Here is a 121,896-nt window from a genome sequence, read left to right on the forward strand (position 1 = left end):
ACCAAAATTGAGTAACCATATTATAACAGTTAACAGTCCAATAATAACTTTCTAAACAAGAACCCATAGGGAGGTCCAGTTAGGTTCAGGACATGGAAGGGATGTCAGGAGTGCCAAGCAAGTTCAGGAAGGGCCCCCACCCCGATCTCTTCAGGGAGCTTGTGCCACCTGGTGGGGGCCAGGACAGAGAAGGCTCTGGCCCTGGTTGAGGCCCAGCATGCTTCTTTGGGGCCCAGGATTGTTGAATCACTAGCCTGGTAGATTAACCTCAGTTTTGAACTTAGAGGAAGACTGGACTGGAAGGGATTGCTTGGGACTGCAGGAAAAATTGAGGCAGGGCAGTTAAAAGGGACCCGTATTGGGGAGAAGGAGTTATAGAAGAGCTCAGGGATTCATCTGTGAAACTCTGATCATAGGTGGTATTCAAGACAGCTGGCAGGCTGAATGAGAAGGGGACTGTATCTTGAGTAGAGGTGTGTGGTCGTGGATCATTGCCAATGGAGCGTTTAGTGAAGCATTGTGTGCATGCTGTGAATTTGAGAAATATTCCTCTATTGGCTTACTAAACACTCTTGTTCTACGAAGCTGTCCTGCTGATTATATTCTTTTTGAAGTGTTAGTACTGTGACATTATAAATTGGGTTCTTGTTACTTAAATGTAAACAGTTCAAGGGGATCTTGACAGACACTGAGAAGAGAGAAGATACAAAGATACGTTTATACTTGTAGCTGCATGCTTCTATTTGCTATTCTGGTAAATGGTGTTTTTTTCCCAGGTGGGTAGCTGTGGCGTTCTAAAGCAGCAGAACAAAGTTTGAGTCTGGGAATGTGCACTTTGGCTCAGTTCGGCTGCCTCGGCAATCACTGAAGCCCGAGGCGGCACATGGGAAGCCAGCGCCATACTGTGGCGGCCGAACCAAGCCAAAGCGCACATCCCAATCTGAGTCCAGTGACACCTGAAGGCCCAGTAAGCTTAGTCCCAGATCTAAGCATTCATGTGGCACACACATGACTTCAGATGCATTGAAATGGATGTTCCCGGTCCATCCCTATAGACAGAGCGTGAGAGTTTTGTTAGAATTCTCTAGGAAGTTGAAACAATAATGATGAGGCACATCATGTAAACATTTTGCAAACCAATCCATAAACTGCTGGCTGACAGACCTTAATTAGTGAGCACAATGCTTGAAAGAAGCGTGTTCCAGTAGAAGGAATGTTTTTGGTGTGAATTCTTGAGGAGCATTTACCAACATTTCAGTTGCAACTTTCTTAGATATATTTAGCAGCCTACTATACTCAAGAGAGATTTAAATAAAGGCATGTTATGTCACAAAGACAAATGGGCTGAAATACACACATTTTCATTATTTATTTGAGTGATACCCCGCGCTTCCCCCAGTGGTGACCCGAAGCAGCTGACATCATTTCCCCCTCCATTCTGTCCTTACAGGTAGAGTCAAGCGGGTTGCCGTGTTGGTCTGAAGTAGGACAATGAAATCAGAGTCCAGTCAGGCACCTTTAAGACCAACAAAGATTTATTCAAGGCGGGAGCTTTCGAGTGCAAGCACTCTTCCTCGGACTATGAACTACCATCATGACGGTGGGAATATAAAGCAAAAGTTAATTCTGTTAAATTAGTAAACTGTGTCACAATATCCAAATGCAGCCATATGATAATTCTTTGCTAAAACAGCCAATCAGTCCCTTCGAATTCAGTTGCAGTTCATAAAAACATAGGAGAAATAAAAGTGTCTGTGTTACTTGAAAGCTCACGCCTTGAATAAATCTTTGTTGGTCTTAAAAATGCTACTGGACTCTAATTTGCCTGTCAGGTAGGCAAAGCTGACTGGCCCAGTGGGAATTTGAACTTGAGTCTTCCAGATTCAAGTTCAACACTCTATAATCAGTTTGCTGCTAGAAACCTAGGACCATCCAGGTGGATCCTACCCACACTTTGTGCAATCTGTCCTAAATCTCTTGCTTCCAATAGTCCTCGCCCCACGTACCCTTTTATTCATGGATGCCCCAGGATCCAAAGCACAGCCTTTTTGAAAGACTGGGAAAGAAGGGAAGCATTTCCCCTTTTACACAGAATAAAAAACTGGTTTGATCCAACTCAGATTTATAAGCAAGCCTTTAGACAACTACTGAGGGCCACCATGTTCCTTTATTAACTTAATATTTTCACTATTTTGGAAAATAATGCTCAATGGATTTAGGTCCTAAGTCTAAACAATTTTTTTTGTACAACCTGTAGACAACTAGTCTCCTACCATGATTTTTCAAACTGCTGGATGGAACAAACACTACAAGGCACTTCAGATCTGTTTTGTTCCTGTTATAGGCTGCCCCTATGCCTTTATCATTTCTCTGTCCCATTAAGAAACGAAACTAGAAGGTATGGGAGTAAGTAACTGAACAGACTGACTCATTCCGCAAAACTGAAAATAAATGCCAATGTTGTGTAATTGACAGGGAGTCAAATTGATGAGTACTGAGAACTGCAGATATCAGGTTATTTACTAGGCCAAAATACAGATGGGTAAATGGACTACATCTACATCACCACACCCTGTCCCCTGGAGTTGTAACTACGTGAATGATATCCTTAGTGATGACTGTCAAAGGTTCTTTCAGTAAACAGGAGTCAGATTCGCTTTTAAGAGTGTATTTCATTTTAAATCATGTTTATTTAAATCAATCTCAAGTACAGTAACTTCTTAACAGATGGTATCCTGTTGATTTATTCTGCAGAGGCCAGCATGTTTCTCTAGGAGAAGGGGTAATACTCCCAACTCAAAAACTCCTCTAGCATTGGTGGAAGCCTTCATGAGTCTACAGAACATTCTAGAACAGGGGTAGTCAACCTGTGGTCCTCCAGATGTCCATGGGCTACAATTCCCATGAGCCCCTGCCAGCAAATTTGAAGTTCCAGCGAATCTCATGTGGCAGTGAAATAAGTTTCTGCATAAAACTTTAAAAAAATAACCCCGAAAACCATGAAATGCTGTCTGTTCAGGAACTCTATAGCAGTCTGGAATCTGTGGAGTTAACCTGATGCACGCACTAATTGTAGTCCACTTAAATAGTGTATATTTCTTAAGAGAGAAGAAGAGCTGGCTTTTTGTACCCTGCTTTTTACTAACCGAAGGAATCTCAAAGCGGTTTACAATTGCCTCCCTTTCCTCTCCCCACAACAGACACCCTGTGAGGTAGGGGAGGCTGAGAGAGCCCTGATATTCCTACTTGGTCAGAATATTTTTATCAGTGCTATGGCCAGCCCAAGGTCATCCAGCTGGCTGCGTTTGGAAGAGAAACTGGGAATCAAACCCGGCTCTCCAGATTAGAAGCCCACACTCCTACACCAAGCTGATGAAAATACACATGAAGAATTAAAACTTTGTTGGCCTTAAAGCTGCTCCTTGTCTCCAAGTTTGTTCTCTTGCTTCAGACCAACACGGCTATCCACCTAAATCTATACAGTATTGTGGATATTTGCGTAGTGATACAGCTTTGTGTCAGGTGTAGTCAAATACTGGCTCTGTTACATGCAGCTGCTGCCTGAACAGCCACAGTGTCTTGTGCATGCAGCGGAAGTCCAGTGCGCATTTCCATTGTCCTGCATGGCGGCTCCCAAGCAAGATTAATGTGCACTTCTTCAGCTGTGTCTGTCTAAGCCTGGCTGGTAGTTCAAATCAGCCCTTGCTGGTATCTCAAGAGCTGGTGCATTGTGAGAAGGCAGGGTGATCCAAGAGGCCCCTCATTCAGGCCTTCCCTTATTATGTCTGTGATGTGATATTTGGAAAGCTCTGGCTTACATTGTCATGCTGGAGGTACATGTGCTTTGAACGCCAGTGATGTAAAAGGATAAGTGTTGCTGCTTGATTTTATTTATCTTCATTTATACCTTACCTTTCTCCCCAGTGAGGTGACCCAGAATGACTTACACAGTTCTCACCTCTGTTCAACCTCACAACAAACCTGTTGGGGATAGTGGCATGCCTGGCCTAAGGTCACCCAACAAGCTTCCATGGCAAAGGGGATTACTAAAGATAAATTACTTTCCTTGTGGATACATGATTTGAACGTTTAGGGTTTAGGGCATTTTTTCTTCATTAGAAATGCTGAGTTTTGGGGGGGGGGGAAAATACCCGCTCCACAATCAGAAAATAGATTGAGTGCCTTATTGCTGGCTTTGGGCATTACATAATTTTTTTGAGACTTGGTTTCCTGGTATTTTTTTTCACAAAACATCAAACAGAATTAGATCTTTAGTTTTGAGCGTAAAGGGAAGTTGGTGGGTTGAACCTTGAGCATGGTTCCCATGTTAGAAATACATAGTGTTTTTGAAACTATAAGAAACTTCCAGGTAGAATGAAAAGAGCATCTCTCATCAAAAAGGGCTGTGTATCTTCAGCATCTAAAGCACTTTAGTGGGGGGGGGGGTAGGACGGAAACACGGTGTGTTTTCACTTCTATTTCTGCAGCCCTTCTGTTAGGTGTGTCAGTGCCTATTTGAGATGCAAAAAAAGAAGCACAGCTAATTAAATTTGTCATAGTATTATTACTTGGTAATGGGGGTGGACTTTATGTTGACTCATCTCTGCAGTCACCACTTAGATAAGGACTAATTCTCTAAAATAAACACAGATTGCGCAGCAGTAGTGAAATAATTCTGCCTTAGCTGTCCATGGATCTTTTGCTGAGTAATGCGGCCATGGATGAATGATACTTTACAAAAGTCACAGGACATGGTATATAATCTTTCCTTTTCCTGTGCATGATGAAGTAGCCAAGCATCAGCTCTTGCAATGGGAGTAGAAATTTCTATCATCCTTTATTTGACTTCTTAAAATATTGTGTAGTGTGTACTTAATTTTATAATTGAAGTATTTGGAAATCATTTAAAATGCCTTGGGTCTCCACCATTGAGAAAGGTGAAGTATAAATGAAGTAAATAAATAAGGCTGAAGACAGGCAGAGAGAGGTTGGTCGGTAAATGGACAGGAGGAAGTAAGCAGGTAAAGGGGGGAAGGAGAATATGGTGGCAGCCAGGAGGACAGAAAGGGGAAATAGTATGGAGAGAGGATTCAGGGGAAATAAAATGGCCCCCTCCTCCTGCTGAATATCTCATAATTTCTGTTTGAAAACCTTGTTTGTACACAGATGTCTACTTTTAGCGGTTATTTCAGTGGACTAGCATCCTTTTCTATGCTCAATGCTGCAATACATATTTGAAAAGTGTAAGCTCCATTGAATTCAATGGAAATGGCTGTGGAGGATTGGGCTGTGTGTATTCCCAATACTGTTCAGAGCTAATTGTCTTGAAATTTCTTTTGCCTAGATTTCATTGGCCAGAGAGTGAATTCCATACTCAAGCATGGGGAATATTTTCGCTAACCTCTTCAAAGGCCTTTTTGGCAAAAAAGAAATGCGCATACTTATGGTTGGACTGGATGCTGCAGGAAAGACTACTATTTTGTACAAATTGAAACTTGGTGAAATAGTAACTACCATCCCTACTATAGGTAAGACATTCTAAGCTGATTTCTACTGCCATTATTGTCCCTTCTTCCAAATCAAACAAAGGAAACGTGGTTCTTTTTTGTGTAGCAGTTGTGACTCTGGGAGGGATAAGAACATAGGCTCAAAGCCATGACAGATCAGCCCAGGGGTCCGTTTTGCCCAGCAGCCTGTTTCACACACTGGCCAACCAGGACCTCTGGAGCCAGGTGATGTTCTCAGGGAATTTCTCCACCGTTTGGCAGTTTCATAGTGCGGCCTTTGAGAAACGAGTTGACTATCAGTTGGGATTTTGAGAGGAGGGCGAAATAAGATTTGGGGCCAGCTTTTGTGAACTATCACAAGAGTTAATGAAGCTCATTTTACAAGAGATAAAGTGCCTGCTCCGTTTCTAAAGGCAGGAATCGTGTTCAGTGCTGTGGAAATTAACCCTAAGGTCCATAGCAGTTGTGTTTGTTTCCATTTTAAAGGATGGAGATATGTCCTCCCTTTCTAGACCCTAGGACGGGTGGTACACTGAAAAAGCTGGCAGAAGTGCTGTTGTCTCCCATTGTCATAGTGGTTAAAATGAGCCAGCTCAAATGGTTGCAACTATCAGAAAAGAAACATTGCTGCATAAAATAATCCAGTGAGTGGAGTTAGCCTGAGTGCTTAAGGAAGATTAGCAAATGCTGATTGATTGGTAGTGTATCCGTACACATTTACGGCACTTCTTCGGTTTTGAATGCATTTGGGAGGGCATTTACAAATTATTAAGCTGAGTTGTCTGCCTTGCTGTACATATCATGGGCAAACAAGGCCTTTGACCTGTTTACCAATCGTAATCTCTTCTGCGACTTCTGTTTCAGGTTTCAACGTAGAAACAGTAGAATACAAGAACATTAGCTTCACAGTATGGGATGTAGGTGGCCAGGATAAGATCAGGCCTCTCTGGCGCCATTATTTCCAGAATACTCAAGGTGAGTTGTTTCCCAGACTGTCCGCACGCTGTCTGTTTTTGTAGGCACCCACTTAAAAGTCCTGAGGCTTGTTCTTGGGCTTCTTCCATTACCACTTGATTGTGATTGCATTGCGAGTATTTTGGGTCCAGGGAATCTCTCAGCCACCTACTTCTGCTTGCCTCAGGACTGGATGTGATGGTGTTTGTCTTCAGGCTTCTGTGTCATGCACATCTCTCTACCAGTCCTATAGCAGGAAAAAGGTGCAAGAGTCCAGGGGCACCTTAAAGACTTAACCAAATTTGTGGAAGGGTATGAGCTTTTGTGAGTCTCTACTGCTCATTTCTTCAGATATCTGAACTACAGCGAGCAGTGACTCACAATAGCTGATAGCCCTGCCACAAATTTTGTTAATCCTGAAGGTGCTCCTGGACTCTTGCTTTTTTCAATGCTACAGGCCAGGGGTAGTCAAACTGCGGCCCTCCAGATGTCCATGGACTACAATCCAGCGAATGCTGGCAGGGGCTCCTGGGAATTGTGGTCCATGGACATCTGGAGGGCCGCAGTTTGACTACCCCTGCTACAGGCAGACTAACAGAATGTCCCATCTTGGTCTGCCTCCATGGAAGGCACCACATTTAGCCATACAGAATGGAACTGCACCAGCTTTGTGATGTAAGGACAGTTGGATTCATATTCTGGTACACGTAAAGCAGTGTTCTCAGTCTCTCTCCCCAGGTGGTGGCTTTTTTCCCTGGCCTTGTCAGTGGAATGGCCAAGTAAACTAGGGAATTGTTTTACCTGTGGGCTGTTGCGTGGCTGCCATCCTATGTGCTTCCTGCCAAGATGATTTGATTTGTCAAAATCTGTGAAAGTGCCATGCAGAATGATTCAAGCATTGCGTGATGATGTTAGCCATTCATTCGCAGCCATTCATTTGCCTTCTGCACAAAGTATACATGTGATTGGCTCCAAGTTGTATTTGATTATTTATTCATCAGGGCACTGCAAAGAAGGTACACCTGAATATACTTGTATTGTAAGTCACCACCTTAGTACAACCGTGTTGAACCGGGGCCAACAAGTGAGAAAAGGGCCTCTTTGATTTGATTCTAGCCCTGGGTCATAGTTTATATGACTGCAATATCTTTTTATGACGTGACAAAGCTCAATATATGTCTACAGTTAATATACTTGACATTTTATGTATACTTGACCAATGAAGGTGGTTAGTGTGCTGAAACACATCTGGTGTAGGCCAGGGATTGCCAAGCTAGCTTTCCAGATGTCCATGGACTACAGTAACTATGAGCATGGTGTTGGCAGGGGCTCATGGTAGTTTTAGCCCATGGACATCTGTAGAGGCACAGTTTGGCCACCTCTGGATTAGGCCATTTCAAGTGTCAGTTGTGTATCTGAGGCTCTTATTGACACCTTGTAACATTTTTAACTGTTTTGTAATAAATACATGTATTTTCATATATTTTAATTATTCTTTACATTTATCGTACTAGGCAGTATGATTTACATTTCCTTTTTGGTCCTCAATTCAACTGTTTTTATGTTGTCATTTTCTCTTCCTCTCCATCCCCCCCCCCCCCCCGTGCATGCCTTCACAGTCAATGTGATGCCACAATTAGTATGTCACATCAGACCCAGGTTCTTATCCCATCTCTGCTGTGTAGCCCACAGGGTGCTAGTTATTCTCTTGTTGGAACCCACCTAAGTACCAGCAAATATTGTGAGAGCTTGCACATTTGCATGCGCCCTTCCCCAGGCAGATCCTGCAAAAAGTAAAAAGTGGAGGAGGGAAGAGGCCGACTTTTGCCAGCACTAATTGCATTAGACCTGCCTACTAACTTGTTTAACTTCTGGAGGCATGGGCTTCCAGCACAAAGAAGTAAGCCGTGGAGGCACAGATCAGCCAAATCCAGACGGCATTTGGAAGTGCAGGGATCTAGCACCTCCAGTCATTAAACAGCTTGATGTGTCTGTCTTCACCCAGCACCGCTGGAGCTGGCAGGAGAGTCGGTCTTCTCTGCCTCCAGTTTTTATGTTTGCAACATCTGCCTGACAAGAACTTCTCAGGAACTCAAAAGCTTACACAATATTTTCTCGTTGTGATCAGTCATGGTAAAAAGGTGTTACATGGATTTTCTTTCAGGCCTGGCTTTTCTGCTTGCGTATTTTATTTCCTAATTGTTCACCGGGTAGGTGAGGATAAAAGGGGAAATACGTATGGCACCTATATTTCTTTGAGGCAGGGCAGAGTAAGACTGTAGTTGATGGATTTCACCATAAATTGACCAAATATCCAAGCTCCATGAAAACTCTTAACCAGCTAACAACTTTGTATTTTGTACATGCTTTCTGTTAGTGGATCTCTTAATGTTGTGCCTTGTGGAGCTTAAAAACTACAGAAGTTGCCTCGAACTCTGACACAGGAAAGATCCATTTTAGGAGAGCTCCTTTAATGGCTTTCCTGGCAAACAACTGCAGGAAACCTCAGAACTTTTAGCCCAAGATCATTGTTGACCTTGACTACCTAAACTTTTCTCCAACTTGAATGCTTGAGTCCAGTGACACCTTGAAGACCCAACATTTTATTTAGGGTGTAGCCAAAGTGTGCATGCACATGGAAGCATGTTGCTTGAATCATCCGTTGTTGGTCTTCAGGGTGCCCCTGGACACAAACTTTGTTCAGCTGCTTCTGACCAATGTGGCGACCCACCTGAATTTTTCTCCACTTGTTTTTCTCAATCTGTCTCTCCTGCGTGCTGGCTTGTATTTAGCCAGCTGAAAATGTTGCTGCATGCATCGAAGCTCACGTCGCTCTGGTGCGCGTCTCTTCCAGCCCTCAGGGCTGACTTAGCAGATGCGCTGACAGATCAGCGTGTCGTCTTTTCGCAGTTTACTTTTGGGCGCACGGAGCTGTTGCATCATTGACGAAGTCTGAGAAGGGAGTCCGTGTCAGCTGTTTGTCTCGTACCTTTAGAAATTCTCCTTCCAGGCTGCTTTGTCTTAGTGGGTAAAAATCTGCCTGAATCAAGACCTGGAGTTATAGCATCTCCAGAAACAAACAAGCAGACTTGTTTCTGCACATAAGTGCATTCCACTCCTTTTTGTTTTCTGCTTATCACCAAATTCTTTGTGGCTCCAAATACTTATGGAATGTTCTGCGTGTCGTAAGGAAGTTACAGCGGATAATGGCATAGAGACGGAAGGATGAGGCAGGCTCTCTCCGATTAAACTCTCACTTCTGCCACCTCTGTCTAGCACAGCGACAGACACCCTGCATAATTCTGCATGTTTAAATACCAGACACTGGTTTTATTGCAAGTTTCTGTGGTAGCCTGGATATCCTGAAGGTTTCAACCAGGTTGCAGGCATCTTACATGTGAAGGAGTTCATGGATTGGGAACGACAGGCCAAGGGGAGATTTTTGGGTGTGCCCATGTCAAACGGATGCCCCTCATCTCCACCCCACTTTCCTAAGTAGCGCTGGATAAATTACCCACCTGGAAATTTGCCTTATTCCCTATTGCAGGGGTAGTCAAACTGCGGCCCTCCAGATGTCCATGGACTACAATTCCCTAGGAGCCCCTGCCAGCAAATGCCCCAATAGGGCAGGGGTAGTCAAACTGTAGTTATTCTTGGGGAGAAATTCGATACCAATAGGGCAGGGGTAGTCAAACTGTGGCCCTCCAGATGTCCATGGACTACAATTCCCAGGAGCCCCTGCCAGCATTTGCTGGCAGGGGCTCCTAGGGAATTGTAGTCCATGGACATCTGGAGGGCCACAGTTTGACTACCCCTGCCCTATTGGTATCGAATTTCTCCCCAAGAATAAGTATTTTGGGTGGTTTTTCCAGCCTGGCTGTAGTTGTGCCATAGCAGAATGTTGCTGAACAAAACTTGAGCAAGGAGCACCAATTCTCTCAATGGGATAGATGAAATCCCACCCCTGTTGCCCCCCCCCCTTTGTGTGCTGGATGGCCCTTCGTGGTCTCTTCCAGATCTCAATGTTTCTGATGCAGAAGGTGGTCAGACCTGTTACACCCACCTTAGTTTTCCCCTTCATTTCCTCTCCCATTCTGAATCCACTTTTGGAAGAGTTTATACATGTTCTTTCCTGCCTTGCTTCTCAGTTGCCCTCTATTCCCTGGACTTCTGCCAGAGTCGTCTTGTTACGCAGTTGTGTTTCAAATCTAGTTCAGAAGACTGCCAGTTATTTCAGCCCATGTCTTTTCTTTTTTCTCCCACACTTTCTCTAAGGAGCTCAGAGGTGTGGTTGTGGTAAGATGGAGTTGCTGGCCCAGTCACCTGGTGCACTGCTTGGAAATATGGAGGGGTCGTCTATTTAAGACTAGAGCCAGTATGGTGCCATGTTTAGGAGTGGCAACCTCTAATCTGGTGAACCAGGTTTGATTCCCCACTCCTCCACATGCAGCATCTTGGGCCAATCCCAGTTCTCCCAGAGCTCTCTCAACCCCACCTACCTCACAGGGTGCCTGGTGTAGGGAGGGGGTGGTGATTGTAAACTGCTTTGAGACTGCTTAGGGATGACTCCTTCATCTGACTGGGTCTCAAGGGGGGGGATTGGTTTCCTCCCTCCTAGTTGCAGCCATTGTGCAAGCTTCGGCTGAATTGAGTTTTGTTTCTTTATTTTAAAATATATATATATTTACACCCTGCCATTTGCCACAACTCAAAACAGCCAATGAGTTCAACTGTAAAACCTACAACATGTAATAAACCACCCCCCCCCCAAATATCCTCTGCAAAGTTTCTTAAATGGCTCAAATGCCTCTATAAATCGTTATCACACCATTTATTGTGAGAAATTGGATGGCGTATTTGATCAGGAATACCCTCTTGTTATTAACCAACACCAAAGATGCGTTTATTTATTCATTTATACCCAGATTTCCTCCCCAATAAGGACCCAAAGCATCTTCGTTATTCTTCTTCCATTGCATCCTCACTCCATCGGTTAGGCCGTGTGCATACGCCTTGCCACCCAGCAAGTGTTCCTGGCAGAGCGGGGATTCGAACCTGGGTTTCCCATATCCTAGTCTGACACTCGTAAACATGACACCCCACTGGCTGGCTGTCTACAGACCCAGCTCCATGCTTAAGCGTCACTCTTCCTCACTACCCTAGATCTATATGAAGGCCAAAGCAACAGGCAGAGTGTGGCCTCATCAGTTTGCCAGCAAAAACGTGGCTCTTGGACGAAACCCCACTGATGCTTGTGCCTTGAAATGTTGGGCTGGAAGCGCTGGCACATTCCGAGTTAATAGACTCTTGCTTCCTTCGTAGGCTTGATCTTTGTGGTTGACAGCAATGACAGAGAGCGAGTCAACGAGGCTCGAGAAGAACTTATGAGAATGTTGGCCGAAGACGAGCTCAGAGATGCTGTCCTCTTAGTGTTTGCGAACAAACAGGTGAGTTCTACGAAGAGGGAGTGGGCCTGGCCCAGCCAAAAGGTGTCCACTGGGTAGTCCTTTGCCGGCCACCAATATCCCAAGACTTTTCTGGGGGGGTGGCTGCAGCGTGGGCTGTCCCCCAAATGCTGTGGCTACCACTGGGGATCCCCGAAGACCCCACCCCTTTCTGCAATGGGTGATTGTGCAGGACTCAGAAACAGGCTTGCCTGCACGCAGCAGGGTTTTTTACTGGGTCTCCTGTATCTTTGTAATGCTCCAAAAGTTATCCGTATTAAAAAGCCACCCACAACATGCCTCCAGAAGACAGGATTATTTAGGACAATGTTTAGGAAGGACTGAATGTTACAAAAGATTATTAAGCATATAAGAAAAGCCCTGCTAATCTGACCAGGGTTCCATCTTGTCCCGCATCCTGTCTCAGACAGTAGCCAACCAATAGCAGGGCAGAGAGGCAGAGAGGCAGAGAGGCCGAGGCGTTCCCCTGATAGGAACCTCAGAAGAGCCCTCCTGGATCAGACCAGTGAAGGTCCATCTAGTCCAGCCTCCCGTCTCCCACAGGGGCCAGCTCTTCTTTTTCTTCCAAGGGGAAAAGCCGTTTTTCTAAAGCGTTGCTTCTGTTTCAGGATCTGCCGAATGCGATGAATGCAGCAGAAATCACAGACAAACTAGGACTGCATTCTCTCCGCCACAGGAACTGGTACATCCAGGCCACCTGTGCCACTAGTGGGGACGGTCTCTATGAAGGACTGGACTGGTTGTCCAATCAGCTCCGAAACCAGAAATGAAGCCCTCAAAACTTCTTCCTCTCTCCCCTCTCTCTTCCTCCCCTCCTGGTTTCCTCCTCCTCCTCCTCCTTTTCCTCTTCCACCCCTTCGCTTTACTCTAACGTGGCAAACCATGCTACTTTGTGGTATTGAGTGCCGGAAGCTGTTTTCATTTCTCTTTGTCACCGGATGCCCTTCACTGTGCTGTCCGGGTGGCAAATCCAAGCCTGAAAACAGTTAGGGTTCTTATTTAATGTAAATAGTTCTCGTTTCCAGTGAGGCAGTTTCTGGTACTCCTATGCAATATTACTCCGCTTTTTTTATTGTAAAGAAAATCAACTCGCTGTTTAGTCCTGAGAAAGGGATTTCAAGTTGTTTGAGGAGGAAGCGGGGTTGCCAGTAGAAGGCTAGAGCTGAATCACGCTCGCTCGTGGCCGGTGAGGTCTGTAGAGAGGACTGGTTTGGCGGCTGCTTTTTCTTTTTTTCCTTTTAGCCTGGAGATGTCAGATTATTTAATAAAGTGAAGACACTTGAACAAAATCTGTCCATTGTTCTGCCACAACTTGAATACCAGCAACTTAATATCGTAAAAGGTTCAGAGAACGAGGAACATCCTGGATCTTTCTGTGCTTGACAATTTTTTTTGTGCGTATGACGTGAACACGAGGCCCTCTTCGATTAGAGCTAGACTAAGAAATTGGCCGCAGCCCTCTGTGTCTCCTTAGAGTCATGCAAGAATAGCCTTCTTGCATCCTGTTGGGGTGTCATCTTCATCTGCTTGGTTTTGGGTCCCCCCCCCCAAAAAAAAAAGTGTTTTGGACTTCTCTTGTATAAAACTCCTCCACAAAGAGGGCAGAATTCTCTGCCCAGATCCCAGCGGTCCGTTATCAATTCTAAGCTTCGCCATCCACCAGTACTGTACTTAAGTCAGGCCATCCCAATCATCTAATGTAGCATCTCGGGGGAAATAAACTAAAAAGCATGAGAGCGTGGAGTTTCATTCCATACTAGAAGTATTCGAGGCCATGTTTGGACCTGTCTCCCACCCGTAGCTGTGTAAAGACCCCTTCGCACCCCCTCATACTGCAAGGTTCAGATTTGCCATCAAGAAAAGACCTCTAACTTTTTTTTTTCTTTTGTATTTTGATAAAAACACTGAAGAAGCTGGAGCTGTTTAAACTTTAACTCGAGGAACTATCAGAACTGGTTTGTTTAGTGTCGTGGAGAAAAAAAAAAACAACCTTTATTTGCTTTCAATACACAGTTAGTAATCGACTGTTTTGTATACTTGTTTTCAGTTTTCATTTCGACAAGATGAGCACTGTAATTAAAAGCTATTAGAATAAAAATCTCTTAACTATTTCATGACGTTTTCACGCTTTGCCTGTTCATCTTGCCAGGATCGGAACCAAATACAGATTGAATAAAACTGTTCCACGGTGTTCTGTGCTTGTCCCTTTCTGCTTGGGGGGGGGGGGGCTCCTCGCCTGGACTGCATGAGCACATGTTTTGGGGCTCGGAAAGCCACTCCTCTGCCATTCACTGCAGGTTGAATTAACCAGGAGCAGCTACTTCCGATGGGTGCCTGTTTCCGGTGGAAAGTTGGCTTGGCCTGCAGTCAGAAGAACAAGGTTCAAGTCCCGTAGCACCTTCCAGACCAGGGCAGAAGGCTTGGAGGCTCAAAGCACCCTTTGTCCAATCCAAGAAGGCTGAGCATCTCAGAAGTCTTGTTGCCCACATTGAGCCCCAGTGAGAAGGGCAGCCTGTAACTGAGATCCGGTCTTTCTGGATTCGAATCTTGCTCTTACAGGCCTTGGTTCAGTTCTGTTTGGGTTTCACAAACAGGGAACGTGTGCAAACCTTTTGCCCAGGAGTTGCAACACGATTGCTGAAAATCACCGCCTGGGCTCGGTTTGGGTTTTTCTCTCTCGTGAAACCTGACCTGCCGCTTCTGTATCCGGTCTTTCCACTTTGTCCTGTAGGCAGCTCGCAAATTGTGCTGTCGTGTTGCCAGTGCCAACAATGACAACAAAAAGGAGTCTTGTCAACTTGGCTCTCCGTTTAAGTAGGTCAGGGATTCTCCTACCCCCTTCCTGAGAAGTGACTTTCTCAGATTTGAGAAGCCCGTTCTGCAGTCGTTCAGGATGTTGAAATGGAGTCCGGAGTGTAGCCACGTGTCTGACAAAGTGGGCATGCACACGGAAGCTCATACTTTGAATAAAGCTTGGTTGATGTTCAAGGTGCCCCTGGATTTAAACTTTGTTCTACTGCTGTAAAAGTTGTAGCTGAAACTTGAGCAGTGGTCTCAAAGGAAGTGGGGCGGATGGCTAGCATGTAATTTGCAGGGTTCTCATGAATGTCCCATTCAAGACTAGCAATCCACCCTCCCTCCCCCCCCCCCCAGCTCCAAATCACAGCCTCTGGGGCAGGACTTCAGCTCATCTTGAAGCAGGGGCAAGTTTGATCGTGTGTGGGAACTGGGGACACAGAATCTCAAAAGTTGGAAGGAGCTGTAGAAACCCTGTGCTCAATGTAGGACCCACTGTCTTAAAGCATGCATAATTGTCCAGGTGCTGCTGGAAGACCACCAGTGGGGGGGAGCGCCCCTCCTGCTTAGGCAGCAGCCCATCCCACTACAGAACTAATCTGAAAATTGTTTTCCTGTATCTAGCTGGTACCGTTCTCCATGTAGCTTAAACCCATGACTGAGTCCTGTGCTGCGAGCAGGAACTGCTCCCTGGTCCCCTCCAAGTGACAACCTTCCCGACCCTTCAAGAGAGCCATCCTGTCCCCTCTCAGCCTCCTCTTCTCCAGGCTAAACATTCCCAAGCCCCTCAGCCGGTCCTCGTCGGGCTTAGTCCCCAGGCCCCGGATCGTCCTCGTCACTCTCTTCTGCACCCTCCCCATTCAAGAGGGGACCTCCCTTGCTGCGAGGAGCATCATACGGGTTTCTATAGATTGGTGACATAATGTTCCAGTGCCCACATCCTTGGCAGGGTCGGCCCCAGCTAGCGTTTGGAAGAGGCCTCGAAGGAACACCCGGGCCCTGATGCAGGGGGTAGCAGGCCATGGCAAACCACCTTTCCCGACAGTCTTTTCATCTCCTGGCTATATTGCACACATGCCTTACGATTAATAATTAAAAATGATAATGTCGGACAGCCCATGGCTCTTGCTCTGTGCCGATGCGGTCAGGCTCCCCGGCAAGGGCAGTTTGGCTGGCTGGTGCAGTTCTGCCTCTGCATGCTCTGCAGGGTGAGCCACGAGCATCCAGGGAGGCTGATGGGGTCGGTGGAAGAGGTGCCCTGGAGTGGCATGGTGGCACAATTTGGAAGGAGCTGCCTGAAGCCAGGGAGATCTTCCTAACCATCTGCCCAAGGGGGGCAGGAGCACATTCTGGGCACGCATTGCTCCAAGGGTCCTCATTGGCCTTGGGATGGCTCCCTTTGGAAACCACACCGAAGATGAACTGCACCTAGGTGTTTGGGGGACCGGGCTAGGATGAGGTCGGTGGGAACCAACGTGCCTTACCGGGCCCTTCCCTGGAGAAGCAGCTTCAAGCAGCTTCAGAACAAATCGAGATGAAAAAAGAAGGAAATGCCACTTGGAAAATCCACCAGAAAGAATCCCATGGGGGAGGGGGACCTCCGAATTGCGCCCAACGAGAGGGGCGTGATCAGTGACATTAGGGAATGCAAATTGAGCGTTGCCGAACCTTCTCTGAGGACGGTCAGTGGAGTGATGCGTTATAGCTGGAAGGTTTATGCAACTGGCACTCCTCATGAGGAAAAGCAGCATCATTTTCCCCGTCACTCCGAATTGGGAGCACTTGAAAACGCACATGAAGCTGCCTCGTATTGGATCAGAACCTCAGTCCATCAGTGTCCGAATCGCCTACCCAGATCTGGCCAAGGCAATATGTTTGTAATAATGTGTATAATGTATGTACATAATGAATTTATATAATGTATATAATGAATTTCAATTCAATTTCTCTTACAATTCTTTTATATACCAGAAAGAACAACCATAACAGCTTCTAGAGAAATTCTAGATAAATCCTTCTAGATACATCCTCCAATGGAGGATTCAACCACTGATGAAATCAATGAAAACGGATTTTTTTCCGTATTGTACTCCCATCTGGCAGCAGATCTCCAGGGTCTTGGGTTCAGATCTTTCACTTCGCCCAGTAGGTACGTAAATACTATGAAGTTGCAACAGATTTATTGTGGCCAGCCAGAAGCAGAAGTGGTTGGCCCTGGGTGGTCTCTTTCAAAACGTACAGAGACCCCAGCTACGGGGGGGGGGGGGGGGAGGAAACCGTGCCTGGAGCTCCTTAGCACAAAGTCAGGATTAAAAAAAAAAAATAGTTCATCCGAGTGAACAGGGCAGGGCTGTGTGGGACCACTGCTGGAACCCCGGCTGAAATGTGTTTCTTTCTCAAGAGGCAAACAGCACTCTAAGACACAAAATACAGTTGCCAACCTCCAGGGGAGGCCAGGTGGTTTCCTGGAATTACAACTGAATGAGAGTTGCCCCAGAGGAAATGACTGCTTTGGAGGGTGGATTCTGGTATATTCTGCTGAGACCCGCTCCCCGCTCCAACTAACCCCCCCTCCCCCCAAAAATCCAGTTATTTCCCAACTCAGACCTGGGAGCTGTGCCCCTCATAGACCCTGGGCACGGTGTTGAATTGCCAGCTTCAGGTTGGGAAATCCCTGGAGGTTTTCTTTGGGGGGGGGGATGGCAGGGTATTGGGAGAGGAGAGACCTCAGGAGGATAAAATGTCCTGCAATCCTCCTTGCAAAGTGGCCATTTTTTCCAGGGGGATGGACCTGGGTCGGCTGAAGATCAGTTGTCAATAGCACAGGTTCTCCAGCTGCCCCCTGGAGGTTGGGAACTCTGGCAGGGCAGGAATCTAGAACAGTCTCCCTTTGCTGGTCCCTGGAGATACAGATTCAGGAACTGCAGGTTCTGTTTGGCTCCTCCAGAATCATAGAGGGGCATGGAATAGGGGTCACTGTGGGTGGGCAGGTAGTTGTGAATTTCCTGCCTTGAGGAGGGGGTTGGACTAGATGGGCCTGGAGGTCCCTCCCAGTTCTATGATTCCACAACTTTCTTCCAGGGTTCTTTCTCCCCCTCTTTTATTCCCAGGGAGATTAGCCCCGCAAGCCAGGCAAGGAGCGGGACGGGGAATCTGAGATGAGATCTAGACCCTGGCGGAGATCTACTTTACAGGACCTGCCATCATTTCTGTTCCGGCCTCTGATCTGTGAGAGCCTCCAAAACCCATGCAGAACAGGGGTGGGGCTGGGCAGGGCATGGAGAAATGGGGTGAAATGGGGGACGCATTGGCTTGCAGAGAAGTCCGGACTTCAGGCCTGTGTCCCAGAACTGACCCTGACCCACCACTCCTTTGCAAGGAGCCTTTCAATGCAGCTCCACAGCGCCACCTGCTGCCACGACTTCCTCACTGCAGCGCCCAGGAAGAGAAAACTTTTTCCACATCTAGGAAGCGGCCTTAAGCCGAACCCGGCCCTTGGTCCAGGAAGGTTGGTGCTGTCTGCTCAGGCTGAGCGTTTGCACATGGCCTCCTCTCTGCTCTCGCTTAGCTCGGACCTTCTGCATACCAAACAGGGGTTCTTCCACTTAGACACAGCCCCTCCCTGCAAGAAAAATCTTTGCCTGTATTTGCATCACAAAAAAATGCATGAATATGTGACGCACCCATCTCTTGAACCAGGCCCTCAGTCCACCCAGGTCAGTTTTGTCTACTCAGCCTGACAGCCGCTCTCCAGGGTCTCAGTCAGATGTCTTTCCCATCCCCTCCTGCCTGGTCTTTTCAACCAGAGAGGCCGAGGATTGAACTGGGGACCTTCTGCCTGCCAAGCAGAGGCTCCAGCAGAGAAACATGGCCCGTCTCCAAACTGTCTCCAGGAATTCCTTTCAGATCTTCTGCAACCAGTAGCAGGATGGACCCATGAAGTGCCTCCAGGGGAAGAGATCTCTATTCAGGAGAGCAGCTGTAACCCTAGAAATGTCTGCTCCCTTATAGGATTGCGGGCAATCTGGCTTGGTGCCCAAATGTCCTGCACCTTTAACAGAAGTCTGGCAAGTGGACTTGGGAAGGGGAAACTTTTTTTTGACACGGAGGTCCCTGACTTCACCTGGCAGAACCCCCAGTGAGTCCAGGGTCACTCCCCAGAGGCAGGCAAAGGCAAACCACCTCCAAACAAGCCCTGGCTCAGCCCAGGCAAGCCTGATCCCATCCCATCTTGGAAGCTAAGGAGGGTTGGCCCCGGCTAGTGCTTGGATGGTGAGACGTGAGGCTGGACTGGAGGGACCCTCCCTGGCCTGACCCAGCAGGGCTGATGTTCCTCATTGCTTGGCAAGACCAGCTTTTGGCCCAGAGCCTTGGAGAGCCACTGCCCATCAGAGCAGACCGGCCTGGACCACAGGGACCAAAGGCCTGACTCTTCATCAGGCTAGATTCTGGCGGGTCACTGTGTTGACCTGCAGCAGCAGAAGCAAGTGTGAGTCCAGGGGCACCTTTCAGGCCGACAAAGTGTGCCTGCACACAAAAGCTTATACCTTCCCTCAAAAGGTCTCGGTCTTCAAGATGCCACCGGACTCAAACTTGGTTCAGTACTAGGCTGTCCCATCCATTTTAACACAGCAGGCCGGCCGTAGCCCCTTCCCGCCCCATGTATGCGCATGGCCCTTTCCCTGGAGACGGGACTTCTCATTCCCCTGTTCCCCGCTGGGTCTTGGCAAGCCCACCCCTCCCATCCCCATGGCCATGCAGCTCAGCTGGGCCTTTACAGCCTTCTGATTTCACAGTGACTCCTCTTCCCTGCAGCTCAGGGTCCCACCGCTCGGCTGATAACCCCCGGCTTCCTTTCTCACCATCTCCTCCCTACTTAGCACGTAGGTGAGAGGCCCTCCGCATTATTATGCAGTGCGGTTATTTGGCTGTTGTTTTCCTTTCAATGGGATATCTTTCTCCCCCCTATTTCCTTTCAAGGGACTGAGAATCGAGCTGGGAAATATGCTTTAAGAAAAGGGAGGGCCCGGGGCAGGCGTTTTATGGCCTGGGGGACGTTCTCCGTGTAAAGGCTTCGGGCATTTCAAAACCTCCAGCTCGTAAAAGGAAGCTCCCACCTAGGCGGGAGAGGTGGCCCGTGCTTCTTGCCGGCAATCCATAGCAATCTCCTTACAGCGTAAGAAAATTTATTTCCCTCCATAAAAACATTTTGTCCTTTTCAACTGGGACAGGGGGTAGGATTGGGCTGTTGTTTTCCTAATGAGCCAGGTGGGTCAGAGGCAGTTCCCATGGGTTTGCTTTCTTGCCTGGACGGATTTTCATCCCATTTTGCAGGTTTACCACTGACTTTGGGATGGGGGGCAGGCAGCGTTGAAAGAACTACCACAAGAAGCCTTAAGCCCCAGATTTACTGGAAGGGCCCTGGCTCAGTGGCAGAGCATCTGCTTGGTGTGCAGAAGGTCCCTGGTTCAATCCCCAACGTCTCCAGTTAAAAGGACTGAGCAAGTGACAGGAAAAACCTCTGAGTGAGTCCCTAGAGAGCTGTTGCCAGTCTGAGTAGATGGACAGGAGGGAACTTTTGGTTTCAAATCTCACAGCACTGTAGAGATCAAGGTTTCCAGAATACCAACTTTCAAGAGTGAAAAACTATGCCTAGTACAGCACTGGCTAGATATCAGGGAAAATTCTTCACAGTCTGAGCAGTTCAGCCATGGAAGGGGCTGCCTAAGGAGGTGGGGAGCTCCCACTCACTGGCGGTCTTCAAGCAGCGGCTGGACAGATCCTTCTCCTGGATGCTTGAGGCTGATCCTGCACTGAGCAGGCGGTGGACTAGATGGCCTATAGAGTCCCTTTCCACTGTCATTCTATGATACTATGAAAAAGGTCCTTTTGTCAGACACACATTTATTGTGTTTATACCCCTTGCTTAAAGAAATTCAGGGCTGCATACCAGGGTTTCATTCCGTCCCCTTTCCCCCCTCTAATAACCATCCAGTGATGAGGTCAATATCGAACAAGCAGAACTGATCCATGCCTCACCTGTAACTCAATGCAGGAATCAACACACCTATCCTTCCCCTCATATATTAACACTAAAGCGATAACTGTTTTCCTTTGAGAAAAGCACGTTACTTATCTTCCTTGAAACGGGTTCATCTTACAAGACACCATCAGTTTCCACAATGTGCCTAAAGTTTGCATCCCTTCTCTATTCAAATATTCTCATTTACAGGTGAGGAGAGCCACTTTGGGCTGAATCAGCAGAACAAAGATTGACTCCAGTGGCATCTTAAAGACCAACCAGGTTCAATTCTGGTATAAGTTTTTGTGTTAATGTACACGGCTCCAGATGCATTGATTCAGGAGGGTAACCGTGTTGGTCTGAAGCAGCAGGACAAAATCCGAGTCCAGGGGATCCTTGAAGACCCACCAAGTTTAATTCTGGGTCGAAGCTTTCATGTTGCATGCACACTTCTTCAGACACATTGATTTGGAAGGGGGGGGGGGTAGCCGTGCTGATCTGAAGCAGCAGAAAAAAGTTTTGATTCAGTAGCCCAAGTATGCTTGCACACCTTAATTTATACCCAGAATTAAACTTCACTGACACCCCACTATTATAAACCAATTGATAGAAACTTGAAACTCCACACGCACTGCCAAATACGAACAGCGGCCTTTCTTGAACAGAAGGGTAATGAACTTGAGATAATTGAAGTGCCTCAGATACAACAATGGGGACCACAATCCTTGCTTTAGATTTCATAGATTCAAGTGGGTAAATTCAAGTGTTGGTCTAAGTAGCACAATAAAATCAAGAGTCGAGTAGCACTTTTAAGACCAACCAAGATTTATTCAGGGCGTGAGCTTTCGAGTGCAAGCACTGCTTGCACTCGAAAGCTCACACCTTGAATAAATCTTGGTTGGTCTTAAAGGTGCTACTCGACTCTGGTTTTAGATTTAATAGATGCTTTGCTTATGACACGAATTCTATCGCTGCTATCTCAATGACCCTCGATGGGAACGACGACACACAAAGCAAGAGAAGTCGACAGAGTAGGAAGGGCGGGATAGAGATGTATAAAGTTATGCAGGGGGGGCAGTGGAGGAAGTGGAAGGATCCTGTCTCCCCCCCACCCCCTCCCCTAATAGGAGAACTCACAAGCCCTGCCCCTGCATCGTGAGGCAGGGGGGGGGGCAATTGGTCAGGAGGGACGAAGGGAATCATTTCCTCACCGACTTGTGGAATTCACAGCCCCGTGACCTGGTCATGAGCTGGTTTAAATGGTGGTCAGGGAGACCCACTGCTGGAGTCGTGGGGAGGGGTGGGTCGTTCAGGGCTTTGGCTAAGAGGGGGGGTCCCCTTCCCCACTCAAGGGACCCCTCCCATCCCAAGGCAGGGTGACTGCCCTTATTCTGTTTCAAGAGACTGCCCTCCCCCGGTGGAGCTTCCTTTTCAGTCAGGGCACAGACCCCTGTAGGGCTGATTGCTCAGGCGTGCCAACACACCAGGCAAGGCGTGGAATTCTCCCGGAATACAACAGATCTCTAATGAGATTAGCTTCCCCCGGATAAAATGGCTGCTTAGGAGGGTGGACCCTACAGCGCTATACGCTGCTGACGTCCCACCTCCCTAAAGTCTCCAGGAATTTCCCCACCCAGAGATGGCAACTGTAGGTTCCTGCTATTCCCTCCTTTTCCTGAGGCACGCAGGGTGCCTGGCAGCACAGGCCCACAAGAAGACTGGCAGCGAGGCCTGAATATGAGGGGGGAAACCTGAGGCCTATAGGCCGCTCCCTTTAAGGTTGTCAACCTGGACATTTGGGGGTGGAGACAGGGGAGGACAGGTTTCGGGGACCTCAGCAAGGTATCATGGCACAGAGCCGACCCTCCAAAACAGCAGCTTTTCTCCAGGGGAGCTGATCTCAGCAGTCGGGTAATCCCAGATCTCCAGGCCCCACCTGGAGGTTGTCAATCCAATCTCAGGTCACTGGCTACTGGCTACAATCATTATATGGAACCTCCATGTTCAGAGGCAGAAAAGTCTTCAGGGAAGGCCAACCAAAGGGAGAGTTTTAAACCTCCATACTCAGAGCGGCTTAAAAGTGGGAAAGAACGCCTTTTGAGTCACGCCAAGGACTTTTCGGGGACGGTGCTTTAATGTTGCAATCCTCTACACATATGAGACAATTAAAAAGCGACAGTATATTCCTCGTGGAAATAAAACATTCGGGGCGCTATAGAGCTGGTGACAAAATCGTTAAACAGAAGTAGAAAGGAGGTGGCCCATGCTGCCTTTCCCCGAGTGTAGAAATCTAGGGCCACAGCACAGGGCTCTCAAGGAAGGGGCGAGGAATTTGGGAATCCTCCAAATGCAAAACGATCTAACCCAAAGGACATACTTGTGTCTAGCTGTCCCCCTGGGCGAGATCTGCTTGCCCAGGGCCGTATCCCAGTTTGCCAGAGGCCTCCAACTCCAGCCTCCATTAGCAAGGTGTCCCTGACTTCTACCCACTGAGGTTTCTCCTTCTTCTATAAGGTGCCAGCCCTGGGAAATCTTCTGCCCTGAGGGGCTTGCAGGTACCATGAGACTCTCGGCCGGTTGGCACAGTGACCTTGGGCAAAGGACCGCCCTCGCTTCAAGGGACCCCCCCCCCCGAGCCTGGGCAAAGCTCACTCTGGGGCAGAATCTATCTGGGGCAGAATCTATCTGTCGGGTTCCCCCCCTGCTGCTGCGCATGAACAGACCGTTCCACAGACGGAATGCCAAGAGTGCAGCGTGGCACAAGTCCACCTCTGTGCATCAAGCAGTTATGCGTTCAGCTGTGTACACCTGAGAAGTACATTTCTGCGTCTCCCACATTCAAAAAGAGACCAGGTTTCGCCGGCCAAGCCCACCGCCCTGGAGATTTTTAAAAAGACCACCCAATTGTGCTCTCCCTGGGCCCAGAAAGAGCCCAACGGAATGGCCGTTATTTCATTATTTTTCTCCAACGCCGTTTGACGTCCGAACTGGTGCAGGCATTTGACCTTTTTTTGTTTTTGCTTAACCCCGAGCGGCACTGACCGGCAGCGATGACAGAGCGTTACCTCTGTGCAACTCAAAGGCTGGCCTTCTAGCATTTGGGACGCTTCCGGCTTCTCCGGATTTTTTGTTCCAGGGAGCTGAGCTAAGCCCGACCCCTCTCTTCTCTGACTTATAGGACGTATACAAAACCACATAAAGGAATGACAGGCACAGATATTTCTCTGACGGGGAACGCTGAGCTCTCCCCCGTCCTGGCACAAAGGAGCTTGACCTCAAACGGGACGGCCGAGAATTGGACGCTTGCATTCTTTTTCTTTTTGGGCCTCCCCAATTCCAAGCGAGGATTTAATCGTCAGAGTCCGTGTCATGCCTCCTCCTGGCTCTGTGCGCCGTGGGGGACTTGCTTCTTCTCCTTTGGTGACCCCCTGAACCCCTGCTCCGGGGAGACCCGGACAGGCTGTCCCTCAAACCTGGCCTCTCCTTCCTCCCCGGCGCGGGAGAGCGTGTCCTCTCTGAGGGCCGGCCGCAGGGGGTCCCTTCTTTCCCGGGGCCCGGGGAGGCCGGGCTGTGGCGCCACCTGCTGGGCGGTTTCTGTTCTCCTCGGGCGGGTGATGAATGGCTGTCGGGGCGGTTGGCTCCGGCCTGCTGGGCTGATGATGGATGGCGCTTGGCAGGGGGGTCGGGCAGCCTTTGTCTGCGGAAACAACATCAGAAACAAAACACACAAGTTGCAGCCAGGTCACATCATCGGGTGTCCTCAGCGAGCTCAGGAGAAGCCAGGCAGGGTGAGCAGCCCGGCTGCAAGAGAGCTGCAGGCACTGTGGCAGGGGGGCTGTCTTCAGGCTTCCAAACACCTAAGAGATTCCCCCCTTCCCGTCAGCCCATTCATTCACGCAACTAGCAGTGAGGAAGGCCCCACGTGCAGAAGGGAAATCCAGCAACCTTGCGATATCAGGACAGATGGACCCACGTTCTAGCTGGATCTGAGGAAGTGAGCAGCGACTCAAAAAAACTCCTCCCAAGCCAATTCTATAGGTGTTATTCTATAAGGTGTCACCAGACTCTGGATCTTTTCTCCTGCTACAGACAGGCCAACGGGGCTACCCATCTTGAGCTAACTCCATGGAAGGCACCAAAACTAGCCAGGCAGACAGGAAATCCACCAACTTTGGGATACGAGGACAGAGGGACCCATGTTCTAGCTGTATCTGAAGAAGTGAGCAGGGACTCCCAAAAGCTCCTGCCCTGCCCCAAATTTTGTTAGTGCTCCTTTTCAGGTGCTCCTGGCCTCTGGCTCTTTTCTCCTGCTGCAGGCAGACTAACGTGGCCCCCCAGCTAGATCTATCTCCACAGAAGGCCCCACGTTCAGCCAGTCAATGGCGGGGGGGGGGGGGGTTGTGTAGGACCCACTGCGTGCATCTGAAGCAGTGTTTCTCAGCCCACAAAAAGATTATTCTGCAATACACATGTGAATCTTCTAAGATGCAACTAAACTAATGTTTAAAGAATCTGCAGGCTGTGTATGGCAGACTCTTGGAATTGCGGCCAGATGTATCCCCCCTCTATAATGTTTTCAGGCCTGTGCTCATGGACACACACAAAGCCAACTTCCTCATGCTAGTCATTCGGTCTATCAAGGCCAGTGTTGCCAGCTCTGAGTGGCAGCTGCTCTCCTGGGTCTCAAGGAGAGAGAACGGCCTTTCCCGGCCCCTGAGATCCTTTCCAACGAAAGATGCTGGGGCTCAAGCCAGAGACCTTGGCCTTGCAGAGCCTGTGCTCTTTCATGGAGCCACAGGCCCACCTTAATTACTCTCCAAGGGGAGTAGTGCGTTCCCCACAAAGGGCCACCAAAATACCTTTCTCCATTATCCGGGGAACTGGAAGGGGAAGCAGTTTTCTTTTTGTGGCGCTTTTCCTTTTTCTTCTCTTTCTTGTGTTTCTTCTTCTTCTTCTTCTCCTTCTTCCTGGATCTCTTGGCGGCTTCCGGCCTGGGTGGTTCAAAAGAAGTGAGCTGTGACTTACTCTGCTAACGCCTAAGGACTCACTCCTTTGCACAGGCCTGCACAGTCACAGCGTGTGACTCTCAGGCTGCCCCCATCCTCCCCCGGCCCAAGGAAAGACAACCAGGAAACGGCTGCTGAGTCGGGTCTTACGGTATTGCTTCTGCATCTTCTACTTTGTCCGGTTTTCTTTTCGCCACAGAAACCTCCGGACTGCTCACCACTTGGTGGTGCTAGCATTTCGGAGACAGGGAGAGAGAGAGGAAAAATATCCGAGTGAAGAAATCCTGCTGGGGTTTCAAGAACCTTTGAAGAGCCGGAAGGGAAGGTGGGGGCAGGAAAGAGAGAAGAGAGCTTACCGTGAAGACCGACAGTCCCAGCTTAGCTGCTTCCTTGTCTTCTCTGGAGAGGACCATCCGACTTCCGGCACTTCTGCAAACAAGGGAGACTGGAATGGGAGGTCTGGTGCTGAGTAGCAGTTCAAGGATCAGACTAAGTTCATGGATGGTTCCTGGAGGACCTTGAGCCTCTCTCTCTCTCTCTCTGTCTGTCTCTCTCTGTCTCTGTCTCTCTGTCTCTGTCTGTCTCTCTCTCTCTCTGTCTCTGTCTCTCTCTCTCTCTCTCTCTCTCTCAAAGCCTAGCCTACCTATTTGTTTTGGATGCTGAAAAACTCGAGAGTTAAACTGGTATGTTTACTTTTTTCCTGTACCCCTCTTTTTTAAAAAAATATTTTCCTCCTTTTCCTTTTTATCTTTGTTGAACTTTTATCTTTTTGTAAAACATTTCCAATATATCTTTTTAAAAACGAACCATGTTAAAGAGTAGCAGATCTAAGGGCCCCGAAATGCTATATTTATATAACAAATGTATTATCAGAGGAAAATATACTATTGCAAATGAATTAAAAACACAGGCCCAATATAATAGCCTCAAATCAGAATACAGTTTTTTCAAAGATGGCAGAATATGCATCAATCAATCAAAACTGTGTCAAACAGAAACCAATAAATACATACAAACTGTCAAATATAAATATATAAATATAAAATGTGACCCTGACCCTTGGACCAATCTAAAACTTATCAATATTAACCATGACAAAAGGCAGAGATATAATTTCAGAGGCCTCATATCAATAAACGTCAGATAGTACACTTTCCTATCCTGGTCCAAGGAAATAAAGCACAGATGCAGTTTGGAACCAATTTTATTATAGTGGCATCAACTGTAATAAATCCATAGTATTTTCCTAGATTCGATAAATGGGTTGGCTATATAGATAAGGCATTCTCCCCCACCCACTGCCTCTTCCCTGGACAGGAACGCCGCAAACCACGTGACGGACACCCCGCCTACCTCGAACTCCCCAGGCCAAGCACCCGATCCACGCTCTTCTCATCCCGTTCAGCCCCATCTCGTTTGCAGACTTCAGCAAGATCCTTGGGAAAAGAATTTCGGATAGAAGCTTTTAGACTCGGCAGTCCCTTGTTGGGGGAGGGACCAGGAAGAGGCTACAGCTGTGAGCTGTCTGGACTTCCTCTCCCGTAGGCACCGTTCAGGGCCAAGGCTCCCCCGCCCACCCGGCTGTCGGGAGTGAAAGTTGGCCTTCAGCTCCATGCAAAAGGAAACCCAAGTACCTCTTTGCTGAGCCCGGTCGGCTGCTTCTTCATGTTCTTGTAGCCCCTGAAAAGACAGAGTGGGAAGAAGGGAGTCACCAAAAAGAAAGGCAGGGGGAGAAGTCGAAGAAGAAAAAACAAAACGATGCAGAAGGAAAAGAACTTTTAATAATCGTGCATTTCACAGGCAGCTTCCTCAGGGGGAATCAACTGAAATAGTATAAAATGCAAGAATTTATTTTTATTTTATTTAAAATTAAATGCCTAGGCTGCCCCTCCTCAATGATGGACATGGGGCAGTTTGCAACAATAATATACATGTAAAAGCTATAAAACCCTAAAAAATAATAAGAATATATTTAATACATCATTGAAAAATTTAAAAAATATAGAGTCCAATTCATTAGCTGGTAGCCCAAAATTCGAGGAAAGAAAAGAGGTTTTGTTTTATCTGCTTCCACTTGTCCCTTTCTGAGGGGCAACCGGTCTGCCACGGCAGGAACAGGATGCCAGACAAGACCCAGCATCAGTAGCACACGCCTTAAATTCCCAACATGGCCAGTCAAGCTTACAAAGCTGCCAGCATGGCCTCCTCTTCTGCCCGCCGGATGGCAGCTAGCTCTTCTGTCCGAGAGGGGGCCGCCTCGTTTTTCTTCTCCTTGGTGTACCACGTGAGGTCCTTCCCTTTCTGCCAACGGCCCACGGGGGCCATCAGAGAGTTCCCTGCAGAATTGGGGGGGGGGGGGAGAAAAGCAAACAGGAGACATTAGAATGCCATGTAATTTGGAATGGGAGTTTGGAAGGTATGTGTTTTTATTCTATTCATTTATTTATAATAAATAAAGATTTTATTTGTATACCAACCCATCCCTGATGTATGGTTTTAAAATAATTCATCATCACAAGTGATAAAACAATAACACAGCCGTCCTTCATTAAAAACGCCTCTTATTATGGTTTCCCTGTAGGGGTTTGTCAGAGTTTGGAAAATCTCTCAGCAGATTTTCCAAGTTAGAGAGGCCACTATCTCGTGATGTCACTGCCTGGCCTCAACCACAGGCCTGGGAGGGCAGCTCAGGCCTGCAGGCCCTGCAGAATTGTGTGAGATCCCGGAGGGCCCTGGAATTATAAATACAGATATATTTATAATTCCATTTGCATGCCTCCCTTGCCCAGAGGGCACAAGGCAGCTTGCAAAAAGTCATAAAAATCACATACCCTCAGTAAAACCATAAAAAAACCCACAATTATTGGCTTTAAAAGTAAACCACAGACAAAATTCAATTTCAGAAAGGCCGCCTCTTTCTCCTTAAAGAGAAGGGCGCATAGATGTGTCCTCTGACCATCGCTCAGCGTGTTATAAGTAGGGAGGCTAGACTTTTGATGTCTTAAGCTTTCTCTTGCCTGAGGACAGGGGACATAACTCTGCCCTGCTGGCCACCCCACTCCAGGGGACAGGATGCTGTGGGAGTGTGTATGCACATCAAACCTTGAAGAAAACTTGGTTGGTCTTAAAGAGGCCCCAGGACTCAGATTTTGTTCAGAAGACAACCGTATCAGAGCAAGTTATGAGATGGACCACCGGCAAAGCAAGCGAGACAACCGTCAGCATTTTCATTTTCATACCCAGGTAGTTTTCCCTTTGCTTGTCTGTCTTCACATCCTCCCAGTTGAACTGGTCCTGCCCGCCCCTCACTCCCCCGCGAGAGGAGCCAAACATGGCGGAGAAACCAGTCGGAGCGTCAGAACTCGGATCGCAGGAAAATCAGTCCCAGCCGCCAGCTATCTTGGTCTAGAAGACGTTAAGAAGAAGAGGGGGAGGGGGAGTTGGTTTTTATCCCCTGCTTTTCACTGCCTGAAGAAGTCTCAAAGTGGCTGACAATCGCCTCCCCTTCCTCTCCCCACAACAGACATCCGGTGAGGTAAGTGGGGCTGGGAGAGCTCTGACAGCTCTGTGAGAACAGCACTATCAGGACTGCGATGTGCCCAATGTCACCCAGCTGGCTGCATGTGGAGGGGGAGCAGGGAATCAAACCCATCTCTCCACATTACAAGCCGCTGCTCTTAACCCACACACCACACTGGCTCAAAGGGTGTGAAAAGCTGCTTCGGCATCAGTCGCAAATCCAAAGGTCCATGATCAGACAACCCCCCCCCTTCTCCAGGGTACTTTCCCCATTTGGTGGTAGGCAAGAATTTTTTTTTTAAATCCATGCAAGCTTAGAGCACCTCTGGGCATGCACAGAGTGCGTCCTCTTTTTAAAAACCAGAAATAATGGAATAACATCGAGTGCACCGATCCACGGAACTTAACCTGCTTTTACAGTTTTCCACCAACTGGGGCTAAGCCCAGGATCCTGCTCCTGAGAAGAGCGTGCAGGTTTTTGCAGCCCCAAGCCCCTCTGCGCTCAATGGGGCTGCCCCCCAAGGCAAAGGGCTGCCCCCCTGGCCTGCAAAGGGGCCTTCAAGCCAGCATGGTGCAGCCCCCCTTCCCTCCTGGACCCCCCAGGCAAAGGGACCCCGCTGCCCCCCCCCCCCCCGGGAAAGGCCAGCAGCTCCAGAGACCCCCTCTGGGCAAACTCACGTGCTCCAACCAGCCAGCGCCGACTTCCGGCAGCAACTTCCGGCAGCCCTGGGAGGAACCATTGCGGGAGCGCCGGCGGGGGTGGGAGGGGAGATGCGGGCGGTACCAAATGGCGCGGGGGGGGGAAGGTTGCCAATCGCGCGCTCTGGCTGGCAGGCGCGCTCCAAGGTCGCAGAAGCAGGATCTGGCTGGGGATTTGGGGCATGCGAGGCACGTGTTTTGCTTTGCTTTAAAATAATAATATTTATGAACGTTTTTGGGGGGTAAAGGCAAAGATAACATCTAAAGGAGGGCTGCGAAGGCTGCCCTGCATTGCTCTGACCTTCCCCAACCCCAACTAGTGAGGAGAGATTTGGAATGGAATGTTTCACTGAACCGTATGATTTTATGCGCTCTTATATTGTATTGATTGATGTGCATTATGTTGTAACTGGCCCTGAGTGGTTAGAAAGGGCTGGATTTGAGAATGAAGATTCACTCCTTGTTTTATATCGATCGTATTGCAGAGTGGCACAGAGAAGGAGAGTTGGGTTTTATACCTTGCTTTTCACTACCCAAAGGAGTCTCAAAACAGCTGACAATCGACCTTCCCTTCCTCTCCCAACCGCAGACCTCCTGAGAGGTAGGTTGGGCTGAGAGAGCTCTGAGAGATCTGAGACTAGCCCAGAAGAAGAGGAGGTTTTTTAATTCAGCTTTTCTCTCCCTTAAAGAATCTTAGGGTGGTGTGTGTGTGTGTGTGTGTGTGTACGCGGACATAGCATGGCGCCACTTTTCCTGTACTTTCAAGTTCCAGATTTACAAAAAAATCCTTTGGGGTGGCCAAGCTGTGACTTTCCAAATGGTAATTGTAGTCTGTGGACATCTGGAAAGTCACAGTTCAGCCACCTCTGCTGGTTTAACTTATAGGATTGCCTTCCATCCTTCTACAAGGGAGGTTTAAAAAAAAAGGAAAACTATAGATTTCCCCCTAAAATTCACCTTAAAAGCATAGTGTCAACCCTTGGTCTATTTCAATTCGCACCTCCTGCCTTGAATTAGACTCCTCAACGGGGGTATCCATGCAACTCTCTCGGCTCTATTTTTACCTGAAAATGTACCCTCTACTTTGTATCACCTCCATCATATTCAAACACTAAATGAATAACCCACCGGCCAATATATACCAAACCTTTAAACTACCCAATATCTAAGGGTTGACACAATGGCTTTTATGGTGAATTTCAGTTACTATGTTTTGTTCTTACTATATTTTGGAATTATAGCCACTGATGAAGGTTACTATGCTTGAAACCAAGTAGCTAACCCTGGGACTCATTTTGTCATTTGCTACTACAATAAAGAATTTCGATTTGCACTTTGTAGCCTCGCCCGCCAGCTGGCTTCTTCATTTCTGGAATCTCCAGGTGGGGCCTAGAGCTCTCCTAGAATTAGGACTGATTTCCAACCTAGAGAGATTTATGTACTGATGTTATTGCAGAAGTCACCTGGAGCAAATAGCTGGAGGAGCGTGGGCTCTATGGCTTTCTACACAGGTGAGTAGGGCTGCCAGTTGCCCCAAGGTGAGGCCTGGGGATCCCCTTCTCCAAGCAACTGTGATCAGTTCCTCCAGAGAAAAAGGCTGCTTTGAGGGTGAACTCCATCGCATCAGACGCCACTGAGGTCCCTCCTGGACCACTCTTAGCTCCACCCCCAAAGTCTCCAGGTATTTCCCAACCCTGAGCTGGCAACCCTTTCCTAGGCTCCGCCCCCAGAATCTCCTGGTATTGCTGAGTCCAGAATAGACAGCCCTAAACTGCACATTATGATAATCTCTGGTGCTTACCAGTCCTCCTGACTGTATAAAGCTGCCCATGGACTACAATTATCATAAGCCCCTGCCAGTATCATCAGGATGCTTAGGGCTAATCCCGCGTTGAGCAGGGGGGGGGGGACTAGATGGCCTGTATGGCCCCTTCCAACTCTATGATTCTATGATTCTATCATGTTGGCAGGAGCTCATGGTTACTGTAGTCCATGGACATCTGGACAGCCACAGTTTGGCCGTCCATAATATAGTGGCTACGTAAAACAAAAACATATGAATGAGGGCAGCCAATTACAAGCCCTTCCTCACAGCCCCCCCCCCACTTCTGAAAAACTCAGTGGACACCATGACTCCTACAAACGCCATATTGGGGGACCAGGGCCATCCCACACATTCCTACTTTGCTCTCCACTACCCCTACAGGCCACAAATTGAACAGCAATTGAACAGCTCTGACAGAACCATGACTAGCCCAAGATCACCCAGCTGGCTGTACATGGAAGAGCGGGGAATCATATCCAGTTCTCCAGAGTAGAGGGTCCAGCCCGTGAGGCCTAACAAGAGGAAAACAGGATAAAAATAAATAAATGCATTGCCCATGGACTCACACCGCCAGAAATAAAACAGGGACACGCAGAAATGGAAAAACCTCTTTACTCATACACTGCGACAGGCCAAGGACAACAGAAACGTCACAGGGAGCTCCTGCTCTAGAAACCGTCCGGAAGAAGCCTCATTTCTTCTTCCAAAATTTCCTGTAGTCGTCCAATTTAAAGTCGTCTTCAAACGGGATCTCCTCCTTTTCTTTGACCTTGCTGGATTCCTTTCTCCGCAGACGGACCTTCCTCTCCACTTCTGAGAGCGTGTTGATGTCAACTGGCATCTGGAAGTAGAGACAGAACTTTCTTTTATTAAAGAACAGAAATACTTTCTGCACCAAAGGGGGAGAAAAACCCAAATTGATGATTTGCTGAATAACAGGGGGAAAAATTACTCTAGGCTTGTGATACTGCAGAATAGCTTATATAAGGAGCTGAAAACCAGCGGCTTTCTGATCCCGTAGACTAGCAGACTAATACACTGTAGAAAAGCCAAAAACTGTCAAGGAGCACCTAGATGGAAGCCCGTTTCGTAGCAGCTCTTTCTCAGAGGTTATGCTTACTAGATCTTCCTCAGCAGTTCTCTTCCCGATCTGTGCTTATATAGGAAGCAAGCCAGTCTATTTTTCTTAATCAGGTAATAACTGCCTATCAGCTGTTCATAGATAATGGACCATATATAAGGATCGCATACAATGTAATTGCAAATAATATAAACTGTTCATATATAATAGATCACATAAGCTGTTCATAAATAATGGGTCATATACAAGAGTGGCCAAACGGTGACTCTCCAGATGTCCAGAGACTACAATTACCATGAGCCCATGCCAGCAAGTACTTGCAGGAGCTTCTGATAACTGTAGTCCACAGACATCTGAAGAGCCACAATTTAGCCAACCGATTAGAATCACACATGTAATTCATTTTACTTACTGCGTTTATTATCATTGCAATTATGATAAAGCATAGGACCCCTTCATGACCGTTTGTTTGTTTCTAATTCATTATTAGGCTACTTGATGGGTTCCTGTGCTCCCGGGGGCCACTCTCGCTGACCCATGTACTGCAGGAAGGCCTGTTTCCCAAACAGAGCCAGGAGCCGGTCTGCTCACCCAGGAAAGATGGCATTTTAATGCTCACCATCATAATCTGCCTCGGCTCTTTGTAGCGAATATGTATGGTAGAGCCATCAGTTCTGACCATCAGGACTGGGTAGGTCCTGGTGAACTTCTGCCTCGGAGCATAAGCGATGGAGGTGTGGTTGGAGTTCCACTGGCTGGCAGAGGTGTGGAGGCCACAGGGAGGGGTCAGGGTCCGAAGGAAAGCCTCCAGCCGCAGGAGCCTGAAACCAATTAAGACACGACACAGTGACCGTGAGACAAAGCTAGATTCAAGTGGGTTGCCGTGTTGGTCTGAAGCAGCACAATAAAATCAGAGTCCAGTGGCTCCTTCAAGACCAACAAAGATTTATTTAAGGCATGAGCTTTCGAGTGCTTGCATTTTATTGTGAGACAAAGCAACAGTTTTGGCCACTGTGTGACACAGAGCATGGAATGGGTGGGCCATTGGTCTGACCCAGCAGGACTTCTCTGCTGTTCTCAACCTCAAGTGTATCCCTGCCAGACCAAAGCATTGCCCTAAGTGAAGTTCCGTTCAAGCCATTGGTGAGCACCTGGAAAGCTCTTCGTGGTCTTGGAGCCACATATCTGCAGGACAACCACGTTCCGCTGCAACAGGTTTGTTTGCCGGGGCAAAGACTTGTATGGGTGCCGCCCACCAATGGCAAGTGCATATTTGTGTATGTTCTCCATGGTGGTCCCCCCCCCCCCTCTTGGGAGGAGACTATGAAGGCTCCCACACAAAATGTGCAAAAGAGAAACGTTGAGAGGGGCATTTTAGAAAAGAATGAGAACCACAATATAATGCAACAGTGCATGGGAGGGGGTCAGCTTTCTGAGGTGACTGTCACCCTACCTGAAAGTCCTGCTTACGACCATCATTCTGAGCTGAGATGCAACCCCTGAAGCAAAGCAAACTTGAGTTTATCTCTGGCACACTTCCGGAGCCTCTAGGATAGGGAGAAGCCTTCAGGGATCATGATCCACGAGCTGCGGCCACCCTGAACAGCATCTGCTGGAAAATAAAATCAGGGCTGCTTTTAACCTAGCAGCAGTCAGCACTGTTCCCTCCACCTCGGTCTCCAGTCAAGCCTTGAGCTCTGGGCTGCCTTGCTAACTTCCAGGTGGGCATCTCCTGGGATGACTGCTGATCTCCTGGTCCCCTGGAGAGAATGGATGCCTTGGAGGGTGGACTCTAGGCCGCAGTGCCCTGCTAAAATCCCTTCCTGTCCCTAACCCCACGCTCTTCACAGGCCACCCGCTCCAAATCTACAGGTATTTCCCAACCCAGAGCCGGCAGCCGTATGCCCCTGACCCATTTCACCCCACAGATGCTTAGTTAAGAAATCCTCAGTGCTGCAGGGTTTTGACAGGAGAGCCCTGAGTTCAAATCCCCACTGAGCTCTGAATCTCACTGGTTGATCTTGCAGGGCAGCTCTCCAGATGTTTGTGGACTACAATCGTCATGAGCCCCTGCCAGCGTGCTGGCAGGGGCTCATGTTGATTGTAGTCCACAAACATCTGGAGAGCCGCCGTCTGGCCACCCCTGTGCTAACCTACCTCACAGGGCTGTCGTGACTTCATGCACCCCCTCCAAAGGGGAGCATTAAAAAAGAGAGGAAATCCAGCCAATAAACGCCTCCTGCTTCATGCACCCCCCCCCCCAATGGTTTGGCCCTCTTCTCAACTCCCCCCTCCTCCTCCCACAATGGTTTGGCCCCCCTCCTTCCCCTTCTCCTGAACAGACCGCTTCCAGCCCTCCCCGCCCCCCCTTCTCCTTCCTGCACCCCTATTTATCAAATGGTCGCGCCCACGACCGTCTCCCCACGCTTACCCTCCCCGGTGGTGCGTTCCCCCAGGACCAGAGTCCGCCCACGTGACGCACGGCGCCGGCTTCCCGCCCCGACGTCATCGGCAGGCGACGCCCGCTCGTAGGCGGGGCCGCGCGGCCATGACGACGCGCCGCTGCCGGTGGGAGGGGAGGGGTTTGCCGGCGGCGACTGGGCCGGCCCGGTCCCGCCCCGCCCCTCCCATTCCGCGCCGCGGCTGCGACTCCTCTTCCCATGAGCTGGCGCCGCTCGCTCTGCAGCGCCTTCGCAGGTGGGTGCGCCGCTTTTCGGGGTCCCCCGTGCGCAGGGTGTGCGTCGCCGAAAGGCGCCCCTCCTGCTCCCGCGGACCGTCTCCAAGGTTCCCCCTCCCTTCTGCGGGTTGTTAAATTCTCCCTTTGAGGTCGCCGCCGCCGCCTTTGAGCCTCCTTCTCCGTTTCTGGGTTTGCTGAGCCTGGCGCTGTGGACGGGCTGCTCGCCGGGCGCTGAGGCCGCCGTCTGTGCTCTGGTGCCGGGGGTTCCTGGGTGCGTGGGGTGCTTGCAAGGTGCACGGGAAGGCGTTGGCCCCTCGGGGTGCAGCGGCCTGCCCGGGAGGGTCGACATTCCGCAAGGGCACGGGCAGGCAGGCAGGCAGCTTTTGCTTTCCCTCTTGGCTCCTTGGCCGGCGCCTGCCCAGCGCTGCAAGGGGGAGCGAGCGAGCAAGCAAGCAAGCATCCCGCGCTTCCCGTCCCTCCGGCTGCAGGAGCGCGTCGCGGGCGCCTTTTCCCTCCTTGGCCCCTCTCCCCCGCTGCAGGCCCGCCGGGATCTCTCGCTTAGCTCGGCCCGTGAGTCGCCCCGTGTCGCTCCCCAGGCGGGCTTAGCAGGAGGGGGCTTGTCCCCTTGTGGCTCCTTCTGGAAAAGCGAAAGAGCCCCGGGCGGTGAGTGGGGGGCCTCGGTGCACCCTGGCCGCTGGGTCTCCGTGGGTCTCCTCTTTCCTTCTCCTGAAACTTCGTTTTCTCGAAGGCTTCGGGGGCTGGAAGTGCCAGATCTTTCCCTTTGGGTTCAATGGCCAATCCTGCTTTCTCTTTCCCTTCTTGGAGCCTTCTCCGATCCCATTTTTGAGAGGGAACACCAACACGTGTAAAGGAGTAATTTGTTGTAGCAAAAGTAACAAAGGCGCCTGGTGAAATTTTAAAGGCTAACAAAAATCCAAAAAAAAAAGCTCTTAAAGAGTTTGCTATCGCTCACAAAAGTGTAGTCAGAAATAAGATTACGCTTTTGTGAGTGAGAGCAAACCCTAAGAGGGTTTCTTTTTAATGTGTTGATTCTCTGGGTTTCTATTCCATCCTGTCTCTGATGACTCGGGATGGATCACAACATATTGATGTAGGTGAGGCTGAGAGAACAGCTCTAAAAGAACTGTGACTAGCCCAAGGTCACTCAATTGGCCGCATGTGGAGGAGTTGGGGAATCAAACCTCCAGGGCTAGATTAGAGTCCATCGCTCTTAACCACTACACCAGGGGTAGTCAACCTGTGGTCCTCCAGATGTCCATGGACTACATTTCCCATGAGCCCCTGCCAGCGAATGCTGGCAGGGGCTGATGGGAATTGTAGTCCATGGACATCTGGAGGACCACAGGTTGACTACCCCTGCACTACACAACACCAGAGTCAAAGCTCCCATTTATCAGAGCCTGCTTTGAAATTTTATACCCTGAAACTCTTGTAGGTATTGAAGGTGTTGCTGGACTCATTTAACAGCAGCGGTTTTGCTGAGTTTGCAGGAGGGTATCTGGGGTTGATTCCATGCTCTGAACAGATAGCAAACTGAAGTCTGCGAGGAAGTAAAAGTTGCATTTTCCCCATCGATCTAATTGGCCTGCTTTTCTCTGCAAGGCTTCATCTTTGGGGAGGCACAGAGGCTGGAGATGCTGAGTGTGGATGCTGCTTAGTTAAGTTCCAGGGAGGAGTCTGGCGCGTGCCCTGGCATCTCGAAACCCACGTGCTTATCCTATCCTCACGTCTGGTAATTTGAGCAGGCTGGCCTTCTCATTTCCCTTGTGGTTCTCCATTGAGCAGTACAGACAAGCAATTGAAGCAGGAAATATCCAATTACCGTTGCCCTCCACTGGGGAATTCATGTGCCACACTCCACTGGGAGCTCTTTTTGGATTTTTTTTTTTTTTAACAAGCATGAGCTGTCCTGTAAGCCAGAATGAACTTCCTTCTTGGCTGGATGCCCTTGGGAGCTGGTACAAGACGCCAAGTTTGTTGATTTATTTAACTGTGAGCTTTTCTTCACCCTGCGGCACCGATTTAGAAACTGCTTCATGCTAAATCTTAGCTACAGCAGCACCGCTCTGCATAATTGGAGATCTACAAGCAATGACTTAGTCAAAATCAGTGTAGAATTCAACTCCTGGCCCCTTCGGTTTCCCATAATGCATCTGGAGGTTAGTGTATGTATGTCCCCCCCCCACACACACACACACACACTTCTCATCCTTCACGTTGGCTGTGTGGATTTTCCACATCCTCTGGTGGATTTGCCTTTCCCCTGAGCAGCTGGACTGTTTGTGAATGTTCTCTTTCCTCATGGTCGCTCAGTCAGTAGCTGAGAGGTAGAAGGCAAGGAAAGGGCTCATAAACCAAAACCAGGCCACATTTTCAGCCATATATGGTGGTAACCTTTGAGGTTGTTGCCTTTAACTGAGCTTTCCGTACACATCGGCCCACTGGAATTCATTAACAAACTAAACCACGGATGACCAGTTTTGAGCAAGAATTAAGTGAGGGTTTGCAATGCCAGCCATCTTTCCTCTTTCAGGATTTTCTTTCTCTTGCTGAAGTCCCCAGTGCAAATCTTATCTCTGCCCAAAACTCTGTAGACCACCTTACAGAAGACACTGTATCTTAGTCTCTGCCTTCATCTGCAAACTGGGGAATGGAAATGACATTGGTCTCAATTACAGTGTTACTCGATTTTATTTTATCTTTTGTTGTCCAGGTTGATGCAACGAAGTGCAGACATTTCTAACAGGGTCACTGAGTTTTTATGTACTGAAAAAATACATCAGCTTGCTCCTGGTGGTTTGGGGGTGGGTTGTTCTGCAAAGCTATCTGCCTGGGGGGGACTGTTACTTGCTATAGGACGGGCAGTTAGATGTCTGTTGCTTTCCTTGGGAATCCTAGGTCAGGGGTAGTCAACCTGTGGTCCTCCAGATGTCCATGGACTACAATTCCCATGAGCCCCTGCCAGCGTTCGCTCGTGGGAATTGTAGTCCATGGACATCTGGAGGACCACAGGTTGACTACCCCTGTCCTAGATGGCTCTCCCAGTCTCACAACACCCCTGTGTGGAAGACCAGGCTGAACTAAAACAACTGGCCCAAAGTCACCCAAGTAAGCATTCATAGTGGCGTGAGATTTGAACCCAGTCCAACAATCTTCACTCTGTTATCTCCATCATTGTGATGCCCATATGTTAAATTTAATATTTTATAGTCCACATTCCTTACTGGGACTCAGAGCAGATTATCCAGAGTGAGTCAGTACAATCGACAAATTCAATAAACAACGCATTAGGTTGATAAAAGTCTGACTTGGAATGTTCAAAGCGTTTAAAGACCTCAAGCATAACATAAGTATTAAGTGGCGCAAAAATTACATAATAGGATCCTACTTAAACTAAGCTAAACACAGCAGTATCGGCCACAATCCTGAATCATTTATCCAAGTAAACCATTTTGCACAGTAGAACAAAGTTTGAGTCCAGGGGTACCTTTAAGCCCAAAGGAGTTTTCTTCAAGGTATAAGTTGTTGTGTACATACATACTTGAAACAGGCTTCCTCCAGCCTTACGCAGAAGTGGAGGGGAAGGGGTTAGTTGCCAGGATGGGTTAAGTGGAGTCAAGCATAAGTAACTGGGTGATAAGAATAGCTAAGATTGGATTAAAGCTGTTGGTAAGTCCTGCAATAGCAGCGAATTAACACTATAAAGGAACTAACAAACAGATGTGAGAATTAAATTTGAGTCCAGTGGTACCTCCAAGACCATCAAAGTTCAATCCTGCGTATAGAGACTTAGCGTAGATGCACATTTCTTCACATTGAAATAGATTTTCTCAAGTGTTACATATGGGCGGGGGGTAGTTGTCAGGAAAGGCTAATGAATCCAATCTGTTTTATACTTATTGCCCAGTTACTTGTGCGTCTTGATTTTAACTAGCCCTTCCTGGCAACTAATCCCTCCCCTCTGCACTGCACTGGGGGAAATCTGTTTCAAGATATCTGAAGTGGACATGCACATGAACATTTATGCCCATGGAGGTTTGCAGTAGAGCTGGTAGGTTTAAGTTCAGTAGCATCTCATTTTTTATTTATTTTATATACTGCTGCTTCCCATCAAGCTGGCTCGCAGTGGTTCACAATAGAATATAATAAAAATACACATTTAAATCCATAAAAGCAACAATACAATATAAATCTCAACAATCCCCATATAAAACAATCAACTACGGTGGTAACCTATAAAATATTAATAGTGCTTAGAAAGTGCTTAGGAAGCAGAAAAGTGTCAGAGTTCAGGAGACCCCAGAAGTGGAGTTTGACCTGCCAGCACCACCACGACCCAGTTTCCTCCCAGCCTCCAGAAGCCCTCCAGAGCAGTGGTCCCAGTCCACTCCTCCAGGATATCTTTTCTGTTGCAAATGGCCCACCTGTTGTGGTCATTTGGCATTAAACTTTCAGCTGGCCAAGTTACTGTGGTCCCCCCCCCCCTTGCTTGCCCTTTGGTTCCATGTGGCAGAAGGCCAGAGAAGGTGCACCTGCGGGAAATGGAGATGCCATAAATAGAAAAGCTCATTAAAAGAGTCTCAGTAAGAAATTGCTCTGGCAACAGCAAGGGCGTGGCCACTAATCTGCTTTTCTCTGGCCACTGTGCTGAGCAGAATTTCTGCCTGTCTGCTCCACTGTTGCCCTCTTGCCCGCCTTTCTCTCGGGCAGGTGAATAAGATTTGGTTTGTCTCTGGGTGCTAAATTCATTTCTTGCTCTTGCCCCTTTTATTTTGTGTTCTGTGCCGTGCCATGTTTCACTACAAACCGGCTCGGATTACGGCAGCAGGCGAATTGGGTCAGACAGGGCCAAAGTCTCCCGGGCTGGAGAAATCAAGTCTTGCAGAGCCGTACAGAGAGGGGCTTCCTTGCCTTGCAACTGTTGGTATGGCTTAGTGGCTAGAGTCTCGGACAACAAATCTGGAGAGCCAAGTTCAAATCCCCACTCTCTCATGGGGGGACTCTGGGTCAGTCGCACCCACTCAACCTAACTGACCTTACAGGGTTGTTGTGATGATAAAATGGGGGCTGGGAGAGGAATGAATGCTGTTCTGGGTCTCCAGTTTGGGGAAAAGATGGGATGCAAATGAAATTAAAATGAAATAGAAACCAGATGTCACATATGACAAACTCAGCTATGAATTTATTTTATTATTTATTTTATTAATTAGACTTATATACCGCCCTCCCTCGAGGCTCAGGGATTGGGCAAAGGGGCTGGTAAATTTTTAGTCACTTCTGCAAGGCTTCATGAGGTTCTCCGGAACTGGAGTTTAGCCTGATGTTTCTTTGGGGAGAGAGAAAACCAGGTGAGCGTTTTAGCCAAATTCTATTGCTGGTCAGATGTCCAGTCCTGTTGGCCCCTTTGACTCATAGCAAGGAAGACGAGATAGAAATAAAGGCACGTTAAAGTAAACCTTTGACTGTTCAAGAGCTGGTAACTCTCTGCAGCATGAAAACTAGCTTGCAGGGGGTGGTTAGGGTTAGATACGTGAGACAGAATACCAGGGGTAGTCAAACTGCGGCCCTCCAGGTGTCCATGGACTACAATTCCTAGGAGTCCATGGACATCTGGAGGGCCGCAGTTTGACTACCCCTGCAGAGTACCGATCCCTGCTTAGCTCCCTTGCTAATGTTGGAACAATGGCTCAACCTGACAGGGTTGTTGTAAAGCTATAAAGGCCAGGGGAGACCGTATCCTCTGCCCTGAAGTCCTAGGAGGACGGTGGGCTAAAAATGAGGAGAAATTGGGTCCACCTGGGAGACCTGGAGCTTGAACCCCCACCCACCCCCCCCAAGCACCCCGTTTTGCTCCCTTGACCATGTGTTTCCGGCTCCTCCTTTTGTTTGCTTTAAGTTCCTATTTTGGGTGAGTTGGTTTGTCCTCGAGCGACACAAATGCAATATAGCGATATTTTTTTTTAAGCCAGTGAGTGGGCAGATACTCCTATGCGCTCATGGGAACACTGCGCAGAGAGATGCCCAGCTAAAGCGTTAAGCGATTAAAGCAAGCGGGAGGGAGGAAAGAACCACCGAGCAGGAGGCAGCGAGGGATTTGGGGGACGGCTTCTCATTGGCCAGGTCAAGGCGAAGGATCTGTAATTAAGGCTTTAGATGCCTGCAAATCGCTTGGCATCTGGGTGGCTCTCTGACTTCCTCCCCGCTGACCTCCCTCTGGGATCAGCTTGCGGCTCGGGAAAACCAAACTGGGCTGCATTCGTGCATTTCAAAGGGAGTCCTGAACCAGCAAGAGGTAAGGCTGGGAAGGTTTGGGAGTACAGATGTCGGAGGGATCTTGCTGCCTGCCTCCAGCTACCATTTCTTGTTGTCCCCCCTTCCTCCCCCCCCCCCCCCGGCAGGGTCTTTTGATGCCTCGGGCCTTATTAGATGGGGCTCGTCCTTAGTCTTGGCCGTTTGGAGTGGGTGTGGGGGGAATGTTCTGTCACTGTTGATCTTAACGGGGCTCTGTCAAATTTCTTCTCTTTTTTTGAACCAAACTTTACCAAGCTGGGAGGAGAGGGCGAATGGGAAATGGTGCATGGGTACTTCCCATGAAGGTCCCATCCTCCTTCGAAGTGTCTAGGGCAGGGGTAGTCAACCTGTGGTCCTCCAGATGTCCATGGACTACAATCAGGGGAAGGCCTCGGCCTCTTTGCCCTGTGGCTGGCCCTGCAGAGGAACTGGCTGGCCCCTGGGTGAGACGGGAGGCTGGACTGAGGGAGTCTCCCTGGCCTGACCCAGCAGGGCTCTTCTGAGGGTCTTCTCAGGGGAAGGCCTCGGCCTCTCTGCCCTGTGGCTGGCCCTGCAGAGGAACTGGCTGACCCCTGTGGGAGACGGGAGGCTGGACTGGAGGGACCCTCCCTGGCCTGACCCAGCAGGGCTCTTCTGAGGGTCTTCTCAGGGGAAGGCCTCGGCCTCTCTGCCCTGTGGCTGGCCCTGCAGAGGAACTGGCTGGCCCCTGGGGGAGACGGGAGGCTGGACTGGAGGGACCCTCCCTGGCCTGACCCAGCAGGGCTCTTCTGAGGGTCTTCTCAGGGGAAGGCCTCGGCCTCTCTGCCCTGTGGCTGGCCCTGCAGAGGAACTGGCTGGCCCCTGGGTGAGACGGGAGGCTGGACTGGAGGGACCCTCCCTGGCCTGACCCAGCAGGGCTCTTCTGAGGGTCTTCTCAGGGGAAGGCCTCGGCCTCTCTGCCCTGTGGCTGGCCCTGCAGAGGAACTGGCTGGCCCCTGGGGGAGACGGGAGGCTGGACTGGAGGGACCCTCCCTGGCCTGACCCAGCAGGGCTCTTCTGAGGGTCTTCTCAGGGGAAGGCCTCAGCCTCTCTGCCCTGTGGCTGGCCCTGCAGAGGAACTGGCTGGCCCCTGTGTGAGACTAGGCTGGACTAGAGGGACCCTCCCTGGTCTGACCCAGCAGGGCTCTTCTGATGTTCTAATGAGCTTATGAAAAACACAAGTTTCTAACAGAGGGATCCTTTTCTTTTCTCTCCCTGCCCTTGCAGTGATGGTGGGACCACGGCCAGTTGTTCTGAGTGGACCTTCAGGAGCCGGGAAGAGCACTTTGCTGAAAAGGCTGTTGAAGGATTACGAGAACGTCTTCGGCTTCAGCGTGTCCCGTGAGTGAGTTGATTTCTGCAGGTCTGCCAGAAACTCAGGAGTGTCCATGTCACTAAAAGGAGGGTGCAGCAGGGCCTGCTCGAAAAGAAGTGAACTCTGCAAAAGATGCTTTCCTTCCTTCCTCCTTCCCACCCTCCCTCCCTCTTTTTGCAATTATGCAGTAGAATAATAGCATCATAGCTTCTATGCACCTTCTGGGCATGAGCTTTTGTGTGCAGGCCATCTTCTGAAATGTGCAAGTTTACTTCAAACAGAACACATGTGTTGCTTTTCAGATACCACAAGGAACCCCAGGCCTGGTGAAATGAACGGGAAAGGTCAGTATCTGGATGTGACCCCCCCCCCCGCCCCCAAATAGGACATAGAACCCTCAGTGTTGAATAAGGCCAGCCAGTGGCTTGTTCCCCAGTGAGAGGGTCAGGGCATGGATATTATTTTTTTATTCCAGCCACTTTTTGGCAAAACAGGGACAGCAGTGCTGGACTACCTTCTAGGGCTGTTGTGAGGGTTGCAGGAAAGAACGTGGGGCCTTTTGAAAGCAGGTATCCAGATGCTCCTTCTCATCCTTCTGACATCGCTTCCCCCCTCCCACCCCCCACACAGATTACCATTTTGTGACCAGAGAAAAGATGCAGGAGGAAATTGATGCCGGAGGATTTGTTGAACATGCAGAGTTTTCGGGGAATATGTATGGAACAAGGTATGTCATTTGGCTAAGATGGCCGTTGATTGGTTTGTGTTTGCCACGAGGAATATTTTTTTACCAGAGCATAGTTAGACTCTGTAACCATGTGGTCTAGAAAGTTTTTTAAAAGTTGAAAGCTAGGAATCTCCGCAAGAACTCCCAAGCCAGCATCCTTTAGACCTGGATTCAGAAAAGGGTTTCTTCCACCCTCCCTCAGCCCCCCTGCAACTTGGGGCTTTTTTGCAGTTTCATATTCTTGCTTGTGCGTTCCTGATGCCAAGGGGGAGTGTTGTTCTGCCTGTGTTTTGTGCCATATAAGAACAGAAGCCCTGTTAGCTGAGGCTAGTGGCCCCTCCAGACCAACATTCTGTGTCACACAATGGCCAAAACCCAGGGGCCATCAGGAGGTCCAGCAGTGGGGCCAGAACTCCAGGAGCCACCTATCCTTCGGGGAGGGCGGTATATAAATCTAAATAAATATCCCATTGTTGCCTCCCCAAGCACCGAGAAGACAGATCATCCCTGCCCTAGGCAGTAGCATGCCGACAGACCCAAGGTGCTAGTCCTCAGGCTTCCTGCATGCAGCCGAACCCAAGACCCCATCTCCAGGCTGAGATCATTCATGCCCTTCTCTTCCTTCTGCCTCCCTCTCAGTAAAGCTGCCATCCAGGCCGTCCAGGCACAGAACCAGATCTGCATCCTGGATATCGACATGCAGGGCGTGAGGAGCATGAAGAAGACGGACCTGAACCCCATCTACATCTCCATCCAGCCTCCGTCCATTGAAGTCCTGGTGAGCGCGGCATGCAGTTCTAGTATACAAAACCTGCTCAGGATCCCCCCCCAAGGAAGTTAAATTCAACCAGGGTCCCGGTACGGTGGAAAGCTCTGCCACATGAGATCCGCCGGGACTGCGGTTAAGGCATAGAAACCACTTTGTAATTTGCTACAACCCATCCAACTAAATGCTCTCTGAAGGAATTTCATTACTTCTTCCTCTCTTTTTTACTTGGGGAAAGAGGTGGCTTAAATGATTTAATTTTATATGTATGTTAGTCCTTTTCGTAAGCTGCCCAGAGCCTTCGGGGAAGGGGATGAATGCAAAAATAAATAAATAAATAAAGCAGTGGAGGGTACGGGAAACTTTCCCAGAAAACTCAGCTTGCCTGCACACGAAAGCTCGCACCTTGAATGAAACTTGACAGGCCTGAAAGCTGCCCCTGGACTCAAGTTCTGTTTTCCCAGACAAAGTGGAGAAGAAGCAATTTCATTTTTCTTGTTCTTTCCTCTCTGGGGTTCAGGAAAAAAGGCTACGAGACAGGCAGACAGAGACCGAGGAGAGCTTGCAGAAGAGGCTGAACACAGCCTGCGTAGACCTGGAACTTAGTGAGTACCTTGTGGGTGGCTTTGTGTTGGGGTGGAGGGGGGGGCATTCTGCCTGCTCTGCCTTTTAATTTAAATCTGCTAATCAGATTTGGAGGAGGAACAGGGTATAGCTTCGAGTCAAAGAGTTGGGAGGGACCTCCAGGGTCATCTAGTCAAACCCTCTGCAGAATGCAGGACACTCACAAGTACCTGCCCACTCACAGTGACCCCAATTCCATGCCCAGATGATGCTCCCCCCGTTCCCTCCAATAACAGCCCAGAATCCCTGGCCTGGAGGAAATTTGCCTCCCGACCCCAAAGTGGCAGTCAGCATTTCCTTGTGCATACAAGAAAAGGCCCTAAGAGCCAAGCACTGACACCACCCCTTTTGCCCACCCACTTGGAAACTTTAAAAGCTTTTGACCAGAAATGGTCTACAATTGTCTCGAAAGACCAGAGAGAGAGCATGATGCCTTAGTTCCAGTGCTGGGTCAGGAATTGTGGAAGACTTGAGTTCAGGTCACCCGCCAAGCAGTTAATCACTTTCTCTCTGTCTCTCAGCCTTACCAACCTCACAGGGTTATTGCGTGGATAAGAGGGGGGGGGGCAGCACAAACAATGCATGCCAGCCTAAGTTCCCTGCAGGAAGAGTCGTATAACAATAGAGGAAGTGGATTTCCTTTGGAAAACACAAAATAGGTGTTTGAAAGGCTGGAGGATGCCTACCCCTGAGCTTAATCAGTGATGGGACACGCAGAGTCCAAGCTGTCCAGAGCAGAGTGGAGAGGAAGCCCTGGGTTCAGATCCTGACTCTGCCATGCGGCTTATTTTGTGTCACTGGGCCAGCCATACTGTCTCTCTAAGCAGTTTTGAAGGGTCAGGACAGAGGAAAACCTGAAAAGGACCATCAAAGAGCTGTGTGTCTCTTAAGATCATCTAAATGCTGCTTTTATTGGGGTGGGGTGTCTTAATTTGGCAGGTAAAGAGCCCGGCCTTTTCGATCTGATCATCATTAACGACGATTTAGACCTGGCGTATTCTGAACTGAAGAAGATTCTCGCCGTGGTGAGTTGGAACTCAGAGAGCTTTCCCCGGGCGTAAGAGGCTCCGTGGTGGGGGTTCCCCAGCGTGGCGCCCACTCAAGTCTTTCCCAATGCCCACCAAGTGCTTTTTGAAAGAAGAGGGGGCTTTTGAGGCGTCTAATTGGCCTTTGGGGATTTGATGGGCTGTGCAGATTTTTTAAAAAATGCGTCTTTAGCAGCGGCTGCACTGCTGCCTGACCAAGTGACTGAAGTTTGCAGTTGGCTCCTCCTCCTGTGGCGGCCATTTTGGGGCTGTACCCACACACCATGGCAGAATCTCAGAGGTGTCTGCAGGCTCAAAGGGAGTGCGGATCCATGCTCCATGGAGAGTTCCTTGTGTCAGAAGAAAGTATCACCACAGGCGGGATGTGTCTGTGGCAGTCCAGACCTTTGGAAGGCGCATGTCTGCTTACCGAGACAAGTAGCATGAGTTTTCTCCTCGAACAGCTCAGAATCAGAGTCGCACCATCAGTCCGCAAATTGAAGGGATTTCCGCGGCCCCAAAAGCAGGAGGGATTTAAAAATTAATATTTATGGCCTATGAAAGCACCAGAGCCCTCTTAATACACATTCGAGACTAACAACATTTGGGGCAGGGCAGGAGATTTCTCTGTGGGTTCCTGCTCACTTCCGCAGAAACAGCTGGAATGTGAGTCCATCTCCTTAAGGCTGGTGGATTTTCATTCTTTACGGCTAAACGTTGGTGCCTTTCGCAGAGATAGATCAAGCTGGGTCACTGTGTTCGTCTGTCTGTAGCAGCAGAAAAGAGCAGGAGTCCAGGAGCACCTTAAAAGATTAACTTTGTGGTACTGCTAGTCACCGCTCACTTCCTCAGATACGGCTTGGATGCATGTCCTTCGGTCCTTATATCTTTGAGACAGGAGTGATTTCAGGTGCCAAATGACAATGGCCAGCATGGAGAAATCTGCACCGCTGCTGAGACAGGAAACCGATGTCTCTATTCATTCCAGGAGGACGTATTGTCTTGAGCTTCACTATCAGTTGCAATTCAGCAGTCTCTGGTCATATCTGAAGAAGTGAGCGGCAACTCCCGAAAGCACCTCCCCTGCCACGAAGTTAGTCTTTTTCCTGGTTCCACGGAGCACATTTTGGACAGCAAGGTTCCTTTTGCCAAAACGCTGAAACAGAGAGAGCCCTCCCCGTGTCGCTGCTTGATATGAGCATGAAAGCGTTTCTTCCTTCTTCTTACAGGAAATCCAGAAGGCACAGGGATCCAAGAAGTCCTGAGTGCTGGTGGCAGAGAAGCTTGAACCTTGTAGGCCATTCCTGACATCTTTCACTGCTTGTTATTCCACACGTGAGAGAGACCCACGTTCCTTTTTAACCTTATTCTCTACCCCCACCCCCCAAACACCACCACCCCTGCCATAAAATGATTCTGGGGCCCTTTCTTATTAAAGAAGAAAATATCTAACCCATCCTCTGTACATCTTCATAAATTCCGGCACGTGTGCGCTGATATGCCATTGAGACAATGCGGCAGGCGGGTGGCTGAACCAGGCTTCCAAACTGCGTGGTCCAGAACACCCATGAAGATGCCTTATTCCTAATCGGAATCTCGTGGCATCAAGGTCAGTATTGTGTGCTCAGCCAGAGGTCTTTCCTGTCACCTGCCGCCTGAGCCTTTCAAATGAAGATGCCAGGGATGGACCCTGGGATCTTCTGCATGCCCAGTAGATCCTCTGCTACTGAACCACAGCTGCTTCCCAGCACATGAAGGCCACAGGTTCAAATCCCAGCATCTCCAGTTAAACGGACCAGGCAGCAGGTGACCTGGAAGAACTCTGCACCAAGTTTTTGGACAGCCACTGTCAGTCTGAGCGGACAGCCCTGATGGACTAATGATTTGGTTTGGTCCAAGGCAGCTTCATGCGTTACGTACTCCAGACCGATGGCCAAGATTTGAATCCAGACCTAAGCTGTTTAGAACTCCGTTTGCGCTTCGGGTCACAGCGAAGTTCTGTGCTGCAGGGAAGAGACAAGCCGGAGCTGTTCGAAAATATTATCAAGATTCTGTGCCAAGAGAACTCCTGCTCGGCAGACAGGCAGAATCCGTTGCCAGAGGTCTTGGTTTGGCTGGTCCTGGGGAAAGGGATCAACCTCGAGGGGGCCTGGAGCCTGACATCTCTCGACCTCACGCTGAAAGGTCACTTTTGAAATGTCAGCAGGCAATGACCCGCGAGCCTCTCTTGGCCTCCCTGGGGCCTGGAAGCATGGGTTTTGCATGTCTTCCCTGGCCTGACCCAGCAGGGCTCTTCTGAGGGTCTTCTCAGGGGAAGGCCTCGGCCTCTCTGCCCTGTGGCTGGCCCTGCAGAGGAACTGGCTGGCCCCTGGGTGAGACGGGAGGCTGGACTGGAGGGACCCTCCCTGGCCTGACCCAGCAGGGCTCTTCTGAGGGTCTTCTCAGGGGAAGGCCTCGGCCTCTCTGCCCTGTGGCTGGCCCTGCAGAGGAACTGGCTGGCCCCTGGGTGAGACGGGAGGCTGGACTGGAGGGACCCTCCCTGGCCTGACCCAGCAGGGCTCTTCTGAGGGTCTTCTCAGGGGAAGGCCTCGGCCTCTCTGCCCTGTGGCTGGCCCTGCAGAGGAACTGGCTGGCCCCTGGGTGAGACGGGAGGCTGGACTGGAGGGACCCTCCCTGGCCTGACCCAGCAGGGCTCTTCTGAGGGTCTTCTCAGGGGAAGGCCTCGGCCTCTCTGCCCTGTGGCTGGCCCTGCAGAGGAACTGGCTGGCCCCTGGGTGAGACGGGAGGCTGGACTGGAGGGACCCTCCCTGGCCTGACCCAGCAGGGCTCTTCTGAGGGTCTTCTCAGGGGAAGGCCTCGGCCTCTCTGCCCTGTGGCTGGCCCTGCAGAGGAACTGGCTGGCCCCTGGGTGAGACGGGAGGCTGGACTGGAGGGACCCTCCCTGGCCTGGCCCAGCAGGGCTCTTCTGAGGGTCTTCTCAAGGGAAGGCCTCGGCCTCTCTGCCCTCTGGCTGGCCCTGCAGAGGAACTGGCTGGCCCCTGGGTGAGACGGGAGGCTGGACTGGAGGGACCCTCCCTGGCCTGACCCAGCAGGGCTCTTCTGAGGGTCTTCTCAGGGGAAGGCCTCGGCCTCTCTGCCCTGTGGCTGGCCCTGCAGAGGAACTGGCTGGCCCCTGGGTGAGACGGGAGGCTGGACTGGAGGGACCCTCCCTGGCCTGACCCAGCAGGGCTCTTCTGATACTCTTATGAAGGCCTTGGCCCTGTGGCTGGCCCTGCAGAGGGACTGGCTGGCCCCTGGGTGAGACGGGAGGCTGGACTGGAGGGACCCTCCCTGGCCTGACCCAGCAGGGCTCTTCTGAGGGTCTTCTCAGGGGAAGGCCTTGGCCTCCCTGCCCTGTGGCTGGCCCTGCAGAGGAACTGGCTGGCCCCTGGGTGAGACGGGAGGCTGGACTGGAGGGACCCTCCCTGGCCTGACCCAGCAGGGCTCTTCTGAGGGTCTTCTCAGGGGAAGGCCTCGGCCTCTCTGCGCTGTGGCTGACCCTGCAGAGGAACTGGCTGGCCCCTGGGTGAGACGGGAGGCTGGACTGGAGGGACCCTCCCTGGCCTGACCCAGCAGGGCTCTTCTGAGGGTCTTCTCAGGGGAAGGCCTCGGCCTCTCTGCCCTCTGGCTGGCCCTGCAGAGGAACTGGCTGGCCCCTGGGTGAGACGGGAGGCTGGACTGGAGGGACCCTCCATGGCCTGACCCAGCAGGGCTCTTCTGAGGGTCTTCTCAGGGGAAGGCCTCGGCCTCTCTGCCCTGTGGCTGGCCCTACAGAGGAACTGGCTGGCCCCTGGGTGAGACGGGAGGCTGGACTGGAGGGACCCTCCCTGGCCTGACCCAGCAGGGCTCTTCTGAGGGTCTTCTCAGGGGAAGGCCTCTCTGCCCTGTGGCTGGCCCTGCAGAGGAACTGGCTGGCCCCTGAGTGAGACGGGAGGCTGGACTGGAGGGACCCTCCCTGGCCTGACCCAGCAGGGCTCTTCTGAGGGTCTTCTCAGGGGAAGGCCTTGGCCTCCCTGCCCTGTGGCTGGCCCTGCAGAGGAACTGGCTGGCCCCTGGGTGAGACGGGAGGCTGGACTGGAGGGACCCTCCCTGGCCTGACCCAGCAGGGCTCTTCTGAGGGTCTTCTCAGGGGAAGGCCTCGGCCTCTCTGCCCTGTGGCTGACCCTGCAGAGGAACTGGCTGGCCCCTGGGTGAGACGGGAGGCTGGACTGGAGGGACCCTCCCTGGCCTGACCCAGCAGGGCTCTTCTGAGGGTCTTCTCAGGGGAAGGCCTCGGCCTCTCTGCCCTGTGGCTGGCCCTGCAGAGGAACTGGCTGGCCCCTGGGTGAGACAGGAGGCTGGACTGGAGGGACCCTCCCTGGCCTGACCCAGCAGGGCTCTTCTGAGGGTCTTCTCAGGGGAAGGCCTCGGCCTCTCTGCCCTGTGGCTGGCCCTGCAGAGGAACTGGCTGGCCCCTGGGTGAGATGGGAGGCTAGACTGGAGGGACCCTCCCTGGCCTGACCCAGCAGGGCTCTTCTGAGGGTCTTCTCAGGGGAAGGCCTCGGCCTCTCTGCCCTGTGGCTGACCCTGCAGAGGAACTGGCTGGCCCCTGGGTGAGACGGGAGGCTGGACTGGAGGGACCCTCCCTGGCCTGACCCAGCAGGGCTCTTCTGAGGGTCTTCTCAGGGGAAGGACTCGGCCTCTCTGCCCTGTGGCTGGCCCTGCAGAGGAACTGGCTGGCCCCTGTGTGAGATGGGAGGCTGGACTGGAGGGACCCTCCCTAGTCTGACCCAGCAGGGCTCTTCTGAGGGTCTTCTCAGGGAAAGGCCTTGGCCTCTCTGCCCTGTGGCTGGCCCTGCAGAGGACCTGGCTGGCCCCTGTGTGAGATGGGAGGCTGGACTAGGTGTTTTACTGGAAATTATTATTTATGTTGATTTGTAATCTGCCCTCTCTGCCAAAGGTGAGAAAGCATGCATTTTGCCTTTGTGGCACTCTGCGAAGCCCCCGAAGAGCAGCAGTTGGGGTCCTTTTGCAATTCATAGATGAAAAAGTTGGACTGTAAGGATGCAGACCAATCCGAAATGGGGGAAAGGAAAAGAAGTATTGCTGTGGAAAGATCTGTAGGGTTCCTTTACTGGTTTCCTGCCTGAGTCGCATTTATCTCGCGATGAGGAAGTGAGTTACCTGTGAGCAGGTGAGCTCCAGGTCTCGGCAGTTCTGCCCCGTCTCCTAGGAGCCCTCTCCCTCTTTTGAAAATTCTCCCAGTTGCTTGCCTGGACATGCTCGGGAATTGCTTTGGCGAAATAAATTAGACAATACGTTTATTTATAGTTTCCGCAGCCGGGGCAAAAAGCTGTGCACATTCTCGGTGGCTTGCGCTAATTGGAGATGACAATTTGTGTGCGGGGCTGATGGGTCACTCAGGAAGGGGGACCAGCTGGGCTCGGCCGCTGACGCCGCATCCGTCCACGGCTTGGCGCTGAGGGATGCGGAACCAGATGCTAATGACCAAAATAGACGGGGGACACCTCCGGGGACTGGGTGGCCGAGCCGCTGGGCTGATCTGCGCTCTGTCTCTAAAGGCCTCAGGGTTCAGGGGACCGTGTTCCCTCCCCGGGAGCCACTTTCTCATTCTTCCCAGCTGTGTCTGTGCAGCCGGCGAGGAGGAAAAGGCCCTCTGCTCATGCTCAAAGGCATGTTCTTGGTCGCTGTGTCACGTGTCAAAGCCGATCCCTCGAGCTGGAGACGAGGGTTGGATCTCAGCTTGGAAGAAGCCTCAGCCTCGCACTGTTTAAAACGAAGCCAAGTGGGGCTGAATTCGACAGGTCTTGTGTTAGGGGCCGGGGCAGACAGGGGCGTGGCACAGCTGTTATCATTTTGGGATGTAGGGAGGAGAGGGAATGGCAGGTGTGAACATGAGCCCATGATGGGGGTAGGAGGAATTCTACTCTTAATCCTTGAGTTGGAAGGAACCTCCGGGGTCATCTAGTCTAACCCCCAGCCTTATTTATTATTTCATTTGTACTCTGCGTTTCTCCCCAATGGGAACCCTGTGTGGCCTCCATTATTACTCCTCTTCTCCAGCCTGTCCTCACAGCAGCCCTGCAAGGTAGGCTCAGCTGTGGCAATGGCCCAAGGTCAGCCAGCAAGGGCTTCTTTCCAAAGGCAAAAGGATAACATGCAATTCCTTGGTCTTCCCCTCTACTCAGGTTCTAGCAGATGCTCCATACAAGGACAAGTCAAGAGCTATTGCCTCTGGGGTTCCAGTTCATACATGCACAGGTTTATTTCAAAACATTTATTAAAAAAAACAATTTCCTCAAAGGACACGGAACTGTCAATCCCAGAGGTTTATTATAAGTTTTTAAAAGATTTGAAAACTGCACTGGTGACATGAAACCCAGGAAATTCTAATCCTTTTAGAAGGTTAAAATTTTACTAAAATGTTAGTATAATGTGGTCAGTTTCCACTTGAATAATTTGGTTTCTTTTCCCCTCTATACATTTCAGAGAATACATGGTGGTGTGAAAAATCTGTAATACTCTCTGAAGGTTACGTGTATTTAGTGCATTTGTAACCACTGAGGAAGGCTAAGATGCATCTGGTTTTATGTGATTCATTGAACATACTAATCCACCTGCCTGACAGTCAGACCTCCCCCCCCGATGTTTCTAGTTATATCTGTACACTATAGAATAAAGATTTTACTTTTTACTTGCTGTTGACACAAACCCCAAACTTAAAAGAACATTTAAAAGGAACTCAGTTTGAGTCTCTCGAGGACGTCAAAACGGCTGATTTGACGTATAAATGAATGTATATCAAATCCTCCGGGGAACGTTAGAGAGACGGCAACCCCGGCTCCAGCAGCGTAGAGACCTAGGTGGAGAATATGTAGAGAAACAACAGACTCACATTTTAATATGTTTGTTTATTAAAGGCTTCTATGATTTGGCAACAGTACTTTTCAACTCACCCTCTGTAAGGGTAAGAAAAAGGAAGTTAGGTTAGAAAGCTACAGGTGTTCTATCTACACGGTTTCTGTTTCCCCAAGGCAGGGGTAGTCAAACTGTGGCCCTCCAGATGTCCATGGACCTCAATTCCCATGAGCCCCTGCCAGCTCCACAGGAGCTGCTGCCCAATTTTCCTCCTTTACCACCTCAGGGGCTTGTAGAGTCCTGTGCCAAGCCGGTGTGGCACGGAGGCAATCATGTTGCGTGAGGAGAGGTTGTGTTGTGTTGTGACCTCTGTTCAGCCGTACCACTCATGGGGAGAGTGAACCGGTGGTTCTTTCTCAGCTGAAAAGGCCTCACAGGGTCGTCCTGAGGATAAGATGGTGTAAGCCTCAATTATGCCCTGCTGCCGCTGAGATCCTAGGGGGAAGAAGACTCTCAAGATGGGGGCTTGTGTCCCACTTGCAGATTTCTTTCCGCTTTCCTCCCCCTCCCACCGATTCTCCTCCTCTGGCCCCTGGTCTTGCTCAGCTGTGCAAACGGAGCCTGCAGTAAGCATTAGCGATGATCCCCGATTCTCACACAAAGGGCTTCACAGTCCTTTCCGCTACAATGCTCATGACTTTATTTTAGTACCAAGCTGCAAGCGGGCACCCAGCTGTGACTGAATCGGCACTGGAGGAGGAGGAGGAGGAGGAGGAAGAAGATGTGCTGTGTGTGAGCAGCACTGACCACCTGAAGCCCTGAGCCTCCTGGCACCTTCCATGAAGCCTGCAGGCCCAACGTGGCCCCTGCCTTCCGGGAGAATCCCATGTGACCCCTCACCCAGGTCCAGGGAAGCAAAGAAGAGAAGCACACGGCGTCGGTCCATACTTCAAAGGGGGCCGCAATCACTTTAGGTGAATCAAGACAAGTCTTGAAACTTTGGCTTCGATCCAGGGATACCCATCCATGCAAGGAATTGGCCAGCATGCCTGGCCCATCGCAGCCTCTGCAGATCTGTCCAAGTTTGCATCACGGTGGCCTGTATGGGGCCCCATCTCAGAGGGTAGCGGTACCGGTCTGCTGTAGAAGAGCTAGACTGAGTCCGTTAGTCCCTTAAGAGACCAGCTAGATTTGGTGTGTGTGGGAGGGAGCTTTTTAGAGGACAAGCTCTCAGTTTTGTTCCGTTGCTTCAGGCCAACGTGGCAACCCCCCTGAATCAATGTGTCTGAAGAACTGGGCATGCACACGGAAGCCTTCGCACGAAATTAAACTCTGTTGGTCTTAAAGGTGCCCCTGGAGTCACACCTTGTTCAGCTGCTTCAGACCAACTCAGCAGCCTGAGAGCCTAGTCTGTATGTGGCCCCATTGTGCAGATGTTTTGATCCGCACAATGGGACATATTCAAACCGGGACAGAAAGGTGGGTATGAAACAATTCTGGTTTACAAATTGAGCCCAGCAAGTTTTTGCACACGTGGCTGGCTTTTGGTTTTAGATTGCGATTGTCTACAGCAGGGGTAGTCAGATTGCGGCCTTCCAGATGTACATGGACTACAATTCCCATGAGCCCCTGCCAGCGAATGCTGGCAGGGGCTCATGGGAATTGTAGTCCATGGACATCTGGAGGGCCGCAGTTTGACTGCCCCTGGTTTACAGCTTACGACCGGTTATTCGCTGAGAGAAAAGCAGGACGATGAAAAACTATGAGAGAAATCCTGCGCATGGCCCCCTCTCAGTGCGTTCCATCAGCCATTCACTTGGGCACGAAGAAGAATAGACTTCTGTCCGTCCTGAGTGACTCTCCAGAAAGAGAATCCTCTTCTGTGCTCCACACACAAATCCGGATTGTACGGGATGGCGAGAGTGAAGAGGCCGGAGCTTGGTGGGAGAAGAGGGCACATGTGGAATGCAGAAGAGCCCAGGTGTTTAGCCCCTGGAACACCCAGCGGAAATAAGAGAGTCGAGCAGCTGAGCAAGATCTCTCTTCCTTTTCGGCATTCCTCCTTCTTGCTATGATCCACTCCCAGCGAATACCCGGAGAGTCGCCCCACAGAGACTCCTGCAGCCAAACACGACCAAGGTAAGACGGGTTGGCCAAGCCCATGTTCTAGCGAGGATGGTTTTGTCTCCCCGGGGTTGTCTCTTTTAGAACATGTGAGCAGTTTGGGGGCACTGTTAGGGCAGGATGATGTAGATCAGGGGTAGTCAACCTGTGGTCCTCCAGATGTCCATGGACTACAATTCCCAGGAGCCCCTGCCAGCAAATGCTGGCAGGGGCTCATGGGAATTGTAGTCCATGGACATCTGGAGGACCACAGGTTGACTACCCCTGATGTAGATGACAAGAGTCACTGGGCTCGCTGTGGGTGGGCAGGTAGTTGTGAGTTCCTGCATTGTCCAGGGGGTTGGACTAGATGACCCTGGAGGATCCTTCCAACTCTAGGATTCTCAGAGATAATATCTAGGGATGGACATGATCCGGAAACAATGTGGTTGAGTTTGTGGATTGTAACATGCCTTGTTTTTGAACCACGGATCGTCACAAATTTTTAGCCATATGACCCAGTTCAGTCCATGAGGCTCGTGGCCTGGTAGAATGTGCTATTAACACCAACCTCACAGGAGATCTCTGGCCGGCTCTTGTCCATGTGCCTGCCAAGTTTGGAGACGATTGGATTGACGGGGTCCGAGTTACAGACCCCCCCCAAAGGTGTCCATCTCTAAGATATCGCTGGACTCTAATCCTGCCTTTCTATGGCAGACAAACAGGGCTGCCCTCTGGGATGACAATAGTTATCTGCTTTTGCGTGCAAAATTCTTCAGATAGAATGGCGCTTTTTCAAAAAACAACACCAGAAGTGAACACTGCAGCCTTGGCGGACATCGAAGCCCGGAGGGGAAGCGCTGGGTCATCTTGGGCCCTGATGCCACCGCGGAGGAACAATCTTGCGCACAGCTGGCTCCTCGAAATGATCTCCTATCGCTGCCCCTCGTGAAGGACTGCAGGCAGGCAGGCAGGCAAACAACCCGGGGCCCAGAAACCAGCTTTGACGCTCCTAAATAGAACTACAGCCTAAGAGGTTTCAAGGAAATCACAGGAATGGTGCCTTCTGTTTAAAGAGGGCTGGACGCCTGGAGAACAACCACCACAACAGGTGTCAAGTTTTTAATGCAGTAATCCGAATGCCAGAGCCTGTCAAAAGGCAGGCCATGGATACAAGAAGGGGAGGGTCAGGGTCAGGGTCAGGATGACAGCCCCTATGCCGGGGGAGGTGAAAAGGGGTTCTGCCGGTACTAAGGTTTGTCTGACAAGCATCTCCTCTCTTTTGCAATGGGAGGTCTAAAGCGGGGGTAATCAACCTGTGGTCCTCCATATGTTCATGGACTACAATTCCCATGGGCCCCTGCTGGCAGGGGCCCATGGGAATTGTAGTCCATGAACATATGGAGGACTGAACATATGACTACCCATGGTCTAAAGAAAGGGAGACAACGGAAGTGTCATTTTGGAAATTAATCTGCTGATGCCCTCATTGAATGGAGCAGGGGTCCCCATGGTGCCCCTCAATTATTTCAGAAAGTGGGTGGGGTTAGAGGAGAAGAGAAGAAAAAGAGAGGAGCTGTTTTTTTAACTCTCTGCTTTGCCCTACCCAGAGGAGTCTCAAAGCAGCTTGCAAACACCTTCCCCTTCTTCCCCGGCCCCACAACACACAGTTGGGGCTGAGAGAGCACTCAAAGAACTGCTGTGCGAGGACAGCTCTGAGAGGACTAGGACCAGCCAAGATTCAAGTGGGTAACCATGTTGGTCTGAAGCAGCAGGACACGTTTGGAGCCTTGAAGGTGCCCCTGGACTCTCAATTTGTTCTAGGACTGGCCAAGGTCACCCGGCTGGCTGCAGGTGGAGGAGGAGGGGTCTCCAGATTAGGATCTGCCGCTCTTAATCACCACCCCTGGGCCTGAAGGGCAAATGGAGTCAACCCGTTCCACCTGGCTCCGCCTCCTGCAGCAGCCATTGTGGTTGTGCCCATCACTGCAAAGGAGGCTGCAGGCTCAAAAAGGGGAAGGAGCCCTGGAATAAATGGGGGCAGGTATGAGAATATTTGCTGGAAGTCACACTGTGTATGCCTGGAAAGGGGTATGGTTGTTTAAGAAATGAGTAAAATGGACAGAGGGAGTGTGCAGGAGAGTTACCTCTCACATGAAACTGATAATGCAGGCTTGACGAGGCTGTTAGTTCTGTCGTGTTTCTCACAGCTGTTACTCGTGTTAGCTGAATGGAATCTCCATGTTCAGGGGCAGTCTACCTCAGAAAATGCGGAAGTCTAGGAAGGAGGGCTAGAGGAGGGTGGTCACTCCAGGCCATGCCCCCCTCCTGGGTTTTCAGAGGTACATGCTGCGCTCCTTTATGTATTTAAGCCCTGCCAGCGTTCAGGTGGGTAGCTGTGTTAGACCGAAATAGTAGAACAAAGTTTTGTTCCGAACTTGCACATGGACAAGAAAGCTCCTACCTTGAGTAAAACTTTGCTGGCCTTAAAGGTGCCACTGGACTCAAGCTTTGTTCTGCAGGACATGTTTGTGTGCACTCTCACAGGGGGGGCCAGTCTGTGGCTCTCCAGGTGTCCATGCACTACAATTCCCATGAGCCTCTGGTTAAATATTGATCTTCTAGTGTCTTCATTTGCACCCCGCCTTCCTCCTCAGTGGGGATACAAAGCAGCTCCTTTCTCTTCTCCTCCCTTTTATCCTAACAACAACCCTGAGAGGTAGGGTTAGGGTGTGGAAAAAGCCCTGTTTCTTTTTGCTGATGTAGACAAAAACAGCTACTCCCCTGGAATTCTTAAATCCCAGGATTTGGTTTTAAATGCTTATCCTCTGCTGGATCACATCCTGGAGCCTGAAAGCAGAAAAGCCCCCTGGAGACGGATGCCTGTGTTCCGACAACCTCCAGTTACATGTGTGTCATGCTCATGACTCATGTGCCGCATTATGCGCGATTATGCTCATTTTTCTCTGCCTAGCCATTTCTCCCCCATCGAGAAATACTAATTTCTTCTTTATTCCCCCCGCCTGCCTCTTTGTTCAGTTTCACTGTCTTGGTGCTGAACCAGTTTGAGGTCACCTTTAATGTTTAAATAAAATAGCCAATCCCGTGTCGTGGCTTTTTCTCCCAGGATGCATAACTGGGGTGGGGGGAGGAGAGAGACTCAAGTGCAAAATTAAGCAGAAGTCCCCTGGCACTTGAGCATGCACCTCGGCTGGGCACCCTCCGTGAAAGCAGCGGCGGCTGGAACGGAAAAGCCGCGCATCTGGAAGGTGGCGCAAAGTTCTGCTGGTTGCACACCGCCGACATCCCAGGACTCTGCCTCGAGGACTCCTTCTGGCGCAAAGGAAGCTCAGCCAAAGCTGTAGGAAGAAAAGAAGAAGGAGAGACAGAAATGTAGGCGGCTGTTCCCGGCAGAGAGCGCTTTATAAGGGCAAAACTTGGGAAACTTTTAATACCGGAGGGAGATGGGGGGGGGGGAGGTGGAATTGATGGTCCGGAAAGAGGTGGGAAACTGGTTGTGGTCTGGGTTGCCAGCTCCAGGTTGGGAAATTCCTGGAGATCTGGGGCTGGGCAAGATGGAGTTTGTGAAGGATCCCAATGGCACAGGACCCGCCCTCCAAAACGAGCTGTTTCCTCCGGAGGAAGTAATCTCTGCTTTTTGGGTTACTCTCGTCTCTCCGGGAAATCTCCCGGAGCCACCGGGAGGTCGGCAACCACGCCTCCCCCGGCGGACACGCGTCTTTCGGGGTGGGCGGCAAGGTGTGGGGACGAGGGGGGAAGGCGGGGCTCCCAAATCGGGCCCTCACCGGTCCACTCTAGCCACGGGAGCCGCCCAGGAGACCTCAGCCCCCCCCTCCCTCCTCGGACTTGCGGGGCCGCCCCTTGGAGACCCAGCCCGCCCGCTGGCCGCCGTCGCAGGGAGCGCTCGTTCGCAGCCCGCCCCGCCCGGGAGGCGCCCCGGGTTCAGACGCGTGCAGCAGGCGAGGAAACGGGGTCGTCGGAACGGGCCAGGTGAGCCTCTCCGGCTGTTGCGTTTCCCGGGAGGCTGGAGGAGGAAGGAGGTCGCCGGGAGGGCGGGCAGTTAGTACGGGAAGGACCCCCCCTCATTTCAGGCCCCCCCACTGTTGACGCGTGTGTGCGCGCAGGTCGGGATGGAAGGGACGCGTGTACAGTGGCGGCAGGTGAAGGGTGCGCGGTGTGTGACTCGGAAGGCGTCTCCTTCTGATCTTTGGCCACGATCCGGGAGAAGGAAGGTTGCCAGCTCCGGCTTTGGAAATCGCGGGAGGTTGGGGGGGGGGGGTTGTGGGGAGGGGGGAGGCTTCGGTGGGGCGTGACGCCAGAGAGGCCACCTGCCGAAGCGGCCACCGTTTTCTCCAGGGGAACTGCTCTCGGCTGCCTGGCGAGCAGGTGTAATCCCGGGAGGACTCCAGCCACCACCTGGAGGTTGGCAACCCTAGGAGAAGCAAAGCCTTTTCAATCCCCGTGGGTGGGAATTAAAAAGTGAAGTGGGTGCTGACCAGTCGCGGGGGGGGGGGGGAGGAATCTATCAGCGATGCTCAACTGTGCTATCCCACCCTGAGCCTGTATGGGAGGCTTTAGGATTGCCTTGTGTTGAATGGGTACAACTGTGTTTAGGATTGCAGCCTGTAAAACTTTCCGCAGAAGCCTGATCCTGTGCCGCCTTAGGTAGCTGTTGAGCTGCAGAGGCTGGCTGGAAAGTTGTCAGGTTTTGCCAAGTGCTCGGCTCAGCTGTTGGGTCGTAGCCCCCCCCGCTCCTGCAGGCAAGGCGCCCTCCGAGGGCATGGCGCATGGCTGAACATCCTGAACTTGTGGTAAACAAAGGGGTGCTTTGTGCACAAGGGGTATGTTTGTGCCCTGAAACATCATAATAAAGGAACCAGGTGTCTTTTCTGGTGCTCTTGCCATGGTGGGGTGAATAATATGGGGGGGGGGAGAAGATTGCACCCCCACCTCCAGGTAACACCACCTCCAGCAGTACCACGAAAAGAGCATTGCTTGGCAGGTGCAATTCCGGAGGTCTTTTCCCTGGTGGGGCTGCAGAGAGGGGGGTTATAAAGAACTGGGGGATTTTGTGTTGTGAGCGGAGCATCACCCACTTGTGATAAATGTTTTTTTTCTTCCCTCCCGATGGTTGCTGAGAAATGGTTGCGGTTTCCAGAAGAAACCAAAAGGGGGTGACAGAGAGCCACCAAGTGCAATTTCTCGGGATCGGTGCTGGTATCACTGTGTGGTTAAAATGCCATAGACGCTATGTTGGATTTATGGTGACCGTCTGAATGCACGCCCTCCACAATCTCCTGGGGTTGACAGGCTTGCTCGGGCCTTGTAGACCGAGGGCCGCAGCTTCCTTGACCGAGTCGATCCAGCTCATGTTTCATTCTGGGTATAAGCTTTTGTGTGCATTCACATTTCTCCAGCTTCCAGAAGAAGCGTGCATGCGCACACAAGTATATCGAGAAGTGCTCATGCACATGGAAGTTTAGACCCAGAGTGAAACTTTGTTGGCCTTAAAGACTTTGTTTCTGTCGCTTGAGACCAACACACGCCTTTGTCATTTTCCTAGCATTATTGTCATTTCTAATGACTCTTGTCTTCTCATAATGTGGCCCAAGTCTGATAGCTTCACCTTGTTCCTTTTGGCTTCTAGGAGGAGTTTGGGCCTGATTTGACTTGGAACCCACTGATTTGTCTTTTGGGTGGTCTGCGGCACCCGCCAAACTCTCCTCCCACTGCATGTTCCAAATGAATCAACTTCCTTCCCTTCAGCTTTCATTATTTCACACCATGGCATGAATTCATGGCTGCCCTTCCCTGTCCTTATCACGTCCCCCTCCCCAACCGTGTCTCCTGCGAATGGAAAAATCCCCGATTCTTCAGCCTTTCCTCAGCGGGAAGGTGCCCCGGCCCTCAAATCATCTTGGTTGACCTCTTCTGCCCTTTCTCCAGCTCTGCACCATCCTGCATCCTCCTTGCTTGGAGCATTGCAACGGTTCATGACTGCGCCAGTCAACGGCAGACGGGTGGCTGGAGGGACATGGAGGGGGGGGGAGCAGCTACAGGGATGGACCCTGGAATCCACACAGTTGAGGGATGTGCCTCCTCCCTCCCTCCCTCCCTTCCTTTCACTTCCTCCCTTGCTTCCTTGCTTCCTTCCCAGGGGAATATTATGATTACTTCCAGCCCAAATAATTGGTTGTTCACAACGGATGGGAAAGACAAACCAGATCCATGAAAAGAGGAGAAACAAACATGGTTCTGTAACCAGGACATTTTGGACAGTCTGATAAGCTGCAGAACAAGGTATCAAGGCTCCCTGCGTCACACCAACAAGCAGCCAGATAGTTCTGCCCCTGGGACTGAGTTACAACGAATCAGCACACGGTAAACCAACTCTTCTTCTCCTTCTCCTTCTCCTAAAATCGCAGCTATAAATGCACGTCGATGAGCTCCCAGCTGGCAGTAGCTGACCAGAAGAGAGATCTTGGATTCGTGGTGGAGAACTGACTGAAGATGTTGACTCAGTCTGTGGCTGGCATCAAAAAGGCAAATGGGGTGCCGGGGAGTCTTAGGAAGGGGACTAAAAACCAACCAGCCGGTCTCAAAATGATCCAACACGGCTTCTCTGATGTTCTGATGTTCTCTTAGCCCCAAGGGGTAGATGCAACACTCTGCCTGGGGCAGGGATACTCCATCTTCTTGGTGCTTGGGGAGCCACAGTGGGAGGGCTCTGGAGTTCTGGCCCTGCTGGTGGACCTCTGGATGGCCCCCAGGTTCTGGCCTCTGTGGGGCACAGAGTGTCGGACCGGGTGGGTTCCAGCATTGAGCCACAGCCTCTCACCGAAACAACTTGGTCAGCCCCATCAGGCAGAAGGACAGGATATAACACGAGTAAACAGATAAAACTAATAGGTTTCCTGAAATTGCTCAAGACGAGGGCTTTCGGTGGTTGCAGGACAAATTTCACAACTCCTCTTTGGATTTATAGTTCGTTTCCAAAAGGGAGAGTGGAAAGGAAGGACGTCAGCTGAGGTCTGTGTGCGTCCTGACAACTGGACCATTGTTTTAACAGCGTACAAACACTTGGAATCCAGGAATGGAAACAAAAAAAGGATTCAGAGCATGGAGCCGGCAGTTCCGCTGAGTTTGTTTGTCTGGTACGTGTCTGCATCTCCATACATATTGTGTCAGAACAAGGCCTTCGTGGATCCAGATCTTAACGCTTCGTCGTAACTGGCAGAACCGAACGCTGTGCGGAACATCTTCTCCCTGTCCTGTTCTCTTTTTAGTCCTCCCCAAGGAGACGAAAGAGTGTAAAGAACAGGCTGTTTCGTGGGCTCTTGATTTCTCACCACACCCCATTCAGTTGTGCATCAGCGAAGGACATATGGTCCAAAGGTGGCCAGCCAGCAGCTCTTGCTTGTCTGATATGGTTTGGTTGTCTCCCATGTTCTGGTGGGCATGTTGGGCCTTCACACACCTGCACATACATGGCTTATGTGCAGTTGGACATGAATAAAGGTCCAATATAGAAATACAAATGATGCAGAAACATCAGGAATCCATTCCTACCTTATAAAAAAATCACAAGTTTTTCAGCTTTTCCAAAGATGGTCCATGCGAATGTGTAATTTTTCTGTCTTTTGATAGAGTTCAAGGGGGTCGCCGTGTTGGTCTGAAGCAGCACAACAAAATCAGAGTCCAGGGGCACCTTTAAGCCCAACCAAGATTGATTCAAGGCGTGAGCTTTCAAGTGCAAGAAAGAGTTCATACACTCAAAAGCTCACACCTTGAGTAAATCTTTGTTGGTCTTAAAGGTGCCCCTGGACTCTGATTTTGTTTTGATAGAGTTCAGCCACTGAGGAAGGTGTCTTCAAAAACGGGTAGAAACCTAGGACCACGTTCTGGCTGTATTGCACATTATACGTTTGTTTTGAACTATATACAAGAATCATTCGAATATTTTCAGAATAAAATATATATTGGACTGTAATTGGCAAATCTTGTCTCGGTTTGTGCCCCCCCATAGGGTGGCAACCCTATAGGGACCCCAGGGCTGGGGTAACTCTGCATAGGCTCACTCTGTTTGTTTTCCAGAGCTTGTTCCAGGACAGAAAAATATTGGAGGGCAGCCACTGTGTTCTTAAAGCCTCACATCTCTTAAACTGTCAGATCTGCCGGTCTTTGTTTTGAGTTATCGCAGGCCTCCCCTCCCCTCTGGCCTCAGAGATGCACAGTTTGCCTGGAGGTCCAGCAACCCCAAGGAAAGTCCCTTGGATCCCACAGCTCTGCTGCTAATCTGCATGAAAAGAAAGATCTCTGAGGAGTCAGGGGGATCCCAATTGCTGCCCTGGTCTCACCTGGATTGCACCATTGTAGATCACACACGGTGTGAGTAGAATGGGATTGAGTCTCTGGAACTGGCCTTTATTTTAAAAAATTTCCTTGCTCATAGAAAGCATGGGCTGCAGCCTTCCTGCCCGGTGTGCTCATTTTCTGCATACGCCGTGTTTTTCACTGAGATCTGATTTCGGCTCTAGGTTCAGACGAGCAAGTTATTTTTCCTGCCGGATGTTTATCGCTGATCCCCAAAGACATAAAGTGATATTATCACTACTATGATATGATTTTATCCTCTCTCGGAAGCTAAGCAGGGCTGGCCCTGCCTAGTCTTGGATGGGAGACCTCCAAGGAACACCCGGGTCGAGATGTCCAAGCAAGCAAGGGCAGACCCTGCCTGAAGTCTCTTGCCTGGAAAACCTTGCAGGGCTTGCCCCATAAGTCAGCTGCGGCTTGACAATTAAATAAATAAATGAAGGTGTTTGTGTGTGTGCATTTTGTCCCTGAACTTTGGCCGTCGGTGCTTTTGAATACGACGGCTTAAGAAGCGCACTGCTGTTTTTATCTGATGCGTTGTCTACAACTTTACACAACGAGAGATTTGCTAATGCCGTATTGATCCGTTCCCTGCCCCTCTGTGTTGCTTGCAATCCTTGGGGGTCTCCTTCCACTGAAATAAATGCCCCCATCTGGGCGGGGGCCAGTGAAGACAGCGAACCTTTTCCATGGTGCTGCCAACCTGCAGGTGGTAGCTGGGTAGCCCCCATGATCATTTCCGGGCAACAGAGATCAGTTCCCCCTGGAGAAAAGGGCCTATTTGTAAGGGGGTCTCCCTGGCATTATACCCCATTAAAGGGCCTCCCTTCCCCAAACGCCACCCCCTTCAGGCTGCAGCCCCCAAATCTCCAGGTATTTCCTAAACAGGCGCTGGCAGCTCAACCTCAGTTCTGGACTAGATGGACCCTCCCTGGTCTGATCCCGCAGGGCTCCTCTGAGGCTCTGAGGAGGTGACTGTTCCCAAAGGGGGTGGGTGAGATCCAGGGGCTGGGCAGAGCGAAACCTTTTGATCCCCAAATGCGGGTGCAATCCCTGGGGCGTGAGCCCTTCCCCGCCACAACAATGGGGCCTTTTTGAAGAAGGTTGTTGAAAGGGTGCCTGGTGGTGCTTGGGGGTGGGAGCCCGCTGGTCCAGTTCCCGGAGAATGATGAATTGTTTTCTTTTCTTTCTGCTTGGGTCAGAGGTGAAGCCGCCAGCCACACTGTGAGGATCCTCTGTCCGGAGGGAAGGTCTGCAGAGAAGACCCACCCATTTTTTCCTGTCTGTGAAAGGTAGGGGAAGCTTTGCGCTAACCGCAGAAAGTCCTGCGTATGTCCCCGATTCCAGAAGGGGGGCTTTTGCCTTTCGGGTGTGATTTGTCAAACGTGTTTTCCCTGTTCTGCTTCATCCTGCTTGCTAGTTAACTGCATCACACCAGGGGAAACGTCTGAGATAAAAAGAGAACTGGGGAGGGGTCAATTCTGGGACCTTCAGCGTGGCCGGGTGTCCTCAGCTGTTGAGCAAGCCACTTGAATTTGGGTAGCTCGCCTATCGCCTTGTTAACACATCCGAGCAATGTTTATTTGGGGCTATTTTGGGACTCCCCTCCGCATGTTCCCCCCCCCCCCCTTGGTGTGCTGTCACGGCTCCCACCGACCCGCTTACAAAAGCACAAGTCTGTCAATGCAGCAGCCTTGCTTATTCAGGGTGGACGTTTGCTCCAAACTGTGATGCCTCCCTTGCAGTTGTTTGGATGGGCTGTCAAGGGGGCCTGGCCTTTGTCCCGCGCTGTCTTCTTGCAGCCCCTGCATCCTTATCGTGAAGCAGTAACACCCGACCCCCTTTAAATCGACTCCCAGGCCAAATTTGGAGATGGCAGGAGGGAGAGGGGGAGGGGGAGTGCCCCTCGCAGGAAGGATCTGCCCGCAATCCTGGGGTGAAATCCACAACATGCTTTGGACAAGCTGATTCCCCATTTAGGCTACCAAGCCGGGTAGGGAGATCCCTGCCCTTGAATTGCCTATCTGCGGGGTGGGGGGCAGGGAGCAAGGAACCAGGTAGAAGGCTGCGAGATTGACCCCACAGACCAGAAATCCCGGTGCAAAAAAAAGCCCTGTGTGATAAACTCAGAATCAAAAAGGTGTTTTACAAAGGTATCATATTCCAGCGCTTAGAAGAAATGCATGTAACTTTTATGGCTCTTAATTTCTTGTTTCTGATGTCACGCTGTTGTGACACCTGAAATTCTCACGAGTCTCATCCCGGTTCATTCCTGAATTGACGGGAGAAAAGCTCTTCATGTGAGCTGGGAAGACGGTTAGGGTTGTGGAGGATCCTTCCAGGAAGGCTTTCGACTGCACGGCTCCTTTATTTGGGCACCTCCCCGGGAGGGGTAGGGGGGAAGAAAAAAGTCTCCAGCTGGCGATGGTGAAGGGATTTAATGTTCAAGACAATATCACAAGGTTCAAAACAATTTCCAAACAGATCCCGAGGTCTAGTCCGTTTTCAGTATCTTCATCAGCTAACTAAACATGGCTGCCCATCTGGATTGATCTCCAAGGAACTACAGGCCAGAGTATGATCCTTCAAGAGTCAGACCGGACGAAGGGAGTTTGACTCTCGAAAGTTCATGCCCCAAATATCTTACTGGTCTTCCATGTTGTATGACAGATGCATGTTTTGCTGCCTTGGCAACGGGGTAGACTCATGGCCTGGATCAGAGCTCTCTGGCTCGTGCCCCCCCCCGGAACACTTTTGGGGTTTAGGAAGCAATCAGCAGGGTCACCCTTTAAAGCACCAAACAGAGAGAGCATCACTGCCAGACATCAGAACATCAGAGAAGCCATGTTGGATCTTGGCCCCTCCAGTCCATGGCCAAAGCCCAGGGGCCCTCCAGAGGTCCACCAGCAGGGCCAGGACTTCAGCTGCATCCCCACTGTTGCTCCCCAAGCACCAAGAAGAAGAGCTCCTGTTTTGTACCTGCTTCTTACTACCTGGAGGAGACTCAAAGCACCTTTCCCTTCCTCTCCCCACCACAGAACCCCTGTGAGGTCAGTGAGGCTGAGAGCTCTGAGAGAACTGTAACTGGTCCAAGGTCACCTAGCTAGCTGCACGTGGAGGAGGAGCAGGGAATCAAACTTGGCTCTGTAGATTAGAAGCCGCCGCTCTTAACCATGACGCCAAGCAGTGTGTGTGCACACGAAAACTCATCCCCAGGATAAAACTTTGTTGACCTCAAGGTGCCCCTGGACTTGAGCCTTGTTTAGCTGCTGTAGTCACCTCCCTCCCCCCCCCAAAAAAAAAATTCTAGAGCCACTAGGTGGAGCCTCCTGCTTTGCTGAGCCCCCCATCCTTGCTTAAAATCGACACAGAGGAAAACTTTGGAAGCAGATCAAATTGAACCCGAAGTGTCTCATGAGCATCGGGGAGACCCCAGAGAAAAGATCCGCAGTAGTGCATTGATGCATGGCAGACTAACCGTCAGCCCGGCCACCTTTTGAGAAGAAACCAGTGCTGGAGCAAACAGCAGCTTTGGAGGTTACAGAAAAGGAATTTCGAGCCCTTCTCTGTTCTGCTGCATCTCAGTGGCAGAGCCTCTGCTTGGCATGCAGAAGGTCCCAGGTTCAATCCCCGGCGCCTCCAGTTAAAAGGACCAGGCAGGAGGGGATGGGAAAGACCTTGGCCTGAGACCCTGGCTCAGTGGCAGAGCCTCTGCTTGGAAGGCAGAAGGTCCCAGGTTCAATCCCCAGCATCTCCAGTGAAAAGGACCAGGCAGGAGGGGATGGGAAAGACCTTGGCCTGAGATCCTGGCTCAGTGGCCGAGCCTCTGCTTTGCATGCAGAACGTCCCAGGTTCAATCCCCGGCGCCTCCAGTTAAAAGGACTACTTAGTAGGTTCAGTTGCCAACTCTGGGTTGGGAAATACCTGGACATTGTGGGGGTGGAGCCTGAGGAGGGAGGGGGCCGGGGTACAACACCATGGAGTATCCCCCCCCCCAAGGGAAAGGATCTCTGCCACCTGGAGATCAGTTCTAATTCTGGGCACTCTCCAGCCCTCACCTGGAGGTTGGCATTCCTAATAGGTAGTGAGAAAGACTTCCACCTGAGACCCCGCAGGGCTGCTCCCAGTCTGAGTGGACAATGCTGACCTGAGGGGCTCCCGGTTTGATTCCGTAGAAGGCATCTTTGTGTGTATTGAATTCAGGGAGTGATGTGGAACACTTTCCTGGGAGTAAGCCCCGTTGAATGAGATGGGACCTTTTTTCTGAGCAGGACCTATTTCGGATCGCCCCCTAAATCTCCTCTGCCAGTGTCTCGGGGCCAGCTCCGTCAGCCTCCCTTGCCCCTCGCTGCTTTGAAACTTTGAAAAAGTTTCCCTCTCTGATGATGCCCACGGTGTGGTCTCTAATGCCCTCCCATGTTCACGCTTTTCTCGCCCACAAGAATCATGTGCACACTTTTCTCTCACCTGCTGTTCATCGCCGGCAAACCCGTAGCCAAAGCACGAGAGCTGTGGCATGCTCTCCCATAGGCTGCCTCTGCCTCATGCCCCCTGGTGCTCCTTGGCTCTCACGGGCACCACGTTGGGGACCCCCGGGGCAGAGAACGCCAACCTCGATAGACCAGCGGTCTGGCTTCAGACAACGGCTGCTTCACGCGCTCCTGTGGCTGAATGAATCCTTGTCCTTTCTGGGGAGCTTTGCTGGCCGTCTCCTTCCCACCGCTGGACAATGGAGCGGCCTGTTCTTCTGTCCAGCGACTTCCGTTCTGCTCTGCAGGAAGGCATCCTGACCCCCGTGTCTCTTGCAAAGGATACAAATCCCCATTTCCTTTTGTCGCATCACCACACCGGTTGCAAAGGCCTGCCAGGGAAGAGGCAGTTCTCTGGATCCCCCATGCCTTTTTTTTATTTTATTTTTATTTCTTGGATGAGCTTGATGTGTCCAAGCAGGTGGGAAATGTGCTGTTACTTCCCCTTTTAGTCTGTCCTGTAAGGACAGTTTTGCCAACTGAGACTGCGGTTCATCAGCTCCACCAGCTGGCCACCACTGGGAGCATTCCTGGTGGGCATCAAGAAGCTGGCATTCCCCCTGTTGCTTGCACCCCAGCACCTGGGATTCAGAGGTACACTGCTTCTGAACAGGGAGGATCCATTGAAGTAGAGTGGCACTTTATTATCGGGGAGTGTCCCGCCGGGCTGGATTGTGCACCATTTTGCCTGGGGTGAATGAGTCCCTGCCCCCTCCCTCCCAGGGTGTCTGTTGTGGGGAGAGGAAGAGAAGGCAATGGTCAGCCGCTTGGAGATGCCTTTGGGTAGACAAAAGTGGATACAAAAAACCCAACTCTTCTTCTTTAACAACATATTCTGTGGCTGCTCGGGGGCGCAACCACAGCGTCGCAGATTCCTGGCACCTTTGCACACAACCCATGCGCTCCCTGATGCACACGCTTAACTGACCCATGGGTAGACAGCAAAGATCAGCTTCAGGGGTTAAGGGCCTGCAGTCGGGAAGACAATGGGCACATTATGGGATGGCCGCTCATTCTTCTGCGAGGGCTGGCACACGGCTGCATACAAGCGGGCAGAGCGGGAGAACCTGCTCTCCCCCTGATGTGGCCGCAGCGCGCCCAGCCGGCAAAGATTACCCTTTCAATGGCTTGATTGTGGCCTTGAGATAAAGACTCTCCTTGCCCTGGCTGGCTGTGGCCGTGCTGGGTAATCTGGACCTCAAACGGAGACGCCAGGCCGAAGGAGGCGAGGCGCATGAGAAGACTCAAAGCGGTTTTCCGCTCTCCCAAAGAGGAGAATTCTCCAGCAGCCACCGGCTCAGCTGCTGGTTGAGACTTTGTGGATCCGCAGATGGATTTTTGCAGTTCTCATCGGAGAGTGGCTGCGGAGGCTGCCGGAAAAGCAGATTTGCAGGAAGACAGTGTTGCTCGCCTGTGTCTCCAGACCCCGCCTGTCTGAATGCGACATCGAGAAAGCTGCGCGTTGTGGAAATTCGCACCCTGGATCGAAGGGTCCAGCTTGGAGTTCAAGCATCCCGGATGGGGAGGCCGAGTTGAGCAGAAGGACGGCTTTGTTCCAGATGTCCTGGGCGGGGAAAGCATGCTGGTAATTCAGGGGAGTGCACGGTCTGTTAAAAATGGGGGGGGGTGTTCTTGCTTTGAGGGCTTTTGATATGCTTCGTCATCGGGTGCTCTGAGAACAGCCTAGATTGGGAGGCTGTGACTCTCCAGATGTCCATGACTACAACAGTGTTGTTAGCCCTTGAAAGGAGGGGAAATGGAGAATCAAAGAACAGGGAGGGCATTTTAGGTAGCAAAGCCACACTGGGGTGCAAGGGTTAAGCCCCCCCCCCTGTGTCTGCTAAATGCCATCAATTTGCTTCCAATTTATGATGACCCCAGGAATGAACAGCCTCCAAAACATCTTCTTGAGAGCTGACATCGCATGGTGGCTAAATAGCAGCAGACTCTAATCTGGAGAACCGGGTTTGGTGCCCACTCCTCCTCCTCCTCCTCCTCCTCCTCCTCCTCCACACGCAGGTGGCTGGGTGGCCTTGGGCCTCAAGCTTGGTCCTTGCAGGATTCCTGCCACCCTCAGCTTTGCCTGACATTCTTGCCTCTTCCGGTCTCTCTCGCCGTCTCGTCCTGTGGCCCAAGTCCCGTAGTCTCCGTTTGCTCATTTTGGCCCCTCGGAGACAGTTCAGGCTTGATTTGATCTCCGTGTGGGAAGTGCCCTCAAGATGCTTCCGACGTTGGGCAACCAAAGGTCCTGTCGGTGACAGCCTCCCTGGGGGCTTGCAAACGGAGGCCACGGCTTCCTTGAACTTCTCCTCACCTCGACCTAAATCAAGGCTCCATGCCAACGACCAGGTGATGTCCGGAGACCCCTCCAGGTGCCAAATATCAGTTCCCCAAGAGAAAACGGCCACTTTGGAAGGTGGGCTCTTGGCCGTCCCAGCCATGGAAGCCCCTCCCCTCCCCAAACCCCGCCCCCTCGGGCTCCTCCCCCAAATCATCAGGCACTTCCTGACCCTGACCTGGCAGCCCTGCAGCAGTGGTTGAGCAGTGACTGCCCGTCAGAGCCCCACAATTCCCATCTTAGAGATGCCGGCCTCCAGATGGGGCCTGAGGACCCCCCAGAATCACAGCTCATCTCCAGGCTACAGAGATCAGTCCCCCTGCAGAAAAATGGATGTGTTGGTGGGGGGGGGTGTCTGTATGGCGTTCTACACAGAGATCCCTCCCTGCCCCCAAATCTTGCCCACTCCTGCCTCCTCCCCCAAAGACTCCAGGTCTTCCCCAGCCCAGAGCTGGCAACCCTATTGGATCTTGCCTGGTTGGATCCCAGGGTCACCAAGTGGGTTCCTTTCTGCAAGGAGATTCCCCGGATCGCAGCAGTCCTGTCTCCTCGTCCATCTTGCAGGCTTCTCCTCTGGCCCAGGATACAAAGCAGGCTCCAGCCAAGGAGAGACCCTTTCTCCCAAGGACTCTTTTCTGTCCCAGGTTTTTTGTTTCCACACTTATGAGGCAACAGAGGGACAGGCGCCCACGTCATCGAAGGACGCTGGTGGGAGAGGGACAAAGCGACTTCCCCCAAGTCTGCAAGGCTTTGGCTGGGGCAGGCCAAGGAATGTGGAGGGAGGAATGTCCAGAGGGGGGGGGGAGTCCACATTGTTCTTGCTCCCGATGAGTGGGAAGCCCTCGCCTGGGAGCCAAAACAAATATTTGCAGCGCAGGCCAAGACCGCTTGAAGGGGGAGGTGGCAGGATGGGTGTGAAGGTTCCAGATTCCCTGAGGTGTGCTAATGGCCAAGGAGGGTCATCTGCGCATGGAGCTCCACCAGCAAAGGAGGGAATCTCTGCTCGGCTTTCCTTCTGAAGTTCGTATCCCTGATTCTGTCTCCTGCTTTGTCCACATCTTCCTTTATTATTTCCCCAGGGAGTGGCAAAATATTCCAGAACGTCTTGGGCTGCTGAGTGATTTCTCATGCTACGCTCAGGCTGCACCCCGCTGGTCATGCAATACAAACCGCAAGTTTATCCGGGGACTCGTCCCCGTTCTCAGGGGCAAAAACAGCACACACGCTGGCTCTTTCGTCCAAAAAGGTGTCCGCATGTCTACGTAGGGCTCAGACTTTGTCCTCCTGCTTCAGATGAACGCCTAGCTGCACCTAGTCCGTCTTGAGCCTTCTCTTCCTCCGGGAAGCCAAGGGCATCTGATGTTTTTGTCCTCACAACAATCCTGTGAGGTAGATTAGACTGAGAGGCAGAGTGACGGAGCGAACATCGCCCAGGGATGTGGCAGGGTGGGGATTTGAGCTTGGGTCTCCCCAATTTGAGTCTGACATTCTGACTGCTACGGTTGCAGTTCCTTAGAATCATAGGGATAGGATTGTGAGTGTCCTGCAAAGTGCAGGGGGTTGGACTAGATGACCCAGGAGGTCCCTTCCAACTCGATTCTTCCAACCCTATCGTTCATCCACTGTCACCTGCCACCCCCTTGAACCTTCACAGAATCCTAGAATCATAGAGTGGGAAGGGACCTCCTGGGTCATCTAGTCCAACCCCCTGCACTAGGCAGGACACTCACAATTCCCAGCTCCCTGAGGTCCTTTAAAACAGAGATTAAAGCGAGGCCGTTATGCGCACCCATGCGCTTTTGCAGAGAGACGCAGGGGGCACAATTGCGTGGTTCTCGCCTTTGGCAAAAACTTGTCCATTCTAATTGCCCCTTAGCAACAGGCGAGGACCGAATTTCCCTGTTGCCGGTGGAAAATTAAAGGAGGCTTGAAACGGTGCCCGTTGGAAAGGATTGTTCATTTCCTGGCCTCCCCCCCCCCCAGCGCATTAAGACCGAACGGGCCAAGGGCTTCCAAAGCGACATGCCTTGCCTTTGACTCATTCCGCGGAGACCTCGGCTACACCTAGTTCCAGCTATTGAAAAGCGGACAGGTTTCCCCGTCTCACAGGAACTGACCCCGTCTGTTGCCAGTGGAAGCTGTGATGACATATAAGGGTTATTACCTATTCTTTGCTCTTAATAGCTTTTGAAAAAAAGATCGCTATCATTTTGCTGAGGCTGGAATTACAGTAGGCTGGGACCGACCCTGGGGAGATCGGGAGGAGAATGTAGGGAAAGGCAAGGGTTAGGTGGAGGAGAAATTAGCTGATGCTGGACTAGATGGACTACTAGACCCTCCCTGGCCAGATCCAGCAGGGCTCTTCTGACGTTCTTGTGAAGACTTCAGCTTCTCTGCCCTCTAGAGCAGGGGTAGTCAAACTGCGGCCCTCCAGATGTCCATGGGCTACAATTCCCAGGAGCCCCTGCCAGCGAATGCTGGCAGGGGCTCATGGGAATTGTAGTCCATGGACATCTGGAGGGCCGCAGTTTGACTACCCCTGCTCTAGAGGAACTGGTTGACTGGGTGAGATGGGAGGCTGGACGAGATGGACCCTCACTGGTCTGATCCTGCACAGCTCTTCTTAGGTTCTTATCAGGAGAAGGCTTCAGCCTCTCTGCTCCTTGGTTGTCCTTCCAGAAGAACTGGTTGGCGGCTGTGTGTGAGACAGGAGGCTGGACAAGATGGTCTTCTGGCCTGATCTATCAGGCTCTCCTGATGTTCTCCTGTCTTCTATTCTACATTCAAAGCAAACTTTGGAGGTAGTCCAGTTTCACCTTTGACTTTTATGACATGCAGGGATTTGAGCTGGTATTCCTCTAGTCCTGGGGGAACCCTTTAACCACTAGACTGCACTGCCAGACCCTCCCAAATCAAGCTCCACCAGCCGGTGAGTTCTGATGTGTATCTTTCTGTCACATCTCCTATTCCCTTGGTCTTTTGGGAATGTCAAGAATTGAACCTGGGCCCTTCTGGGTGCAAAGCGACGGACCATCATGTGCGGAACCAGCTAGGTAGGCAGGATACCAGAAGGCCCAGATCTTCCCGTGGTTTTGCCCCTCCATGGAGCAGTGCGGGGGAGTTGCCAGCATGGGGCAGGTGGCCCCAGCAAAAGTGAAAGGGAGGGTTTTGAAGAGAACTGCAGGTGGGGGCTTGACCCACCCCTTCCCTTCCTCTGTTCTTAGAGGCTCATTCATGAAAAATATGCCCTCTTCACTAAGGAAGGAAAAGCCAGCCATGAATTGGGGGCAGAATTCATTTCTGTGCAGAGGCTTTAATCTTTGTTTTCACAGCTGCCCTTTTTATTCTCTTCTGATTTCCCCCCCTCCCCCTTTGGGCAGGTTTTTAGACTGCTCATTCTCAGCCCTGGGGGGCCGTGGCCACAGCTGTTTTGCTGCACCTCCGATCTCAAAACGGAAGAGTCTTTCCGAGTGTATTATTGGGACTTTTGGTTAATCTAGCAGAGTTTGGCCCAAGCGTGAAAGTGTCATTCTGAGCAGTCAATAAATCTCCCCCAAAGTCTATTGCAAAAAAAGGTAAATTTAAGATTATTCACATAGATCCAGTTCACATTTAGGTTGCAGTCAGAAGGAGAGCGAGAACCCTACTCCCCATCCCAAAAGGCCAGCTTGCCCCGCGTCTGTGGGAGATGGAGGGCACGGTGTGCTCAGGAGAGACCTGCAGAGGCATGGAAGGCCATGTGGGCATCCAGCAGCATGTGCAGTCCATTTTAGTGACTGGTTGCTACCCATTTTGGTAACCGGATGCTAGTGGAATTCATTTACCTGTCCACACCAACCTGCTTGCGCCAGATGAACAAAGTGTGCTTGAGCCACCCTTGAGGGAAACCTGCCTTCTTCCGTTTTCGACCTCTTTGTCGTACTTCTGAATTGCTGTAGAGCGCTGCTTAAAACGTCCACAGTGTTTCCTACGATGCGACCCCCACCCCCCGCCGCCCCCAGCCCACTTTACCACAGGATCTTCCATAGACTTTTTTTTTTAATATTCTGATTGAGCACCGGGGGGGGGGGGATCAAGGCACCTCAATGCTGCCTCCACAGCCCCGAACTGCTCTTTCGGTTTAGTGCAATAGCTCTGTGGAGAAGGTTCAGAAAGAAGTCCGAGGAAAATCATGCAGGGAAAAAGGGGGCCACTGCTTGAAACAACCATAGCATTTCAGAGACGGCTCACTGTGTGGATTCCGCATCCAGTTTAAAATGACAAAGAGAGAAGAGGGATTTAGAGGGCAGATCCCAGGTTAAGACAAAGAAGAAGAAGAAGAAGAGCTGGGGTATTTTGTACCCTGCCTTTAAGTACCTGAAGGAGTCTCAAAGCGGCTTACAGTCACCTTCCCCTCCTCTCCCCACAACAGACACCCTGTGAGGAGGGTGGGGCTGAGAGAGCTCTGAGAGAACCGTGACTGGCCCAAGGTCACCCAGCTGGCTGCATGTGGAGGCAGTGGAGTGGGGAATCAAACCCAGTTCTCCATATTAGAAGCTGCTACTCTTAACCACACTGATCCTGCACTGGCTCTCATTTATCTCTATGTGCTCTTGGAGTGATGTAGTGTGTCCCTCCTCCCCCCCCCCAGTCCAGACATGCCCCCTTCAACAACTTTTGCATGTCTGAGCAGGCATCGCTGGAATCCTTCCTTGCTCCCGGGAACCGGTAACACCCGCCCCACCTCCTCCCATGTGCGCATCCAACCCTTCCTGCTCAGAGGCACCTAAAACCCCCCCTCCAGGAAGCCCCGGCCGCAGTCGCAGGGCATCACACTCCCTGTGCATCATCCACCTCGCCAGCTGGCTGCTTAGCCGATGGTCTGAGCGTCGGCAGAATTTTCCATCTCTCTCCCCAGAGCTGCTGGGGCCCCCGCTCACAGGACAAGGTACCGTACCGAAAGACACACGCTGCCGCCGGAGAAAGGAGCATCTTCCCGACAGCGGGGCAGGGCACAGGTGCTGACTCTCAGGCAGCGCAAGCAGCCAGGGGGAATCACGTGTGCGACAAGTCCGGCGGAGTTGAGCTGACTTCTGGGCGCCCCATAGGAGGTTCAAGGCAAGGGAGGGACGGGGGTGGTTTGCCATTGATGCCCCTGCAGAGCAAGCCGGGCTTTCCTTGGTGGTCTCCCATCCAAGACTAACCAGGGCTGACCCTGCTTAGCTTCCAGTTTGAGCCAGTTTGCTGTAGTGGTTAAGAGTGCGGACGTCTAGTCTGACGAGCCAAGTTTGATTCCAACCTCCCCCACGTGCCACCAGCTGGGTGACCTTAGGCTTGCCCCAGCACTGGTAAAGCTGTTCTGGCCGATAGGGCTCTCTCAGCCTCACCCACCTCACAGGGAGAGGAAAGGGAAGGAGAATGGAAGCCGCTTTGAGCCGCCTTCAGGTAGAGAAAAGCAGCATATAAGGACCAATTCTTCTTCTTCTTCTGAAGTCTGACGAGATGGGGCTAGTCTGGGCCGTCCAGGTCAAGGCAAGAGGTGTTTGGAGGGGTCTGCCATTGCCTGCCTCTGCACAGGAACCCGGGGCTTCCTCAGTGGTCTTCCCATGAAATAGGAAACACGGTTGACCCTGCATAGCTTCTGAGCTCTGCCGCTATCGGGCTAGCTTGGACCATCCCGGTCTGGGAGGGCAGAGTAATATTAATTTACTCCACTGGCACAAAGCTTGATTCTCCCGCCCCCCCCCCAGTCCCTTTTAAAAGAATTTTCGTCGAAATCAAAAGGGTTGATCAACATCCTAAGCTTTTAATCGTAAAGACAAACAGTTGTTTAAAGGATAAGACATCTGCAGAGATTCAAATGGCCAGCCATCTTGGTCTGAAGTAGCACAATAAAATCAGAGTCCAGGAGCACCTTTAAGACCAACAAAGATTTATTCAGGGCGTGAGCTTTCGAGTGCAAGCACTCGAAAGCTCACGCCCTGAATAAATCTTTGTTGGTCTTAAAGGTGCTCCTGGACTCTGATTTTATTTTACATCTGCAGAGGTATGCGGCTGTGTACTTTTCTCTCTGCACATTCAGTTGTTTGACTTAATATATTTATAGATGATAGATTTAATGAGGCCGCTTAAAGCAACTTTATCGTAATGCATGCGCAGGTCAGGATGGTGTCTGTTGTGTACAGAAACAGCCATGTAACAAGAGTCGGGTTCAAATCTTCCTGTGCCATGGAAGCCCGGATGGGTGACTCTCCGCCTGACCTACTTCACAAGGTTGTTGGGTGGATTAAACAGAGGAGAATAATTGGGGCCCCTTTGAGTGCCCACTTGGGAGTAAAGGAAGGTATAAATGAAGTAAATACATATTCTGCTGAATTGTAATAATACTGATCTCCCTAATTCTTGGGGATCCCAGACAAATGAGGGAGAGAAAGATTTGGCAAGCTGAGGGTTCATTGTTGAGCAATAGACAGAAAATTGCAATCTCTGTTTTAATTCTGAGGGAGTGCATGGCTCCCCAAAATTTCAGAGCTGATTTTTTGTTGTTGTTGCTGCTGATTTTTCACAACTCTTCCTGTTAATTGACAGTGTGGTGTAGCGTTGAAAGGGTCAGAGTAGGATCTTAGAAACCCAGGTTCAAAACCCAGATCTGGCAGGTAAGCTTGCTGGGTGGCATTGGGTGGGTCGCACAGTCTCAGCCGCACCTACCTCTCAAGAGTGTTGTAAAGCTAAAACAGGAGAGGAGAACAGGGTGAGCTGCTTCAGGTTCCACTTTGGGGAGAAAGGGGAGGTAGAAATCAAGCAAGTAAATAAATAAATGCATTGAGTGCAAACCTAGGAGATTCCACCCTCTCCAGAAAAAAATCAGGGCTATGCTCTCCAATATTTGTTAACAAGTCTTGTTAGTGATGCCAGCCTCCAGGTGGGACCTGGAGATCCCCTGGAATTATAACGCATCTCCAGAATAAAGAGATCAGTCCCCCTGGAGAAAATGGCTGCTTTAGAGGGGGGACCCCGCAGTATTGTACTCCATTGAGGTGCCTCCGTGCACCTGCAGCTTCTACTGGCATGGACAGCTAAGGGAGGCAGGGAGATGCGCACAGGGCAAGCATGCATGTGGCCTGAGGCCCACTGGGCAGCCTCTCTTGGGGATGAAGCAGATGCATTCCGAAGAAATGCATCTGCAGAGGCTGTGATGAAATACAGCAAACGGCGGGGTCCGATGAGACGCTGCAGCCCCCCGATCAGTCCCCTGCCGTCGAAAAGAAAACGGAAAGGCAGCTCTGTCTCCAGTCCAAGCGTCGATCCAAATTCCGTCTCGGAGCGTGTTTGGTGTTCCCCCTGCACGAAGGAAAAGGGGAGCGCTACGGCATCCGCCATGAGCTTCAGGCCAGACCTGAAAGTCGGCTGAGAAGCCCCAGAGCGTTTGTAAAGCCGTTGGCTGCTTCCGCACGTGCTAAACGATGCCGCTTCAATGCACTTCAGCGACTGTTTGTAAGTGGATTTGGCCATTTCACGGGGCAGAATCCAGCCGCAAAGCGCATTGAAAGTGTGTTATTCAGTGGCTCCGGGGGGGGGGGGGGAGCTTGCCCTGATGTTGCCTTGAGTCCCCCTACTCTGGGGCCGCCTGGCTCCCTCTCGTGTGCCCAGGTGTTGTGGCTGTTGCTTCCCACCTGGAGGTGCCCACCCTCAACCGGCCGCCCCGCTGAGGACAAGACTTGTTGGGTGTGAAACGGGATTGCGTCCCCAAGGGAAGGGGGAGTTTTCCTTCTAGACCTGCTCTGTGTCTTTGGCAGCAGGGGAGTCTTGCGGAGCCATTTGCTCTCTCCCAAATAAACGGCCAAGTTTTCTAGCCAGAGCCCTGAGTTTGCCTCCCTTGGTTGAGACTGGCCACGGAACCTGACAGCCGTCCACCTGCTTCCTTCTAGTTTGCATTTGCCAATATCCCAAAATCCGGATTGGGGATGGAGCCAACAGGAGGCAAGAGCTTGGGAACTGCATGCTTAGGCCTCGGGCAGACCACGCGGCCAGGGCTCTTTCCTCTCTGAGCTCTCCCCTCCCCAAAGGGTCGCCTTCCCTTTCCCACCGATGCTCAGCACAGAAAAAAAAAATCTTTCCATCACTTTGTTCTCTTTGCCTTTCTGCTTCCTTTTCTCGGGGACTGTCCGGCTTCCTGCTCCAACGGAGGTGACCCTCCGCTCCTTTCACAGGTGTGCCTGGGCCACTGCAGGGCGGCCTTTCCCAGCGCACCTCTTTTCCCATGCGCCTCTGTGTCCCTCCCCCCTCTCCTCCTCGGTATTCAAGCGCTCCTGCCCTCTGAACTCCACCCGTGGAACAGGCTGCACATGGGAACGGCAAGGAAAGGCAGACGTTGGCTGGACACTCTATTTCCTTCCGTTCACAGAGTCTCCGATAATACGGTTTCTGGCCCTGCTTCATTCAGAAAAGGGGAGGCCGAGAAAATGAGGAGGGGGAAATGGTCAACGCTCCACCGCATCCTGTTATGCAGGTTTCCAGAGCCCCAGTGGAGGAGCACAGAAGTAAGAAGCAATCCACGGCCAGCCAGAGGTGCCCTTCACGATGTGCATTTTTATGACTCTGTTTTTCAGCCGCCGCCTCAGGAAAGGGAAGCAAATTTTGTAACGGAGCTAATCACTTCACTGCGGCCTCTGACATTTTGATTCTCCCGGTGCTGTTTTTGGAGAGGGAACAGACAAGAAGGAAAGGAAGGGGGGGAGCTCAAGTGTGCCGTGATCCGCTCCCTGAGTGTGGTTGCGCTCACTGGCGTGTGGCTTTCTGGCTGCCAGGGGACTTCAGGAGGCAGCAGTATGCAGGGAAGGGCTCCTCTTGGCCACAGGGAAAGCTTCTGGGTATGAATTGCTGTTGAGAAAGGCTAGATGAGAACCAGAGCTGGGCCAGGTTCCAAGGGAAGGGTCTCATCCTGCAGTGTTCTGTGAGCACCCGTGTGCCAGCGCATGCAAAGAGCTGCCCCAATCGATGCAGGCGTCATTGTCCCAATATTGGGGGAGGGGTGCCGTCTAGAGCCGCCAGCTGCAGAGCCTTTGGAATTAGACTTGGGAAATTCCTGGAGATTTTGGGGGCGGAGCATGGAGAGGGGAGGGGCTTTGTGGGATATAATGCCACAGCGTCCTCCCTCCAAAGCAGCCCCTTTCTTCTGCAGTCTGGACATCAGTTATAATTCTGGGAGATCTCCAGGGCCCACCTGGAGGTTGGCACTCTCAAGGCAGCTGTCCCCCTTCCCGACAGTTTGTGAATGACTTCACTTTTGTGTGCATGCACACTTCTGCAGATAGTGCAGGTCTCTGACAAAGTGTGCATGTGCACGAAGACTTACATGCAGTGTTTTGTGGGCCTTCAAGGTGTCCCCGGACTCAACCTTTGCTGTAATTTGGAGTCATAAAATAATAAGAATCCAGCACTTGGGTGGGTAGACCATCAACAAGGTACGGGCGTAGGGCCTGGGGATCTCCTGGAATTAGAGTTGATCTCTGGGCTAAAGTGATCAGTTACCTTGGAGAAAAATGGCAGAGTCAGCGGGTAGACTTGATGGTGTGATACCCCAATGAGGTCCCTCCCCAGGCTTCACCCTCTCCTCCAGCTCTCCAGGAATATCACAACCCAAGTTGGCAACCCTATGCTGTCCCTTATTGAGCTGGACGCGTTTCTCAACTCTCATAGCAGCCTGCCCTGCTGCCCAAGGGGGCCTTGTGGAAAATCCTGCCGGCCATTTAAGCTTCCGTGCCTGAAGGGTGTTTATCTGTTCCTGCAACGTGTGGTTAGTAGCTGCTTGAGAGACCAAATATTTGTCCCTTCCTCTCTGGCTTCCCTGCTATTTTGCACTGCTCTGTATACAAGTACCTGGAGTGTTTTATTTTTGTGGCTCTTCATCCGCTTGCTGGGATAAACGTCCGTGGGAGGGGGTGGTTTACGTGGACATAGATATACCTCTGCCCAAACATAAAAATGCATTTTAATGTTTTGGTGGAGGTTTCCAAAAGTAGAGAGACTTTTGAAGGGTGCTTCCCAAGCCTTGCAGGGCTCAGGGTCGAAGCAGACGGGACCCTGGCAGAGATCCCACTCTTCTGAGGAGGCCCATTCGGTGAGATGCCTCCTGCCGGGGAGAAAAGGGCTAAGATTTTGCTCTTGCTCACTCTCCTTTGCTCCCTTTGGGAGCCAGCGTGGTGTCACAGTGAAGAGCGGCAGCCTCTAATCTGGAGAACTGGCTTTGGTTCCCCATTCCTCCTCCGCATGCAGCCAACTGGGTAACCTTGGCCAGTTACAGTTCTCTCAGAGCTCTCCCATCCCCACCTTTCTCACAGGATGTCCTTTGTGCGGTTAGGGAGGATGGGCAAGTGTTCAGCCACACCCGGGTCCAGGTTCATCTTAAAGCCTTGACAATTTTGGGATTCCAGGGTGCATTTTGTTGGGCTTCAGTGGACGGAAGTTGAGGGCCGAATCAAAGAGTTCAAAGTGGTTCGAGAGCCATGAAAATTCTTCTTTTCATCCCACCGGGATCACCTGTGGCCGCCCAACTGGAATGCCATGTTTTATCTGTTTGCTTGTTTGTTTGGCTATTTATTTATTAGATTTTTATACCGCCTTTCCATACAGCTCAGGGCAGTTTACATATAACATCACAGGGGGATACATGGAACGACCTAAAATATAACATAGTCAAATACAACAGCAATAATCTAACATGGGTTCTGAATAACACAATTTGAGTGATCTTAGACAACAACAATATAACAGGAACGGTAATTTAGCTACCCTGTGCCCTCGTCTGTCAGCGTGGCAGGGCGGAGAATCTCCCCTGGGGCTTTGGGGCTTCTTCTCTTCCTATCTGAACTGGTCAGAGCCATCGGCTGAAACAATGACTGTTGTGTGTTCCCTGTCATCTTATCTGCCTAGTGGCACATCCTGCCACCTCTTTTGTCTTTATTTCTTTGTTTAAAAATGCGCCTCTCCGTGCTCATGGCTTCCTCCCTTCCGCGCATTCATTCCTGTCTGGATGTCTTTGCCCTGGTGCCGTTTCTGGCACCACCTGAGACCGTGATGTCTCTCCACCTGAAACTCAACTCCTCTCCCAAAATCCCATTAATGCAAACTCTGGTGACCTTGGACCCATTGCAAACTATTGGCCTGGCCTACTGCACAGGGTTGTTGTCGGATAAGGGAGGAGGGAAGGACTGTGTTCCCAGTTACTTTGTATCCCAACGGGGAAGAGAAGAGGAATGTGAATATTTATAAATGCAAATACATCCTGAAAATCCTAATAGAGATCAGGTTTGGTCCATTTCTTTTGAACTTCATAAGAACCAAAATAGTCCAGACTAGCTGGAACTTGAATTTGGAAGCTAAGCAGGGTCTGTAGCTGGATGGGAGGCCGTCAGGGAAGTCCAGAGTTACTATGTGGAGGCAGGAGATTGGGCTTTCTCGTGCCTTGAAAAGCCCATGGGCTTTTCAGGATTCTTTCCCCCCCTAGGGTCATCTAGTCCAACCCCCTGCATAATGCAGGTCTAGTCACTGTGCCATCCTAAGCAGTTACTTTGGTAGCGTGGCCAGAGAGAGAGAGAGAGAGAGAGAAAGAAAGAGGTAGACACACATAAGGAAACAGCTCCATGTAAATAGATTTGGTTGGGTTGCCATGTTGATCAGAAGCAGCAGAATGAACTTTGTGTCCAGAGGCACCTTTAAGACCAACATAGAGGCCAAGATCTTCCTTGATAAGGACATAGGAAAAGCCCTGCTGGATCGGCCCGATGGCTCATCTAGCCCAGCCTCCCGTCTCACCCAGGGGCCAGCCAGTTCCTCTGAAGAGCCAACAACAGAGCGGGGAGACCAAGGCCTTATCCAGAGAAGACCCTCAGAAGAGCCCTGCTGGGTCACACCTGTGAGGATCCATCCAGCCTCCTGTCTCACCCAGGGGCCAGCCAGTTCCTCTGCAGGGCCAGCCACAGGGCAGGGAGGCCGAGGCCTTCCCCTGAGAAGACCCTCAGAAGAGCCCTGCTGGGTCAGGCCAGGGAGGGTCCCTCCAGTCCAGCCTCCCGTCTCCCCCAGGGGCCAGCCAGTTCCTCTGCAGGGCCAGCCACAGGGCAGAGAGGCCGAGGCCTTCCCCTGAGAAGACCCTCAGAAGAGCCCTGCTGGGTCAGGCCAGGGAGGGTCCCTCCAGTCCAGCCTCCCGTCTCACCCAGGGGCCAGCCAGTTCCTCTGCAGGGCCAGCCACAGGGCAGGGAGGCCGAGGCCTTCCCCTGAGAAGACCCTCAGAAGAGCCCTGCTGGGTCAGACCAGGGAGGGTCCCTCCAATCCAGCCTCCTGTCTCACCCAGGGGCCAGCCAGTTCCTCTGCAGGGCCAGCCACAGGGCAGAGAGGCCGAGGCCTTCCCCTGAGAAGACCCTCAGAAGAGCCCTGCTGGGTCAGGCCAGGGAGGGTCCCTCCAGTCCAGCCTCCCGTCTCACCCAGGGGCCAGCCAGTTCCTCCGCAGGGCCAGCCACAGGGCAGGGAGGCCGAGGCCTTCCCCTGAGAAGACCCTGAGAAGAGCCCTGCTGGGTCAGGCCAGGGAGGGTCCCTCCAGTCCAGCCTCCCGTCTCACCCAGGGGCCAGCCAGTTCCTCTGCAGGGCCAGCCACAGGGCAGGGAGGCCGAGGCCTTCCCCTGAGAAGACCCTCAGAAGAGCCCTGCTGGGTCAGGCCAGGGAGGGTCCCTCCAGTCCAGCCTCCCGTCTCACCCAGGGGCCAGCCAGTTCCTCTGCAGGGCCAGCCACAGGGCAGAGAGGCCGAGGCCTTCCCCTGAGAAGACCCTCAGAAGAGCCCTGCTGGGTCAGGCCAGGGAGGGTCCCTCCAGTCCAGCCTCCCGTCTCACCCAGGGGCCAGCCAGTTCCTCTGCAGGGCCAGCCACAGGGCAGAGAGGCCGAGGCCTTCCCCTGATGAGGCCCTCAGAAGAGCCCTGCTGGGTCAGGCCAGGGAGGGTCCCTCCAGTCCAGCCTCCTGTCTCACCCAGGGGCCAGCCAGTTCCTCTGCAGGGCCGGCCACAGGGCAGAGAGGCCGAGGCCTTCCCCTGAGAAGACCCTCAGAAGAGCCCTGCTGGGTCAGGCCAGGGAGGGTCCCTCCAGTCCAGCCTCCTGTCTCACCCAGGGGCCAGCCAGTTCCTCTGCAGGGCCAGCCACAGGGCAGGGAGGCCGAGGCCTTCCCCTGAGAAGACCCTGAGAAGAGCCCTGCTGGGTCAGGCCAGGGAGGGTCCCTCCAGTCCAGCCTCCCGTCTCACCCAGGGGCCAGCCAGTTCCTCTGCAGGGCCAGCCACAGGGCAGGGAGGCCGAGGCCTTCCCCTGAGAAGACCCTCAGAAGAGCCCTGCTGGGTCAGGCCAGGGAGGGTCCCTCCAGTCCAGCCTCCCGTCTCACCCAGGGGCCAGCCAGTTCCTCTGCAGGGCCAGCCACAGGGCAGGGAGGCCGAGGCCTTCCCCTGAGAAGAGCCTCAGAAGAGCCCTGCTGGGTCAGGCCAGGGAGGGTCCCTCCAGTCCAGCCTCCCGTCTCACCCAGGGGCCAGCCAGTTCCTCTGCAGGGCCAGCCACAGGGCAGAGAGGCCGAGGCCTTCCCCTGAGAAGAGCCTCAGAAGAGCCCTGCTGGGTCAGGCCAGGGAGGGTCCCTCCAGTCCAGCCTCCTGTCTCACCCAGGGGCCAGCCAGTTCCTCTGCAGGGCCGGCCACAGGGCAGAGAGGCCGAGGCCTTCCCCTGAGAAGACCCTCAGAAGAGCCCTGCTGGGTCAGGCCAGGGAGGGTCCCTCCAGTCCAGCCTCCTGTCTCACCCAGGGGCCAGCCAGTTCCTCTGCAGGGCCAGCCACAGGGCAGAGAGGCTGAGGCCTTCCCTGCTGCTGCCTCCTGGATCTGGAATTCAGAGGATGAGACCACCCTCCAGTCTCCATGGCTGTTTGTTACCAGCACCTGAACCAGGTGCTCACTATTTGGAAAGTCTCTGGAAATCGTTTTCAAAGTCCTGAATCAAACTTGTGATCCCCTGGAGGGCAAAGAAGCCCCACTCTTCTTGGGCAGGGTTTTTATATGAGACTCACTCAGGCCCACCTAACTACCATTATCCAATAGAGGAGTAGGGATGCCAGCCTCCAGGTGAAACCTGGGCATCCCCTGGAATTACAGCTCCTCTCCAGGCTGCAGCGATCAGTTCTCCTAGAGGAAACGGCTGCTTTGGGGGGGGGGGTGGACCCCGAGGCGTTCTACTCCACCGAGGTCACTGCCCTCCCCTGACTCTATTCCCGAACCATCAAGCGCTTCCCAACCTGGATCTGGCAACCAACCCCCCCCCCCCAACCCCTGCTGGGGACCAGGAGGGCTCTGACAGCTCTATTGAGGACCCAACACAGCAGTTTCCCAGGTTGCACAAAGGAAAAGACCACCGCAAAACCCTGCAATCCATTTGCAGACGTTGGGATCTGGACCGGCAGGGCCAGGCCCCCCTGCCATAAATCCCCCAAAGGGCTTTTTGAGTGAAGGGAGCTTCCGGTGCACGAGGCCGAAACTTTCAGCCCAGATCAGGCCTTGCAGCGGGCGGGCGGGGGTCTCTTCTTGCTTCCCTCGCAGAGCTCTGGCCATGCGCGCCCCAGATGTTTCTCATTAGTCATGCTTTCGTCCTTCCGAAACTCTTACCGTTCCCCCGAACGGGCGGCCTTAACTTCCTCCCAGCATTAGGCAGAAGGATTTTCGAAGGGAAGTTTGAGGCGGAGTCTTTGACTTGCTTTCTTTTCCTTAAATATATATATATATATATACCTGACTGGCTTGTTCAGCTTCTTCCAGGGAGGACACATCCAAAGGAGAGGGAAACCGAACCGGGATTCTTTCGTGTGTTTGGAGGAAACCTCCTTTCGGAAAGCCTTTCTCTAGGACAGCAAAACTGGGATTGTGCTGCTATAGGATGCCTGGGTGCCTCTAGGCTGTTTCCCCCCCCTTTTTTTTTGAGGGGGGTGCTTTGTGGTCCAAAAGGCGGAGTCTGGCAGGAAATGTTTAAAAGTTTGCTCCTGGCCAGACGTCGCTTTTGATGGGGCTGTGCATCAACCCCCCCGGCCTGAAACGGCACCGCTTGTGGAAACACGTCCAAGGGAGCGCTCGGCGGGCGAGGGAGGCCAGCGCCAGGAACCCCCTGCCTCTGTGAGTACTGCCTTCCCCTCCAGATGCCCGCTCCTTTCTGGCGTGGAGGGTTGGGGATCCGGAAGATTTGTGGGGGGTGGGATGTGTCTGTTGGGGAGGGGCGCTTTTAAAAACGTTCCTTCACGCCAGCACCCCTTTCTGATCTCTTTGGTATTGTCTGGGAAATGCCACTGCCGTTGGAAATCTATAGCCCGGGGTGGATGCCAGCCCTGAGTCAGGACCTCGGGATCCCCCCGGTTTTACAGGTCATCTCGGATCATAGGGATCAGTCCCCCTGGAGAAAATGGCTGCTTTGGAGGGGGGGGCACAGCATTATACTCCCCTGAGGTCCCTCCCTGCTCCAAATCCCGCCTGCTCCCAGCTCCACCCCCAAAGTCTCCAGGTATTTTCCATCCCAGAGCTGGCTGTCCTGATGGTTCATCACTTGGGGGGGGGGGGAGAGATAATCCCAATCTAGCCAATCTGTGTCCATTGTCTCCCCTAACCTCCACCCCCCCCACACACACATCCCACACTACCTTTCTCCTCTCTCTTTTATAGAGCCCCATATCCTCTCCCCACTTTCAAACAGGCCCATTTGCCAGGATGGATGCGTGCTAATAAATCACACTTTGGGGGTACAAATCAAACAGGCGTCTGGGGGCCTCTTGAAGACTGAGAAGATCCAATTCCACCGTAGCCTACTGTGGACTGCAGCCCTCTCTCTGTGGGGGTGTCTTGCGGGGGAAGCCCATCTTTTCCCGTTATTCCCCAGTTTTGCAATCCCCTGTGGCGGGCGAGACCGAAATACGGAGGGTGAAGTTCACACAGGGGCGGGTTGCAGCCTTCGAACTCTGCCGTTTGTGGCCGAAGCTTGTCAAACTCCCTGCATTCGTGCATGTGCGCCCTTCTTCTTACTCTTCTGGGCCTCCCCCCCTGCGTCAGATGCCAGCCATCTTTCCCACAAGAGAGCTGGTGGGTCAGCCAGTGGGCAGGTCTAGGTCACTCCCTTCCCCCAGTTGGGACATGCTTCTAGCTCCCCCAGTAGTTTTAACAAAGATCTTCACCCTGTTCTCATTTCTGGATGTCTTAGTAATTGAGCCTCCAAAGGCCAGAGCAGCGGTGGCCTTTTGGTGTAAGAAAAATGGAATTCTATCACAGTCTATGGCAGGGGCAGTCAAACTGTGGCCCTCCAGATGTCCATGGACTACAATTCCCATGCTGGCAGGGGCTCATGGGAATTGTAGTCCATGGACATCTGGAGGGCCACAGTTTGACTACCCCTGGTCTATAGGATAGCAGTGTTTTAATTGGCTGGAAGAGTTGGTTTTTATACCCCTCTTTTTACTACCTGAAGGAACGGCGTACAATCGCCTTCCTTTCCTCTCCCCACAACAGACACCCTGTGGGATAGGTTGGGCTGAGAGAGCTCGGATAGAACTGCTCTGTGAGCACAGCTCAAACTGGACTCTGATTAGCCCAAGGACGTATGAAGGCCTGGGCCTCTATGCCTTCCAGAGGAACTGTTTAGCCACTGTGTGAGATGGGAAGCTTTTGGAAGAGGATCTGAATTGGTGGGCTGGAGAGTGAGGGGTGGAGGTCCTTTGTGCTGCACATTTTTATGTACAACTGGCCTATGGTGGGTCAGGGGAAGGAGAAAGGCAGCCGAGCTGGACTAATGGCTTAACTGAAGGGATAACCCCAAATGCAACAAATGTTTTTTGGTGTTTGGCCTGCAAAGAAAGGAATCATGCGGGATCTAGGATTGGCTAGTCTTAGGGCAGAGTGAGGATGAACCCCCCTGAAGGCTTGCTTTGGAAACAAAGCCCCCTTTCAAGTAGACGTGCTTCTTTGTGTCAGTGCAGTACAATGCCGTACAGTCTGCCCTCCGAAGCAGCCAACTTCTCCAGGGAAATGATCTCTGGACATGTGTTGTAAGGCTGGGGGACCTGGAGGCTGGCCTCCGTAATTCAGAGACAGGAGGCAACTTCAGGGGAAGGCTCTGGCCTCTCTGCCCTGCTGTTGGCTCTCCGGAGGAACTGGCTGGCCCCTGGGGGAGACGGGAGGCTGGACTGGAGGGACCCTCCCTGGTCTGACCCAGCAGGGCTCTTCTGTGGGTCTTCTCCGGGGAAGGCCTTGGCCTCTCTGCCCTGCTGTTGGCTCTCCGGAGGAACTGGCTGGCCCCTGGGGGAGACGGGAGGCTGGACTGGAGGGACCCTCCCTGGTCTGACCCAGCAGGGCTCTTCTGTGGGTCTTCTCCGGGGAAGGCCTTGGCCTCTCTGCCCTGTGGCTGGCCCTGCAGAGGAACTGGCTGGCCCCTGGGGGAGACGCGAGGCTGGACTGGAGGGACCCTCCCTGGTCTGACCCAGCAGGGCTCTTCTGTGGGTCTTCTCCGGGGAAGGCCTTGGCCTCTCTGCCCTGTGGCTGGCCCTGCAGAGGAACTGGCTGGCCCCTGGGGGAGACGCGAGGCTGGACTGGAGGGACCCTCCCTGGTCTGACCCAGCAGGGCTCTCCTGAGGGTCTTATCAGAGGAAGGATCTCTGGATATCAGCTGTGATTCTGGGAGATCTCCAGGCTTCAGATGACGGTTGGCAACCTTGGAGTGGAACACGGGACCATCTTTCCTTGGGCTGCTTTTGTGAAGTGGTTCCCAGCCGCTTTCCACCCGGCGAGGAGAAAAAAACAAGACCTGCATTTCAGACTAAGCACTAAGGTGGGGAGTTTGATTCTGGACTTGCCTGCATCACATGCCGTTGCATCCTAAAAAGACAACATTGTTTTAGCTCAGTTGGACCCAAGAAAGGGCGCAATCAGAAATGGCCGTGCCTTAGTTATTCCCCAGACAATGCCTCGCTTATGTTCCTTGTTGCACAAGGAAGTCTTCAGACGCAGTTGGAACCCGTCCGTGAATTAGATCATCAGTTCTGCCGTGTTGGATGGGGGGGCGATCCGAGCTTTCTGTCTTGTGCCCCCTCCCTCCTACTGAGCTAAATCCGTCATCACCCAACGGCAACAGATGGAAGGACCCCACCAGACCCGATGAGGTGCCTGTGCGGAGAAGGCTGCATGCCGTTCCGCTTCTGAGACCAGTCCGGAAGACGTGAGACAAGAGAGCGCTTTCTCCTCTCACAAGTAACCACTTAGGCCAGTGGTTCTCAACCTGGGAATCAGGACCCCTTTGGGGGTCGAATGACCCTTTCACAGGCGTCGCAGCAGGGCAAGCAGTTTGGCCCGGGGGGGGGGGAGAGGCACAACAGCCTTGCGGGGTAGATCGAGAGAGAGCGTTCGCCTGTCTGGAGCAGCGGAAAAGAGCGAGATCGGCATGGTGGGACAAGGGGCAGAACTGAACTGAGAAACCCCAGGAAAAAAAAAACAGTTTATATAGAATCATGAGCAATGGATCTTCACGCCATTGGTCAGCTTCGGTTTAACTTTGGTTTAATGCAAGAACACTTGGATAATTTTAGGGTTGGGGTCATCACAACATGAGAAACTGTATTAAAGAGAGGTTGAGAACCCTTGCCTTAGGCCTTCTGAGTTCAGTGGATGCAGAATTCGTAGTTCCTCCATGCGCAGAAGGTCTTGCAAACCCAAGGTCACAGGTTTATAGAGCAGGACTGGGATTCCCCGACATGGCGCCCACCAAAACCTTTCCTGACACCCGTCGAGTGTTGGGGTTTTGACCAGCAGGGCTTCCGACAAGCAGGGTGTGTATGTAAGAAAATATTTGAACTCAATAGGTTCCTTTTTATTATTGATGATGATCGGCCCTAGGGAAGCGCGCCTAGCCTCAACCAGGGCCAGGGCCAGGGCCTTTTCGGTCCTGGCCCCCACCTGGTGGAATGAGCTCCCTCCCGGGAGAGCTGCAGGCCCTGCGGGATCTTCCATCGTTCCGCAGGGCCTGCAAGACGGAGCTCTTCCGCCAGGTCTATGGTTGAGGCTGGGGCTGCTGGGGTACATCGACTGCTCTCCCTCGGGCTTCCTGAACATCGTTGACCTCCTTCTCCTCCACCCCCCCTTTTTTTAGGAATGGGAGGTAGGAAGGGGATCTTATTATTGTGCTGCCATGTTGTGACATTTTAAAGTCTTTTAATGGGAGTTTTAATGGGTTTTTTAAGACATTGTAACCCGCCGCGAGCCATTTGGGAGTGGCGGGAAATAAATCGAAATAATAATAATAATGATGATGATGATGATATGATGGGTCATTACACCTTTTGCCCACCCAGTCTCTGTGGAGTCAGGGCGGATTGCCTCAGGATGAAATAAGTTCGAAAAATTAGAATTTACAGAGAAAATTCAAATAGTTAATAATTAAAGAAGTTTTAAAATGAAGCAAGTCTGAACAACCAATTGCTCGGTTCTTCTATTGCAGGCTTTCTCAGCCAGGGTATCGTGAAAGCCCTGGAGAGGCTTCTGGAATGGGTGGCAGTCAAAATTTAAAAAATATATCTTAAAAATCTGTTAAACGTTAATCGGCTGATACGACCACATACGGTCATGTCGATCCCCCCCCATGTCTGGGGCAGTGTTGCTGTGTTGTCTTGGTCCTTGAGGGGCCACAGTGGGAGGGCTTTTGGAATTCTGACCCCACCGGTGGACCTCCTGATGGCCCCTGGGTTTTGGCCACTCTGGGACACAGAGTGGTGGAATGGATGGGCCACTGGCCTGATCTGATGTGGCTTCTCTTCTGTTCTTACTGTGTCTCATCCTTTTAACTACAGATGTTGGGGATGGAACCTGGGACCTTCTGTATCCCAGGGCTCTACTGCTGAGACATGACCCCTTCCCAGCAGACTAAATAAACAACTGAAAAGGAGCAAAATCCATGCCAATAAACACAGTTTAGGTCATTTATAATGAACTATAATTTGCAAAAATTTAATTTTAGGCTCTTGAAAAGACGCATGATTTGGGCTTCTGTGGCACAGATGTTTGCTGGTGGTTGATTATCTGCAGTCTTGTGAACATTGCAAACCCCAGAGTGAGTAGCAATGCTCCTGAGGGACAGATCTGCCTTGGCTGTGTTTCCAATCCAACTCTCTGCTCTGTTCCAGGTTATAAATGAATAGCCCTTATGACCAACATGAGCTGGAGCTTCCTCACCCGCCTGCTAGAAGAAATTCACAATCACTCCACCTTCGTGGGGAAGGTCTGGCTCACCGTCCTGATCGTCTTCCGGATTGTCCTCACCGCCGTCGGGGGCGAGTCCATCTACTCGGATGAGCAGAGCAAGTTCACCTGCAACACCAAGCAGCCGGGCTGCGACAATGTCTGCTACGACGCCTTCGCGCCGCTCTCCCATGTCCGGTTCTGGGTCTTCCAAATCATCATGATCTCGACGCCTTCCGTCATCTACTTGGGCTACGCGATCCACAGGATCGCACGGTCCACCGAAGAAGAGCAAAAGAGGTTCCGGAGCTTCAAGAAGAAAAAGCAGTTTGCGTTGAACTGGCAAGCTGTCCGGAACCTGGAAGACCCCTTGGGAGCGGAGGAGGAAGAACCCATGATAGGGGAAGACGTCGTCGAGATCGAAGAGAAAGCCAAAGCCAAGGAGAACAAGAAGGAGCAGCAGAAACACGACGGGAGGAGGCATATCCAAGAGGAGGGCTTGATGAAAATTTACGTCTTCCAGCTGCTCACCCGAGCCACTTTCGAAGTGTGTTTCTTGGTAGGCCAGTACATGCTCTATGGCTTTGAAGTCACACCGTATTATCTTTGCAACCGAGTCCCTTGCCCGCACGACGTCGACTGCTTTGTGTCGAGGCCGACGGAGAAGACCATCTTCCTCTTGGTCATGTACGTGGTCAGTTGCCTTTGCCTGATGCTCAACGTGGCCGAAATGTGCCACCTGGGCATCGGGACTATCCGAGACGCGATTCGGGAGCGAAAAATCCACAGCTTCCGGCAGCCCCCTTACAATTACGCTGCCTACCCGAAGAACATCTCCTGCCCTCCGGAATACAATTTGGTGGTGAAATCGGACAAGCAGGCCAAGGTTCCCAACAGCCTGATGGCTCACGAGCAGAACTTGGCCAACGTGGCTCAAGAGCAGCAGTGCACCAGCCCTGACGAGAACATCCCGCCTGACTTGTCCACGCTCCATAAACACTTGCGGGTGGCCCAGGAGCAGCTGGATATCGCCTTCCAGAGCTACAACAACACTCAGGCAAATGCCCAGCCGTCGAGAACCGGCAGCCCGGAGTCCAGGGAGACCGTGGCAGAGCAGAACCGAGCCAACACCGCCCAGGAGAAACAGGGTGCAAAACCCAAAGCCAGCTCGGAGAAAGGCAGTTCAAACAGCAAGGATGGGAAGAATTCTGTATGGATATAGAAAAGGGGGGTGGGGAAGGGGTTTTCAGACCAAGTTAGGCCTCAGGGAGTTGGGGGGAGGGTGTTCCAGAGAGCCCTAGCAAAGAGGGTTTCTTTTGTTCTATGAAGGCTCAGTGTTTCTGCCGAACGGTTCCAAGCAGTGCATTTCGGGAATGGCTTCCAGTCGTTTAGCAAGAGGATTCTCACCACCCCCATACTCCTTGCCCAATTCCTGATGTACAAATATTTCAGTATCTGGCAACAGTGGAACTTTTGCAGAGCTGTTGGGACTCCACAAGGGGCTTGGTCTGTCATATCTAGTACCGTTCTTTTCAGGCAGATCCCTGGTTTTATCCTCTAGAAGAGGGGAAAGGGATTTTGATGGGAACATTCAAGTCTTTAGCTCAAGGTTCTGGGAGAAAGCCTTCATTCACAGGGGATTTGGGACCCTTCAGTCCCTGTTCTGTACAATTTGGGTCTCAGGAATAATTCACAGGCAGTATTACTTCCTCAATCCCATGCTGTGTCCAGCTTCTCTCTGCCTGCCTTTTCCCCTTGCCTGACCGATTTTTAATGCTCCCCCCCACACTGTGCCTTTTCTATTCACTCCTTTCCCCGTGGTCTCATCCTCCTCTTGTTTTATGTATGTACCTGTTGCAATTGACTTTCGGAGACCTCTGCAAGGGGCTTTCAAGTCGAACAAGAAGCGGAGGTAGTTTGCCATTGTCTTCCTTGGTGGCTTGGTGGCCCCAGCAAGGGGCTTTCAAGGCAAGGGAGAGGCAGAGGGGGTTGGCTATGGGCTTCCTCTGCAGAAGCATCCTTGGTGGGCTTCCATCCAAGATGTATGATGACCCCAGCAAGGGGTTTTCAAGGCAAGAGAGCAGAGGTGGTTGGCCATGGCCATGCTCTCCAGAGTCTTCCTTGGTGGTCTCCCACCCAAGTACCAACTCTGCTTATCTGCTAAGATCTGATGAGATTGAGCTCACCCATGCTACATTCCCTCCTTTCCTTGTCTTATCTTAGATAATAAAAACGACCTCCTCCATGGTAATGCTTCCATGAGAAGTTACATGTCTTTTGGTTGGGTTTTGTTCGCAGCAGTAGCTCTCTCCCCTCTAAGCCAGCTCATGGTGGCGAAAGGGAATGGTGCAGTTCTATGCATTTATTGTCCAGAACTGCCAGGCATATTCTGCATCAGAGTCAACAGGCACTGAGGTGGGTCAGAGGAGGTTCTCATTGGCTGTTTCCAGGGAATATTGTGGAGCAGCTGACTGTTCACTACACCCTCTTGAGGTGGGCTTGTGTGCCAAAGCTTGTTTTAATGACTAAAGTAACTCTTCGTTGAGTGAATTTTTGAGTGTTGCGAGGCGACATGTCTGTAGAGGTTGCCACGATGTCTTACCCTAATACTGAAATGGCTCATGAAAGGACCACTCTTACCTTTAGAACCACAGGTGCAAAAGGTGTACTAACCTGTCTGTGCAACTAACTGAATAACGGCTTCAATGAGGGAGGAATTAGCTTTCAAAAGTGAGGCTGAAACCCCCAACCGAGGACTTCTTGATCCATTGACATCTCTTGGATTCCTGCTACTGACATCAGTAGAATCACAACTTCAAAGATGTCTGGCATATACTCTTTCCTTGATCAGCATGAAGCCAAAAAACTGGCAGGATCAAAGCACCTCGGCTATCTTACGAATATTGTGTCATGTACCGTGGTAACCCCCCCCCCCAAAAAAAAAAAAACAGGCAAACAGAGCTATGGCCAAAAAACTCAGTAGTTTATTTCAAAAGTGAACCAACCTTATCACAGCCGTCTTGCAATGCTTAAGACAATAGCAATAGGGATCAAAAGGCAATTGTAGAGGCAAATCCCCCCCCCCCTTCTTACACAATTCAGGTTCACATAGAACAGTGCTTGTCTTCAAAGGATGGTACTGCTTACAGCTAGCACCTCTAGGCAGGAATGACCATCTGAAGGTGAATGAAGGTCATCTGGCCCAGAGAATGGGAACAGAAAGGCAGGGGTGGATGAGTGGAACAATTCTCTGCGGAGAGCTCTGGGACTCTCATCAAGTGATGGCAGGAGCTGGTGGCTACCTGACATCTCCTTGTCCTTCCTTCAGCATGTGAAGGTGACCGAGGTTTTATACTTCTGCCACAGCCCGTTCAAAAGTGCCTTCAGCGATACCAGGAGGATGGAAGAAAATCTCACAACTTTCGTTGTATCTCGGTAGAGAGCCGGAGATGATATCCGAATGGGATATGGGCTGTGGTGAGGTGGTGAATTGGGCAAATTAAGCAGAAAACTCATGTTTCGAAGGAATGTTGGAGCACACTTGAAAACGATGAGGCCATTTTGAAACTGAGGTGTGAGATTAAGTGTGAACATTGGAGTGTCGGGTTATCTGGCCATTTTGTTTTTATAAATGTCATCCTAGTGAATTCAGATGGCGCAGGAATGCTGTGGCTGTCTTTGGCCCAGTTAAGGCGCACCTATTAAATTTGCCTACTTCCTTCTACATTCTGGTGCAGCTGTCCTGAACACATAGGATCAAGAGTTGTGTTGGGTGGTAGGCGTGTGAAACTAGATTTATGCACGTTCTAAAGACGTTGAGAACTGCAACAGAATGTAGAAGGAATGAATTGAAGTCACCCTCCGTGTCGCATCGACAATATTAAGGAAACTGGATCGTTTTCAGAGAACAAGAACATCCTTACAGAAATCTAAAATGCCTCCCAAAGGTCTAAGTATCCATATTTATTTTTAAATTAATGGTTCTAATGCTAGGATTTCTATCCAGGGGACTCTGGGAATTGTAATTTTGGGAGACTGTTCCAGAAAGAAACCATAATACCCAATTTCCAGGCTTTCATTCAGGACACAGTAGGCTTTTCCTCATTGTTATTTTACTTCCTAGTGTGTTGCTGTTGCTTTGGGGAGGGTTCATCTGTTCCACCTGTGTTTTAACTACAAGGTTTTATGCCGGACACACCATGATGTAATATCAAATTGACCACTTGAGGGCGCAAAACACATGATAATGCAGAAAAGCCCTATGCCAAGAGTGGCCAAATTGTGGCTCTCCAGATGTCCACGGACTACAATTCCCATGGGAATCTGAACATTAATCTTTTAGATGTTTCAATGTTTAGTAACCAAAATGGAACAAGGAACAAAAGCTATTGTCACTTACATTCCATTTCACTGGAAAATACTTGAAATTTATCTAAAAGGCCATAACGAATCTATACTGTTACGAAGTTTCCAGATTTTCTTTTTTTTTTGTACTAATTTGTATGTTGTATGAGTATATCATTGTTTGTAAATGTATGTCAGAGCAAATGTTACCCCCAGATTGTACTTAGGCGGATAGGACATTGAATGAAGAACAAAGAAATGAAATGGGGTTGGATGCACCATGTCTGATACTAATAAAAAGGAATTAAACTTGTGATTTGTTTTTTCTGTGTGTGATAGGAATGAGGCCTGCCTCTCCAGGAGCATTGCCTTTGATTAGGATTTTGTACAGGTATGATTTTTTTTTAATTGTAAAGGTATCCCCTGTGCAAGCACTGAGTTATATCTGACCCTTGGGGTGACGCCCTCTAGCATTTTCATGGCAGACTCTACGGGGTGGTTTGCCAGTGCCTTCCCCAGTCATTACCGTTTACCCCCCCCAGCAAGCTGGGTACTCATTTTACCCACCTCGGAAGGATGGAAGGCTGAGTCAACCTTGAGCCGGCTGCTGGGATCGAACTCCCAGCCTCATGGGCAGAGCTTCAGACTGCATGTCTGCTGCCTTACCACTCTGCGCCACAAGAGGTTCTTGTGGCGCAGTTGTACAAAAAATTGTACAAATTGTACAAAAAATTGTACAACTGGGGAAATACCGATCCAGTAAAACAGAGAGCTTATAGTTGTGTCCCTCGGCTATTGAATGAGTTTGGCTTCACGATTTCATGACTGAGATGGAAGATGTGCATTCCAGCAATAAGAATACTGGCTCTGTAGTCTTGTAAGGCTTCCGGCTTCTAACCAGCTTTGGTCACAAAAGAGAAATGCACTTTTTTTAATGTCAAAATTTTATATTATGCTGGTCAAAGAGCATGAGCACCCTGTGAGGGAGGTGAGGCTGAGACTTGGTGAGCCTTGATGTCACTGCTCGATCAGGACAGCTTTATCAGTGCTGTGGTGAGCCCAAGGTCACCCAGCTGGCCGCATGTGGAGGAGGAGCGGGGAATCAAACATGGCTTGCCAGATTAGAAGTCCATGCTCCTAACCACTACAGCAGAAGCAACCTGTTCCAATTTCTGAGCTCTGCATCAACAAAACAATCCTGCCCCTTCAACCTGTGCTCTTTTAAAACCTGGCTATATACTTTGTTATTAACATTTGAAGGTGGGGAGAGACAGATACCATTTTTAAAGGACACCATTTGGTTTTGCCCTGTTGTTCTAACTGCACACCACTCTTCAAGACCATTTACAGAACCAAACCCCTTACCTCTCCACTCTCAGGTGCCATTCCTGGCACATTTCCTGCTCCATTTCCACCACTTTTTTTTTCTTTTCAATTAATACACTGGTTAGGGTTGCCAGCCCCAGGATGAGAAATTCCTTGGGATTTTGGGGATGGACGTTGGGGAGGATCTCAAGATGGGTATAAATGTCACAACCCTCCAAAGCAGCGATTTTCTCCAGGGGATCTGTTCTCTGTAATCCGGAGACCAATTTTAATCCATGGCGATGTCCAGGTCCCATCCGGAAAATACTCCCTCTTTGGTGGGGACTCCCTGCGGTCTGGTGCCCCCTAGAGCTTGGAGAATTGCCAGAGATTTGGGGGGTGGGGGTGGAGCCTCAGTGGGCTCTGATGCCAAAAGTCCTCCCCCGCAAGCTGCTCTCTGCTGCCTTCAGACCAGCTGCGATTCCGGGAGATCTCCCGCCGCCACCTGGAGACTGGATACCCAAACTGCAGTCCAGATGCAGCGCAGGCCCCCAGCGCCCCTGCTGCTATAATTGCCGGTATTAATTAAGATTCATTAATGGTGTTAATTACAGCAAAAGAATTCACCCTGCGCCTCCCCTCTTCCTTCCAACACGTGCTCCCGACACAGCCATTCTCCGCCCAGAAGGCGGCGTCACCTTGATCGGCCAATCAGAAGCGGAACTCGAGGCGGCCCCGCCCTCTCTCAGTCTCCCCAGCCAGTGGAACGGGGCCGGCAACGCGCACGCGCACTGGGCCCTATTAAGCCGCCTCACGGCTCCTCCGCCACACACAAAATGTCGGCGGCGAGGGCGAAGCTTCGCGCTTCGGCGGTTTCCCTCAGGCCGCCATGCTGGTGAGGGCGGGCGGAGCGCTGCGGGGCCTCCCTCGCGGCCTGCGCCTCGCGTTCCGGAGAGGCCTCAGCGGGGCGGCGGCGGCCGACTGCTTCCCGCTGAACCGCGCTCTGCTCCGCCTGCGGGGCCCCGAGGCCGAGCCCTTCCTCCAAGGCTTGCTGACCAATGACGTGGCGCGGCTGGCGGACGGGGGCGGGGCCTCCGAGGCGCCTCGCGCGCAATACGCGCACGCCCTCAACGTCCAGGGGCGGTGCCTCTATGACGTCATCCTGTACAGGTGAGCGGGTCCGTTCGCGGGGGCACCTTTAAGATGCGCAGAGGTGGGAGCGGTCGTGGGCACGCGCACTTCATGCTTCAGGTGGGCAGCTGTGCCATTCTGAAGCAGCAGAACAAAGTTGAAGAAGGGGCACCTTTCGGCCCTGCAAAGTTTATTCCAGAGGACCTCGGGGTTGGAGGCAGCCATGCCGGCCATCTCCTCCAGCCCCCTGCTCAGTGCAGGATCAGCCTCAAGCATCCAGGAGAAGGATCTGTCCAGCCGCTGCTTGAAGACCCCCAAGTGAGGGGGAACTCCCCACCTCCTGAGGCAGCCCCTTCCACTGCTGAATTAGACCCATAGAATCCTAGAGTGGGAAGTGTCCATAGAGGCCATCTAGTCCAACCCCCTGCTCGGTGCAGGATCAGCCTCAAGCATCCAGGAGAAGGATCTGTCCAGCCGCTGCTTGGAGACTGCCAGTAAGAGGGAGCTCCCCACCTCCTGAGGCAGCCCGTTCTTCTGCCCTGCCTCTGTGCCACAGCCCCTTTTGACACACGAAGCTGTCTTCTATTTAGTCAGACTCTTGATCTGTCATGCTCCGGATGGTCTAGTCAGCCTGGCAGCAGCTCTCTGGTGGAGGCCTTTCACAACACCTACTACCTCATGCCTTTAACTGGTGATGCCTAGGATTGAACCTGGGATCTTCTGCATGCAAAGCAGAGGCTTGTCCACTGAGCTGTGCCCCCCCCCCCTCGAATGCGTAGTGGTTAAGAATGGCAGCCTCTAATCTCCGGAAGGCCATAGCCAGTTGTTTTGATGAACCAGCAAATAAGATGCAGTTCCCCCACTATGAAAGGGATTGTTAGCTGCCTTGAGAACCTTTATGGTGGGGAAAAGTGAGGCATACAGACCTGCTCTTCTGTTCAATATGGATGGCTGTGGCGTTCTGGATGAGTTGTTCGGTTGATGCTCAGCATCAACCAAAAAATTCAGACACATCCAGAATGCCACAGCCTAGTCTCAGTTTTATAGTGCTATGTGGCTCCTGGCACAATATTAGTGGGAACAAATAAAACAGGGCAAGGATACAAGGAAGAGTCAAAGACCACGATGAAGGTTAAAAGATTTGTTTCAGTTTTCTCCCTCCAGAATTTAAAAAAAATCTTTTATCTTCTCCAGGGTGCATGAAAGTTCTCAAGAAGAGACCCACATCCTCTTGGAGTGTGATACTGCAGCCTTGGACTCCCTTCAAAAGCATTTGAAACTGTACAAGATCCGGAGGAAAGTGAGCATCACTCCCTGCCTCGACCTTTCTTTGTGGGCTGTGATCCCGAAGGAACCGGGCAAGGAGGTTTCCCAGAAGCTCCAGGACCTTGCTGGCAAACCGGTGGTTGCAACATTGGACCCCAGAGCAGACGTTATGGGTTGGAGGCTCATAACCAGCCAAGGTGCAAACCCACTAGAGATTGTTCCCGGAAGCCGGATTGGAAATATTAAAGATTATCATAGGCACAGGTACAAACAAGGTAAACCTTTCTCTCTTTCTCATAGGGAAAATTTTCTGCCACAGGAAAGAATTGAAAAGTTTTGTTTTATGGTGTGTGGTTAGAAAATTATATTTTTATGTGTCAAATTTACACCAAGCACATTAAATTTCTGTAGATGGAATAAATCTTCCCTATTTATATTCATTGGTATAGCCTAATGTAACCCGGCTAGAGTGGGGGGCAGAGCAAGCGAAAACCAGTAGTAAGGGGAGCCAGAGCTGGCAATGAAGAGGAGAGGGGAATTGATTTCCTCTCCCCTGTGATTCATTGCAGTTTCACCCCCCCCCCCCAATTTCTTTAGTGCCCCATTATATCACATCTTGAGTCGGAATGTATGAGAATATATTATTTAAAAGCATTAAACTCAGCTAGCATCCCAATCAAGGGCTAGAGCTACTTCTTGAGACTGCCCGCTTAAGAGTTTTGGTTTGCATGTATTTTTATATCCGAATCACTTGAACTTTGTTCTGCTGCTCCAGACCACCATGGCTACCCTTCTGAATCTCTTTCCTCATCGGCCTCCTTTCTCACAGGGCCTCAGGGTGGATTATACAGTGTTAGTCAGCACAGTCAGATAGCATGAGGCCTCTAATAAGCCATGCAACATGGCCAGAATTACACAAGTTAAAAACAGTTCAAAAAATTAGAAGACTCAATATAACGAACAGTGCAGGGAATGGTATTGCAAACATGAGGCATTGGGTTCTTGGGAGGCCCATTGTCCTAAATTATGTGTCTCTGGGGTGGGGAGGAGGTCACTAGCAGGTTAGCTATCTCCCCCCCCCCTCTAAACAACATGGCCAGACTTGTCTCTGGCAGACATCCATTTTAGTGCCATTTTCGGCCAGGCAGAGTGTTGCGTGTCATATCTGAAATGGTATTTGAGGAAGGGTGTTTATGGTTTTCCGTCTATAAACTGCTCCTCAGTGAATAGGAGTGTCCGACTGCAAACATTTCCAAGAGTTTAAGTGTAATGTCCACTGCCTTAAATTGTACGTAGTAGTCTCCAGAAAAATCTTTGCAGCACCTGGAGCATTGTTATCGGGTGTTTCGGGTTGCCGGTGTCAACGGAGTGTACATTTCCCAAGTTTTCTGCTATGAGAAGAGAAGCTTCCGTTGTAGAAAACAAATTGTATGTTACTGTCATTGTAGCTTTTGACATGCGAGGAGTTGCGTTTGGGTATACGGGAGGGAAGACAGAGAGACGTGCATATTTGTACACACACACAATTCCATCCTGCACTTTGGGAAAAGTTTTACTGCTGGATTCTGCTGTCGCCCCGCCCCACCGCTCCCGCCTGCATGCCCTCAGGAGATGCCGTTTATCTCCCTCTGACATATTCTTAGCGGCCCAGGGGAAGCATTTAAAATGCTTTCAAGTATTGCCAGCCTTTTAATTTTGTACACAGAAAGAATCTCACTGGACCTGTATAGAAACTTTGCTTTGCATCCCACAACTGGGTTGGTCTCTCTCTCTTTTTTTTTAGTAAAGGTTTCCACTGAGTTATTAAAAATAGTTCCTTAACGGGAGTGGCCACGTGCCTATATCTTAAAAGCTCCTTCCTGCATATTCAGCATTTCTGTTTCAGGATTGTCTTAATGCAGTTTGTTTTGTCTGTTGCTCTGGGGGAGAAGCATCTTAACCTTGCAATTCTGGATAGATTCAAGAACAATTTTTGGCTGAGTCGGTTCATGGCTTTGAATTTCAAGATGGGGATGGGGGCGCATTCCAAAAATGCCTGGAGGGAGGGGAGGGATCATGGTGCGGAGGCAGAGCTGGTGACGTTCTGTGGTTCAGCATTTAGTACTGATTTTTCTGTGGGTGTATATTTTGTTTACTTGACTCTACTTTAATTTCCATCTACCGTTTTTGTGAATGGATTTTTTTTGGGAAAAAACCCCCAAAACTGTTGCACTCACAACAAAGTAAGTGAAGAACTATTTCTAGGCCATAAAATCAGGTACGGTGTAATTCTAGGGTGGTGTAGCGATTAGGGTGTCAGACCTGGGTTCAAATCCCAGCTTTGCAACAGAAGCCTGTTGGGTGGCCTGGGGCCTTTCCCGTACTCTCAGTTTAATCTACATCCCAGGTAAGTTTCAGGCGGCAGCCGTGTTGGCTTGCAGTAAGCCTGCTAGTCTCAAGCCCAGTCTCAGAGGCCAACAAAATTTGGGGGGTTTCGAGAGTCAAAGCTGTTTGTCCAAGCAGTTCCCTTCTCCATTTGAACTGATTACTATGCATGTTGTCCTTCTTAAATCCTGAGTTCCTTCTTTACAACGTCCCTCCCACATTCTGGTTGGTTTATAAGGACTCCGCAATCTCCCTTCCAGCTAGTATCTGACAAAGTGCCCTTTGTCCCTTGAAAATGTGTCCCTCAAATCTTATTAGCCTCTAAAGAGCTACAGGATTTGAATCTAGCTGTACTACTTTGCAGGGTTGTTGTGATAAAATGGGGGAGAGGGAAGTGTAATAACCCATCCTAGGATCCCATTGGGGAGAAGGGCACCGTGTAAATGAAGCCGATAAGTAAAATCCTTGGGTCAGAACTCTTTCCTGGAATCTTAAATGCTGGCAAATAGCTGAGGCCTCCCAGTGGCCATTCACTAGTCCTCGTGGACTAACCCAGGTAAAACCCTGTCGTCTTATGTTTCAAGACAACTACCACTTCCCTCCCTGCATCTGGTTTTATTTAATTTTAAAATGCTTTTGTGCCACCTGTCCACAGACATGTGCCTGAAGTGGTTCACGGTGATAACAGAACTCCATTCTAAAACCAACCTGTAATTCAGCTTGCCAGGTGTACTTTTTAGGTGAGGGTCCCCTGTTTCCCAGGCACACCTTGCCCCCATCTCCTCCCAACTCGGCTGAACTCAGAAGAACATCGCAATATACAGATCGTACTCAGAGGTGACATTAGAACAGGAGTCAACCTGTGGTCCTCCAGATGTCCATGGGCTACAATTCCCATGAGCCCCTGCCAGCACGAGCTGGCAGGGACTCATGGGAATTGTAGTCCATGGACATCTGGAGGACCATAGGTTGACTACCCTTGCATTAGAACACTGGGACCATTGGGGGGGAATGCTCTGGTTCGGGGGCTAAACTCTATGGTTTGAGGCAAATTCTACCATAGAGTTTTGCCTCAAAGCATTGCTCCCCCGAAGTCTCCGACATACCAGTGCTCTTTTCCTGGGTGGCTTCCATAGTGGTTGTCTTTTCTGTATCCAGCTTTTTCCCCTCCAGGCTGTTCCTCGAGTGCTAAGCTGAGAGTTCAGCGACTTTAGCAAAGGGGATGAGGGTTGGTGGGGACAGCGGACTTTACAGCTCAGGGTTGCTCATAAATTCCACAGCCTCCTGCAATGGGCTGGTTTCAAGATGGGGACCATCTGCCAGCCACAGTCTCCACTGAGCACTGGTTTTCCCAGTTACCTGAAACAAGAGGCAGGTTTCTGCAGAACAGAGCCACAGGTAGCATGTCAAAGCAACACATGTGGCTCTTGAGCGGGTGGGCCAGCGTGGTGAAGAGAGGTGGCTTTGCTCTGGCGAGCCAGGCTCGATTCTCCACATGCAGCCAGCTGGGTGACCTTGGGCTAGTCACAGTCCTGTTAGACCTGTTCTGACCGAGCAGTAATGTCAAAGCTCTCTCAGCCCCACCTACCCCACAAAGTAGGGAGAGGAGGGGAAGGCGATTGTAAGCTGCTTTGAGATTCCTTCTGTTAGTGGAAAATGGGTTATAAAAACCAACTCATCTTCTGAGTACCACAAGCCATGTGTGACTCCTTAGTAGAGACCTGGTAAAATTCACTAACACAATTAACGTGATCAAACATAACCACGCTTCTCCCATGTGTTCCAGGCATCCCTGAAGGCGTTAGAGACCTGCCGAGTGGAATAGCCCTGCCACTGGAATCCAACCTGGCCTACATGAACGGTGTCAGTTTCACCAAAGGCTGTTACATCGGACAGGAGTTAACGGCTAGGACCCATCACATGGGCGTCATCCGCAAGCGCCTCTTGCCCATACAGCTTGCGGTCTCGGTGCCTTCCGAAAGTATTCCGGTCGGTGCAGAAATCGTAACGGAATCGGGAAAGTCGGCTGGGAAGTACCGGGCCGGGAGCGATGAGCTCGGGTTAGCCCTTCTCCGATTGGCTCACGTAAACGAACCGCTGCGGCTGAAACTCTCAGGGGACACGGCGGTGAATCTCACCGCTTCCATCCCGGAGTGGTGGCCCAAACCTACGGACGCCTAGAAACGCTGTGTGCATTGGACATGCTCAGCCTGCTGAAGGCACCTAGTGGACTTGAATCTCCTTTGCTGTTCCTTTTGTGTTTGTGTGTAATGATTTATCCACTCATCTTGTGCAACTTACTCTATTTCAGGGGTAGTCAACCTGCAGTCCTCCGGATGTCGATGGACTACAATTCCCATGAGCCCCTGCCAGCTGGCAGGGGCTCATGGGAATTGTAGTCCATCGACATCGGGAGGACCACAGGTTGACTACCCCTGCTCTATTTCATCAAGACTTGCGCAAGAGGAGATCCATACAGGTTATGTCTATTTTTGCTGTCGCTTATCAGGGAGGCCCAGATAATATGCAGCGTATAAATTCTTTTAAGAGATTCTTTTTGTGTCTCTAGTACTGATGCTTTTTAAAAAGATGCCAAGCAATCTTGCTGTCTCTCCACATCTTCCTTCCTTATGGAAGGATTTGCAACAACTGGCAAAATTTGAGTCTGGCTTTTCAAATTCCAGTCTAACACGTAGGTTCTTGGAACACATTTTGACCTTGCTAGAAGCCTCCAGATTCTTGTATCAGCCTCCAGTTTCAGCAGCCAGCACTGGTGTGTCTGCCTGAAGATCCTGTTTCCAACCAGTGCTGCCTTCTATGTTCCCACAATACTTGCCCTAGAAGTAGCCTCTACCTTCCCTTGCCTGAGAGAAGGAAATTATTGCATGGCTGTTTTGATCCCCCCCCCCCTTCTAGTGGCTCTTGCTTGCAATTGAGAGGAGCAGAAAGGAAAATCAAAACAGTTGTACTATATGATTTTTATAAGAACTTGCTATCAGTCTGTGACTAGATCAGAGGTGGTTGCAGAGGGGCTGTGGAATAAATCAGTCACTCTTCGTAGCCCAGTTCTTTGGGGGGGGTTCAATTAAATATTTATTGTAATTTATTAATATTAAAGAAATCTACCAACCTGACCTCAAAGGCATTTGGAGTTACCTTTAGAATAACTCAGTTGTCTCATTCGTATAAAAGGTATGCCACACACCCTCTGCTTTATTCTACAAAATATATTTTTCTTGATCATTGTGGATGCGAAAATGGTTTTCTGTTTCTTTTTTCCTCCCTCCACTGCTGGTGTGTAAAGAAAATGTGCATCATTCTGGGTTTAAAATGTCAAAGTGGTCATTCCAGCTGGCTTTTAATATTATTCCCTTCAATTCTGAGGTTTTTGGTCTTTGTTAAATAATTTTTGGTTTCTTCTAAAAGAATTATGACACAATCATTTTTTCAGATGAGTTCTGGTTAGCCCTCAGGAATCATTTCTAATTAAAGAGTTATGTTTAAAGTGTTCTAGGAAAAGATTCGAATGAAGGCATGAGAATTGCACAGGAAGAGACGCAAGGATTCTTTAAAAGCAAGAGTCCTCATATACTGCCCCTGAAGTCCTGTCTTCCACTCTGTGTAGCTGGCAGTGGCTGCACCTAGTTGTGTCAAGTTATGGAAGTTTGTATAAGCTTCAGAAAGAGCAAGTGAGAGAAAGTGTTTCTCCAGCTGATGCAGGAGTCTGTTTTGTCAGAAGGCTCCTGGTGCCTGTAAAAGCTAAGGGATTGCTGCAGCCATTTGCAAAGCCCCTCACGCACCCACCCGCCTCCTGCACTTCCTTGGGGAGCTTTTCTTATTTGTGAGCAGCAGAGAGGAACAAATGTGGCTGAACAACAAGTGAGTTGATGGGTGCAGGATATGACAAAAATATGCAGTTTCAAGGATCTAAGCCAAAACTTCATATCTATTCATTCTAGTTCAGGCCATAGATTCAAAGCAACTTGAAAGCCCCCCCCCCCCCACGTTGCTTGTGTATGTCCCGCATTGAGTGTGGTGCAGGAAGGAAATGTGGCTGTTAAAATCATAGAGCTGGGAGGGATCTGCAGGGTCATCTAGTCCAACCCCCTGCAAAATGGAGGGATTTCACAGCTACCTGTCCACACAAAGTGACCCCAATTCCATGTCCTCCCTCAACTGAGGTGATCTGTGAGGGTTCTCAGGTGAGCCTACCTCGCAGGGCTGCTGTGAGGGCCAAGAAGGGGAAGGAGACACTCTTCTCCAAGGGGGCATGCGTGCATGTATAGGCATACCTGTGTACAAGATATGGAAACATCCGCCTAGCTAATAAAGCACCCTCCCTTAGTTGAAGTGATGTTTTACGGTACTCAAGTGAGCCTACACAGGGCTACTGTGAGGACCAAGAAGGGGAGGGAGGTACTCTTCTCCATCGCTCCCAGTGTGCGGGTGTATGTATATGTACACGTACATGGAAACACAGCAAATAAGCGCCCTCTCTCAGCTGAGGTGATTTTTGACAGTCCTCAGGAGAGCCTACCTCACAGGGCTGCTGTGAGGGCGGTGGCAGGGGCGCGAGAGGCTCCGCCCCCTGGCTCCAAGGGCGGCACGGCTACAGATTAGCATATGCTAATGAGCAACGTCCTCCGCGGCTGAAACGCGGCCTCCTTGCCCCGCCCCCTCCCTGGCCAACGTTCCCTTTCGGCGGGCCGAGAGCGCGCGCGAGGCCGCCTGAAGGGGCGGGGCCTCAGCTCGACTCCTCCTCCTCCCCGCCAAACTTCCCGCCGGCCGTGACCGAGCCGGGCCCCGCCCCCTTTCCGACCTCCGTCAGCGCGCCGCTCCGAGCGTAGGGCGGCTCCGCGCATGCGCGGCCGCCCTCCCGCCCAGCTGGCGCCTGGCGAAGCGACCGGGGCGGCTGGAGGCGGCGGCCGGGCGAGCGAGGGGCGATGGTGGCCGACGGAGCCCGACCCCTGCCCGTCCCCCTCCCGGGATCGGCCTCTCGGCCTGAGGTGAGCAGGGGGGGAGGCCTGCGACGGCTGCGCGCCCAGAGGAGAGCCTCCCCTGGGCAGAGGCAGTCTATCGGTCAGCCGCGGGGAAAGGCGCGGCCTCTGTGCCCTGCCGTCCGCTGCGGGACGAGATGGGCCGGGGCTAGCGCTGGATGAGGCGCCTTCGAGGCGGAGTTTTCTGCTTCTAAAGCGCCCTATCCTAAGAGCCTGGCCTGCTCTGCGTGGCTGGTTTTGGGATTTCATCCGCAGTCCGAGGAGCTCCAGGTCGCACCTGTTTCGGCGCAGTGCAACCCTGCGAGGTAGGCTCAGTCGCAGGAGGACTGGTCCAGGGCCAGACTATGAGCTTCGTGGCAGAGTTGGGGGGTTGAACGAAGCGGGTCTGGCATGAAGCCGCCATATGCTGATTCAGACCTTTGGCCGGGCATGGCCAGTATTGCCCGCACGGACTGGCAGCTGCTCTTCAGGGTCTTTTTCATTGCTATCCCCTGACAAGGGGAGATCCTGGGGCTTTCTGCAGATACTCTTCCTTAGTGCAGGGGTAGTCAACCCGTGGTCCTCCAGATGTCCATGGACTACAATTCCCATGAGCCCCTGCCAGCTGGCAGGGGCTCATGGGAATTGTAGTCCATGGACATCTGGAGGGCCACAGGTTGACTACCCCTCTACTGCTCTTGTCTTTGAATCAGCCTTTTGCCTTGGTTGAGTCCAATGAGCTTGCTGAAGGCCGACAAAGTCTTATTCTGGGCCCGAGCTGTGATGTGCGTTCATGCTTCCTCAGATACACCTGTGTGCATGCACAGTTCTTGAGATACGTTGATTCAGGTGAGTGGCCGTTTTGGTCTGAAGCAGCGGAACAAAGTGAGTCCATTGAGCAATTTGAAGACCCACAGAGTTTAATTCTGGGCACAAGCTGTCATGTGCACGCACACTTCCTCAGGTACACAGGCGATGGTTGAGGCAGTCTTGTTTCAGCGTATCAGAAGAAGTGTGCGTGCTCGCGCAATCTTATCCCCAGAATTAATCGTCGTTGGTCTGCAAGGTGCCCCTGGAGTCCGTGTTCCGCTGCTTCAGACCAACACGGATGCATCTGCTTCGGTTGGAAACAGTTTATGGATTATTAAAACCTTGAATTCTGCAAGCTTTAGCAGCTCTGTGCATCTAATAGGACATTGAGATGGTGTTGCATGGGAAAGGGTGGCCCTTTCCCCTCCACCAGATACAGGGGATGTGAACATCATTCACTCAGTCAGGGGAACAGAATAAGGGAGCGCAGCTGGATTTACCGCACAGCTGACTCCTTAACACAGCAGGAGACGTGCTGCAGACACTATGCAAACAGTTACCCTCCCGTTGGCCTGGATTTCATAGCTATTGCAGGGTTACTCGAAGACTACAGTTCCCATCATGCTTCCACATACTGGCATTCCAATGACATCAGGGCATAGTTGAAGCTTGTGGTAAAGGCAGAGAGCCAAAAACGTAACAGCAGTCTTGCTCTAATAAGTCACTGCAAAGCGGCTAAAACAGGAATGGTGCGTTTGCAGAAAGGTTGGCCGGGCTTCGAAGCACAAACAGGCCTTCGGTGGTTTCTGGGTGGATTAGAGATATGGCAGATCTCTGGGAAATGTGCATTAACATTTGACAGTTTGCAGTTTAAGTATGCGTCGGAGCAGGAGTCTGGCCTTGCGTTCTCCTCCCTTTGTCTATTCTATGCGTCCAGCGGGTGGAGAAAGAGACGCTAGCCATAACCTGGCAACCATGCTCATATTTGAGTTGCAGAGAGTCGTGTCATGTGCAAATGTGCTACGGCAGCAGGGCTGAGAGGCTGAGGAGTTGGCGGGACGTAGAGACGGTGCCGCCGTCCCCTCCCTGTGGCTTGTGTTCCTGACGGCGCTCCATAGAAACCACAAGCACTGCCACTGCGCAGGTTTGTGCCGAACTTTAAGGAGATGTGTGACGTCTGGGTCAGTTGCCCCCTCTGGCTGAATCTGAGGAAGCTAGGCCAAAAAGGTAAAGAGCGGACCTTGCAGTTCTTGGTGTAGGGGTTAGGAGTGCGGACTTCTAATCTGGCGAGCCGGGTTTGATTCCCCGCTCCTCCCCCACATGCAACCAGCTGGGTGACCTTGGGCTCGCCACGGCACTGAGAAAGCTGTTCTGATCGAGCAGGAATATCAGGGGTCTTTCAGCCTCACCCACCTCACAGGGGTCTGTGGTGGGGAGAGGAGAGGGACGGCAACTGTAAGCCGCTTGGAGACTCCTTCGGGTAGAGAAAAGCGGCATATAAGAACCAACTCTTCTTCTTGTCTGGTGGAAACTCAAATCTGTTTGTCTGTCTGGAAGAAAATGCTCCTGGTCCATTGTGCAACTCAAGGTTAGTGTGTGTTAGCTTCTCAGAATATCTGCTATCTGAGCACTGATTAGACCCAGACAGATTTGCTTTCAGTGAAGTTGCAGTGAAGGTGGTGGGGGGTGGGGGTGTTAGTTGTCAGGAAGGACTAGTTATAGTCATCATTCTCAGCTATAATTGCCAAGTTACTTATGCATTGTGTCTCTAACTACCCTTCCTGGCAAATATCCCCCCATGTAATGGTTGAAGAAATTCTGTTTCTGAAGTAGTGTGTTTGCACATGAAAGCTTATAGCTTGAACAAATTTTCAGTGGGCCTAAAGGTGCCACCGGACTCCCGACTTTGTTCTGCTACCTTGTTATGTTAGCTGTGAGGCTAAAACAGATGGAAAAGATGGAGGCCATTTTGGGAGAAATTTTGAGTTAACTAAATATGTACCTCGCTTAAATGGTGTTACAAGCTGTTGACAAAAATGTCCCATTATTTTGAAACAGGTGAAACCTGTGGCTAAGAATTTGAATTTCTGCTTGTTTGGAAATGCAGCACCTGAAAACAGGGGCTGCGAGGACCTGGTTAAACAGACGTTCCATCATCACAAGCGCCAGGTGAGTGCCTTGCAGCAGTCATTCTTTCCTGAAGTTGGAGAATGACCCGAATTCTCTTTGTCTTCCTTCCCCATTTTTCAGAATTCTGTAAGCTTTTAGGGTCTAATTCAGGGGTTCCCAACCAGGGGCCGTGGATCCCTGGGAGTCTGCAGGAGCTCTGAAGTGGCATGGCGGGTGGAGGGTCTGGGCTGTCCTCTTAGCTCCTGCTCTTCTTTCTGGCCTTCATGAGGCAGAGTGGGGGGAGGGAGCAAAAGTAGGGCTAAAGATGTAGGTCAGGGGTAGTCAAACTGTGGCCCTCCAGATGTACGTGGACTACAGTTCCCATGAGCCCCTGCCAGCAGTACCCTGGGGTAGTGACCAGTTGACATCACCTCCCGGGGCTCCTTGAAGTCTAAAAAATTATTTCAGGGACTCCTCCATGGTCAAAAGCCTGAAAAAGGTTGGTCTGATTGCTCTTCATACTGTTGGTATACGTATATGACCAAGTTAATTAAGACTGGAGAAAGTGCTTTTGCACTGCTGTTGGTCCCTTTTCTGGCGTTCTTCTCCCTTAAGAATGGTCAGTGCCCTTAAAAACATCTTGCGTCCTAGAGTGTCAGGGTACAGTGGAAATATCATTGGGGGTGCATGCCTCGGAGTGCGCATGGAGCTTCATGAATATCCCTGCGTAGAGCGAGTTACAAGAGACTAGCCTGGAGGTGACGGTTGCATGGATTTCTGGGTTTCCTTCTACAGGAATTGTGCTTACCTGTGTGCCTGGTCCCTGAATCTCCCATGTGTCAAATGGTTGCCTTTTAATTTGACTTCAGGTCAACAGCACTAAGCAAGAAATGAATGCACAGTTGTTCTCCCCACTGTTTGGAGGGATTACGAACACCCCACCCAATGCGGACCTTCCCCAGCTATACAGTAGCTGGTCGACATGTGCCGATGATACCAGTGCTCTTGGTCCAGTGCAAGAACACACCAAAAAAAGGTACGAAGTGATTGGCATGCGGGGGGAGGGGGGCACGTCTTCCTGAGTCATCTGTCTGGGAGGGGCCATGGCTCAGTGGTAGCGCATGCAGAAGGTCCCAGGGTCAATCCCTCACCTCTCCAGTTAAAAAAGCACCTGACAGGTGGTGATGGGGAGGACCCCTCTGCTTGAGATCCTGTGAAATGCCTGGATCTGAGCCTCCTGCCTCAGCGGAATGATTCTTGGGTCTCCAGTGCTTTCTACATGTTGTGTCCAAACGTCTCATTTTCAGGGCCCAGATAAACCTGTCGTATTCTGGCAGCGGGCCGGATATGTTTGGCTTAGTGTCAAGCATCCTAGAGGAGCCGAACAAGCAAGAACCTGTAACAGACTGGTAAGCAAATGTTAGCACTTATTTAGTTATTAAATTTCTATACCACCCCTCCCCGTGATCGGACTCAGGGCGGTTTACAACATTAAATAGAAGCATTAATAAAAACAGTAACACAATGACTAGTAAACACCCCATCTTCCCACCTTCAGGTGAGAGTTTCAGGTGGGTCTGAAGCAACAAAATGTGAGTCCAGCAGCACCTTTAAGACTTAGCTGGGGGGGCGGGGGGGTTACCTTCATGTAAGTTTGCCCAGCTTGTGTCTAATCCAGTATATGGGTTGTGTTAAACTTAAATGGTTTCTTCTCCTATTGTTGTGTTACTATTGTTTATTTGATTTATAGGCCACCTTGTCCAGTCAGGCTTGGGGCGGTACACACCAGCTTTCAATACAAATATATATATATAATAAAAACAAAGAACAATATCCTAGGTGCTCCATTAGAATTCATTTCTTGGGCCTTGCTTCCGTCTCTGTCTCTCTGGCCAATACCTGTGGTGGGGAAACTGAAAGTGGCAGGGCTCAATTGTAGTGGCTAAGAGCGGCGGCTTCTAATCTGTTGAGATGGGTTTGATTCCTGGCTCCTGCACAGGCAGCCAGCTGGGTGACCTGGGGCTCGTCACAGTCCTGATAGTGCTGGTCTCACAGCTTGCTCAGTCCCACCTACCTCACTTTACAGGCCCTGGGGAATTTTGATAGCTCTGCCGGGGCAACCCAAGTTTCCGCTGGCAACTTATTTCACCAGGCAGGATTATTTTAAAGGGACCAGAAAATGTAATCACTCAGAGGAACATGGTATAAAGACACTTGCTGTGTTTGTATTTCTGAAACAAAACAGAGGTCACAATACAAACAAGAAAACGAACAGCTCTGCTAGAGATGCCATAACACTGGGAGTTACCTAAACAAGAGTCGGAAATTTACGAATATCCATGGAAAGGACTAAGCTAACATTATTACTTAATGAGTAAAATTAAGTGGGCCAGATATGTAAGCAATATTAAGTAAGGTTAACTAGTCCTTCCATGCATATTTGTAAATGTACTATTTAGGTAACTAGCACTGCATTACTGCATCTCCCACAGAGTTTTTTGCATTTGCATTTCTAAATAGAGCATATTTATCTTGACATTATTGCTCCGCTTGTTTGACTCCCTTCCTCGTGTAATTAAAATATCACAAAGGATTTAACTGATTATTTTTAAAAATGAGTTCAGCCCAACTATACCCCATAGTTAAAGGCATCTCTTCAGAACTTCAGAACATCCATGCCGATTCTGAATTGCAATTAATTGCCATTGCAGTAGCTGCCAGTGTAGTAAAGAATCTTTCAAGTCTGTCCATGTACAAGCCAGCTTCGTGAGTTGTTTAACGTTAAAACATTTGACCGTTACAGGAACGCTCTTTCAAGGTTGTTTCCACCCGTGTGGTCATCAGACTCTGAAAACAGTTTCTCGGGGCTTTTTCCTAAGCATGTTTTGGAGAACAAAGATCTTACTGACCTCGTTGGCACACGGCACCCTTATGAGGGAAACGTGAGAGAGCCCCCCTCTGCAGAGCCATTCAAGAAAGACCTTGACGGTTTCCCCCATACAGGAACGTGGCCGGGGCTTTCCGGTTCTTGCGCTCAGGCTCCTGAAAAGGTGTTCAGGGGTGCTGCTCCTGCAAACCAGGTTTTCCAACTCAGTCAACAAGGCGGTGCAGAATATCGGGACACACACGGTTACAACCAGAAGCAATTGAATGCTGACGGCGGGAGGAGCCAGACAGATTTCAGCTCTTTCTTGTCTCAAGGCCAAATCAAAGGCAGTGCCAATAAAGAATATCCCAAAACGGATCAAGCGAGAGAAGTGCTTGGACAAAGCGATCCGGAAGGACCGAGTCAGTCCTTTGGCCAACTGGGTCATAATTCTTCCGCCGAGGGCATTTGGGACCTGGTAACCCAAGACGGCCACTTGCCTCCTCAAAAATACACAGATTTCATTGCTGCTCTTGAATCACAGCAGTTTAATTTTCCGTCCCTGTACGTTTGCAGCCCAGCGTCTAATAAAGAAAACAGCTTTCCGGATGGAACAAATGCGAAATTGCAGGAGACCTACCCAGGGCACACCCAAAATGGCATTGATGCAGAAATAACCTTCTGTCACGCTGAAGGCAAGGTCCCAGGATACTCTCCCCAAGTGTCCTGCGATCCCCTGCCTCCAAAACCAGCCCCACAGAATACAAATTCGTCTTACAATGGATACACGTGGCTGGATACGAAAATATTGAATACCGCGACCGCGTCATACACCCCCTATGGGAAGCAAGTAAGTTCTCCCCTGTCTTCTGCTCACCTGAGCAGGCCGTTTGCCGATCAGCCTGCAGGCCAGCGTGCCTGCATGCAGAGGTCCCCCTTGTCCCCTTCAAGCAAAGACGAGAAACTGCAAACGTCCAACAGCTCAGGGTTCTCCAGCTCCTCCGCAAAACAGAAGAAGCCTGGCCCCATTGGATGCGCCCAGGGCCCTTCCTTGGTGAATCCCGAAGGACTCTATGGTAGAACGCACATCAGTGCCCCGTCCAGCAGGTCGTTGCCGCAGTATTCTGCCAATGAGAACGCCAAATATCACAGGTTTCACAACAAGCAAGGCCAGTTCAACGCTCACGAAAGAGCCGCGCACAACGAGAGAAGAGGTAAAAACAGTGGAATCCCGCATGCGGCCTCTGCGGCCCCAAACCAAGCCCAGCTTGACGCCTTGAGAAGAAAGCAAGAGCAGAGCAGGGGCAGCTTGGCAGACTTCATCAACCCTTCGTTCCTCCCTCTCTTCCCGCTGGTGCCCGGCTATAAGCCCATGGCCGCTTTCCCGCCATTCAATCCCCATCCTTTCCCGTCGCCAGCAAATGTCGCCTTTTCTCCGTTGCCCTTTCCACTGTCCGAACTGGTGGACCTTTCCCCCTATGAGGACTTCCACCCCTTGAGCCCCTTCGTCAACGATCTCTTCGCCTTCGCCCCTCCCCTGAGCACCTGCCGGCCCCCAAGGAATCGTAGCGGGCCTGCGAATGAGCTCCACGTCCATCTGGAGGAATGCTACGATCAGTGGAGGTCCCTCGAGAGGGAGCGGAAAAAGGTCAGTGGTGTGATCGATCGCTGGCAAGTTTACATTGAAGAGGTGTTAATGGTAGCCGTCAACCCAGCGGCCCCGTTATCTGCTGCGCTTTGTTCGGATAAAAAACGGAGTGGGGAGATTCTGTCCAAGCAGGGCAAACCTTTTATTGCCATATATAGGGAGACCCCAGCAAAACAGCTAGTAATCTAAGGCATTATGGCATAGGCTTTTATAGTACATAGTAAAGTTTTTTCGAGCACATGCACATTAAGTTTGGGTAAATTCAGGTTGGTCTGAAGCAATAGAACCAAGTTTGGGTCCAGAGGCACCGAGAGCCAGCTTGGTGTAGTGGTTAGGAGTGCAGACTTCTTATCTGGCAAGCTGGGTTTGAATCTGCGCTCCTCCACATGCAGCCAGCTGGGTGACCTTGGGCTCGCCACGGCACTGATAAAACTGTTCTAACCTAGCAGGAATCTCAGGGCTCTCTCAGCCTCACCCACCCCACAGGGTGTCTGTTGTGAAGAGAGGAAAAGGAAGGCGAATGGAAGCCGCTTTGAGCCTCCTTCGGGTAGGGAAAAGCGGCATATAAGAACCAACTCTTCTTCTTCAGTGATATCAGGGCTCTCTCAGCCTGCCCTTCCTCACGGGGTGTCTGTTGTGAACCCGTTCTTGGCTCGTAGGCACATAAGAGACAATGCTTGGGCGCGTGGAAGAATTAGCACTTCATCCAAGACTTTAAAAAAGGGCCTGTCTCACAGTGCAAGCCGGAAGGAGGAGGAGGGAAAGAGCTGGGAAGCCGGAAACAGTTGGGGATGCAAACGTGTTCTGTTTTCTCCCCAGGCCGAGGCAGACCTCGCCCGACACTTCCCAGGGAAGCGCGTAACCAGTTCAAACAACACTCCGTTTTCCAGGCTTCCGGCCAAGCCTTCCCGCGTGGACCGCTTGATCGTGGATCAGTTCCGGGAGCAGGCGAGGGTAAGCGTTTCCAGCCATCCAGACCCATTTAACAAATGCAGAACTCTGCTATAGCTTTGGCGGGAGGAGGGAACGGGATTGAAGTCTGATGGACTGACATCCATCAGTACTGAGAAATGTTTGCTGCCCTCAGTGTGGAGTCTTAGAATCATAGAATCAAATTGGAAAGGACCTCGTGGGTCATCTAGTCCAGCCCCCTGCACTATACAGGACACTCCCGGGTTGGGAGTGTCCAGCATAATGCAGGGGGTTGGACTAGATGACCCAGTAAGTCCCTTCCAACTCTGTGATTCTAACCCTATTGCTCACCCAATGTCACCTGCCACCCCCTTGAGCCTTCACAGAATCATAGAATCATAGAGTTGGAAAGGGTCCTTCTGGGTCATCTAGTCCACCCCCCTGCTCTATGCACAGGGCAGGGGGGTGGACTAGATGACCCAGGAGGTCGCTTCCAATTCTATGGTTCTAAACCTATTGCTCACCCACTGTCACCTGCCACCCCCTTGAGCCTTCACAGAATCATAGAATCATAGAGTTGGAAAGGTACCTCATGGGTCATCTAGTCCAGCCCCCTGCACTATGCAGGACACTCACCACCCTCTCGCTCATCCACTGCCACCTGCCACCCCCTTGAGCCTTCGCAGAATCAGCCTCTCCGTCAGAGGGCTCTCCAGCCTCCTTTTAAAAATCTCCAAAGATGGAGAACCCACCCCCTCCCGAGGAAGCCTTCAACCTGAATTGTGGGAGGCAGCTCCTTGTCTCCATTTCCCAGGGTTCCTTGCAGGCAATGTTCTTGGAGGCACATGGGCTTAGAGCCCTGCCATTCCCAGCTACTGAATGGGGCATCAGACCCAGATCTCCCAATCAGAGGCCACCCCTCGTAACCGTTGCACCCCACTGGCTGTCTAAGGGGGAGTGAGTGTGCGCGCGCGCATGTTCAAGCGTGCAAAATTAAATCCTGCCTCCCTTTTTTAGGTGCACACCTTAATAGGGAGAATGGGGAGGCTCTGTGGTGTTCCTGTGCATCCCAACATCGCTCTCACTCTTGCGCGCCACATGGAAGCCATCCGTGCCACCCAAGCGAGGCGCAAGGACGAGATTGTGAACGCAGTCAACCCTCAGAGGCAGGGGGCGGCTCGCTACAATAACGAGAAGGGTACGTACTTCCCGATCGCTGCTGGGAGGCTCCGTGCCGTTTTCCTGACGGCCACCAAGTGTCTTATGGAGGGACTCGGTGGAGTCTTGCCTAGGAAAGCATTCAGTTTCCCACCGGAGATCTGTTTGGTGGTGCAGACTAAAATAATATTCAGGAGTGGCTGCCACTGCCATGTTCATTTTATTCTCCATGGCTCCTGTTCCCTAGCACGTTTCTAAAATGTATTCCTCTTATCCTCTGCACTTTTGCTCCCTTTGGGTGTCTTTGGGTGTTGCGTTCTCCTCCCAACGGGGCTGTTTTGTGGTGGTGCCTATCTTGTTCCAGAAGATCTGGCCTAAATCCTGTTAAACCCTCTTTTGTAATGGCTGCAACCCCGTTGGAAGTGTCAGTGACCCCAGGCAGCTTGTCTTGCAGATGTCCTCGCTCTGGCCGCCGCCATCAAAGATCTGGCCTTCTCCACCCGTAAGACACGCACGGCCTTATGGTGCGCTCTTCAGATGACCCTCTCGAAAACCTTGGCCGGCACTTCAGCGAAGGAGGAAGAAGTCGAAAGGGTGTTGCAGGAACTCGGTCCCGTCGTCGGCCCCTCCCCGGGCAAGCCCCACCCTGAGCACGAAGACAAGGAGAACAAGCAGGAGAATCACGCAGGCCCTCCCCTGCAGGTCACCAGATGAGCGGGTCAAGAAACAAAGCTCGCCATCACGTGGAAAGTGCGCCAGACGGTCAGCGCTGCTCGCTGATACGCGGCGTGCTTCTGCTGTCGCGGCTCAAGCCTAGATATATGCATCTGTGTTAATAAGTGTTGCGGCATTTTTAATGTTGGCGGTGTCGTGTCGTCTGCTGTGTAAAGTAGAAGAGGTCGACTGATAGGGAGACATAAAGCAATAGTAGATGGTCGTCTCTTGCCGCTGACTGGGGAAACGAGCGGGGGGCAAAGCCAATTCTGATATTTTACCAATTGAACGTGCCTTTGCCATCTCGGTTCCTTCGTTCTGGGGCTCCTAACTTCCCGGAGGGGCTGCCAGGCGCTGGTTGGAGCGTCCTTGGGATCTGCAAAGAGCAGTGCGGTCCCTCTTGCAGTGTCGCCAGGAGCCGATCTCCTTGACGATGGGACGGTCCGTTTGCGTTCCGTACGTGAAGCTGCGTTGCCAGCCTGAACTTCAAGCTGGGCCGAGACAGACTTCTTCAAGTTTCCCACAGCGGCAGCGTCCCGGCAGCTGGGTGAGAAGAGCTTAAATACCTTGCAGTAAATATTGCGTTATGATGAGATTCCCTCGTCCCTTAGGATTAGCAATGACGCCGTAGTGGCTTAAAACTAACTTGGTGTGCACTTAACGAAAAACCTGGTTATTAATCATCGAAGTATTTATTTTAATGGCTAATATATTTTAATTTAACTTTTAATGTACACTTTGATCAGTTGCCAGACCTAATCTTCACTCAGGAAGTCTGTGTGTGCGTGCGCGTAATCTTTTAATGTGCGCAAATTTAGCTAATTATGTTTATTGAACAGTGACATGAAACTAACTCTGTACTAAGTTACCAAAGCGGGCTGAATTATTTTTTGCTGTGTTTAAATTGCTGTCCGACTTCACGCTGTGTGTTCAGACAATCAGATCTGTTAAGTGTCATTGTGATTGTGTGAAAGGAGAAGCCGAAAGGTGTCCCCTGTCCAGAGATTCATAGGTGTTCTTTGATTTCGCTCATGTGCACATGTCCCACCCCCCTCCCTTCACAACAAAGCTAGGGACAATTCAACACAAGCAGAGGTGTGCACACATAACTGTTGTGTTGGAACTCCTGTGCATGCAAGGAATCTCTGGTTTGGTTTGATTTTTTAATCACTAACGAGTATTAATATAAGTTTTACAAAACTAGAGGTTTCCTTTGCAATAACCAAGTAATCTGTTTGTTTATTGATGTGAAGAACCTCTGGTGAGAAGTTCTTAACCTTGTGGAAAAGCGGAAGAAACACTAAACAGTGTAGGGCTTTAACTTGGGTGTTAAATTGGACAGTATTCAGGAAACACAACAAACAGGTTCTCTGTACTTATTCCCAACAGTATTTAGCTTTGAGCTTGTATAAAAATGGTTTAGACCAGGGGTAATCAAACTGCGGCCCTCCAGATGTCCATGGACTACAATTCCCAGGCTTCTGGGAATTGTAGTCCATGGACATCTGGAGGGCCGCAGTTTGATTACCCCTGGTTTAGACTTAAGTGAGCATGGAGAGGGACAGAAATTCGGCATGCATTAGCAGGAAGTACAAATACCTTGCCTTCTCCCTCCCACCCCGAAATCTTTGAAAGGCACGGTTTTCGAAAGGGTGCCTGATTCTTACAGAAAAATAGAGATTATTTGCAGCCTGAGTTTTTATTTAGATGTACAACGCTGAGGAAATTACGCTCCGTGTGTTCATTTTGCACTTAATGTCATGTGGTCAAATGGGCTCTTGTGACTTAAAATCAGTTTACAGTGTGAGGAGCCGATCGGATTCAACTCTTGTGACTTTGCGGTGTTAGAAACTGTAATTTTACTGTCTCCTTTCCTGTTTACAAAACTATTGTACTTTTCCGGAACGGTGTGGTAGCGGCACCCTGAGCTCTTACTTAGTGAGGAAATTGTTAAAAATCGTGGTGATAAATGGGTTGGTTTAGTTAACGTGCCTTTAAGAGTCTTAAGAGGTCAGTATATTCTGTGTGCTCACTTTATTTCGGTGTAACTGAGCAATATATTTAAAGGGATAATAATAAGCTGCATTTGATAGCTACTTGTTTATGGTAATGAATGTTTCATAATCAATTTGTAGCACGGGGTTTCTTAGCTTTAGAATCCATGGGATGCGTGGGTGATGTTTTCTTCCTGCAAAAGCCTCAGTTCTCCCCGGACCTTACTCTTGCTGCCTCCTCTAGCTGTCTTGAGAAAAGGGCGCTGACCGATGCCTGCCAAAGGACGAGAATTTTAGGGATGCTTGGTGAAACTCGATTCTCTGCATGTGGGCTTGGAAGAACCCAGCTGTTTCCTGCTAGTATGATTGCGTGCGTGGGATATTGTTTTACCTGCCTGCAGTTTTAATTGAGCTGTGATGCGCCTGACCACCAAGATCTGGCTAGATTAATTGGACACTGGATGGGGATACTGGCCCATTGGTCGTCTATTGGAAACCGTGTGATATTTGCTCTGCAAGTTTTTTGGAGGGAAATGGGGAGAATTGGACCATCTACAGCAGGGGTAGTCAAACTGCGGCCCTCCAGATGTCCATGGACTACAATTCCCATGAGCCCCTGCCAGCGAACGCTGGCAGGGGCTCCTGGGAATTGTAGCCCATGGACATCTGGAGGGCCGCAGTTTGACTACCCCTGATCTACAGCATAGGCCGATGCAGATGCAGCCTGCTTGCTTCAAGTGGTAGATGTGGAGGAAGGGTCTCCAGGGCCCGTGCCCAGTGATCAGCCCTGCCCCTTGGTCGCAAAGTTAAAAGAATGTGCCGCTTGTGCTTTAATGTGCCTGCTGATGAGTACTTCTCGTAGCACGGGGAATCTTGGCTTGCATGTCCTTGTGGGAGACCAGATGTGTTAAATGACGCAGAGCAGGGATGTAGAGTTTGCTTTGTACAAAATCGTAAGTGCTTTCACTGGCGGGATTTTGTGCGCACATTACTAAATGTGCAAATGCTTGTTCTACGGCTCTCCTGCTACCGTGACACTGTGGAGCACAGCAGCGGAGACTGACGGTAGTTCCGTCCCAGCCCGGTGACCGTACAGTTCAGTGCAGACTGAATTCAGCCTCAATTCCCAAGGGGATTTTTTAAATGCAGGAATTGTTCAGTGTCAGATTTGTTCTGAAGGCTGTTCAGATTCGCCGTTGACAGGACTCTGGGTGATATTTCTGCATGTGGCAAACAGCGGATCCTGACGCTCCCAAAATACCAGCCTGCCCATTCCAAACGCTAGAGTCCATTGTGCATGGGCCAGGATTGAGTGGTAGGCAGGTGCACGAGTGTAAAGATTTGTCTCTGTGTCCAGCATGATTTGTTTGGGGTTCCCCCTCCCCAAACAGGACGATTCTCCATGCACAGCAAAGCTGCCATTTTGGCAAAAGCAGGTTGCCCCCCCCCCCCACTAGACAAATAGCTCGCTGTGGATTTCGTAAACGTTTTCTGTAGTACGAACAACAGGGGGCACAGCTGGTGTCTCGGTGAGCAAGCCCACCTTGATTTGCGGATTCCTTTATTGCCCTTAATTTCTCTTAGTCAGTTGTGTTTGGTTGGAAACCTTGAATATCTGGTACCCAGAAAGGAAGGAAGCTTGCTCTGCAGGGGCTAATAAAATGCTTTTACTTACAGCTGAGGAAAGTATGGCGGGCCCTCAGTTCTAGAAAGTTCAGTATTGGGGGTTTCATTTCTTTTTAACCTTTTCTTGGCTAGACGACCCCTCAGCTCTTTAAACTGTTCCTCGCTTGATTTAACGGGCTTTGCTTACCAGCTTGGTTCATTTTATTAAATCTTTTGGTAAACTTTTCTATCAGATTCCAACAACACACACACACACACACACACACACACACACGTGGGATAATTGTGTTGTTTGCGATTGCTTTGGCGAGAGAATTGTAATAGCATCTCGCTTCCTAGTTTTTAAAAGCTGTGACTTAATATTTTTAAACAAAATGATGTGTGTTCATTAAACGTTAGCAATACAGTTTTTGTGCTGCAGAGAGAGGTGTTAAGGGGACTCCTCCAGCTTGGGGACAGACGAAGGGTTCCCGGGGAACTTCAACCAAACCAATGCCTGCTTTGCCCCGCAAGCTTTAAGGGTGATTGTACTTGATGGCGAAATCCATGAGATCGATGGGAAAGAGAATGGATCTAGGCGGCGGATCGACTGGAAGCAGTGGCTGGGTAGGGAACGCAGAGCTGGATCTTCCCCGCAGTTTCCAGGTCCGTGTGTGGGCAAGGGAAGCTTGCTGTCTTACTTTTTCTTACAGATATAAAAGGGGAAGTTAAACACGGTCTATTTTAATATATCTTTGTAGTACAGCGTCTTGTGGGTCATTAGCCACTTTTGTCGAACGGTAAGCTTTTGCAGCGCTAGAGGAGCCACGCAGAAGCTTCCTAGCATTCCGTCCCACTTAGCATCTCCGGGGAGGTCTCTCGCCGGATCAGATAATTGATTGTTGGTCCGCTGGGTGCTGATTCCTTGTATCTGGAAACCACTGTGGATCTGAAAGCTGCAAAAATCTCACGTCTACCTCTCCTGTCACTGTCTAGGTGTCGGCCAAGTCCATTCTGCAGTGGCTACTCGAGGCTCCCTTGGCCTTCTGTAAAGCTGGGGTTCAGGGGGTCCCTCTGTGAAGCATCTTGAGTGAGATTCGATGCCTTGCAGAGTCAGGACAGACATCCGTTGGTGTGAAACCACTTAAGGCGTTGTATGGGCGCTTGCAGGTTACGTTAAGGAAACATTTCCGCAGTTTCAAAACGTTTCTTTGCGAATCCTTTGAAAATCATGGTCAGTAAAATGTTCTAGCGTTTGTACATGGATTTCTTCTCCAAATCGAAAATGTGCCTGATTGTTACCACTAGTATTCAGTTGTTACTAATTTTCAGCTGTTTCCCATGGTAATTTTTTCCCCCTTCTGTAATTGTCACTGAGAATATCTGTTACATGTGCTGGCAAACAATAAAGTATTTAATATTTAAATGACTGTGACCAACACTTTCCTTCATGCAGCTGTTGCGAGGAGCAGGAGGAGGAGGTGGTGGTGGTGGTTTCATATCCTGCTTTTCTCTACCTTAAGGAGTCTCAAAGCAATTTGAAAATCCCCTTCCCGTTCCTCTCCCCACCCTGTGAGGGAGGTGGTGTCGAGGGAGCTCTTTGAGAACAGCACTATCAGGACTGTGACCAGCCCAAGGTCACCCAGCTTGGCTGCATGTGGAAGAAGAACGGGGAATCAAACCCGGCTCACCAGATCAGAAGCGGCCGCTCTTAACCACGACCCCATGCTGGCTCTGGGCAGTTCTTTGCTAACAAGGAGCCCGCATCACCGCAAGCTTTTGGAAACTGGAGCAGAGTGCATGAGGTAGACGGAGGCAATGAGTCTGGCAGGCTGCATAAAGAAATGTC

At 51.0% G+C, this 121,896-nt stretch overlaps 7 protein-coding genes across 18 annotated transcripts in view; 5 read left to right on the forward strand and 2 right to left on the reverse strand.

Moving 5' to 3' along the window:
- Positions 1-14,040, forward strand: part of ARF1 (ARF GTPase 1) — a 20,624-nt gene extending 6,584 nt beyond the window's left edge. Inside the window, exons 2-5 of the mRNA XM_077304524.1 lie at positions 5,345-5,528; positions 6,372-6,482; positions 11,784-11,908; positions 12,535-14,040. Coding sequence (XP_077160639.1) covers positions 5,381-5,528; positions 6,372-6,482; positions 11,784-11,908; positions 12,535-12,696 — 546 coding nt within the window. The 5' untranslated portion in view covers positions 5,345-5,380 and the 3' untranslated portion in view covers positions 12,697-14,040. The remainder of the gene's footprint in view (positions 1-5,344; positions 5,529-6,371; positions 6,483-11,783; positions 11,909-12,534) is intronic.
- An 8,816-nt stretch (positions 14,041-22,856) lies between these two features.
- C11H1orf35 (chromosome 11 C1orf35 homolog) lies at positions 22,857-30,061 on the reverse strand. 2 transcript variants are annotated; one of them, XM_077303506.1, is made up of 9 exons: positions 29,948-30,061; positions 28,990-29,155; positions 27,936-28,086; positions 27,385-27,430; positions 27,104-27,186; positions 26,107-26,179; positions 25,901-25,980; positions 25,604-25,735; positions 22,857-24,441 (listed from the first exon to the last, which is right to left on the reverse strand). In XM_077303506.1, exons 2-9 carry the CDS (start codon positions 29,081-29,083, stop codon positions 24,093-24,095), a joined length of 1,008 nt encoding a protein of 335 aa, XP_077159621.1. In that variant the 5' UTR covers positions 29,084-29,155; positions 29,948-30,061; the 3' UTR covers positions 22,857-24,092. The 2 variants fall into 2 exon arrangements, with proteins under 2 accessions (XP_077159621.1, XP_077159622.1); XM_077303507.1 differs by lacking the exon at positions 29,948-30,061 and adding an exon at positions 29,678-29,833.
- A 2,328-nt stretch (positions 30,062-32,389) lies between these two features.
- Positions 32,390-35,443, reverse strand: MRPL55 (mitochondrial ribosomal protein L55). Of its 2 annotated transcripts, none has more exons than XM_077303324.1 (4): positions 35,306-35,443; positions 34,328-34,483; positions 33,494-33,695; positions 32,390-32,634 (listed from the first exon to the last, which is right to left on the reverse strand). In XM_077303324.1, the coding sequence occupies exons 2-4, from the start codon at positions 34,351-34,353 to the stop codon at positions 32,485-32,487; spliced, it is 378 nt and encodes a 125-aa protein (XP_077159439.1). In that variant the 5' UTR covers positions 34,354-34,483; positions 35,306-35,443; the 3' UTR covers positions 32,390-32,484. The 2 variants fall into 2 exon arrangements, with proteins under 2 accessions (XP_077159439.1, XP_077159440.1); XM_077303325.1 differs by having other exon boundaries at positions 34,328-34,486; positions 35,306-35,441.
- Positions 35,402-47,794, forward strand: GUK1 (guanylate kinase 1). 2 transcript variants are annotated; one of them, XM_077303323.1, is made up of 8 exons: positions 35,402-35,571; positions 43,109-43,222; positions 43,499-43,540; positions 43,827-43,923; positions 44,563-44,701; positions 45,210-45,294; positions 46,253-46,338; positions 47,568-47,794. In XM_077303323.1, exons 1-8 carry the CDS (start codon positions 35,535-35,537, stop codon positions 47,601-47,603), a joined length of 636 nt encoding a protein of 211 aa, XP_077159438.1. In that variant the 5' UTR covers positions 35,402-35,534; the 3' UTR covers positions 47,604-47,794. The 2 variants fall into 2 exon arrangements, with proteins under 2 accessions (XP_077159438.1, XP_077159437.1); XM_077303322.1 differs by lacking the exon at positions 35,402-35,571 and adding an exon at positions 41,841-41,864.
- Positions 47,795-55,188: 7,394 nt separating this feature from the next.
- Positions 55,189-95,502, forward strand: GJC2 (gap junction protein gamma 2). 8 transcript variants are annotated; one of them, XM_077302648.1, is made up of 3 exons: positions 55,189-55,374; positions 64,935-65,024; positions 90,791-95,502. In XM_077302648.1, the coding sequence occupies exon 3, from the start codon at positions 90,811-90,813 to the stop codon at positions 92,065-92,067; it is 1,257 nt and encodes a 418-aa protein (XP_077158763.1). In that variant the 5' UTR covers positions 55,189-55,374; positions 64,935-65,024; positions 90,791-90,810; the 3' UTR covers positions 92,068-95,502. The 8 variants fall into 8 exon arrangements, with proteins under 8 accessions (XP_077158763.1, XP_077158764.1, XP_077158765.1 ...); XM_077302649.1 differs by lacking the exon at positions 55,189-55,374 and adding an exon at positions 58,600-58,731; XM_077302650.1 differs by lacking the exon at positions 55,189-55,374 and adding an exon at positions 59,298-59,349.
- A 1,640-nt stretch (positions 95,503-97,142) lies between these two features.
- IBA57 (iron-sulfur cluster assembly factor IBA57) lies at positions 97,143-104,503 on the forward strand. The gene is made up of 3 exons (XM_077302656.1): positions 97,143-97,664; positions 98,820-99,166; positions 103,042-104,503. The coding sequence occupies exons 1-3, from the start codon at positions 97,384-97,386 to the stop codon at positions 103,434-103,436; spliced, it is 1,023 nt and encodes a 340-aa protein (XP_077158771.1). The 5' UTR covers positions 97,143-97,383; the 3' UTR covers positions 103,437-104,503.
- A 1,582-nt stretch (positions 104,504-106,085) lies between these two features.
- On the forward strand, positions 106,086-121,473 carry LOC143820251 (uncharacterized). Of its 2 annotated transcripts, none has more exons than XM_077302840.1 (8): positions 106,086-106,261; positions 109,100-109,210; positions 110,020-110,186; positions 110,458-110,559; positions 111,954-113,664; positions 114,484-114,618; positions 115,594-115,774; positions 116,189-121,473. In XM_077302840.1, exons 1-8 carry the CDS (start codon positions 106,199-106,201, stop codon positions 116,446-116,448), a joined length of 2,730 nt encoding a protein of 909 aa, XP_077158955.1. In that variant the 5' UTR covers positions 106,086-106,198; the 3' UTR covers positions 116,449-121,473. The 2 variants fall into 2 exon arrangements, with proteins under 2 accessions (XP_077158955.1, XP_077158956.1); XM_077302841.1 differs by lacking the exon at positions 106,086-106,261 and adding an exon at positions 106,321-106,557.
- Positions 121,474-121,896: the final 423 nt, after the last annotated feature.

The sequence above is a fragment of the Paroedura picta genome, chromosome 11 (assembly GCF_049243985.1).
Source record: "Paroedura picta isolate Pp20150507F chromosome 11, Ppicta_v3.0, whole genome shotgun sequence".
Lineage (NCBI taxonomy): Eukaryota > Metazoa > Chordata > Lepidosauria > Squamata > Gekkonidae > Paroedura > Paroedura picta.

Coding starts and splice junctions, on each gene's coding strand:
- GJC2 (XM_077302648.1), top strand. CDS start 90,811: ATGACCAACATGAGCTGGAGCTTCCTCACCCGCCTGCTAGAAGAAATT.
- LOC143820251 (XM_077302840.1), top strand. CDS start 106,199: ATGGTGGCCGACGGAGCCCGACCCCTGCCCGTCCCCCTCCCGGGATCG. Junction 110,187..110,457: donor CAAGAACACACCAAAAAAAG/GTACGAAGTGAT, acceptor TCTCATTTTCAG/GGCCCAGATAAACCTGTCGT. Junction 113,665..114,483: donor TCGAGAGGGAGCGGAAAAAG/GTCAGTGGTGTG, acceptor TTTTCTCCCCAG/GCCGAGGCAGACCTCGCCCG.
- MRPL55 (XM_077303324.1), bottom strand. CDS start 34,353: ATGATGGTCGTAAGCAGGACTTTCAG. Junction 33,696..34,327: donor GTCGTAAGCAGGACTTTCAG/GTAGGGTGACAG, acceptor AATTGGTTTCAG/GCTCCTGCGGCTGGAGGCTT. Junction 32,635..33,493: donor AGCCGAGGCAGATTATGATG/GTGAGCATTAAA, acceptor CTCTACTTCCAG/ATGCCAGTTGACATCAACAC.
- C11H1orf35 (XM_077303506.1), bottom strand. CDS start 29,083: ATGTTTGGCTCCTCTCGCGGGGGAGTGAGGGGCGGGCAGGACCAGTTC. Junction 25,736..25,900: donor GAAGATGCAGAAGCAATACC/GTAAGACCCGAC, acceptor TGAACCACCCAG/GCCGGAAGCCGCCAAGAGAT. Junction 24,442..25,603: donor TCCCCGGATAATGGAGAAAG/GTATTTTGGTGG, acceptor TTGTTTCCGCAG/ACAAAGGCTGCCCGACCCCC.
- GUK1 (XM_077303323.1), top strand. CDS start 35,535: ATGAGCTGGCGCCGCTCGCTCTGCAGCGCCTTCGCAG. Junction 45,295..46,252: donor CTGCGTAGACCTGGAACTTA/GTGAGTACCTTG, acceptor TTAATTTGGCAG/GTAAAGAGCCCGGCCTTTTC. Junction 46,339..47,567: donor TGAAGAAGATTCTCGCCGTG/GTGAGTTGGAAC, acceptor TTCTTCTTACAG/GAAATCCAGAAGGCACAGGG.
- IBA57 (XM_077302656.1), top strand. CDS start 97,384: ATGCTGGTGAGGGCGGGCGGAGCGCTGCGGGGCCTCCCTCGCGGCCTG. Junction 97,665..98,819: donor TATGACGTCATCCTGTACAG/GTGAGCGGGTCC, acceptor TATCTTCTCCAG/GGTGCATGAAAGTTCTCAAG. Junction 99,167..103,041: donor TAGGCACAGGTACAAACAAG/GTAAACCTTTCT, acceptor CATGTGTTCCAG/GCATCCCTGAAGGCGTTAGA.